At 48.3% G+C, this 109,570-nt stretch overlaps 2 protein-coding genes across 2 annotated transcripts in view; both read left to right on the top strand.

Moving 5' to 3' along the window:
* Nucleotides 1–12,038: 12,038 nt before the first annotated feature.
* LOC145337103 (uncharacterized) lies at nucleotides 12,039–82,357 on the top strand. Its single transcript, XM_080181858.1, has 31 exons — nucleotides 12,039–12,091; nucleotides 14,903–15,004; nucleotides 18,361–18,423; nucleotides 19,200–19,268; nucleotides 20,454–20,513; nucleotides 22,728–22,818; nucleotides 24,038–24,117; nucleotides 26,134–26,239; nucleotides 31,851–31,990; nucleotides 36,449–36,557; nucleotides 38,327–38,430; nucleotides 40,640–40,760; nucleotides 43,703–43,842; nucleotides 44,573–44,684; nucleotides 44,856–44,998; nucleotides 46,362–46,464; nucleotides 52,639–52,730; nucleotides 53,751–53,892; nucleotides 56,188–56,311; nucleotides 57,435–57,544; nucleotides 59,835–59,909; nucleotides 61,888–61,980; nucleotides 64,194–64,247; nucleotides 65,046–65,120; nucleotides 69,618–69,689; nucleotides 69,888–69,962; nucleotides 71,369–71,486; nucleotides 73,796–73,941; nucleotides 77,188–77,302; nucleotides 79,099–79,261; nucleotides 79,896–82,357. The coding sequence occupies exons 1-30, from the start codon at nucleotides 12,089–12,091 to the stop codon at nucleotides 79,250–79,252; spliced, it is 2,991 nt and encodes a 996-aa protein (XP_080037984.1). The 5' UTR covers nucleotides 12,039–12,088; the 3' UTR covers nucleotides 79,253–79,261; nucleotides 79,896–82,357.
* Nucleotides 82,358–94,262: 11,905 nt separating this feature from the next.
* The window catches only part of LOC145337072 (solute carrier family 12 member 9-like), a 36,321-nt gene continuing 21,013 nt past the window's right edge, over nucleotides 94,263–109,570 (top strand). Inside the window, exon 1 of the mRNA XM_080181819.1 lies at nucleotides 94,263–94,482. Within this exon, the coding sequence (XP_080037945.1) occupies nucleotides 94,269–94,482 (214 nt within the window). The 5' untranslated portion in view covers nucleotides 94,263–94,268. The remainder of the gene's footprint in view (nucleotides 94,483–109,570) is intronic.

Here is a 109,570-nt window from a genome sequence, read left to right as displayed (position 1 = left end):
CGAGCATGGCCAATGGACAACTTTGAACTGTGGGAGGAAACCGGAGCACCCAGTGGAAACCCACAGAGACACGGAGGGGAGAATGGGCAGACTCTGCACAATCACCCAAGGCTGGAATTGAACCTGGGTCCCTGGAACAGTGAGGCAGCAGCGCTAAACACCATGCCACTTTGTCGCCCTGAAGTTATTTATGTGGCACTTTCATTAAGTGTGTTTGGGGTATTCAAATTATGAGTTGGCCTAGAACTTGCATGGTGGCACAGTGGTTAGCACTGCTGCCTCACAGCGCCAGGGACCCGGGTTCAATTCCTGGCTTGGTCTGTGTGAAGTTTGCAAGTTCTCTACCCACCACCACCACCACCACCAATCCCTGCCTCTCCCACCCCCGCCGCCCCGCGGTGTCTGTGTGAGTTTCTTCCGGGTGCTCCGGTTTCCTCCCACAGCCTGAAAGAAGTCTGGTTAGGGTGCATTGACCCGAACAGGTGCTGGAGTGTGGCGACTAGGGGAATTTCACAGGAACTTCATTGCAGTGTTAATGTAAGCCTTACCTGTGACTAATAAATGAACTTAAAATTAATTGCGATGAAACTAAATTAAAGACACAATGGCCCACACAGCGCGCTTACTTTTATCCTTAACCCTTTCACCTCTGCTTATCAGGAGAAAAGTGCCAGTGTTAAGGTAACTGGTGTTGGGCCAGAATGTCTGAATGGATGAGTGGGGCAGTGCCCCACGTTGCTGGGAAAAGTCCCATTTCTATGCGTGCTGACTATTTGCTAAGTTTTGGAATACGGTGGCAGCTGCTGCAGGAGGGTGAATCCAAAAGAAAACAGTGTATTTCACGACCAATGAATGTTTCAATGACCTTTGTGGCTAAAGAAGTACTTTTTGGAATGTCGCTGCTGTTGTAATGTCAGAAACACAGCAGCCAATTTCGTGGACACCAAATTGCCATTGTGATAATGACCAAATAGTGTGTTTTGGTGATGTTTGATTCAAGGATAAACATTAGGGATCACTCTTTTGCACTTCTTCCCAATAGTCCCATGGGTTGTTTTACGTTGTAAGAAGTCCCACAACACCAGGTTAAAGTCCAACAGGTTTATTTGGTAGAAAAAGCCACTAGCTCTCCGAGAGCTCTCTGCTCCTTCGTCAGTTGAATGGGAGTTCAGTTCACAAACAGGGCATATAAAGACACAGACTCAATTTACAAAATAATGGATGGAATGTGAGTCTTTACAGGTAATGTGGGCAGAGAGAGGGTTAAGCACAGGTTAAAGAGATACGTATTGTCTCCAGCCAGGACAGTTAGTGAGACTTTGCAAGCCCAAGCAAGTCGAACGCAGGTCCTTGGAGCTATGAAGCAGCAGTGCGAACTGTGCCACCGCACCGCCCACAGATGGTTGTTCTGTAACAAGCCACGAGACTTAAAAGTAGAACAAATAGTACTGGACAAGCTCAGCAGGTTAGACAGCCTTTGAGGAGAGAGAAACAGAGTTCGTGATTCGAGTCTACATGAGTCTTTGACAGTATGTAGGTATGCTGTTGGAGAGGGAGATCCAGGGTTTAGATGCAGCAACAGTGAAAGAATGACAAAATAGTCTGGCTTTAAAGCAACAACATAAACACCTTACCAGCCAGACATTTAGGATCTGAGAGTGTGGTGGAAGCAGGTTCAATCATGGTATTCCAAGATGGAATTGGATCAGTGACTGTAAAGTTAACAGTTTCAGAGCTATGATGGAAAGGTGGCAACAGGTGAATTGCTCTTCTAGAGAGCCAGCACGCACAACAGGCTGGATGCCCTCCTGCTGTGCTGAAACCATTCTCAGAATAATTCCATCATAGAATCCAACAGTGCAGAAAGAGGCCATTCGTCCCATCAAATCTGCAACAACCATAATCCCATCCAGGTCCTATCCCCATAAACCCATGAATTTACCCTAGCTTGTCCCCTTGACACTAAGGGGCAATTTAGCACAGCCAATCCACCTAACCTGCACATCTTTGGACACTAAGGGGCAATTTAACATGGCCAATCCACCTAACCTGCATGTCTTTGGAGACGAAGGGAGAATTCAGCATATCCAATCCAACAAACCCTCACATCTTTGGACACTAAGCGGCGATTTACCATGGCCAATCCACCTAATCTACGCATCTTTGGACATGAAGGAGCAAGTTAGCATGACCAATCCACCTAACCTGCACATCTTAGGACTGTGGGAAGAAACTGGAGCATCCCCACGCAGACAGGGCGAATGTGCAAATTCCTCACGGAGAGTGACCCAAGCCGGGAATCGAACCCGGGTCCCTGGCGCTGCGAGGCAGCAGTGCTACCTACTGTATCACATGCCACCCATAGTAATCAGTTGCCATGTTCTGCTTGTTCACCTTTACTCACTTCTTGGCAAATGGCGCAGCAAGTTTGAGATGCCGAGATGCCAAAATGCTTACTCCTGCTCTTAGTACCTATGTCTTTCCCCTTCAGTCTCACAAGGCGGCAAGGCTCCAGGTTCAACAGAGTCAACCGATTGTTACTTGGGTCGTACAGACAGCATTACAAGAGAAATCTTCTGGTTCCAATTGGCATACAGTAATGGGCTACGTGTACAAGTGTAGATTCTGGACAGGACCGGGTTAGACCTTTAGCTACAGTTGATATACTGCTGCCCCTGTTCAGAGAATAATGTCCCCTTGGGAATGCTATCACAGAGCACTCATTGTCCACGGAACGGTGCCAAGTGAGAGATGTGGATCTGCCAACGTCGCTTATTTTACACTCCTCAGATGTCAAAATTACCCCAATCAGCTTTATGCCTCATCCCGTGGCCTCACACTCCTCATTATTCTTTGATCTCAGGCCTTTTGCCTTTCCTTCAGGACTTGGAGCCGCTGGTAAGGATACGTAGCTCGGCAAACTGGCACCAGAGCACCAACCCAACACCATCTCAAAATACCTTCAAACACAAATAAATAAACACTAAACCCAACTGTCGGAATAGTTTTGACCCTGTGTATTTTTATACGATGGTGAGCCAACTGTGACATTTGCACTTTGGTCTTTGTAGAAATGCCAATATTTGCTCAGCATGACAGCTTCATTCCAACTTCAATTCAAATGTGATCTGCAGCCTTGGGAAGGCAAGGGATTGCTACAAAACACAGGCAAAAATATCCTTGGTTTGCTGCCTCCCCCAAGAGTGAATTGCTCTTGCAGAGAGCTGGCATGCACAACAGGCCAAATGGCCTCCTGCTATGCTGTAACCATTCTCAGAATAATTCCATCACAGAATCCCTGCAGTGCAGAAGGAGGCCATTCGGCCCATTGGATCTGCACAGACAACAATCTCATCCCAGGCCCTAACCCCATAACCCCACATATTTACCCTAGCTAGTCCCCCTGACAACAAGAGGCAATTTAGCAGAGCCAGCCCACCTAACCTACACATCTTTGGACACTAAGGGGCAACTCAGCATGGCCAATCCACCTAACCTGTACATCTTTTGGACACTAAAGGGCAATTTAGCATAGCCAATCCACCTAACGTGCACATCTTTGGACACTAAGGGGCAATTTAGCACGGCCAATCCCCCTAACCCCATTTGCCATGGCCAGTCCAATGAACCTGTGGATCTTTGGCGTGTGGAAGAAACCCATGCAGACACGGGAGAAGATGCAAACTCCAAATAGTTACCCCCAGCTTGGAATCGAACCCAGGTCCCTGCTGCTGTGAGGCAACAATTCTAACTGCTGTGCCACTGTGCCAACCTGTTATTATCGCAATTGCTTCTTTTATTTTGAAGGACATGGCCATGTGGTGATCTCAGAGACACCATCCAACACCTGAAGGAGGCACGCTGATAGCATCCATTCATTTGGTGGGCTCTATGACCTGCCTTCAGGGCTAGCGCACAATGAATACCACTATTCATTTGGTCCTGAACAATTGCAGTGGGTTAGACACCCAGTGGAGCTCAGGGAAAAAGGATCAGGAAAAGGGGCAAGACAGCAACTGGATAACGATGGGTAGTTCAGCTGTGGGTAAGTTGCAGATTTAGAAGAGGAATGACCACTCATGCACACTCTTCCTGGAGGCCAGTGACAATTAGAGAGTTGGGAATTGATTCGGAGCACAGTAGTACAATGGCAATATCACTAGCTGGGTCATCCAGAGGGTCAGACCAATGTTTCAGAGACTTGAGTAATTAAAATTCAATGAATAAATATGCAATAAAATGGTGGTCTTGTTATCACAGAACTACTGGATTGTTGTTAAAACGCATCTGCTTTACTGAGGTCCTTTAGGAAAGGAAATCTGCTGACCATACCCAGTCTAGCCTACATGTGCCTCTGTACCCAGAACAGTGACTCTTAACTGCCCTTTGAACTGGCCATGCAATTAATCCCTGCCAGTGACACTCTCCACGAACACTGATGACACCACTGTAGTGGGTCAGATCTCAAACAGAGTACAGGAATGAGATGAAGAATCTGGTGAACTGGTGCGATGACAATAATCTTTCCCTCAATGTCAACAAAATGAATGAAGCATAGTGGAGAATATGCCCCTGTCTACATCAACAGGGATGAAGTGGAAAGGGACAAAGTAGAAAAGGTCAAGAGCTTTAGGTTTTTAGGTGTCCAGATCACCAACAACCTGTCCTGGTCCCCCCAATGCCAACACTAAAGAAAGCCCACCAATGCCTCTACTTTCTCAGAAGACTAAGGAAATTTGGCATGTCTGCTACGACTCTCATCAACTTCCACAGGTGAAGATTGGAGGGAGGGAAATGATGTGCCTTTGTTTAAAAGGGCTGCAGGGAAAAGCCTTGGGAACGACAGGCGAGAGAGCCTCACATCTGTGATGGGTAAGTTGTTGGAAGGTATTTTGAGAGATGGGATCTCCAGGCATTTAGAGATGCAAAGACTGATTGAGGACAGTCAGCATGGCTTTGTGAGTGGAAAATCATGTCTCACAAATTTGTTTGAGTTTTTTGAAGGGGTAACTAAGAAAGTAGATGAGGGCAGTGCAGTTGATGTTGTCAACTGCACTGCCCTCAAAGGCAAGGCCTTTGACAAGGTACCTCATGATGGGTTGTTGCACCTGAGGTTAAATCTCATGGGATCCAGGGTGAGGTAGCTCACTGGATACAAAATTGGCTTCTTGACAGAAGCCAGAGGGTTGTTTAGAGGGTAGTTTTTCAAACTGGGGGCCTGTGACCAGTGGTGTGCCTCAGGGATCAGTGCTGGGTCCACTGTTATTTGTCATTTATATTAATGATTTGGATGAGAATTTAGGAGGCATGGTTAGTAAGTTTGTAGATGACAGCAAGATTGGTGGCATAGTGGACAGTGAAGAAAGTTATCTAGGATTGCAACAGGATCTTGCTCAATTGGGCCAGTGGACTGACGAATGGTAGATGGAGTTTAAACAAGTGCGAGGTGATGCATTTTGGTAGATTGAACCAGGGCAGGACTTATTCAGTTAATGGTGGGGCATTGGGGAGAGTTATAGAACAAAGAGATCTAGGGGTACAGGTTCATAGTTCCTTGAAAGTCGAGTCATGGGTGGACAGAGTAGTGAAGAAGGCATTCGGCATTGGATTCATTGGTCAGAACATTGAATACAAGAGTTGGGATGTCTTGTTGAAGTTGTGCAAGACATTAGTTAGGAAGCATTTGGAATACTGTGTACTGTTCTGGTCACCCTACTATAGAAAGGATATTACTAAACTAGAAAGAGTGCAGAAAAGATTTATGGGATGCTACCGAGGCTTGATGGATTGAGTTATAAGGAGAGGCTGGATAGACTGGGACGTTTTTCTCCGGAGAGTAGGAGGCTTAGGGGGTGATCTTATAGAGGTCTATAACATAATGAGAGACATAGATAAGTTAGATAGTCAATATCTTTTCCCAAAGGTAAGGGAGTATAAAACTAGAGGACATAGATTTAAGGTGAGAGGGGAGAGATACAGAAGGGCCCAGAGGGGCAATTCTTTTCACATAGAGGGTGGTGAGTGTCTGGAATGAGCTGCCAGAGGCAGTAGTAGAGACAAGTACAATTTTGTCTTTTAAGAAGCATTTAAATAGTTACATGGGTAAGATGGGTGTAGAGGGATATGGACCATATCCTCTCCTTGTGGGCAATTGGGACTAGATTAAAGAAAGGGGTGGCACGGACAAATTGGGCCGAAGGGCCTGTTTCCATGCTGTAAACCTCTATGACTCTCTGACTCTAAGTGCAGGAATATGGGATAAGAATAGATAGGTGTATGATGGCTGGCGCAGGCACAATGGGCGAGATTTGAGAGTCTTGTTCATCCTGAAACCATAAAATCCTGCCCAAAGTCAATGGATTTTTCAGTGACCCGTCCCTCACCTGTTCTGTTTCTGGTGGTGGGCGAGATGGGAAAATTCCGATCGATGGGTCTTTTGCTGTGCTGTAAAACTATAGGGGTGGAATTTTCTCATCCCGCCCGCCACGGGAATTGCAGTGGGTGGGGACGGAATGAACCATGCAAAGTTGCATTGACCTCAGGCAGGATTTTACGGTTTTGGGGCAAAAAGAAAACTTTGCCTTGGGATGAGTGCAGCCAGAAAATCCTGTCCTGTGATTGTATAACCTCTCCTTGTGGGGAAACCTAGACATTCCCCACTGCTGATCTCTGATTTGATTTGTTATTGTCACATGTATCGGAATACAGTGAAAAGTATTGTTTCTTGTGTGCTATACAGACAAAGCATACCATTCATAGAGTACATAGGGGAGAAGGATTTGAGTTATTATTGTCACATGTATTGGGATACATTGAAAAGTATTATTTCTTGTGCACTATACAAAGCATACCATTCATAGAGAAGGAAAGGAGAGAGTGCAGAATGTAGTGTTCCAGTCATAGCTAGGGTGCAGAGAAAGATCAACTTAATGTGAGGTAGGTCCATTCAAAAGTCTGTCAGCGGCAGGGAAGAAGCTGTTCTTGGTTGGTACGTGACCTCAGACTTTTGTATCATTGGACCTTTAATTTCAGATTTTTGTTGGATTCAAATTTCTCCACCTGCTGTGGAGGTCCTCAGAGCGTTATCCCGGGTGGATTACCAGTCCAGTGGCAATGCCGCTCTGCCAAAGTGTTGTAATACTTTGTTCCTTCAGTGTCACTGACTGCAGTCACATTAATCAGCAAGCAAGCCACCACTTATGGATGTCACTGCAAAGGTCCTGTAGATATTGTTGGGCGCTTTCTGGGAAAATATGAAAGCGTTTAGCCCCTGAGTGTAAATGAAAGATTAGCTGTTTTACCAGAAATTAAATCCTTGGTTAGTGTTTGTCGCGTCAGATCATTCGACGCCGAGAACAAAGCTGTCCAAGCTGTGACCTGCAGAGCACATGTTCCACAAACTCTGACAGTCTGATGGAGATTTTAGGCAATTTAGCTCTGTTTACACTACTGCAGGAGCAAAGTACTGCAGTTGTGGGAAACCTGAAATAAAATTTGGAAATACTGAAGTCTACGTAGGGGAGAAAGATTTGATTTGATTTATTACTGTCACATGTATTGGGATACAGTGAACAGCATTGTTTCTTGCGCACAATACAGACAAATCATACCATTCATAGAGTACATAAGGAAGAAGGATTCGATTTATTATTGTCACATGTATTGGGTTACAGAGAAAGGTATTGTTTCTTGTGCCCAATACATGTGACAATAATAAATCACATCAAATCCTCTCCCGTGTACTCTATGAACGATATGCTTTGTCTTATAGCGCGCAAGAAACGATTTTTTTCACTGCATCCTAATATGTGTGACAATAATAAATCAAATCAAATCCTTCTCCCCTAGTGTCCAAAGATGTGCAGGTTAGGTGGATTGGCCATGCTAAATTACCCGTTAGTGTCCAAAGATGTGCAGGTTAGGTGGATTGGCCGTGCTAATTTGTCCCTTCAGTCAGGCAGTTAGCAGGGTAAATATGTGGGGTTACAGGAATAGGGCCTGGATGGGATTGTGATTGGTGCAGACTCGATGGGCTGAATGGCCTCCTTCTGTACAAGGGATTCTATGAAAAGGTGAACCAGTCACTGAAGCTTACCAGAAATGAAACCCCTGTTAATGGTTTGTTGTGGGCGTCGGAAAATTATGAAGGGAAATACAAGCGGGGGCTGGAATGGATCAAAGAGATAAGGATAGTCAACAAATATTTCCAGGACTAAATGTTAAACACTTTGATGGAAGCTGTCCAAACTATGACCCAATGATTACAGTAAGAAGTCTCACAACGCCAGGTTAAAGTCCAACAGGTTTATTTGGTAGCAAAATCCACGAGCTTTCAGAGTGCTGCTCCTTCGTCAGGTAAGTGGGAGTTCTATTCACAAACAGGGCATATAAAGATACACACTCAATTTACAAAATAATGGTTGGAATGCGAGTCTTTACAGGTAATCAAATCAGACAATGTGAGTGGAGGATTAAGCACAGGTTAAAGAGATATGTATTGTCTCCAGACAGGACAGTTAGTGAGATTTTACAAGTCCTGATATGCTGCAGGAAAGGATGTCCCGAGGTATGGTACATTGGGGAGGCTGTGCAGGCACTACAACAATGGATGAATGAACACCGCTCGACAATTGCCAGACAGGAGTGTTCCCTTCCTGTCAGGGAACATTGCAGGAGCACGGGCATTCAGCCTCTGATCGTTCTCCAAGGCGGCCTTCCCGACACAAGACAGTGCAGAGTCGCTGAGGAGAGACTGATAGCCAAGTTCCGCGCACATGGGGATGGCCTCAACCAGGATCTTGGGTTCATGTCACACTATTTGTAACCCCCACGTCTTGCCTGGGCTTGCAAAATCCAGGAAAGCAGAGAGTGCAGAATGTAGTGTTACAGTCACAGCTAGGGTGTAGAGGAAGATCAACTTAATGCGAGGTAGGTCCATTCAAAACTCTGATGGCAGCAGGTCTTTCTCTCAATGGAAGAAGATGGAAGAGAGAATGTCCGAGGTGTGTGGGGTCCTGAATTATGTTGGCTGTTCTTCCCAAGGCGTGCTTTTCCAAAGATGTGTGGGTTAGGTGGATTGGCCATGCTAAATTGCCCCTTAGTGTCCAAAGATGTGCAGGTTAGGTGGATTGGCCATGCTAAATTCACCCTCGGTGTTACTTAACACTGTGGCGACTCGGGGATTTTCACAGTAACTTCATTGCAGTGTTCATGTAAGCTGACTTGTGACACTAATAAATAAAACTTAAACCTAAGCTCAATATATGTGCCCATTGAAAAAAATCCAGAATTGGAAAATATCCTGAATTCTGGCAAAGAAGCGGTGCAGCAGTGTAAACCGTCACGGCCTGTTGTAAAATATTTGGCATTGCATTTCAATGAAATCAGTTTTAACAGAGACTGAAAGCACTGGACCCTGCGGCAGTGCTGCCAAAATGCTGATAACAGCTCCCCCTACTGAATGAACCATCAGACTGTGAAATCACCAACAGCTCAACCCAAAGGCATATTCTTTGGTCCCGGTTAGATCTTCCAGTCCCACTGAGGTCAAGGTCCTTTGCTGCCGCCAGGGAAGTTGCCACGGGAGCATCGGAAAGTCCCGCGATGGAAAGTGTCCTTTTTTTTATTGCTGCGCTCGTTGGAAGTGCATGGCATTTTTCACATCTGCCAAGCATTTTGGAAATGTCACGGTGGTGCAGTGCTGGAAATATGCACATACCAGCATCTACAGATGCACCACCAAATAAAACCATCCTTTCACGCGATAGCTAAGAAAGTCCCACTAACGCTTCTACTTTTCTCAGAAGACTAAGGACATTCGGCATGTCTGCTACGACTCTCACCAACTTTTATATATGTACCACAGAAAGCATCCTTCCTGCTTGTATCACAGCTTGGTATGGCTCCTACTCTACCCAAGACCGCAATGAACTACAAAAGATTGTGAATGTAACCCAGCTGGCGCATTCCCAGAAGGAAAAGACAGTAAAGCGATGAAATAAGAATTCTTGTCTGAACTGTTTCTCTCCTTCTGGATTTGGGGCGTTCGGACAAGGCAAAGGAATACATACTAATTTGAAGGATGTTGAGAGGTGGAGAGGATATGGAGGACCTTGGCATACTTTGGGACAGGATGGTGGCACAGTGGTTAACACTGCTGCCTTACAGCGCCAGGGACCCGGGTTCGATTCCCTGGCTTGGGTCACTGTCTGTGCGGAGCCTGCACCTTCTCCCCGTGTCTGCGTGGGTTTCCTCCGAGTGCTCTGGTTTCCTCCCACTGACTCGAAGACGTGCTGGTTAGGGTGCATTAGCCGTGCTGAATTCTCCCTCAGTGTTACCTGAACAGGTGCTGGAGTGTGGCGACTGGGGGATTTTCACACTAACTTCATTGCAGTGTTAATGTAAGCTCACTTGTGACACTGATGAATAAACTTAGACAAAGACATGCTGGTTACAGTACAGTGCCCAGGGTCAGGGGCTGACCTGTTGGACAGGCACCGGAGTGTGTGGAATTTCACACAACTTCATTGCAGCATTAATGTAAGCCTATCTGTGACACTGATGAATAAACTTCGACAAAGACGTGCTGGTTAGGTGGATTGGCCGTGCTAAATTCTCCCTCAGTGTTACCCAAACAGGTGCCGGAGTGTGGCGACAAGGCGATTCTCACAGTAACTCCATTGCAGCATTAATTTAAGCCTATCTGTGATGCTGATGAATAAACTTAGACAAAGACGTGCTGGTTAGGGTGCATTAGCCGTGCTAAATTCTCCCTCAGTGTTACCCGAACAGCCGCTGGAATGTAGGGATTTTCACAGTAACTTCTTTGCAGTGTTAATGTAAGCCTGCTTCTGACACTAATAAACTTAAACTTTAGTCGATTGCCTGGGGCGAGCTCCAGGAATCCATCGAGCCAAGTCAAGTTGGCAAGTGCCTGCAAGGTGCCCATTAGCACCTCTCCAACCCAGTGAATGGTGGTAAGCACAGCGGGCACAACGGTGACCATTTAACCATTGAAAGTGCACAACCATCACTTTGGTCTTCCAACTTGGGTTGACATTGAGTTTGGCGGCCCCTTTAAAATTTTTTTTTGGTTAAAAAGACGTGGGGGAGAAGGGGCATTTTCAGCCTCCCAACACAGAGGGCGCTAGCTGACCTTCTGGGAGAAGGGGAGAACGTGTGTCTTTAAGGACCTGTGCGTGTCAGAGCAATCTTCAGCAGCAACAATCTCGCACAAACAGAGGCAAAGAAAAGGAGACCTTACCCTCCCCATCTTTGCCGCCGAGCGCCACTGCACAGAGCAGGATGAGATTTGCCCTCAACAAAAATGGCGTTCCCCTCCTCCCCCTCAACACTCTTCAATGGGCAGAGGGTAAAAGGAAATGGCGGCTCCAGCTCGCCTGCCCCTAACAAAGATGGCTTACGCCCTACCACTGGAACGAGCAGAGGGGAAGCGGCAGATACTGATTTGCCCCTAACAAAGATGGCGTCCCGCGCCTTCCTCCCCGCCCCCCCCTCCCCGGAGGAAGAGAGCTAAGGAAAATGGCGGCTCCACAGGGCCTGCCCCTAACAAAGATGGCGTACCTCTCCCTGCTCCACTCTTGAATAGGCAGAGTTGGAAACACAGCAGAGGCTGATTTGCCCCCGAGAAAGATGTCATCCCCAATACTCTTGAATGGGCAGGGTAAGGGAAAAGGAAAATGGCGCCTCCAGCTCGCCTACCCCGAACAAAGATGGCGTCCACCTCCCCGCCTCCACTTTTGAATGGGCAGAGAGGGAGAGCACGCAGAGGCTGACTTGCCCCTAAAAAAGATGGCGTCCCTCCATTCGCTTGAACGGGCAGAGGAGGGTAAAAGAAAATGGCGGCCCCTAACAAAGATGGCGCCTGGGGGAAAGTGGCTCAGCGCTCGCGCGACTGACGGTTGGGCGGGACAACGGTCTGAAAGTAAAATGGCGCCGGTGGCGTGGCCGCCGTGACCCTCCCCCTCCCGCCTTTCATTGGCTAACCTCTGACCCGGGATCGCACGGAGTCGGCGCAGTAGAAGAGGAGGAGGGGGATTTGTTCAGAGCCGTGGCGGAGAAGACGAAGATGGTGAGCGGAGTGAGAGAGGGGATGGCGGGGTTAGAGCGGGGGGAATTGCGGGGCGGTCAGCACCGACTGGGACCCTCTACTGCCTATGTAATTGGGTTTTTTTTCAAAATAGAGAAAATCATTCGGGTTTTGCTGAAGCATTGGGGAGCCGCTGGCTGGGTGCACACGTGCGCCTCATGGCAAGTTGCGTCTGCGTTCGCATAGCTCCTGGCACGTCCCTCAACTCTTTCAGCAGACTGGACATGTGCTGGACGTGTTTAACCTCCACCCAAACCAGAAAAAAATTATCTTTTTGAAATTGGAATACTTTTAAAAGGGAAGATTTATTTTTGAAATTTGTTTTTTTCTAAAAAATGTATTTTTGAAATTTGATTTGATCTCACTTGATTCAGATTTTCCAAAGAGATGCATTTTTGAAATGTGGCCACCTTTGATTTATTATTGTCACATGTATTGGGATGCAGTGAAAAGTATTGTTTGTGTACTGTACAGACAAACCATACTGTTCATAGAGTACAAAGGGGAGAGAGAAAGGAGAGGGTGCAGAATGTAGCGTTACAGTCCTATGACGTCGGGCGCAGACAAAAATCAACTTAATGCAAGGCAGGCCAATTCAAAAATCTGATGGCAGCAGGGAAGAAGCTGTTCTTGAGTCGGTCGGTGTGCGCCCTCAGACTTTTTCCAGATGGAAGATTTGATTTGATTTATTGTCACATGTGTTGGGATACAGTGAAAAGTATTGTTTCTTGTGCGCTATACAGACAAAGCATACTGTTCATAGAGTACATAGGGGAGAAGGATTTGATTTGATTTTTTTTATTGTCACATGTATTGGGATACAGTGAAAAGTGACAATAAAAAAAAATCAAATCCTTCTTGCCTATGTACTCTATGAACAGTGTGCTTTGTCTGTATAGCACACAAGAAACAATACTTTTCACTGTATCCCAATACATGTGACAATAAATCAAATCTTCCGTCGGGAAAAAGTCTGAGGGCATGCACCGACCGACTCAAGAACGGCTTCTTCCCTGCTGCCGTCAGATTTTTGAATTGACCTATTTTATGTTAAGCTGAACTTTCTTTATGCTCTAGGTATGCCTGTATAGCGCACAAAAAACAATACTTTTCACTGCATCCCAATACATGTATTGTTTTTTGTGCACTATGCAGGCATACCTAGAGTTAAAGGAAGTTCAGCTTAATACAAAATAGGTCAATTCAAAAGTCTGATGGCAGCAGGGAAGAAGCTGTTCTTGAGTTGGTTGGTACGTGATCTCAGACTTTTGTATCTTTTTCCCAGCAGAAGAAGGTGCAAGAAAGAATGTCCCAGGGTGCGTGGGGTCTTCGATTATGCTGGCTGCTTTTCCCGAGGCAACAGGAAATGTAGACGAAGGATGGGAAGCTGGTTTGTGAGACGGACTGGGCTACGTTTGCACCACTTTGTAGTTTCTTGTGACCTTGATCAAAGCAGGAGCCATACCGAGCTGTGGTACAACCAGAAAGGATGCTTTCTGTGCTGCATCTGTAAAAGATATCCTCCAAATTTAGTTTATACATGCCCTGTCATGTCCCAGAACTCGTTTGCCAGAGGACAAGTCGTGACTCACAGTGGTTAGCACTGCTGCTTCACAATAATTTAGCACGGCCAATCCACCTAAGCTGCACATTTTTAGACACTTAAGGGGCAATTTTGGATACTAAGGGGTAGATAAGGAGAACATGCCCCTGTCTACATCAGGGACGAAGTAGAAAGGGTCGAGAGCTTCGTGTTTTCAGGTGTTCAGATCACCAGTGACCTGTCCGGGTTCCCCCTTGCCATCACTATAGTTAAGAAAGCCCACCAGTGCCACCATAGAAAACATTCTTTCTGGTTGTATCACAGCTTGGTATGGGCTCCTGCTCTGCCCAAGACCACAAGAAACTATAAAAGGTCCTGAATGTAGCCCAATCCATCACACAAACCAGCCTCCCATCCATTGACTCTGTCTACACCTCCTGCTGCCTCGGGAAAAGCAGCCAGCATAATCAAGGACCCCACGCACCCCGGGCATTCTCTCTTCCACCTTCTTCCGTTGGGAGAAAGATACAAAAGTCTGAGGTCACAGACCAGCCGACTCAAGAACAGCTTCTTCCCTGCAGCCATCAGACTTTTGAATGGGCATACCTTATGTACCTTGCATTAAGTTGATCTTTCTCTACACCCTATCTATGAATGTAACACTACATTCTGCACTCTCTCCTTTCCTTCTCTATGAATGGTATGCCTTGTCTGTATAGCGCACAAGAAACAATACTTTTCACTGTATGTTAATATATGTAACTAAAATCAATCAATTTAGCATGGCCAATCAACCTAACCTGCACACTTTTGGACAGTAAGGGGCAATTTGGCATGGCCATTGCACCTAATCCACACATCTTTGGGCACTAAGAGATAACTTAGCTTGGTCAATCTCCCCTAACCTGCACACCTTTGGACACTAAGGGCAATTTAGCATGGCCAATCCATCTAACCCGCACCTCTTTCAGACTCTGGGAGGAAACTGGAGCGCGCAGACGTGGGGGAGGGGGGATGCGCAGGCAGTGACCCAAGCCAGGAATCGAACTTGGCTTCTTGGAGCTGTGAGGCAGCAGTGCCGACCACTGTGCTGCCCATGTTTAACGGTGCCGCGTAAATATATATTTTTTTTAAGTGTGTCGTTTCCTTTCTGCGGAAGAGGGATTGAATTCTTGTGGCCGATTTGCGTCTTAACTTCTCCAGATACGCTTTGCAGCATTGGAAAGTAAATCCTGTCAATTTCTTCACAGAGCAAGAAGAGGCAGAGTCTACGCAGCAGGGTTTCTTCAAGCCTGCTGAACGATGATGCGCAGCTTTCCGATGAGCCCAAATCACCGGTAAAGGCAGTACAGGTAACCCAGCTTCAACTTCTCCCTGTTTCTGATTCTCAATGTCCTTGTTACCGCACCATGTCCTGTTCCTCCATTTTACTGCGTTCCCTCTAATGTACCAAAACTGGGTACGATCAGTTTTTAGTGATTGTTTTGATGTTCTCCACAAACTGCACCCTGTCGTCGCAACATGTTCTGATCTTATGGGTGGCACGGTGGTTAGCGCTGCTGCCTCATAGCGCCAGAGAGCCGGGTTCGATTCTTGGCTTGGGTTCAGTGTCTGTATGGAGTCAGAGAACAGTACAGCACAGGAAACAGGCCCTTCGGCCCTCCAAGCCTGCGCCACTCATTGGCCCAACTAGACCATTCGTTTGTATCCCTCCATTCCCAGTCTGTTCATGTGGCTATCCAGATAAGTCTTAAACGATCCCAGCGTGTCCGCCTCCACCACCCTGCTTGGCAGTGCATTCCAGGCCCCCACCACCCTCTAAAATACGTCCCTCTGATATCTGAGTTAAACCTCGCCTCCTTCACCTTGAAACTGTAACCCCTCATGTTTATCACCTGGGACCTGGGAAAAAGCTTCCCATGTTCACCCTATCTACACTCCTTCATAATTTTATACACCTCTATTAGGTCTCCCCTCATTCTCTGTCTTTCCAGGGAGAAAAACCCGAGTTTACCCAATCTCTCCTCATAGCTAAGACCCTCCATACCAGGCAACATCCTGGTAAACCTTTTCTGCACTCTCTCCAAAGCCTCCATGTCCTTCTGGTAGTGCGACAACCAGAACTGGACGCAGTACTCAATGTGGCCGAACCGATATTCTATACAGCTGTAACATCAGACACCAATTTTTATACTCTATACCCCGTCCTATAAAGGCAAGCATGCCATATGCCTTCTTCACCACCTTCTCCACCTGTGATGCCACCTTTATGGATCTGTGGACTTGCACACTCAGGTCCCTCTTTGTGCCTGTACTCTTGATGGTTCTTCCATTTATTGTACAGCTGCCCGCCAAATTAGTTGTACCAAAATGCATCACTTCACATTTGTCTGGATTAAATTCCATCTGCCATTTCTCCGCCCAATTTTCCAGCCTCTCTATATCCTGCACGCTCTCCGCCATGTCTGCCTGGGTTTTTTCTGGGTGCTCAGTTTCCTCTCACACTCCAAGGATGTGCAGATTAGGTGGATTGGCCATGCTAAATTGCCCCTGAGCATCAGAGGGACTAGGAGGGTAAGTGTATGGCATGGCAGGGATAGGGCCTGGGTGTGAGTGTTGTCTGTGCAAACTCCATGGGCCAAGTGAATGTTGGCACAGTGATTAGCACTGCTGCCTCACAGAGCCAGGGACCCAGGTTCGATTCTCGGCTTGGGTCAGTGTGTGTATGGAGTTTGCGCATTCTCCCCGTGTCTGCCTGGGTTTCCCCCGGGTGCTCCGGTTTCCTCCCATGCTTCTAAGATGTGCAGGTTAGGTGGATTGGCCATGCTAAATTGCCCCTTAGTGTCCTGGGATGCATAGGTTAGAGGGATTAGCGGGGTAAATGTGCGGGGTGACGGGTGGGATTGTTGTCAGCGCTGTCGGGATTTCAGGATCTTCCTCCCTCTCTCGTGTTTATCCGGCTTTCCCTTAAATGTTTTCAAGTTTATTTATTAGTGTCACAAGTAGGCCTATATTAACACATAGAAACTGGAAGCAGGAGGAGGCCATTCGACCCTTCGAGCCTGCTCCTTCATTCATTATGATCATGGCTGATCATCAAATTCAATATCCTGATCCCCCCAACCCCCAAAATATCCTTTGATCCCTTCAGCCCCAAGAGCAAAATTTTGAAATCTCATGTTTTGGCCTCAACCCCTTTCTGTGGGAGTGAATTCCAGCCACCCTCTGGGTGAAGAAATTTCTCCTCACCTCAGTCCTAAAAGGTTTACCCCTTATCCTCAAACTGTGACCCTCTAGTTCTGGACTTCCCCCACCATGGGGAACATTCTTTCTGAATCTACCCTCTCTAACTCTGCCAGAATTTGGTAAGTTTTTATGAGATCCCTTCTCACTCTTCTATATTCCAGTGAATACAGTCCTAATAGATTTAGTGTCTTCATAAAACAGACCTGCTATCCCAGGGATCAGCCTGGTAAACCTTCGCTGCGCTCCCTCTATAGCAAGGACATCCTTCCTCAGATAAGGAGACCAAAACTGCACACAATACTCCAGGTGTGGCCTCATCAACACCGGATACAATTGCAGCAAAACATCCTTAACGTTATACTCATCTCTCGTGATGAAGGCCACCATGCCAATTGCCTTCTTTATTGCTTGCTGTATCTTTTGTGCTGAAATTCAGTGACTGACGCACAAGGACTCCAGGGTCTCACTGCAATGGAGTTACTGTGAAAATCCCCTAGTCATCACACCCTAGTGCCTGTTTGGGTAACACTGAGGGGCAATTTAGCATGGCCAATGCACCCTAACCAGCACATCTTTCAGAGTGTGGGAGGAAACCAGAGTACCGGGGGGAAACCCACACAGACACGGTGGGGGAGAACATGCAGACTCCGCACAGACAGTGACCCAAGCCGGGAATTGAACCCAGGTCCCTGGCGCTGTGAGGCAGCAGTGTCACCGAGTATCGATATGTTTACCCCAGCCACTCCCCATGCAAGCGATCTGCATATTCTCGTTACTGTCTGGGTAAAGACATTTCTCCTGAATTCCCCAGTTGGATCTATTAGTGTCTCTCTTGCATTCATGAGCGGACATCTTTGGACACTAAGGGGCAATTTATCATGGCCAATCCACCTAACCTGCACATCTTCAGACACTAACGGGAAATATAGCATGGTCATTTAACCTAATCACATCTTTGGACACTGGGTGGATTGGCCATGCTAAATTTCCCCCTAATGTGCAAGAACATCCTTTCTTAGATAAGGAGGCCAAAACTGCACATGCTACTCCAGGTGCAGCCTCACCAAGGCCCTGTCTAATTGTAGAACAAGGAGACAAAGACAGAGAAAGGAAGACGCGGGCCATTTAAGACGGTGATAGTTTGAATATCAGTTCTGTGACTCAGAGGACGAGGAATTTCTTCGCTTAGAGGGTGGTGAACCTTCTGAATTGTGTACCCCAGAGGCCTGTGGAAAGCTCAATCATTGAATGGGTTCAAGACAGAAAAGATAGATTTCAGGGTACAGATGATATGGAGGAAAGTGACACAGAGGTGGATGGTAAGCCATGATCTGTTTAATGGTGGATTGGCCCTGATGGGCCGAATGGGCTACTGCTCCTATGTTTGTAAATTGCTGGAGAGAATAATGGGAGGAAAATAGGTTGTGTACTTGTAGTAACCCAAGTTCTGATTTATTTCTAGAGTCCTGCTGCTACCTCCAGATCTACCCGATTGACAAGAAGTACACTCAAGAAAGTGGAAGGCGTAAGTTGATTTGATTTATTATCCCCACTGCTGATATTTGATTTGATTTATTATTGTCACATGTATTGGGGTACAGTGAAAAGTATTGTTTCTTGTGTGCTATACAGGCAAAGCATACTGTTCATAGAGTACATGGGGGGAAAGGCTTTGATATTGTCACATTAATGTACAGTGAAAAGTAATGTTTCTTGTATGCTACACAGACAAAACATACCGTTCATAGAGTACATAGGGGAGAAGGATTTGATTTATTACTGTCACATGTATTGGGATACAGTGAAAAGTATTGTTTCTTGCACGCTATACAGACAAAGCATACCGTTCATAGAGTACATAGGGGAGAAGGATTTGATTTATTATTGTCACATGTATTGGGATACAGTGAAAAGTATTTCTTGCATGCTACACAGACAAAGCATACCATTCATAGAGTACACGGGAGAAGGAAAGGGGAGGGTGCAGAAGATAGAGGCGGGGTGGTGGGCGAGTCTCCCATCCAGCTGGGTTGATTATGGTTCCGAGTCAGGGTGGTGCTTGAGACTTGGGAGGGAAACTTGCAGTCTTGTCGGCGTATGCAATCTTCCGCTGCCCTTGTCCTCCTCAATATTAGAGGTTTGGGCGGGGCTGTTGAAGGAACCTTGGAGTATCTTGTATAGGGTAGACACTGCATCCATTGCGCTCCAGTGGTGGAGAGAGTGAATATTATGCAGCAAAGCTTCCCACTCTGTCGTTGACAGATGATTAATATCAATGAACAGTTTCTTCTCTGCTTTCAGACCCCCAGCCGGTCAAGCAGATTTACTAATGGGGCTCCAGCGGCGTCACCAGACACGGAAATTCAAAAGGTATGGATGAGTTAATTAAACCTATTGCATTTCTCGAATAATCGTTTGATTTATTATTGTCGCATGTGTTGGGATACAGTGAGAAGTATTGTTTCTTGCGCACTATACAGACAAAGCATACCGTTCACAGAAAAGGAAAGGAGAGAGTGCGGAATGTAGTGTTACAGTCATAGCTAGGGTGTAGAGAAAGATCAACTTAATGCGAGGTCGGTCCATTCAAAAGTCTGACAGCAGCAGGGAAGAAGCTGTTCTTGAGTCGGTTGGTACGTGACCTCAGACTTTTGTATCTTTTTCCTGACGGAAGAAGGTGGAAGAGAGAATGTCTGGGGTGTGTGGAATCCTTAATTGTACTGGCTGCTTTTCCCAAGGCAGCGGGAAGTGTAGACAGAGTCAATGGATGGGAGGCTGGTTTGTGTGATTTGACTGGGCTACGTTTATGTTCCTTTGCAATTTCTTTTTGGGCAGAGCAGGAGCCCATACCAAGCTGTGATACAACCAGAAAGGATGCTTTCTGTGGTGCATCTGTAAAAACTGGTGAGAGTCGTAGTGGACATGCCAAATGCCTCCTGAGGAAGTAGAGGCATTGGGGCTTTCTTAATAGAATTATAGAATCCCTATAGTGCAGAAGAGACCATTCTGTCTGTCAAGTTTGTACTGACCCTTTGATGGATATCTTACCCCAGCCCTTTTCCCTGTCGTTCTCCCCGTAACCTCGCACATTTCTCATGGATAAACTACACATCTTTGGACACTAAGGCACAATTTAGCATGGCCAATCCACCTAACCTGCACATCTTTGGAGTATGGGAAGAAATCAGAGCACCAGTAGGAAACCCACGCAGACATGGGGAGAACATGTAAACTCCATACAGACAGTGACCCAGCTGTACTGACCACTGTGCCAGTGTGCCACTCTTAACTATAGCGTCAGCACGGGGGGACCAGGGCAAGTTGTTCATGACCTGAACATCCTAGGAACTTGAAGCTCTTGACCCCATTTCCACTTCACCCCCGTTGATGTAGATGGGAGGGCGTGTCCTCCATTACGCTTCCCAAAGTTGGAGACCATCTCCTTAGTTTCACTGACATTGAGGAAGAGATTATTGTCATATGCCGGGGACAGCTCACAAGCCGTTGCCAAGCTCCGGCTTTTTGGAATGTTATCTTGTCTTTGTTATCTTCCAGACGCCCAGAAGACAGCTACATCAGACCCTCACTGACGTTTCACTCTCCGAAGATAGCCAGGTAATATTGGTGGGGAAGCTACATAGAGAGTTACAGAGTTAACCTTAATCTAGCAAGCCAGGATACATTTTCCCTGTGTATGTGTGTGCACTCCATTCTCTTAGTCATATCGGTGCTTGCCCTCCAAGTGTTGCTGATGGTAAGACAGAAATAACTTGGATCTTGCTTAGCACTGCTGCCTCACAGCGCCAGGGAGCTCACGTTCAATTACGGCTGTGTGGAGTTTGCACGTTCTCCCCATGTCTCTATAGGTTTCCTCCGGGTACTCTGGTTTCCTTCTGCAGTCCAGAGATGTGCAGGTTAGGTGGATTGGCCATGCTAAATTGCCCCTTAGTGTCAGGGAGATTAGTGGGGTAAATGCATGGAGTTACAGGGATAGGACCTGGGTAGGATTGTTGTTGATGCAGGCTTGATGGGCTGAATGACCTTCTTCTGCGCTGTAGGGAATCTCTGAGAATATAGTCTAAAGTTCAGGTGGCACAATGGTTAGCACTGCTGCCTCGCAGCACCGGGGACCCGGGTTCGATTCCCGGCCTCGGGTCACTGCTTGTGTGGAGTCTGCATGTTCTCCCCATGTCTGCGTGGATTTCCTGTGCCTCAGTGTCCTCCCACAGTCCGAAAGAAGTGCTGGTTAAGTAGATTGGCTGTGCTAAATTGCCCCTTCGCGTCAGGGGACCTGGCTAGGGTAAATGCATGGTGTTAGGGGAATCGGGCCTGGGTGGGATTGTTGTTGGTGCAGATGCGATGGCCCTAATGGGCTCCTTCTATGAGAATATATTCTCAAGCTCGTGGTTTGGTGAGTAGCAATCTCCTCGTAGCCCGAAAGCTGTGGGCTCAAGACACATTTAAACTTCAGCAAAAACTCAAGCCTAGTGCTGAGGGGAGTCTGAGAGATGCCATCTTCTCAGGTGAGCTTGGCAGAAGCAGCTCAGTGGTGTTCTCCCCAGTGTCCAATTATTCCTCAATCAACAGCACAAAAAAACAGATGAATTTCTCTCGGGAAGATGGTGGTGTTTTGCCGTTTGGAACACCACAGTGCTTGTGGTACACGTACACCCATAGTTGAGGGCGTTCCAGGATTTTGACCCAGTGACAGTGAATGAATAGCCAATATAGTCAGTTCCACGTCGAGGTAGCGTGCGACTGGAGGGGAACCTCCAGGTCACGGAGTCCCCGCATGTCTCCTTTTATTGTCCTTCTTGGTGGTAGCAATTGCGGGTTTGGAAGGCTGTCTAAGCAGACTTGGTGAGTGCAATATAGATGGTACGCACCGCTGCCACTGTGCGTCAGTTGTGGAGGGACTGACATCCTTGCTCCTGTACTCAATTTTTCATTTTTATGGGACATGGGCCTCGCTGGCTGGACCAGCATTTATTGCCCACCCCTCGTTGCCCCTTGAGAAGGTGGTGGTGAGCTGCCTCCTTGAATCGTTGCAGTCCACGTGCTGTGGGTTCAACCACAATGTCATCAAGGAAATCTGTGATTTTGACCAGGGGAGGTGATGGCCTGGTGGTATTATCGCTAGACTGTTAATCCAGAAACTCAGCTAATGTCCTGGGGACCTGGGTTCAAATTCCACCACGGCAGATGGTGCATTTCAAATTCAATTTTAAAAAAAGTCTGGAATTAGGAATCTACCGATGACCCACTGTCGGAAAAACCCACCTGGTTCCTTTAGGGAAGGAAATCTGCCTACAGGTCTGGCCTACATGTGACTCCAGAGTCACAGCAATGTGGTTGACATTCAACTGCCCTCCAAGGGGCAATAATTGCTGGCCCAGCCAGCGACGCCCATGTATTTTTAAAAAAAAACCAGCGACAATGAAGGAACACCGATTATATTTCCAAATCAGGATGGCGAGTGGTTCAGAGGGGAACTTGCAGGTGGTGGTGTCCCCAGCTATCTGCTGCCCCTTGTCCTTCTCGATGGTAGCGGTCGTGGGTTTGGAAGGATCGAGTTGGACAATCAGCCCCGATCATAATGAATGGCGGAACTGACTCAAAAGGGCCGAATGGCCTCCTCCTGCTCCTATCTTCTCTGTTTCGATTCGGCACCACACACCAGGATGAATAGCAGCCTTGATTTGGAGTGTACAGCTTGGAGAATAAGTTTGTGGTTAGCCTGTTAAAGTGGAAGCAATACAGACGTGTTTTTCTCTCCTCCTCCTCCTCCTCCTCCCCCCCCCCCCCCCCCCCCCTCCTCCCCTCCCTTAGGAGGCAGGGAAGATATCTTGGAGAGGGTCACAGTCTGTCACTGCAATGCAAAGAGACCACACAGGTCGCTGGTTGCCGAAGAGTCATCCTGGTGAGAGTCTCTGGGAAGATTTTGTGGTGGGGTGGTGGTGGTGGCGGCGGCAGGTTGCGGAGTGGTGCGGGTTCTCTGTTGGAGTTATGATGGAGCAACTTACGGCTCACAGTTTTGCAAGTCCGGCCAATGGAAATTGACGGGTGGTGGCAAGCTTCGTATTTTTTGTTTGTCTGCAGGCAATAAAGGCCTTGCCCGATTTCCAAGGTGTGGAATTGACTTCCCACAGAAAGTAACTGAGGCCAAAACGTTGTGCGATTTCAAGAAGAAATTGATATTGAATTCGATGCTCTGCCATTCATGCTGATCAGGCTCGAAGGGCTGAATGGCCTACTCCAGCTTCTGGTTTCAATTTGGGGTAGTCACAGTCCAGTTCCTCTCGCGTCTTTGCACGCAGAACAAAGAGTGTTGAAATTCGGCACTAAATCTCGCTCAGAGAGGCTACGGGAGGGCTGACGTAGTCATAGAAGAATTCAGTGCGGGCAGGAGTGACTGGGCTGACTCTGAAACGTCTGTCCGGTTAGTACATTCCTCCCTCCGTCAACGTTTCTCCCCGCCCCCCTTCCATTATTTGTCCAGTTCCCTTTTGCAAATGGGAAAATGGAACAGAAGTTGTTGAGATGTAATCGTGCAGTGCTGCATCGTGGACCCACTCGCGTGGATTGCACAGTGGGTTAGCACTGCTGCCTCACAGCGCCAGGGATCTGCATTCGATTCCCAGCTCGGGTCACTGTCTGTGCGGAGTCTGCACGTTCTCTCCGCATCTTCCTCCTGGGTGCTCCGGTTTCCTCCCACGCTCCAAAAGATGTGCTGGTTAGTGTGCTTTGGCCGTGCTAAATTCTCCCTCAGTGTTACCCGAACAGACACCGGAGCGTGGCGGCTAGGGGATTTTCACAGTAACTTCATTTCAGTGTTAATGTAAGCCTACTTGTGACATTAAGAAATTAACTTAAAAAAAGCTTCATTTAAGGGCAATTAGGAATGGACAACAAATGCTGTCTTGCCAATGACCTAGCATGAAACATTAAAAGAATACTGTTCTTTGATAAATCGTGTGCAAATTCAATGGGCCGAATAGCCTCCTTGTTTTGTGATTCTCTGGTCCTCCCCACCCTGGGTTACTTGAGGTACTGTGTTTGTTACAGCCAAGCTATTAATATTTCAATGTACTTGATTGGCTGAATTTTTGCTTACCCTATTTCTGTTTAATATCGTGAAGGGAAGCTGAAAGTCAGCAATGCAGACAGCACACAAGGAGAAAACTCAGCAGTGCAGCAGACTAAATCAGAAAAGACAAAGGTAATTCTTCCAAAGGAGCTTTTGTCCTGGTGTTGGCTGATGCTGCAGTGTTTAATTGTGTGTGTGTGTGTGTGCTGTGTGCGTGCAAGCAAGCAACGGGGCCAGACACAGTCTCTTGTCCTCAGAAGCACGTGTGCAGTGATAACCGATGGTGCAGAAAACTACAGCTCAGGAACAAGCCCTTCGGCCCTCCAAGCCTGCACCGACCCGCGCCGCAATTGAGTCTGGGTCCCTGGCACTGTGAGGCAGCGGGGCTAACCACTGTGCTGCCCGTCGAAAGGTTAGATAGATTAGCCAGGCTAAATTGCCCCTTAATGTTCTAAGATGTGCAGGTGAGGTGGATTGGCCATGCTAAATTGCCCCTTAGTGTCCAAAGTTGTGCAGGTGAGGTGGATTGGCCATACTAAATTGTCCCTTAGTGTCCAAAGATGTGCAGGTGAGGTGGATTGGCCATGCTAAATTGCCCCTTAGCGTCCAAAGTTGTGTAGGTTAGGTGGATTGGCCATGCTAAATTGCCTCTTAGCGTCCAAAGATGTGCAGGTGAGGTGGATTGGCCATGCTAAATTGCCCCATAGTGTCCAAAGATGTGTTGGTTAAGGGGATCAGCTACGGTAAATGAGTGGGGTTATAGGAATAGGTTAGCTGAGTGGGCTTGTAAGATACTCTGTCAGAAAATGGGTGTAGACTCGATGGGTAGAATGGTCTGTTCTGGGCTGTAGGGATTTTTTGATTCCACAATGGTTTGATTTTTGCAAGCATGGGCTTATTGGGTGCGGTCAGTATTCAGCCGGTTGTAGACACGGTGTGCTGTTTGATACGAATTGCCATCCATCAGGACACACAGCCTACATACCTGACACTGAAATTCATAGACCACACTACTCATTTGTGTGGTAGACAGGGCATCTTTTCAGCTGACGGCAGCATCCTGTTAGGGTGGAACACCAATGTTGCTCGCCCATAGCAACGTGAAATGGCTGGCGACACCACTGGCCCAAATTTCGAGGCCTTCCAGCTTAATCTGAGAGATTCTGGGACACATTTCAGGCCTAAAAGTGATGGTCTTAGGCCCGTTCATGTGTGATGTGCAGTGAGCGCTGGTCTGATCAGCCATTATCCCGCAGGATAACTTGTTAACCTATTTCTGCATCAAGCTTGCACGATGTTCAAATGGCTCAGGTCCTCTTTACGAGATAAGAGAAACTTTACGTCACATGGAACTGTAGGAATCCCATCACCTGTATTGACCAATGAGGGTGGGTCTGCAGTAGACGATATTAGAGGGACCATTGGCAGATTTCTCTCTTCGCACGCAGTATAAATTGTTGTTCCCTTTATGATTGGTATTCGTGTGAATCTATCCTGATGAATACAAGATGAGAAGTTTCGACTGTCAGTGTCTTTTTCCAGCAATATTAATTTAGTATTTCTTCATTGGCTCATTGTCACCATAGCCTTCGGGGCTGTTGGTATCATCTTGCTTCTCGGCTTTCTTCAAGCCCCTCTTTCCACTCATCTGATTTTCGTTTATCTTCTTCTGTTTTTACTCATAATTTCTCTTCCATTGTTGCCAGGAAAGGCTGTCGGCTAGGTGAATTGGTCATGCTAAATTGCCCCTTCGTGCCCAAAGATGTATATGTTAGAGGGATTGGCCATGCTAAATTGCCTCTTAGTGTCCAAAGATGTGCAGGTTAGGTGGATTGATTAAGCTAAATGAGTGGAGTTATAGGGATAGATTAGGCGAGGGGCCTGGTAAGATCCTCAGCCAAGAGTTGGTGCAGACTTGATGGATCGAATGGCCTCCTTTGCACTGCAGGGATTCTATGATTCTACAGTGGTTTGCGTTTCTGGTGTCTTTACTTGACGATCTTTCTCTCTCTCTAACAGTACTTAGCAAAAAGCACCGCCCCCCCCCCCCCCCCCCCCCCACACACACACACACACACACACACACACACACACACACAACTTGATTCCTGACTTTCTTGCTTGAATCCACTTGTTTGTCTTCCTCAGGGACTCCTGAAGCCTACTCTGAGGAAATCGATGCGTATTGCCAAGCAATTGAATCTAGATTCTCCACGGTCACCAATCGACATGGAATGCGACGCCAGTCAACCAGGTAAAAGAATCTGAAATGAACGGTTTATGGCTCTGACCCACGGGATTCAGGAGATGTGTCAGTATCAGGAACATGTGCACACATCTCGGTAACATCCCTCGTCTGCACACCAGTGTCTCCTGAAACTTCATATCTCCAGGCTCAGTTACTCCATTGTTGATCTTTGGGGGGAAATTAGTGAACAAAGAGATCTAGTGGTGTGTGTTCATAGCTCCTTGAAAGTGGAGTCACAGGTGGATACAGTTGTGGAGAAGGTATTCGGCATGCTTGGTTTCATTGGTCAGAACAGGAGTTTGGGACGTCTTGTTGAAGTTGTTCAAGACATTGGTAATGCCACACTTGGAACACTGTGTATAGTTCTGGTCACCCTATTGTAGAAAGGATATTATTAAACTAGAAAGAGTGCAGAAAAGATTTACCAGGATGCTATCGTGACTTGATGGATTGAGTTATAAGGAGAGGCTGGATAGACTGGGACTTTTTTTCCCTGGAGAGTAGAAGGCTGAGGGCTGATGTTATAGAGGTCTATAAAATAATGAGGGGCACAGATCAGCTAGATAGTCAATATCTTTTCCCAAAGGTAGGGGAGTCTAAAACTAGAGGGCATAGGTGAGAGGGGAGAGAGAAAAATGATCCTCACTGAGGGTGGTAAGTGTCTGGAACAAGATGATAATAGATGCAGGTACAATTTTGTCTTTTAAAAAGCGTTTAGACAGTTCCACGAATGTAGAAGAATTATGGGCCACACATGGGCAATTGGGACTAGCTTAGGTGCTAAAACAAAGGGTGGCTTGGACAAGTTGGGCCGAAGGGCCTGTTTCCATGCCTTGATCCCCTATAACTCTATGTTGTCATGGCAAGCCTCACACCTTGCATCCTCTTAACTTTGAACTTAGCCAAAGCACTGCTGCCTCTATCTTAATCACTACCTGCATGTTCCCCTCTAAGTGACATACTTTCCTTGCTTGGTATTATACCGTTCTGCCTTCACTGTTGTTGGGTCAAAATTCCAAAACTCTGTCCCCTCACGGTATTTGCAGTGTTAGCCAAGAGTAAGTGGGTTAGCACCAATGCTTCAAGGCACCCGGGACCTGGGTTCGATTCTCAGCTTGGCACTTGTCTGTGCGGAGTCTGCACACTCTCTCTGTGGTTCTCCTCTGGGTGCTCCGGTTTCCTTCCATAGTCCAAAAGACATGCTGGTTAGGGTGTGTTGGCTGTGATAAATTCTCCCTCATTGTTGCCTGAACGGGTGCCAGATTATGGCGACTGGAGGATTTTCACAGTAACTTCATTGCCGTGTTAACATAAGCCTACTTGTGACACTAATAAATAAATAAATAACATAAATAAATAGTTTTTAATCTAATTTTCATTCATGCTGTATAAAGCCTTATTTATACCGAATAAACTTTTTAAAAAGTTTAATGACCAGGTGTATTGCAGGAACTCCAAATTCTTAGGATAGCACCTTCCAAAATCTTACATCCAGAAGGACAAGGGTAACAGACATCCTGGGGTGGAAGTTCCCCTTCAAGTTTCTCCTTGGACAACAAAGAAAATTACAGCACAGGAGCAGGCCCTCCGGCCCCTCCAAGCCTGCACTGACCATGCTGCCTGACTGAACTAAAATCCCCTACCCTTCCAGAAACCATATCTCTCCATTCCCATCATATTCGTGTATTTGTCAAGATGCCCCTTAAAAGTCACTATCGTATCTGCTGCCACTACCTCCCCTGGCAGCGAGTTCCAGGCACCCACCACCCTCTGTGTTTAAAAAAAAAACCCTCGTACAACCTGTGCCCCCTCTATTGACTCTTCCAACCTGGGGATAAAGCTTCTGACTGTCCATAATCGTGTAGACTTCTATCAGGTCGCTCTCTCAACCTCCGTCATTCCAGTGAGATCAAACCAAGTTTCTCCAACCTCTCCTCGTAGCTAATGCCCTCCAGACCAGGCAACACCCTGGTAAATCTTTTCTGTACCCCCTCCAAAGCCTCCACATCCTTCTGGTAGTGTGGCAGCCAGAATTGAACAAGTGCAAAACAGTAAAGAGGTTTTGCTACAGTTGTTACAGGGTTTTGGTGAGACCACATAGGAAATACTGTGCTGTCCCCACTTTTAAGAAAGGATATACTTGTATTGGAGGGGGTACGGCAAAGGTTGACTAGATTGGTTCCTGGGATATGGGGGATGTCTTGTGATGGGGGGCTGAGTAAATTGGGCCTGTAGTGTCTGGAGTTTAGAAGAATGAGAAGCGATCTCATTGAAGGGTACAGGATTCAAAAAAAATCATAGAATCCCCACTGTGCAGAAGGAGGCTATTTGGCCCATCAAACCTGCACTGACCACGATCCCACTCAGGCCCTATTCCCATAACTCCACGTATTTACCCTGCTAATCCCCCTGACACTAAAGGGCAACTTAGTGTGGCCAATCCACCCAACCTACACATCTCTGGGCTGTGGGAGGAAACCCACGCAGACATGGAGAGAACGTATCAACTCCACACAGACAGTGACCAGAGGCCGGAATTGAACCCCGGTCCTTGGCGCTGTCACAGAATCATAGAATCTGCAATGCAGGAGGCCATTCGGCCCACCGAGTTTTTTGTGCAGACAATCCCACCCAGACCCTAACCTGTAGTAACTCCCACTTATTGACCTTGTTAATCCCCCTAACCTCCAGATCTTTGGACACTAATGGGCAATTTAGCATGGTTCATCTCCCTAACCCGCACATCTTTGGGCACTCAGTGGCAATTTGGTTTTGTCAGTCAACCTAACCCGCACATCTTTGGCGTGTGGGTGGAAACTGGAACACCCGGAGGAAACCCATCCGGTCACAGGAGAATGTGCAGACTCCATACAGACAGTGACCTGAGACCGGAATCGAACCCGGGTCCCTGGTGCTGTGAGGCAGCAGTGTGAACCACTGTGCCAGCTGCGACTATGCTCATTGGAATTCCAGAAGAATAAGGAGAGATCTTATGGAAACATAAAAGATCAAAGCCAATGACAGCACAGGAACAGGCCTTCCAAGTCTGCACCTGCCACACTGCCCGACTAAAATAAGATTATGAAGGCAATGGAGAGGATAAAAGCAGTGAGGTTGTTTATGGTTGTTTGCAAATGATAATGAATGCTTAAAAATAATGAATCTTATTAAAAGATCTTAAATTTTAGCAAAATAAACTACCTGAATTTTGTGGTTACAAGCAAACAAGTTTTAATGTAAGCGTACAAATTGCTGCTGGTATCAGGCAGGAGTAATAACTGCAATTACAAGTTGGCATAAAATTGGCAAAAGTGATTTAAGTGGGTGTATAATGAAGCTCGGCTAAGTGGCACTGAGCCAGAGAGTATGGCTTAAATATGGTCAACGTTCAATTTAAAAAATGAATATGCGCAACATGAAGCCTGGTGATGTTATCGGGTAAAGGAAATGCATACAAAACTGTAAGATCATAGGAGCAGAATTAGGCCACTCGGCCCATCGAGGCTGCTCTGCTGTTCAATCGTGGCTGATATTTTTCTCATTCCCCCATTCTCCTGCCTTTTCCCCATAACCCCTGATCCCCTTATTAATCAAGAACCTATCTATCTCTGTCTTAATGTCCCGGCCTCCGCAGCCTTCTGCGGCAAAGAGTTCCACAGACTCTGGCTGAAGAAGTTCCTCATCTCTGTTTTAAAGGACCTTCCCTTTAGCCTGAGGTTGTGCCCTCTGGTTCTAGTTTTTCCTACTAGTGAAAACACCCTCTCCACGTCCACTCTATCTGGGTCTTGCAGTATCCTGTAAGCTTCAATAAGATTCCCCCCCATCCTAAATCCCAACGAGTACAGAACAGTCCCAGTTGCTCCAACCTCTCCTCGTAGCTAATACCCTCCAAAACCAACCAACATCCTGGTAAACCTTTTCTGTACTCTCTCCAAAACCTCTGTGTCCTTCTGGTGGTGTGGTGACCAGAATTGGATGCAGTATTCCAAATGTGGCCGAACCAATGTTTTATACAGCTGTAATGTAATTTGCCAGCGTTTTATACTCGATGCCCCGTCCGATGAAGGCAAGCATGCCACATGCTTTCTTCACCACCTTTTCCACCTGTGCTGCCACTTTTAAGGATATGTGGACCTGTACTCCCAGAACTGTGTGTGTCAAAGATGTGTTTACAATCCATGTTAATGATTTGGAGACTGCATTGCTGCTGATTTGAGTATTGGTAAGAAAACAAGCTCTTTGGTAGAGTACAGAGAGTCTACAAGGGGATATGTAGTTTAAATTTATTTATTGTCACAAGTAGACTTGCATTAACACTGCAATGAAGTTACTGTAAAAATTCCCTAGTCGGGTAACACAGAGAGAATTTAGCACAGCCAATCCACCTAACCAGCACGTTTTTCGGACTGTGGGAGGAAACCGGAGGAAAACCACACGGACATGGGGAGAATGTGCAAACTCTGCACATGCAGTGACCTGAGAGCGGGAATCGAAGCCAGGCCTCGGTGCTGTGAGGCAGCAGTACCACCCCCTGTATTTTAAAATTATGGGTTTGCAAGTGGCCAGGATTATATGTTGCTGCGATCTCCGAGGGTTGTGGAGGAGGTTACAGCGATGGGGAGATGTCTGAGGAGCGAAAAGGGATGAGATTGTTATACAGGAGGTGTTGCTTGACTGTGATTCACTGCAGGGCAGTAAGCACAGTTTGTGGTGAATGAGTTGGGCTTTGTGCGAGGTAGGAAACAACAGGAGTTAGAATATTCCAGTGGTTGAAGCAGTGTTTGGATATGATAGGTTATTAAGCTAACTACAGCACAACAGTTTGATTTGATTTATTATTGTCACATGTATTGGGATACAGTGAAAAGTATTATTTCTTGTGTGCTATACAGACAAAGCATACCGTTCATAGAGTACATAGGAGAGAAGGATTTGATTTATTGTCATGTATTAGGATACAGTGAAAAGTATTGTTTCTTGCTAGTCAGAGCATACCTTTCATAGAGAAGGGAAGGAGAGAGCGCAGAATGTGGTATTATAGTCATAGGTAGAGTATAGAAAAAGATCAATTTAATGCGAAGTAGGACCATTCAAAAAAGTGTGATGGCAGCAGGGAAGAAGCTGTTGTTGAGTCAGTTGGTGCGTGACCTCAGATTTTTGCATCTTTTTCCCGCTGGGAGAAGGTGAAAGAGAGAGTGTCCGGGTTCCATGGGGTCCTTGATTATGATGGCTGCTTTGGCAATGCAGCAGGAAGTGTATGGGGGGAGGCTGGTTTGTGTGATGGATTGGGCTATGTTCATGACCTTTTGTAGTTTCTTGTGGTCTTGGGCAGAGCGGGAGCCCATACCAAGCTGTGATACAACCAGAAAGAATGCTTTCTGTGGTGCATCTGCAAAAGTTGGTGAAAGTCACAGCCAAATTTCCTTGGTCCTCTGAGAAAGTGGAGGCGTTGGTTGGCTTTCTTAACTATAGTGTCGGCATAGGGGGAGACCTGGACAGGTTGTTGGCAATCTGCACACTTGAAGTTCTGGAATGTGCTTTCCAAGTCAGTTCAAATGCATCTTTTTGTCCTGATATAGTTTTATTTTTGTGACGGAGACCTTGTGTTATGTTTTAGAGGAGACTGTGGATACAAATGGCGGGCCGCATGTAACAGAGCAGAGTGAAACGCAGACACCAAAGCTTGACACAAGAGATGGAGAGGAGTTTGCAGTCGGGAAGCTTGATCAAGATGATGTGGAAATGGAAAAGGAAGAGGTAATTGTCTCTGGCTATTTGCTCTGAAGATTGGTAACCCATCATCCTTAAGTGTTTTTAAATTTATTGTGCTGTGTCTCACCTGAGAAGCAGGTGACAGCACAACTGCTCTGCATTTCTTGACACTGCACTGCACACTGGCACAATTTAGTGGACATAGAAGGGGAGGCGATGGCCTAGTGGTATTATTGCTGATTATTAATCCAGAAACTCAGCTCATGTTCTGGGCAACCCAGGTTTGAATCCCACCACGGCAGATGGTGGAATTATGGTTAAGTAAAAAACATCTAGGATTAAGAATCTACTGATTGTCGGAAAAACCCATCTGGCTCCTTTAGGGAAGGAAATTTGCTGTCCTTACCTGGTCTGGCCTACACGCCACTCCTGAGCCACAGCCAATGTGGCTAAGTGTCCTCGGGCAACTCGGGATGGGTAATAAATGCTGGCCAGCCTATGAATGAATAATAAGATAGAATGGAGGTAGAAACTTGCTCTCCTTCCATTTAACTTCCTTGTTCCCTAAAATTCCCAACGCACTCTACTATCCTGCCAGATTTGACAGTGATCTTAACATGGGGAGATGGTGGCACAGTGGTGATTGCTGGATTAGTAATCCAGAGGTCCCAGCTAATGGCCTGGGTGGCACTGCTGAGTCACAGCACCAGATTCCCACGTTTGAATCCTGCCTTGGGTGGCTGCCCCTTAGTGTCTAAAGATGTGCAGGTTAGGTGGATTGGGCACGCTAAATTGCCCCTTAGTGTCGCGGGGATTAGCAGGGTAAATACAAGGGGTTCCGGGGATAGGGCCTGGGTGGGATTGTTTGTCGGTGCAGACTCGTTGGGCTGAATGGCTGCCTTCTGCACTATAGGGATTCGGTGATTGTTGGAAAAACCCATCTGGGTCACCAGTTGAGGGAAGGAAAGAGAAGGACTCCAAAGAGAAGGACTTGGTGAATGATGAATCTGGGGGAATGGTGTGTAGATAGTTTGGGTCATGTTGAGATCAAAAAGGATGAGGTATTGGAGTCCTTGAGAAACATTAAGGTTGACTAGTCCCCAAGGCCTGATGGGATATACACCAGAATACTGAGAGAGGCAAGGGAGGAGGTTGCTGGGGTCTTGAGAGAAATCTTTGTATCCTCACTGGCTGCAGGGAAAGTCCCAGAGGATTGGACAATAGTCAGTGTTGTTCCTTTTGTTTAAAAGGGGTAGCAAGAATAATCCAGGTAGTTATAGGCCGGTTAGCCTTCTATCAGCGGTAGGGAAATTATTGGACAGAATTCTTCGAGACAGGATTTACTCCCACTTGGAAATAAGTGGACGTCTTAGCAAGAGGCAACATGGTTTTGTGAAGGGGAGGTTGCGTCTCATTCATCTGATCGAGTTTTTTGAGGAAATGTTGAAGGCAATTGATGAGGGTAGGGTAGTGAATGTTGTCTTCATGGACTTCAGTAAGGCCTTTGACAAGGTCCCCCATGGCAGACTGGTACAAAAGGTGAAGTCACACGGGATCAGAGGTGAGCTGGCAAGATGGATACAAAACAGGCTTGGTCGTAGAAAATAGAGTGTAGCAGTGGAAGGGTGCATTTCTGAATGGAGGGCTGTGACAAATGGCATTCCTCATGGATCAGTGGGACTTTTTGCTGCTGTATTATATACAAATGATTTGGAGAAAAATGTAACTGGTTTGATTAGTAAGTTTGCAGATGACAAAGGTTAGTGTAATTGCAAATAGCGATGAGGACCATCAGAGGATACAGCAGGATATTAGATCGTTTGGAGACTTGGGCAGAGAGATGGCAGATGGAGTTTAATCCAGAAAAATGTGAGTTAGTGCAATGTGGAAGGTCTAATAAAAAAAAGGAAATATACAGTAAGTGGCAGAATCCTGAAGAGTATTGGTAGGCAGAAGGATCTGGGTGTACAGGTACACAGGTCACTGAAAGTAGCAACGCAGGTGGAGAAGATAGTCAAGAAGGCATACGGCATGCTTGCCTTCATCAGTTCGGGCACTGAGTTCAAAACTTGGCAAGTCATGTTGCAGCATTACAGAACCTGAGTGAGGCTGCACTTGGAATATAGTGTTCAATTCTGGTCCCAACACCACCAGAAGGATGTGGAGGCTTTGGAGAGAGTACAGAAAAGATTTATCTGGTTGTTGCCTGGTATGGAGGACATTAGCTATGAGGAGAGGTTGGAAAAACTTAATTTGTTCTCACTGGAACAATGGGGGTTGAGGGGAGACCTGATAGAAGTCTACAAGATTGAGTGGCATGGACAGAGTGGATAGTCAGAAGCTTTTCCCCAGGGTGGAAGAGTCAATTACTAGGGGGCATAGGTTTAAGGTGTGAGGGGCAAGGTTTAAAGGAGATGTACGAGGCAAGTGTTTACATAGAGAGTGGTGGGGGTGCCTGGAACTCGCTGCTGGGGGAGGTAGTGGAAGCGGATATGATCATGACTTTTAAGGGGTGCCTTGACAAATACATGGATAGGATGGGATGGAGGGATATGATCCCTAGAAGAGTAGGGGGTTTTAGTTAGGATTGGAGGATTGAAGGGCCTTTGGCTGTAATTTTCTTTTTTTTTGTAAACTGCCATCCTTACCTGGTCTGGCCTACATGTGACTCCAGAGCCACAGCAATGTGATTGACTCAAGTATCCTCGGGCAACGAGGGATGGGCAATGAATGTTGGCCCAGCCAGCGATATCCATGTCCCATGGATGAATAAAAATAAAATGTTTTAACAAAAACTTAAATGTGACAAGATACAATTCTTAACTGCTCACCTATCCTTTTGAGTTCTGATTCAAACAATATTTCTCTTACAGACTTAAAACCCCTCTTCAAAATCAGCTTTCACAGGTTTACGAGCTTGTTATTAGATTGCCTGTTCTGGAATTGTCAGGGCACTTCTGGAGAGAGAGAGAGAAGTCTTGCTTCATTCAGAACTAAGCAGAAACTGACTTATTTAAAACATTGCCTCTTCTGCAGGCTTAGCTCTACCCATTAACACATGACTTTGTCAATCAACTGAATCAAAGCTGTATTCTAAAACCCCAGGGAAACCCAAGTAACACAAATGCATTAACTGTTTACACAAACACACCATTTGCGAAAATCAGTCTTTATCCTGCCTTTTCAAAAATGAAGTTGTGTTTTAACATAAGAACTCAACCATCTGGCCGCTCGTGCCTGCTCCACCATTCACTAAGATCATGGCTGATCTCTTCGTGGACTCAGCTCCCCTTACCCACCTGCTCACCGTAACCTTTAATTCCTTTACTGTTCAAACATCTATCTATCCTTGCCTGAAAAACATTCAATGAGGTAGCCTCAACTGGGCAGGGAATTCCACAGATTCACAACCCTTTGTGTGAAGAAGTTCCTCCTCAGCTCAGTCCTAAATCTGCTCCCCTTTATCTTGAGGCCATGCCCCCTAGTTCTAGTTTCACCCGCCAGTGGAAACAACTTCCCTGCTTCTATCTTATCTATTCCCTTCATAATCTTATATGTTTCTATGAGATCTCCACTCATTCTTCTGAATTCCAATGAGTATAGCCCCAATCTACTCAGTTTCTCCTCATAAGCCAACCCTCTCAACTCTGGAATCAACCTAGTGAATCTCCTCTGCACCCCCTCCAGTGCCAGTATATCCTTTCTCAAGTCAGGAGACCAAAACTGTACACAGTTCTCCAGGTGTGGCCTCACCAGCACCTTATACAGTTGCAACATAACCTTGTTGTGTTTAAACTCCATCCCTCTAGCAATGAAGGACAAAATTGCATTTGTACCAATGAAGGGCAAAATTCCTAGACATATTGGCACCGTGTGCAATGAAGCTGACTTTTAAACATACTTTTTGGATGAAACGTGCTAAAAATATTGTGTCTAAAGGCACAGTATCATCACACTGGTTTCGCAGTCATCAGTAAATTCTTAATTCCAGATTTTTTTAAAATTCAAATTCCACCATCTGCTGTGGCGGGATTCGAACCCGGGTCCCCAGAACATTAGCTGGGTTTCTAGATTAATTGTCCAGTGATAGTATCACTGGGCCATCGCCTGCCCATGTTAAATGTTAGGCTAATTCATTTGTTATAGCTAAACCGAGTTGTTAAATAAAGTTTGCTTTGAAAGAAGCTTCCCAGTTACCTGCTGGGGGGAGGTGGAACTCCACACAGACAGTGACCCAAGCTGGGAATTGAACCCGGGACCCTAGCGCTGTGAGGCAGCGGTGCTAACCACCCTGCCACCCCTTTAGGGAAGGAAATCTGCCATCCTTCCCTGGTCTAGCCCACATATTGACTATTAACTGCCTTGTGAATTGGCTCACTAAGCCTCTACGTCCAAGGGCGATTGGCAACGGGCAACAAACTTAAACCTTGTCAGTGGCACCCACGTCACATAAGAGGATAAATAATTTAGTTTATTCATGTTAAAACATTATTTTTCTTTCAGGATAAAGAAGGGCAATCGATTTGTGACATTTCCGCCAGCTTTGTGTTGGAACCGGAGTCTCTGTCGGTCAAAATCAGCCGAATGTCACCAGGAAGTGGCAGAAACTCGAGTAAGAATTATCCCTCGAGCTCGTGTAAACTACAATGGCAGATGTGTGAAACTTTCTCTGTCTTCTTGAGTTTCACTGATTATCACTCCCAAGTATCTCCATTCAGGCACCATGACCAAAACCGACCCAAACAGTTCATACTTCCAACATCAACCCTAACAGCATGACGTGTATTGCAAGAGGATTTGATGGAATACTCCCCACTTGCCGGGATAGGTGCAGCTCCCAACAACACTCAAGCTTGACACCATCCAGGACAAAGCAGCCCTGCTTCATTGGCACCCCATCCACAAACATCCAGTCCCTCCACCACCCACGCAGCCGTGTGTACTATCTAGACAATGCGCCGCAGCAACTCATCCTTTGACAGCATCTTCCGAACCCACTACCGCTGCCATCTAGAAGGACAAGGGCAGCTAAATTGCCTCTTAGTGTCCAAAGGTGTGCAGATTAGAGTGACTAGCCATGCTAAATTGTCCCGGAGTGTCCGGAGATGTGTAGGTTAGGGGGACTGGTCATGCTTGATAACCCATTAGTATCCAAAGACATGCGAGTTAGGTGGATTGGCCATGCTAAATGGGTTACAGGGATAGGGAGAGGGTCTGGGTTGTCGGAGATCTGCTGCAGACACAATGAGCCAATTGGCCTATTCAGCATTGTAGGGATGTTATGATTCTATCTAGAAGGACAAGGGCAGCAGACAGATGGGGAACACCACCACCTGAAAGCTCCCTCTGAGCCACTCACCATCCTGACTTGGCCTCTTTAAGGTCCATCCTGACTTGGAACTATGTCGGCTGTTCCTTCGCAGTCGCTGGGTCAAAATCCTGGAATTCCGTCCGTAATGGCATTGTGGATCAGCCCACACCCTCTCCCTATCACTGTAACCCATTTAGCATGGCCAATCCACCTAACCCCGCACACCCTTGGACACTAAGGGGCAAGTTAGCATGGCTAATCAGGCAACTCAGGTGATGAGCTGCCTGATTCAAGAAGACAGCTCATCACCACCTTCTCAAGGGTGACTACGCATGGGCAGTAAATGCCAGCCAGCCAGCGACGCCCATGTCCCGTGAATGGATTTTTAAAAAAATTGATTACAGGAGCAAGGCTGTCTTAACTGCCACTGCGCTGATCATTGGTGAGACCACAACTGAAGAGTGTTATGCAGTTTTGCACTGAGAAAGGATATACTTTCCATTGAGGGGGTGCAGCGAATGTTCACCGGGCTGATTCCTGAGATGGTGGAATTGTTGTACAAGTAGCGATTGGGTCATCTAAGAAGAAATCTCATTTAAGTGTGTAAAATTCTGGGTGCAGACCGTGTGATCCCCTTATTATAACCCGATGGTACATTACAGTCCCAGCTTTCTTGAAGTTATCTGTGCTGTTCCAACACAGTTATTAGAATGGTAACTGGTGATAACGTTGGATCTGTTGTAATGTGACCAGTGGTTAAAAAGAACTGTAAGAGTCAGCTGGCCCAATGAACCACAACCAACCAGCTGACTCAGTGTAAATAAGAACCTGTTGAAAATTATGGGGAACTTGGAATGGCCCAAGGCGAGGCCTCAAGTTTGGAGTAATGAGGATTTTTTTTTATTAAACGTTTTCCTTGATTTATAAGTTGGAATAAGTTTTGCTACATTTTTACTGTCTCCACTGGAAGTGTTCCTTCTGGATCAACAGTTATTGATACTTCGATATGCTTGAGTGGCGATTGCTTAACTGGTGTGTTGCTTTGCTCACCTTATTTCTGTTTCTTGAAGGGAAGCTGAGGAGAAAGTCTGTCCACAATGCAGAAAGCGCAAGTGTAGAAAACTCACCAGAGCAGCAAACTAAAACACCAAATACAGAATTGGAAAGCACAGAGGTAAATTTTCCGAAGTCACTTTTGTCCTTATGTTGGCTGATATTTTGATATTTAAGGTGTGCGTGCGTCCGTGTGTGTACGCTTGCGTACACGTGCATCAGGGCCAGACAGTCTCTTGACCTCAAAGGCGTGCATGCAGTGAGAACTGTTGGTATACAGAAAGAATTTGCTGTGGATGCAGCAGATAACAAATGGCTGTGAGAAGCGCCACACAGCACCAGGGACGCAGGTTCAATTCCAGTCCTGGGCCACTGTCTGTGTGGAGTCTGCACGTTCTCCCCCGGTGTCTGCATAAGTTTCCTCCAGGTGCTCCGGTTTCCTCCCACACTCCGAAGACGTGCTGTTAGGGTGCGTTGGCCGTGCTAAATTCTCTGTGTTACCCAGACAGGCGCCAGAGTGTAGCAACTAGTGGAATTTTCACAGTGACTTCATTGCCATGTTAATGTAAGCTGACTTGTGACATTAATAAATGAATAAATAAATTTAAATATGATGCAACCATTATTGGTGGAGGATGGTTTGATAAGCAGAGAACACAGATTTGATGGAACAATATATACAAGCAGGGTGTTACAATCTGGAATGCCCTGTCTGAAAGGGCAGTGGAAGCCACAGTGACTGGAGTGGGAGAATAAGGATGGATGCGATGGGCCTGAACTCCCTCTGAGTGGAAACTTGAGTTGAATTCATAGAATCCTGCAGTGCAGAAGGAGGCCGTTCGGCCCATCGAGTTTGCACTGACTACAATCCCACCTAGGCCCTATCCCCATAATCTTATGCATTTACCCGAGCTAGCATCCCTGACACTAAGAGGCAAATTAGCATGGCCAATCCACCTAACACATCTTTACATTGCTTCTCCACTCATAGGGGCGGCACAGTGGTTAGCACCGCAGCTGCACGGCACGAGGGACCCCGGTTCGATTCCCGACTTGGGAATGTCTGTCTGTGTGGAGTCTGCATGTTCCCCCTCCCCTGTGTCTATGTGGGTTTCCTTTGGGTGCTCCGGTTTCCCCTCAGTCCGAAAGACGTGCTGGTTAGGGAGCATTGGGCTGTGCTAAATTCTCCCTCAGTGTTATCCAAACAGACAACTGGGGGGATTTTCACTGTAACTTCATTGTAGTGTTAATGTAAGCCTACTTATGACACTAATAAATGAAAAAATAGATAGCATAAATAGAAGTTTTTTTAACCCTATTTTCATTCATACCTCGAAAGCCTTTGGATTCAGGCTGGGCGAGAACTGGGCCTACTGTCAAGTGCAGCTCTGTAGAATGCAAAGAGGCTACGCTCCCTTTCACACAACGTTAGTTCCTGTAAACCTGTTTAGGTAAAGGGCCAGCCAGGTTTAAAGGTCCTTAACAAGGTGAGGGAGCAGTGAAGTAACTGGGTAAGATTCCCAGTGCACCTTTTGGCCTCCACCACTGGCCTGCTGGTAGATTAATTCCATTCCCTGCCCGCTCTTTCTCCCTAGCTCTGTACAATATTCCCCCTCGTGTATTCATCCAATTCTTTTGCAGGAGTTGGCTCCCAATCCTCTATTGATTCGTGTGATGTAGTGGTAGGACTGAAAGTGACAGTGTCAGGCTCGTTCGTGTGTGGTTTACAGTGAGCAGTGATCTCTCTGATCAGGGTGGCCACTGTCCCGCAGGGTAACTCTGATATGCGCTATTTTTAGCATCAAGCTTGCACTGTGATCAAATGGCTGAGGTTCTATTTACCAGCTTGCTGATGAGAGTAACCTTCTAGCCCATGGAACTGTTGGAATCCCAACACATATTGACTAATACCGTAGACAGTATTGGGGGGACCATTGGCAAATTGCTCACTCCTCATGCAGTAGAAATTGATATTCTTGTGAATCTATCTTGATGAGTACAAGGTGAGAAGCTTCAGTGTCTTTTTTCAGCAATATTAATTTAATGTTTCTTTCGCTCATTGTCACCATAGCCTTGGGGCTGTTGGCATCATCTTGCTTCTTGGCTTTCTTCAAGCCCCTCTTCCCACCCATCTGATCTTCTTCCTCCTTCTGTTTTCACTCTCAGTTTCTCATTCTGTCATTGCCAGGCGGGAAGCTGTCGGGTCTTCATTTCCAATGTCCATACTTGACTATCTTCCCATCTCTCTAACGACCCTTAGCAAACCCCCTCCCCCTTTTTGATTCCTAAATTTCTGCTCTTGATTGAACCCACTCATTTGTCTTCCTCAGGAACTCCTGAAGTCTGCATCAAGGGAATCGATGTGTGTTGTCAAGCAATTGAAGCTAGATTCTCCACGGTCACCAATCAGCAATAAGGATGTTTGCCCTGAACACAACGCCAGTCAACCAGGTAAAAACCCCTCTCAGCACCGGGGGCCCAGGTTTGATACCGGTCTCGGGTCACTGTCTGTGCAGAGTCTGCATGTTCTCCTTGTGTCTGCATGGGTTTCGTCCTAGGTGCTCCGGTTTCCTCCCACATGCCAAAGATGTGCAGGTTAGGTGGATTGGCCGTTGCAAATTTCCACTGGTGTCCAAAGATGTGTAGGTTAGGTGTTTTGGCCATCCTAAATTGTCCCTTAGTGTCCCAAGATGTGTAGGTTAGGTGGATTGGCCATTCTAAATTGTCTCTTAGTATTCAAAGATATGGAGGTTAGATGGATTGGCCATGCTAAATTGTCCCTTAGTGTCCAAAGATGTGTGGGTTAGGTGGATTGACCATGGTAAATTGCCCCTTAGTGTTCAAACATATGTAGTGTAGGGGAAATAGTGGAGTAAATGCGTGGCATTACTGGGATACGGCCTGGCTAAGATGCTCTGTCGGAGAGTTGGTGCATACTGGATGGGCTGAATGGCCTCCGGCTGGGCTGTAGGAATTCTGTGATTCTATTTGTCTTCACTATATTCTTTTTCACATACCCAAAGAAACTTTCACAATCCTCCTGAGTTGGCATTCATTTTCTCGCTTCTCTTTCTTCGTCAGTCTCTTGGTCCTCCTTTGCTGGATTGCCCCTAATCGCCTGGGCTCACCAGTCTTGGTGGCGTCCAGATCAACCACTTTCTCTTTCGCGTAACATAGCCTTTAATTGACTTCTTCCTCCTTTTAACCATGGTTGATTTCCCTGTTTGTTTGTCTTGTGTCTGAGAAGATTGAGGTAGCTTTTAAAAAAGCTTCTTAAGAGAGTGAGTGAGAGCAGGAGGTTGAGGTTATATTTGTTATATAGCTTTAATTTAAACATCTCCCAAGCATTCCGATCTAATGTGACAAACAAGGACAATAATTCACCAATTCCTTCATTTAACACTGCTACAACCAACTCAAACTTAAAACAGTTGCAACTCATTAACTCTTTACTGAATTTCAACACTGACTGAACACCAACCTCCGACTGAACTTTAACTCTTCAACCGCACTTTAAAACTAATTGAACATCAACTTTAACTACTTAACTGAAAATAAATTCTACCAAGTTCGGAACATCTTGGCCAAGAAATATCCTCGATGTAGAATCTTACCACCTTCTCTCTGAAATCTCCTTCAGGGTTCAAGGTCCTGTTGCGATGGTTGTTCTCTTGGGAGTTACCGCTGCCAAACAGTGAACCTTGCATGTCATTTATCCGCAGTTCTCCACTTGCTTCCGGAAGGTTCTCTGTCATCCAGCCAATTGTGTAGCCAGAAATCGATCGCACGGGCTCGAACACCCAGTGAAGCTACTTTTGAACCAAGCCATGATGCTTAGTGCTTTTTACGTGTCCCAAACACAGCAGCCATAAAATCGAAGCCACAATGTCTCAGTTATTGTAAATCACTTCCCTGATCCAACCAACACAGGAAGCTTCAGATCACAGCTCCCAGACCAGGCCCTCTTTATGCATCTGGTTTTAGTCCATAAGTTGACCAAAATTCCCGGCATGCTTAGCTGTTAGTCAGAACAGCCATTTTAAAGCCACTTTTTGTCATTATTAACTGTTGTAATCGTTCTTTCTCAGTCTGTACATTTAAGGTGTGTGTTAAAGGGAGGTTTAGCCAGCAAATTCCATGCCTTAAGGCATGCCATCATAGATGTGCCAGAGTTATAGGCTGCTGAGATCCCTGAGGGTTGTGAAGGTGGTTATAGCAGCGGCCAGGCATTTGGGGGAAGCAAAGGGATGAGTTTTTTCTTATGGGAGGTGTTGCTTGACTGCGACTCACTGCAGTAAGCACACTGCATGGTGAATGAACGGGACATCGTGCGAGATGGGGAAACTACAGCAGGAGTCAGAATATCCAGTGGTTGAAGCAGTGTTTGGACATGACAGGTTACTAAGCTAATTACAGCCCAACAGTTTCTGGGATGTTTTATAAATGCTCACCACGTAAGGATCTGCACGGTAGCACAGTGGTTAGCTCTGTTGCCTCACTGGCCAAGGACCCGGGTTCAGTTCAGTCTGTGTGGGTTTCCTCTGGGCGCTTCTGCTTCCCTCACACTCCAGAGTTGCTAAATTACCGCTTAGTGTCCAAAGATGTGTAGGTTAGGGTGGATTGGCCATGCTAAATTGCCCCTTAGTGTCCAAGGATGTGCAGGTTAGGGGGATTGGCCAGGATAAATATGCAGGCTAAAAGGATTAAGACATAGCTCTGTCAGAGAGTCAGTGCAGACTTGACGCCTTCCTTCTGTGGTGGCACAGTGGTCAGCACTGCTGCCTCACAGCGCCAGGGACCCAGGTTCGATTCCTGGACTCGGGTCACTATCTGTGTGGCGTCTGCACGTTCTCCCTGTGTCTGCGTGGGTTCCCTGCCACACTCCAAGATCAAGTTTTTAAAGTTTATTTATTAGTCACGAGCAAGGCTTGCGTTAACATTACAATGAAATTCCCCGAGCCCCCACACTCAGGCGCCTGTTCAGGTCAATGCACCGTAACTGGCACATCTTTTAGATTGTGGGAGGAAACTGGAGCACCAGGAGAAATCCATGCAGACAAGGCATGGAGAACATGCAAACTGCACACAGACAGTGACGCACACTGGGAGCTGAACCCAAGTCCCTGGCACTGTGAGGCAACAGTGCTACCTACTCTGCTGCCGTGCAGGTTAGATGGATTGGCTGTGCTAAATTGTCCCTTTAACCCCTGGCATTAGTAGGGTTAATGTGTGGGTGTATCGGGAGAGGGCTGGGTGGGATTGTTGTCAGTACAAGCTCAATGGGTCAAATGGCCTTTATTCTGCACTGTAGGGATTCCATGATGAGTTCAAATGCACCCTTTGGTTCTGATATAATTTTATTTTTGTGACGGAGACCTCGTGTTATGTTTTAGAGGAGAGCGTGGATACAAATGGTGGGCCGCATGTAACGGAGCAGAGTGAAACGCAGACGCCAGACCTCGACACGACAGTTGGAGAGGAGCTTGAAGTCGGAAAGTTGGATCAAGATGATGTGGAAATGGAAAAGGAAGAGGTAATTGTCTGCGGCTATTTGCTCTGAAGATGAGTAACCCCTCATCTTTTTTTTTGTTTAAATTTATCACTTGTGTGCCTTCATCTAGGGACAACAGAGTGGGTGACTGCTCCGGACTTCTTGGATGCAAACCAGCCATCCTTGCCCTGTCTGTCCCATGTCTGTAATGGCTCAGTAAGCCCCTTGGTTCAGGGCCAATTGGGGACATGCAACCACTTTTGACCTTGCTGGCGACCCCCACATAACGCAAACAATTTTTTTTTTTAAGAAGTGATTTATTTCGAGGTAAGTACTGGGCATTTTAGAATCCCCACAGTGCAGAAGGAGGCCATTCGGTCCATCGAGTTTGCACTGATTCACCAACAGAGCATCTTCCCTCGGGCACACCCCCTATCCTATCCCCATAACTCCATGCATTTATCCCGCTAATTCCCCTGATCTGCACATCTTTGGGGCATCTAAGAGGCAATTTAACATGGCCAATCCACCTAACCTGCACATCTTTGGACTCTAAGGGGCAATTTAATATGGCCAGTCTTCTTAACCTGTGCACCTTCAGACTTTGGGAGGAAACCAGAGCACCCGGAGGAAACCCGCAGACGGGGGAGAACGTGCAGACTCCACACGTCAGTGACCCGAGGCTGAAATGGAACCCAGGTCCCTGGCACTGTCAGGCAGCATTGCTAATTGCTGTGGATTTATCTGAGTTGGTACTTTATTTATCCTTCAGGATAAAGAGGAGCAGTCGCTTTGCGACATTTCCGCCAGCAGTAAGCTCGAGCGCAAGTCTTTGTCAGGAGAGGATGCGGATCAAAATTCGACACACAGCGGCAGTGACTCGGGTAAGAATTCTCTGGGCCCAGAAGGAGAGACGCCTTCCTTACGTCCACCATATCTGATCCCTTCCTGGTGTTAGAAAGATCAGTACGACAATTTGTCTGTGGGTACAACCGGGGCAGCGTTCCTGCCTAGAGGAAGGGTTCTTACGTAGATATTTCCCTCCCTTTCTGTAGCACAAACAGAGGATGCTTTGGACACAGAGGTCAGCCCTCAAGCCAACGTTGCGGATAAGCAAGAGCAGAAGGCGGTTTGCACAATCGTGGCATCGGATGCAGAAGATTCAAAGAGTGAAGAGCCAGAAGGGGAAGACCAATTGGTAATGTTAACCTTGATGGAAGAAGATCATTACCTGATCTCTACAGCAAAGGGCAGTGAGTGGGGACCAAGCAAAATGCTACATTGCAGTCCGGGGGGTGATCAAGACTGGTGCTGTGGCAGGCACTGCTGCCTCGCAGCACCACGGATCTGGGTTCGATTCCAGCCTCGGGTCACTGCCTGTGTAGAATTTGCACTTTCCCTCCATGTCCACTTGGGTTTCCTCTGGGTGCCCCGGTTTCCTCAAAGATGTGCAAGTTAGGTGGATTGGCCGTGCTAAATTGCCCCTTCGTGTACAAAGATGTACGGGTTAGCTGGATTGGCCATGCTAAATTCATAGGATCAGAACCTTACAGTGCAGAACGAGGCCCATCGAGTCTGTACCGATCACAATCCCACCCAGGCCCTACCCCCATATCCTGACATATTTTACCCGCTAATCCCTCTAACCTAAGCATCTTACGACACAAAGGGGCAATTTTATCACGGTCAATAAACCTAACCCTTAGTGCTCAAAGGTGTGTGCATTAGGTGGATTAGCCATGCTAAGTTGACTCCTAGTGTCCCAAGATGTGTAGGTTAAGAAGATTAGCCGGGCAATTACATGGGTTTATGGGGGTAGGGCCTGGGCAAGATGCTCGGTTGAAAAGTCGGTACAGACCCGATTGGCTGCCTTCTGTGCTGTGGGGATTCACAAGATCGGGGGCAATCCATTGGCTCCCTTCGCCATCATTAAGATCAGTCACCTGGGGATCGCACCTGGGCCAGTGCTGCAGTTCAAAATAGTTTCTGAATGAAGTTGTGGTGTTAGTGTTGTGGGAAATTCACCGCTTCGGAGTCAGACTTGGATGTTCAACAGGCGGTTTTATTCGGACAAAGCTTTGGGAGAAGTGCTGGCACTCTGCAGTCCAGGCAGCCACCTTCTCGACTACCACAATGGTAGTTGAGCATCTTTCATAATTTTTAGATAATGGGCAGTGTGGACATTAGCACATCGTTACAAGTTGAGTAGACAAGTACTGTCATCGACAGTTAATAAACACATCTTTGTACACAGACAAGTTCCGACATTGACAGCTCATTGCTGTACGTAGAGTAGATACATTTATGCAGTTATGTCCCCCATCAGTGGCTGATCTCGTTATCGAACTCATTGTTCTCTGTCTGCTTTTATCTCAAGTTTAAGGTACCTGACCTGTTTCCTGCAGTAATTCAAACACTACAGGTTTTAACTCTTTGTGTGATGTCTGTGCCCAAAGTCAGTGCCTTTCAATGTTCCTTCCCAGAGTCCATTTTGTGTGCCAGGTAACCATTTTGTGACCTTTTAACTTTGATTTCACTCCAACAACTGTGTTCCTCTTCAGGTTGTGGAAGACCTCTCCCCAAAGAAATCTCAGGAAAGTGCTTTTGGAGGAAGCCCTCCGTACAAACAAGCCAATGGATCTCTCGGAGACAGAACAGAATTGGGTAAAGGAAGCTGTGATGTTTCACGTCAGAACTTTGCAAACAGGACCAAAGTTACCTCCTGTTATAGAAACTTATACAACTGGTACTTGTTCCCAAAGCGAGTGAATAATTTACACTATGCTGCATTTCCTCCACCTCCAGTCATATTTCAACATCGTGGCCCCTCCTGCTATTTCTCGTCCCCTGTTCCCGCTTTCCCTTCAATGCTATTTATCTCGACCGCTCCTTATGTTCTCTCTGGGTAAAGAAGTCACTTCAGAAATCATTTTGGGCTCATGATGTGGGGGAGACGGGATCAGGATTTTGAAAATCGACAGCCGAATGGCCTTTTCCTGTTTCTATTTTCTCCATTAATTGTAGTCCAGTATTCGTGACCCCCGTGGTTTCGAATGTCCCCATTGGTGGAAAGGTTTTCTCGACCTTTTTTTAAAATGGCTGCCATTTGAGCCAGCCGGCAGCCAGTGCTAACGTACTCGTTTCTGAATCTAAAGAGCTCGGGCTACACAGACCTGAGTGCAAAGTATATCCTAGCGCAGGCCCCCCCCCCCCCCCCCCCCCCCCCCTTCCAGAATCCATTCAGCCCATCGAGTTTTCACTGACCACAATACCAGCCCTATCCCTGTAACCCCACGTATTAACCCGCTAATCTCCCTGAAACAAGGGGGCAACTTAGCATGGTTTCTTCGCACAGTCCAAAGATGCCCCCTTAGTGTCTAACGATGTGCAGGTTAGGTGGATTGGCCATGCTAAATTGCCCCTTAGTGTCCAAAGATGTGCAGGTTGTGTTGATTGGTCATGCTGTGTTGCCCCCTTGGTGTCCAAAGATGTGCAGGTTAGGTGTGTTGACCGTGATCAATGTGCTGCTGTGGGAATTGGGCAAGGATGTGGGCCGAGGCCAACTTGATGGGCCAAATGGCTACCTTCTGCACTGTAGGGAATCCTGTGGATTTGAGTGAGGCTGTGAGGAGATTGAAATACTTCTCGATGCCCTGGCAGGGAGGGTGTGACCCTCTGCCGGTCTGCACCTTCTAATGGAGGGAAATCAGGGAGCAAAGCGGAGAAAATAACATCTGTCGTCAAATTTTTAGACGGGGGGGCGGTGGGGAAAATCATCGGAGTGCTGATTGCCGTACGCTGGGCCTAGAGAAATTGGAAGCAAAAAGTTTGTCTGTAACAAGCGAGCTTGAACTTGTGCTTATTTTTTTTTAAAAGTTCTCTTTGTTTGGGTAAATTGTTAGTCTCAGAGGCTTGATGAGAAGTGACAGGCGTCGGTGTTGCGTGTAACGTGGGATCAACTGAGCCTTAGTGTGGCCAGGTTTTCTGCGTCGCCGATTGGCTCAGGAACTGGGCGCGGCTGGGTCGTTGGGGCGTGTAATCGGCCGCTGAGCCCCGAGGGGCAGTGCGACCGCATTTCAGATCCGATGGAATGTGATGAGAACGCGTGCTGGTCGGGCAAGGCACTTTTCTCCGTGGAGGATCGAGCTTCCAGTGTCAAACCTGTTGTGAAATCAGGTTTCTCTGAGTGAAGGCTGAAGAGGGATGCTGACTGTTGGAAACCACTCCTCTTCCTGCTGTTTGCTGTGAGTGGAATGAGAATCGGGATTCCGTACGCTGACAGGAGGCTGTTCTTTTGATGATTGCAGTGAGTGAGATACCAGTTGGGATTGCGTGCGGCGAGCGCAGCCTCGCCTGCGAAGCGATGTCAGCGAGGCAGGAGGCGGAGGGGCTGGACGCTGCTCGACGCCCCCAGGAGGAAGCACCTCGTGGGGTTGGCAGCCACGAGGGCGCCTCGTGTCCCGGGAGCCCGCCCTCGGGATCTGAACGTGGCGGGGCCCACCGCGGCCTGGCAAAGAAGCTGGCGAACGGAGAGGGGCGGCCGGCTCTGCGTGCCGGTGATGCTGCCGGCCGAGGGGAAATCTCCAGCTCGCTCGGTGAAGCAGGAGGAAATGGAGAGTGCCTGGTGGAATGCGTGCAGTGCCCTGGGGGAACTGGAACAGCCCTGACTGACGTGGCGACTGGAGCCAGCCCAGACAATGCCAGACCCACGGCAGACAGGAGGCAGCATGAAAATGCCTGGCCCACTAAACGGGTAAATGAAAACGGGCTGACTGGGCAGGCGTCGCCAGCCTCCGAGATCCAAGCTGGGAAGACAGACCTTCCTGGACCGCCCGCCTGGGAGGTAGAAGCCGTGGCGACCAACCCTCCCGCCTGGCCCATTCCTGACCCCGATTCTGGAGCAACCGGCCCACCCACATCACCCACCTCGGAGCTTGAACCCGATCTTCCTGAGTCGGACGTCTTGGAGACGGGAGCTACTGGGACAGATCTTCCCCAGTCAGCCGTGCCGGAACCTGGAGGGACGGGCTTTCCTGGATCCTTCATCTCGGAGGCCGTCAGCAAAGGGGCAGACCTTCCGGGGTTGACCGCCTCCGAGACTGGCGGAAGGGCGACCCGTCTCGTTTCCAAGCCAGAATCCGGAGAGGCAAATGGTCTGAAGCCGGCCGTCTTGGAAAGTGAGTGCCCTCCATCTTTGAACTTAAAACAAGGCCGGAAAGTGGCAAATTCGGAAGATCCGTGCACATCCCTGCAAGAATCTGAGCCTGGGAATGTAGCAACATCAGTCTCTCACGGTTTAGAAAATGGGGGGGCTTCGCTGTCTCTAACTCCAGTCGAGTGCGCTGTTCACAAATTGGAGGTGGTAGGAACTGATCGGATCTCTCCAGGGATTCCCATCGGTACGGGAGCGACGGAAGGTTTAAATACCCAGGCGGACTCTGTGTCCCTTCCACCAGCAGAACACGCGGAAGAGCAGACAGGCACCCCGGCCAGTGAGCTCTGGGATGCCAGTCTCGAAGCAGAGGGAGACTCCGGCTTGACGATCGGAGATCCTGCCTCGCCGCCCGGTGGCAAGCCGGACATCTCTGCGGGGGATCCTCCTCAAGCAGGGAAGCGGGACGGGAATGCCGCGTCGGAGTCGGAGGGTGCCCTGACGGGAGAGCGGGCAACCCCAGCCGGGATGGGCGACGGGTCTGTCACTCCCTCGGTAGGCCAAGAGGGGCCCAGGAACTCGGAAACCCACAGGCGATCGAGGCGGAGGAAGAGGAAAGGGAGGAAATCCTCCTCCAGTGTTGAGGCAGACTATGAATCGAGGAGCGCTGATGTTCTGTTGTCCGATCAGGGCCTCCAGGCCACGGAGATGATGATTCCAGCGTCCCCTGTTGGTGTGGTACAGACCTCTCATAATGAAGTGAAGGAACTGTGGAGTGATGTTAAAACAGATGACAGCTACCCGGAGAGTGAGAAGATGATAGTGGACTGTAATCACACTGAAAGTAAGGATATTTTAACACACCCAGTCACCCAGAAATGTTTATTCAACTTTGAAAATTTAGATTTTAACACACACACCAATAGAAGAGGAAGTCAGCCATTCAGCCCCTCAAGCTTGCCCCACCGTTCAGTCAGACCATAGCTGATCCTTCACCTCAACTGTCCTTTCCTATCTGATCACTGTATCCCTTGTTAATCTAAATATCTCCCAAGCATTCCAGTTTAAAGTTTATTTATTAATTAGTTACAAGTAAGGCTTGTGAAAATCCTCTGTTGTCACTCCGGCGCCTGTTTGGGTAACACCGAGGGAGAATTTAGCACGGGCAATTCACCCTAACCAGCACGTCTTTCAGACTGTGGGAGGAATCTGGAGGGAACCCGTGCAGACTCCACACAGACTGTGACCCGAGCCAGGAATTGGACCTGGGTCTCTGGTGCTGTGAGGCAGCAGTGCTAACCCACTGTGCTACCGTTTTGTCCCTCCTATATCCCTTATTGTTCCGCTATTAATCTAAACACTTTTCAAGCTTCCAGTTTAAAGTTTATTCATTTATTAGTGTCGCAAGTTGGCGTTTATTCACACTGTAATGCAATTATTGTGAAAATCCCCTGGTCACCACACTCTGGTACCTGTTTGGGTCAATGCACCCTAATCAGCACACTTTTGGATTGTGGGAAGAAACCGGAACACCCGGAGGAAGCCCACACAGACATGGGAAGAACGTGCAGACTCCACACAGATAGTGACCCAAGCCAGGAATCGAACCCAGATCCTAGGACTGTGAGGCAGCGTTGCTAACCACTGTGCTACCAAACTGCCTACAACAACTTTACTGAACTTAAACTCTTTACTAAGCTTCAACTTTACTGAACATCATTTACTGAACTTTAACTCTCAACTCAACATTGACTTTAATTATCTAACTGAAAATAGATATCACCAGGTTTAAGAAAACCTTGACCAAGAAATATTCCAGATCTATCTTCTCTCTCTCTGAAGATTTCTTCAGGGCACACACCTGACAATGGTTAATCGCTGTAGCGTTGTCGTTGGCAAACAAAGGACTGCACGTGTCTTTTAGATGCTTCCAGAAGATTCTCTGCCATCCGGCCAATCGTGCAGCCAGAAACTGATCACATGGCTCAGAAACCCAAATGAAATTACTCGTGCGCGGCGCCATTGTGCTTAACTTTGATTGCATGTCCGTCACATAACGGGAATAAAATTGGATGCCATCCTGTCTGCTCGAAAGTAAACAGCTTCCCTTATTTGGTCAACACAGGAAACTTCAGGCCGTGGTTTGCAGGCCAGGTCCCTGACTCGGAGTAACTTTGCCTACATCTGGTTGTAACTATGAGTAGACCAAAAATCCCAGCATGCTTAACTCTCAGCCAGAATAGCCCTTTGAAAGCTGCCGTTATTGTTAAGCCATTGTTGTAATCATTCTTGCTTTATTTCCTTAGCATCCAAAAATCTAATTGACCCTTTGTCTTGTGCGTATACAATGACTGATCGTGTACAACTTGTTGGGATAGCGGATGCCAAAGCTTCACAATCCTTTGAGTGGAGGGGAGGTGGGGGGAGGAGGAATCTCCTTATCTCAGGCCTAAATGACCAACCTTTTTTAAACCTGCGGCCTGTTTCTAGGCTCTCCAGCTGCGGGGAGTGCGTCTTCCCCGCATCTCCTCAGCCAAGCCTCCTCAGGTTTTTTTTCTTGATTGGAGTTTCAATGAGATTGCATCTCTTCTGAACTCCAGAGACTTCAAACTTGATCTCTCCTCATAGGACGGTCCTGTCATCCCAGAAACTAATCCAATCAGCCCAGATCATGCTCCCTCTAAAATCAAGTATATCCCACTTGAAGCTGACCAGAGCTGCACACGCCACTCGAGTCGTGGCCTCGCCATACCCGGTCTAAGACTTGCTTCTGATTCTTGTCCAACCCACCCCACGCAACTGAGGTTTACAAACTATTTTCCTTCCTACTCAGAATCAAAGAATCCCTACTTTGCAGATGGAGACCATTCGGCCTGTAACACCTAGAACGTAACACCTAGAGCGCAATACAGGTCCTTCGGCCCTCGATGTTGTGCTGACCTGTGAAATCAATCTAAAGCCCATCTAACCTGCACTATTCCAATATCATCCATATGTTTATCCAATGACCATTTAAATGCCCTTCATGTTGGTGAGTCCACTACTGTAGCAGACAGGGTATTCCACACCCTTACTACTCTGAGTAAAGAACCTATCTCTGACATCTGTCCTATATCTATCACCCTTCTTGTGCTAGCCATCTCCGTCCAAGGAAAAAAGGTTCACACTGTCCATCCTGTCTAATCCTCTGATCATCTTGTATGCCTCTACTAAGTCACCTTCTCTCGAATGAAAACAGCCTCAAGTCTCTCAACCTTTCCAAACAACAACCCCACCCAAGCCCTGTCCCTGTGTATTTGTCCTCTAATCCCCTGATTTAACAGGGGCAATTTAACATGGCCAATCCACCCAACCTGCAGACCTTTGGGCACTAAACATCAAGTTAGCATGGCCAATCCACCTAACCTGCACATCTTTAGACACTAAGGGGCAATTTAGCATGGCCAATCCTGATCTCTGATGGCCCTTCCATATAATGCAATCCAGTGGGTGAAAACGCTGCCATTAAAATCTTCAGCGAGCGTAGAATATTTCCAGGTTAACATCTGCATACAATCAAATCCCCGCCGTTTATTGTCAGTGTGCTGTGTAGTGGGGGTCCCGTGGTGGTCAGGACAGTGCGCTGCTCAAGCGTTGCAATTAGAATTACTTCAGTGAATTACTTTCATTTTTCTATCTGTGTCTAGAAGCTGTGCAGTCAGAGGAGGACGTGGAAGAAAACATGGATGCAGTGGACGAGGAGACCTGTGAAGTGATGGGAAAGCAGGAAATGGACAAGGTAAAGGGCCTAAAGCGTGTTTTGGTTCGCGACTGTATTTTCACTGATAATAGAATCATAGAAGCCCTACAGTGCAGACGGGGGCCACTTGGTCCATTGAGCTTACACTGACAACAATCCCACCCAGGCCCTATCACTGTATCCCCGTACATTTACCCTAACTAGTCCCCCCAACATTAAGTGCCTATTTAGCATGGCCAATCCACCTAACCTGCACATCTTTGGACACGAAGGTGCAATTTAGTATGGCCAATCCATCTAACCTACAGAGTGTAGTATGGGTAGGAAGATACCATAGAGTGTTCTCCATGAGGAGAACACACAGACTCTACATGGACGGTGACCCAAGCTGGGAATTGAACCTGGGTTCCTGGCGCTATGAGGCAGCAGTGCTAACCACTGTGCCACCCTTCTGTTCTGATGTGAAACGTTCATTCCTTGGTATTGGTAACCAAAATCCTTTCTTGCTCTTTTTTTTTAATTCCTTCCTTCTCCCTTCTGTCTCTGCCTCCCAGTCCCCTCCCCTCCCAATGGCCTTGCCCCATCTCTCAAATCCACTCTGCCCCTCCTTGGGGCAACACAGTGGTTAGCAGTGCTGCTTTACAGCACCAGCGTTGTGAGTTCAATTCCTGGCTTGGGTCACTGTATGTGCCCCCCTCACCCCCATATTTGCATGGGTTTCCTTTGGGTGCTCCCACAGTCCACATGTGCGCACATTAGGGGGGATTGGCCATGTTAAATTGCCCCTTTAGTGTCAAGGGTAAACACGTGGGGTTTTAGGGATAGGGCCTGGGTGGGATTGTGGTCGGTGCATGGGCCGAATGGCCTCCTGCACTGCAGGGATTCTTCACCTACTCCCTCTTCCACACGGCTAATCTTTGCCCTTTGTCCCCATCACACTCTGTGGACAACCTTGCACGCCAATAACATTTATCAAACCTTTCCTTATTTTTTTTGGTGGATTGATGAATTCTCAAAATGACTTTTTCTTTTCCCCACTCTGCCTGCCTCGGTTTCAAGACCGCGACGCATGAAGCTGATGAGGAAGTTGGAGGGGGCGATGACCAGGCTGAAGAGAGTGCGATGAAACCGAAGCTGAAAGTGGGGAAGCAGAAAGTGGGGAAACAGAATATGAAGGAACGCGAGAAAACATCCAAGCCAGGTAATCAAGCAGCTGTTGGGGTCTTTGAGAAGCTACTCCGAAGTAGGTCCACGTGTGGGGTGGGTGGCTGATTTTCCATTTGTGTGTTTCCATTTTCTTCAGCTGTTTTTTTTTTGTTACTTGTTCGTGGAACCCCTTTAGTGTGGAAGGAGGCCATTCAGCCCATCAAGTCTGCAGTGACCACAATCCCACCCAGGCCCTATTCCCTCCCGAAACCTACCTGCCTTAATTTCCTTTAAAAAGCTCATACAAAAAAAAACTCGCATCATCTGATCGTTGGTCCTGACATCTCATCAAGACTGAAGTGTCAGATTTTGAAGTGCAGGGGAAGAGATTTAAGTTGTATGTATTGGGGGAGTGCGAGGGAAATTAGGAGCAATTAGCCAGTCTCCCTAGGAATTCCGTTCCTCTGAAAGCCCTAGCCCCACGTATATACCCTGCTAACCCTCCTGACGCTAAGGATCAACTTAGCACAGCTAATCCACCTAACCCGCACACCTTTCGGACTGTGGGAGGAAACCAGAGCACCTGGAGGAAACCCACGCAGACGCGGGGAGAATGTGCAAGCCCCACACAGACAGTCACCCAAGCCGGGAATCGAACCCAGGTCCCTGGCGTTGAGAGGCAGCCGTGCTGACCACTGTGCCACCGTGCCGCATTCGTGGGACATGGCCGTCATCGGCAACCATCCCTGGTTGCCCCTTGAGAAGGTGGTGGTGGGCTGCCTCCTTGAATCGCTGCAGTCCACACGCTGTGGGTTGACCCACAATACCCTCAGGGAGGGAATTCCAGGATGTTGATCCAGCGACTGCGAAGAAACGGCCGAAATGTTTCCAAGTTGAGGACAGTGAGTGGTAACTTGCAGGTAGTGGTGCTTCCGGATATCTGCTGCTCCTTGTCTTTTTCAACGGAAGTGGTCGTTGGTTTGGAAGACATTGCCTAAGGATCTTTGGTGAATTGCTGCAGTGCATCTTTGTCCTGGATGGTGTCGAGCTTCTTGTGTTGTTGGAGCTGCACCCATCCAGGCAAATGGAGAGTATATTCCATCACACTCCTGACTTGTGCCTTGTATGTAAATGGTAATGCCACTAGGTGAAGGCTAGAATATTAATCCGCAAACTCAACCAATACCCTGGGATCTGGGTTCGAATCCTGCCATGGCAGATGGTGGAATTTGAACTCAACTTTTTTAAATCTGGAATTAAGTCCATAAAACCATTGTCGATTGTTGGAAAAACCCATCTGGTTCACTAATATCTTTTTAGGGAAGGAAATCTGCCATCCTGACCTAGTCTGGCCTCCATATAGATTCAACCCCGCAGTAATGCAGTTGACTCTCGACTGTCCTCTAGCAACGATGCCCATGTCCCACGAATAAATAATAAAACTCCTGGCCCTGTGTGTTGGATTATTTAGTTTCCTAAAGATAGCATTGGCGTTCAGTGGAAGGGGACTCCAAGGAAGAGTCAGTCTGCTCTCAATTTCCCTCGCGCTCCCCCAACACTTGGAACTCGAACCTGTTTCGCCGCATTTCACACGATGGAACAAAATGTGGCGCTTCAGCCTGAGGAAACATTGGGTCCAGTGGTCAGACCCTGAGCCAAAGAAGTGCATTTTTAGGAGCTTTATAAAAGGAGGGTAGTGTGGCAGAAAGGTTTCCAGGGGAATTCCAGAGAGTAGAACCCAAGTAACTGATAGCAGGAGGGTGGCACGGTGGGTGGGTTAGCACTGCTGCCGCACAGCGCCAGACACCCAGGTTCAATTCCCATCTCAGCGCTATGTTTGTGTGGAGTCTGCACGTTCTCCCTGTGTCTGTGTGGGTTTCGTCCAGGAGCTCTGGCTTCCTCCCCCACTGCAAAAATGTGCAGGTTAGGCAGATTGGCCATGCTAATTTGCCCCTTAGTGTCCAAAGGTGTGCAGGTTAGGTGGATTGGCCGTGCTAAATTATCCCTTAGTGTCCAAAATTGTGCAGGTTATGTGGATTGGCCATGCAAAATTGCCAGTGTCTAAAAATATGTAAATTAGGGAGATTAGCAGAGTAAATGCATGGAGTACGGGGATAGGGCAGGGGAGGGTCTGGGTAAGATGCTCAGTCGGAGAGTCGGTGCAGACCTGATGGGCTGAACGGCCTTGTGCACTGTAGGGATTCTGTGACCTACAGTGAGGGAGCGGTTAGGATCGGGGATGCGGTAGCAACCGGTACAAGTTGCGGTGTGAGCAGAAAAGGGTCTCCTCGGGCTTGTGCCAATGTGTCAACTGACGTTCTTCTCTTTAACCTGTTACCTCCCCAAACAGCGTATCACCTGGTTGTGAGTAACCTGGATACTGAGAGGGATTTTGCAGAGCTGCAAATTGCTATCATCAGCTTCTTTATGGTGAGAAGGCTGTTGGTCACTTCCATCAGGATGAAGAAATCCAGGTACGACCACGTCCGTGACTGTCATTCAGATAATGTCTACTCCCTCGTGTGTCTGCTTCCGCTTGCATATGTTTCTTTATTCCCTGTACTTATTAGTACCCCGAGTGTCGCAGCTTTCTCGTTGGTTATTTGACTTTTAATGACAATCCAACAGTGTTTTAGAATTATAGAATCCCTGCGGTGCGGAAAGAGGCCATTGAGCCCATCAAACCTGCACCCACCACAATTCCACCCAGACCCATTTACCCTAGCTAGTCCCCCTGACACTAAGGGGCAATTTAGCATGGCCAATCCCCATCACCTGCACATAGAAATCATAGAAACCCTACAATGCAGAAACAGGCCATTCGGCCCAACGAGTCTGCACCGGCCACAATTCCACCCAGGCCCTACCCCCATATATTACCAACTAATCCCTTTAACCTACACAACCCAGGACACTAAGGGGTAATTTAGCATGGCCAATTAACCTAACCTACACATCTTTGGACTGTGGGAGGAAACCGGAGCACCCGGAGGAAACCCACGCAGACACGGGGAGAATGTGCAAACTTCACACAGACAGTGACCCAAGCAGGGAATCGAACCCGGGTTCCTGGAGCTGTGAAGCAGCAGTGCTAACCACTGTGCTGCCAGTTTAGACTTTGTTTATTTGTCCCAAGTAGTCGTCACACTCCAGCGCCTGTTTGGGTAACGCTGAGGGAGCATTTAGCACGGCCAATGCGCCTTAACCAGCACGTTTTGGACTGTGGGAGGAAACAGGAGCACCCGGAGGAAACTCACCCAGACACTGCGGGGAGAACATGCAGACTCTGCACAGACAGTGACCCAAGCTGGGAATTGAACCCAGGTCCCTGGAAGTGTGAGGTAGCAGTGCTAACCACTGTGTCACCACTAGGGGGCAATTTAGCATGGCCAATACACCTAACCTGCACATTTTTAGACACTAAGGGACAATTTACCATGTCTAGTGCACCCTAACCAGCACGTCTTTCAGACAGTGGGAGGAAACTGGAGCCCCCAGAGGAAACCCACGCAGACATGGTGAGGTGGGGGGGGGGGGTGTGCACACTCCACATGTACTACCTTAAATTCTGTTTCTTTTCGCTCTTCTCCACACCAGAAAGCGTGGCTACGTAACCTTCCTCTCCCGGAAGGATGTCAACAAAGCGCTGAAGTACAACGGGCAGCAGTTACTGGGTCGTGCCCTGCGCTTACGCAGACCACTGGCAGGTAAGTTGAGAGCCTCCCTGGTGCCTGAATTCTGTACATTCTGGTCCGGGGGAGTGGGCGGGGAGGGGGGGAGGGTGGGCGGCAGCGAGGAGAAGAGGGAGAGAGATAGCTGCGTTAGGAATCTGTCAGGACAGTGTGTGAGAGGTTCACAGTGCGATGCTGGAGTTGACAGGCGCGTGTCGGAATTTGGTGGGCAGAGTTATGTGAGCCGCTGCTCCTGTTGTTCTGGGCCCCCTGTAGACGGGGGCTCAATGGCTAACTTCCCTGTCTCTGATTCACGAGGCTCTTTTTACCACGGAAAGCATCCTCTCCAGGTGTATCACAGCTTGGTATGGCTCCTCCTCTGACCAAGCCCGCAAGACACTACTAAGGGTCGTGAACGTAGCCCAGTCCCATCACGCAAAGGGGAAGCCCGGCGAGTCCATTCAGCCCACAAACCTGGCCTGCTGTCCAGCCCCATCGCTACCATTTGATTTGATTTATTATTGTCACATGTATTGGGATACAGTGAAAAGTATTGTTTCTTGTGCGCTATACAGACAAATTCCATTAATTCCCACGATTAATTCCATTAATTCCCACCAGCAAAACAAAAATTCTACCACCCCAAGGCACTTTGGACATTTTGAATTGCTGCCTCTCCCCAGATTTCAAACCCTTGATGTCTAGCCTTCCTTGATGTATCACAATTGATATGACACCTGCTCTGACCAAGGCTGCAAGATACTGCAAAGGGTTGTGAATGTAGCCCAAACCATCACGCAAACCAGCCTCCCATCCATTGACTCTGTCTACACTTCCCGCTGCCTTGGGAAAAACAGCCGGCATAATCAAGGATCCCCACGCACCCCGGACGTACTAGCCTGAATCCTACCAGCACAATCTATGTTCGCTAGATTGTTTCCAGAGATGAGGCGTTTGTCATATGAAGAGAGATTGAACAGTTTAGGGCCTATACTCTGGAAGGGCGGTGGCACAGCGGTTAGCACTGCTGCCTCACAGCGCCAAGGACCTGAGTTCAATTCCCAGCTTGGGTCACTGTCTCTGTGGAGTTTGCATGTTCTCCCCATGTCTGCGTGGATTTCCTCCAGGTGCTCTGGTTTCCTCCCACAGCCTGAAAATGAACAGGTTAGGTGGATTGGCCGTGATAAGTTGCTCCTTAGTGTCAGAGGGACTAGATAGGGTAAATGCATGGGGTTATTGGGATAGAGTCTGGGTGGGTTTGTGGTTGGTGCAGATTTGGTGGGCCGAGTGGTCCTTCTGCACTGTAGGGATTCTATGAATTTGAAGAACGAGGGGATATCAAGATGCTAAAAGGTGTGGATAGAGTAGACGGGAGCGGATGATTCTGCTGGTGGAACATTGTAGAATAAGAGGTCATAGTCTTAGGATAAAATTGTACCTGCTCCTACTACTGCCTCTGGCAGCTCATTGCAGACATTCGCCACCCTCTGTGGAAAAAAAAAATTGCCCCTCTGGACACTCTTCTGTATCTCCCCTTTCACCTTAAACCTATGCCTTTTAAACTCCAATACCTTTGGGAAAAGATGTTGACAATCTAGCTGATCTATTTTAGATCGCTATTTTATAGAACTCTATAAGGTCACCCCTCAGCCTTCTGCGTTCGGGGGGAAAGAAGTCCCGGTCTATCCAGCCTCTTCTTATAACTCAAACCATTAAGTCTCGGTAGCATCCTAGTAAATCTTGTGTGCACTCTTTGTAGTTTAATAATATACTTTCTATAATAGGGTGACCAGAACTATATAACCTGCGGGGCAACTGGAGAAAGGCAGGGGGAACAGGGCCAGCTGAATCACCGCTGCAGAGACCAAGCACAGGTCCGATGGGCAGAAAAGCCTACTCCCGTCCTGTAACCATGCTATCAATCTGTAGGGTGCAGCTGGAGTACGGTGTGCAGTTCTGATCGCCGCATTATAGGAAGGGTTTGAACGCGCTGTGTGGGGTGCTGAGGCGATTCACCAGGATGCTGCCTGGGATGGGACATGTAAGTTATGGAGAGAGGTTGGGTAGGCTTGGGTTGTTTTCTCTGGAGCAGAGAAGGGGCGACCTGATCGAGGTGTTCAAGATTATACTGGGCAAGGACAGAGTGGACAGGCAGCAACTGTTGCACGTCACAACATTCAGGGCTGTAGGCCAAGTGATGAATGTGCCATGCGTCGGTGCGGGCTCGATGGGCTGAAGGGCCTCTTCTGCAGTGTGGGATTCCGTGAAGTCTTTTCCTGACTCTGTTCTCGATGTTTCTCAGCTCTATGTTCTTCTTTCCCGCCAGCCCTTTCAACTAAGAAAAACAAAAAGGAGCCCATGTCGTTACTGAGAAAGAAAAAGAAGAAACAGCAGGCACAAGGTGTGTACCTATCATTTTAAAGTTTATTTATTAGGGTCACAAGCCGGCTTATATCAACACTGCCATGAAGTTACTATGAAAATCCCCTTGTCATCACACTATGGCGCCTGTTCGGGTAACACTGAGGGAGGGCTTTAGTTTAAAGTTTATTTATTAGTGTTACAAGTCGGTTTATATTAACACTGCAATGAGGTTACTGTGAAAACCCCCGAGTTGCCACACTCTAGCGCCTGTTCAGGTAACACTGAGGGAGAATTTAGCACAGCCAATGCACCCTAACCAGCACGTCTTTTGGACTGTGGGAGGAACCAATAAGGGAATTAAGGGTTATGGGGAGCCGGCAGCTAAGTGGAACTGAACCACTACAAGATCAGCCATGATCTTACTGAATGGCGGGGCAGGCTCGAGGGGCTAGATGGCCTACTCCTGCTCCTATTTCTTATGTTCTTATGTAAACTGGAGCACCCGGGGGAAACCACAATGTCTGAGTTAGTATGCAAACCAGTTGGCAGTAATTACATTTTAATTATCTAGCTCTTGTTAGTATGCAGTCAGATTATACTGATTTTCAATTATTTTTCTGGTAGCCGGCCAAGCTTTAACCCATCACTAATCCTCTGTCCATGTTACTGCTATATTACCTGCATTGTATCCATAAAATGCAGTTCCTGTTTCAGTTTGTATGAAATCATAGAAACCCTGCAGTACAGAAGGAGGCCATTCGGCCCATCGAGTCTGCACCCACCCAGGCCCTACCCCCATATCCCTACGTACCTTTACCCAATAATCCCTCGAACCTATGCATCTCAGGACACTAAGGGGCAATTTTAGCACGGCCAATCAACCTAACCCGCACATCTTTGGACTGTGGGAGGAAACCCACGCAGACATGGTGGGAGAACGTGCAAACTCCACGTAGACAGTGACCCAATTCGAGCCTGGGTCCCTGGCGCTGAGAGGCAGCAGTGCTAACCACTGTGTAACCCATTTTAGTTACTTAACTAACCAGCACGACAGTTGTGGCCTCACCAGTGCCCTATACAACTGTAGTAAAATATCCCAATTCCTCTACTCAAATCCCCTCACTACAAAGGCCAATAAACCATTTGCTTTTTTTTTTACTGCCTGCTGCATGCTTACTGTCAGCGACAGAATGAACGGTTCTGATGTAATGGTTCCTGCAATAAATAGTGCCCTCAGGACATCCCTGATCCTTTCCTTAAGTAGCACCATGTGCGTCCCATACATCCACCCGAGGGGGCAAGCAAGACTTTGGTTTCAGACATCAATGGAAAAACAGTATCTTCAACAGTACCATGTGGAGTTTCGGCTTAGACTTATTCCTGAAATACACAAGTGCTTTTCTTGCCCTCTTCTGTCTGACCTATTGCATGCTGGGAAGCAAGGAGGCCATATTGCAGTCTGGTTCCAGCTCTCTGAGGATCGGTTGTAAGCGGGACTGAGCCGTACAGATCAGGACAGTAGCCCAACTCGGATTGAACCATGGAAATGTACAGCACAGCAAGGGAGGAGGGGAGATGACAATTAGCTCCCACCTCTGATCACAATGCAAGTGAGTCACCCGCTGGGAAGAATCATACAATCGCTCCAGTGCAGAAGGAGGCCAAATGGCCATCGAGTCTGCGTCGACCGCAGTCCCACCCAGGCCATATCCCTGTAACCCAACTGGTTTATCCTAGATGGTGCCTCTGACACTATGGAGCAATTTATCATGGCCAATCCACCTAACCTGCACAACATACAACTCAACAAAGTGAATTTGATCATTCTGTCTCCTTAGCCCAGCCCAGCCCAGCCCAGGGAGGAGTTTTTCTATCGGTGACAGACGTAATGTTTTAAACTCCTTTTTCCTTTTTAACAAACAAAATGAAGATTTGGATAGATTGAAAGGGGGGGGGGTGAATGGGGGGTTAGCTGGATCCCACTGATAACGCAGTTCTTTTTGTTTCTTCCACAGAAGCTGCTTTGAGTGAGAAAGTGGAGAAGGGAGAGAAGAAGGAATTTGCTAAACCCTCGCTTCAGCAGCCCAAGAAACGGAAGTGGGAAGAACGTACGTGAATAAAAAATTTTCACCGAGTGGAGGTGCCGGCATTGGACTGGGGTGGGCACAATAAGAAGTCTCACAACACCAGGTTAAAGTCCAACAGGTCTATTTGGAATCGTGAGCTTTCGGAGTGCTGCCCCTTCAATAGGTGAATGATGAACCCACTGCCCCACTTGCTCACCTGATGAAGGAGCAACGCTCCAAAAGCTTGTGCTTCCAAATAGACCTGTTGGACTTGAACCTGGTGTTGTGAGACTTCTTAGTAAAAATTCTTACAACTCGGGGTTGCCTCTTCATTTTCAGGAGAGGCTGGATAGATGGGACTTTTTTCTCTGGAGCGTAGAAGGCTGAGGGGTGATCTTGTCAGAGGTGTATAAAATAATGAGGGGCACAGATCAGCTAGATAGTCAATATCTTTTCCCAAAGGTAGGGGAGTTTAAAACTAGAGGGCAGAGGTTTAAGGGAAGAGATACTGAAGTGTCCAGTGGGGCAATTTTTTTTCACACAGGGTGGTGAGTGTCTGGAATGAGCTGCCAGAGGCAGTAGTAGAGATGGGTACAATTTTGTGTTTTTAAAAAGCATTTAGATAGTTACGTGGGTAAGATGGATATAGAGGGATATGGGCCACCAAATGCGGGCAATTGGGATTAGCTTAGCGGTTTAAAGAAAGGTAGTATGGACAAATTGCGCCCAAGGGCCTGTTTCCATGCTGTAAGTTTCTATGACTCTGACTTTGAGCAGTGTGCTGCGTTCCCTAGCCGAGAAAAGCCCCGAGGCTCTGTCAGTGCCACTGAGGACATCTCCTGTGAGAGGAATTGGAATCATAGACTGTGCTCGGGTTTCCTCCCACAGTCCAAAAGACGTTAGGTTGCATTGGCCGTGCTAAATTCTCCCTCAGTGTAACCTGAACAGGCGCCGGAGTGTGGCAACTAGGGGATTTTCACAGTAACTTCATTGCGTAGTTAATGTAAGCCAACTTGTGACACTGTTAAATAAACTTTTAGCAGAAAGTGCACCATTCAGCCCATTGGGTCTGCTTGGAGCTTTGTTTTGCATCATTGGGTTAATAGACCCAAAGGAAACAGGATGAACTCTTGATGGATGTAGAGAAGTGGGCAGCAATGAGAAAGAGGCTGCTGGTGGGTGGGGGGGAGTTTGTGGGCAGCCTGGTGGCACAGTGATTAGCACCTTGCTTCACAGGGACCCGGGTTCAATTCCTGACTCGGGTCGCTGTCTGTGCAGAGTCTGCACGTTCTTCTCCCGTGTCTGCATGGCTTTCCTCCGGGTGCTCCAGTTTCCTCCCACAGTCTAAAGAAGCGCAGGTTACGTGGATTGACCGTGCTAAATTGACCCTTAGTTTTTTCATATTTATTCGCGGGGCATGGACATCGCTGGTTGGCCAGTATTTATTGCCCATCCCTAGTTGCCTGAGGGCCGTTCAGTGTCAGCCACAATGCTGTGGCTCTGGAGTCGCATGTAGACAAGACTTTAAGGACGGCAGATTTCCTTCCCAAAAGGGCATGGGTTTTCCCAGCAATCGCGAATGATTTCATGGTCATCAGTGGATTCTTAATTTTCAATATTTCTTATTGAATTCAAATTTCCCCCATCTGGCATGGCAGGATTCGAACCTGGGTCCCCCAGAATGTTAGCTGAGTTTCTGGATGAATAGTCTTGCTATAATACCACGAGGTCATCACCTCCCCTGAGTGCCCAAAGATGTGCAGGTTAGGTAGATTGGCCATGCTAAATTGCCCCTTAGTGTTGTGTGTAGGTTAGAATTGTAGAATCCCTCCAGTGCAGAAGGAGGCTATTTGGCCCATCGAGTCTGCACCAACCACTATCCCATCCAGGCCATACCCCATAACCCCACATACTTACCTTGCTAATCCCTTGACACTAAGGGGCAATTTAGCATGGCCAATCCACTAACCCACACATCTTTGGATACTAAGGGGCAATTTAGCATGGCCAATCCGCCTAACCCGCACATTTTTCGGACTGTGGGAGAAAACTGGAGCACCCGGAGACACTGGGAGAATGTGCAGACTCCACACTGACAGTAATCCAAGCCAGGCATCTAACCCACGTCCATGGCAATGTGAGGCAGCAGTGCTGACACCTTGTTGCCACTGTGCCACCAAGGTGCAATGGGAAAATGGACCCGGAATACTCCTTACCCTGCAGAATTGTCACAAAACTCATTCTTTCTTCCTCAGTGGCCAGTGAGAAAAATGAAGAGGGTGAGCAGAAGGAGAAAACTGCAGAGACACGTAAGTAAACAAAATAAAACTTTCCTTCGTCCTTCACCCATATCTGATCAGTGGACAAAGAGGTTGGCAGCCAGTGGGGGGAGGGGTCCCAGACTCCTCTTGTACAGCTCTGTTCACGTTAATCAGACTCACCCAGTGACGGTCAGCTGTGTGTGCGGAGACTGCCCAGTTACACCACTCTGAGTGAACCCTGAAGTCAAAGCAACAAACCTGCAGGGGCTGGAAATCTGTAGTGAAGACCCACGGCGCTGGAAAAACTCAGCAGGTCTGGCAACATGGGGTGGCACAGTGGTTAGCACTGTTCCCTCACAGTGCCAGCGACCCATGCACAATTCCCAGCTTGGGTCACTGTCTGTGTGGAGTTTGCACATTCTCCCTGTGTCTGCATGGGTTTCCTTTAGCTGCTCCAGTTTCCTCCCACAGTTCAAAGATATGCTGGTTAGGTGGATTGGCCATGCTAAATTGCCCCTTCGTGTCAGGGGGACTAGCTTGGATAAACGCATGTGGTTATGGGGATAGAGAGTAGGTGAGATTGTGGTCGGTGCAGACCCGATGGGCCAAATGGCCGCCTTCTGCACTGTAGAGATTTCTGATTTGTCTGAGCATCTGTGGAGGGAGAAACAGAGTTAACATTTCAGTATCGCCTGAGTCGTCTTCAGAGTGGAAGGGGGGCCAGAAACGCGATGAGCTTTAAAGAAACATGGTGCTGGGCAGTTGCAGTGAAATAGGTCAGGAATAGGTAATGCTTGTTGGGAGGGCAGATCTGACAACCTTTACACTCTTTCTCTTCCTGATTAGTCACTTCCGGCATGTCTCCATCCCAGAAGAAGAGGAGGAGAAGGAAGAAGAAGAAACAACAGCAGTGGAAGATGGGTAAGAAACTTGTATTTAAGGCTTGGATTTTGTTTGGGGCCTGGGTCCTGTCACTAAGGTCCATTACTCCTTTGAAAAGGGAGTCTGAGAGCCACTGAGATTCCAGTCGAGCACTGTGCCTGGCCCGAAGGGACACAGAGTGACTCAACGGCAAAACGTTATTAAGACTTGTGAATAATCTGCATATTATTGGACATATTAGAGTGGCACAGTGATTAGCACGCTGCCTTACAGCGCTAGAGACCGAGGTTCGATTCCAGCCTTGGTTAACTGTTTACACGTTCTCCCTGTGTCTGTGTGGGTTTCCTCTGGGTGCTTACCACGTTCCAAAGATGTGCAGGTTAGGTGGATTGGCCGTGCTGAATTGCCCCATAGTGTCAGGGGGATTAGCAGAGTAAATCCAGTTAGGGGAATAGGGCCTTGGTTGGATTGTTATCGGTGCAGTTATGATGGGCCGAATGGCCTCCTTCGGTACTGTAGGAATTCTATTTTATGGCCAGTCCACCTAACCTGCACATCTTTGGAGTGTGGGAGGAAACCCACTCAGACATGGGGAGAATGTGCAAACTCCACACAGACAGTGACCCAAGCCGGGTCCCTGGCACTGTGAGGCAGTGTGCTACCAGTGCCACCCCAGGTCGATTGGCTGTGCTAAATTGATCTTAGTGTCAGCGGATTAGCAGGGTTACAAGAATGGGGCCTGGGTGGGATTATGGTCAGTGCAGACTCAATGGTCCGAATGAGGAACTTCTGCACTATAAAGATTCTATGATACTTGGTTAAACTTGTGATTTTACGGGCGATATCTTTGCAATATAGCGTTAGGCACATGGTGAATCCTTGTTTTATATATAAAGCCTGGTATATGCACCGACCACAATCCCACCCAGGCCCTATTTCTGTAACCGTACATATTTACCCCGCCAATCCCCCGACACTAGGTGCAACTTAAGAACAAAGAAAATTACAGCACTCAAACAGGCCCTTTGGCCTTCTAAGCCTGCACTGACCGAACTGCCCGACTGAACGAAAACCCCCCTACCCTTCGGGAGAACGTGTCCCTCTATTCCCATCCTATTCATGTATTTGTCAAGATACCCCTTAAAAGTCACTACTGTATCTGCTTCCGCTACTTCCCCCAGTAGCAAGTTCCAGGCACCCACTACTGTGTTTAACCTGTGCCCCCTGGTAATCGCCTCTTGCACCTGGGAAAAAGCTTTTAACTATTCATTCTGTCCATGCCCCTCATAATCTTGTAGACTTCTATCAGGTCTCCCCTCAACCTCTGTCGCTCCAGTGAGAACAAACCAAGTTTTTCCAACCTCTCCTCCATAGCTAATGCCCTCCATACCAGGCAACACCCTGGTAAATCTTTTTTTGGTACCCTTTCCAAAGCCTCCACGTCCTTCTGGTAGTGTGGCATGTTCAATTTAGCACGGCCAGTACACCCTAACCAGCATGCGTTCGGACTTTGGGAGGAAACCAGAGCATCCGGAGGAAACCCACACAAACGCGGGGAGAAAAAGTGCGAACCCCACACAGAAAGTGACCCGAGACGCCGTGAGTCAGCAGTGCTAACCACTGTTGTAGTATGAAATTAAACTGTATTCTTCTCGTCAACCATGGCCAACGGGCGATTTAACTGCTCAGCATGATGGGAATCGGACAGTAATAGACCAAATTCTTTTGAGATAAAGAAGGATAGGGAGAGTAGTTCTCCTTATCAGCTTGAGTCAGGCAGCTGCAAGTGAATCAGGGCTTCGCTCATGGTTAACAGTTTCCCATGCTGATAATGGGACTGGATATAAATAAGGGAGTCGACTCCCCATACCAATTAAAATTTGCAGGTGATGATAACTGTCCTTGAATCTACTGGATTTGCACAGCTAGGCTTAGGTGGATCCAGAACTGGCTTGCCTGCAGAAGGCAGGGTGGATGGGTCTTTTTCTGCATGGAGGTCAGTCACCAGTGGAGTGCCCCAGGGATCTGTTCTAGGACCCTTGCTGTTTGTCATTTTCATAAATGACCTGGATGAGGAAGTGGGGGGATGGGTTAGTAAGTTTGCTGACGACACAAAGGTTGGTGGTGTTGTGGATAGTCTGGGGGGATGTCAGAAGTTGAGGGAGACATAGATAGGATGCAAGACTGGGTGGGGAAGTGGCAGATGGACTTCAACACAGATAAATGTGTAGTGGTCCATTTTGGCAAGTCCAGTGGGATGAAGGAGTATAATATCAAGGGTAAGACTCTTAGCTGTGTAGAGGATCAGAAGGACCTTGGGGTACTGGTCCATAGGACTCTTAAATCGGCCTCACAGGTGGAGAATGTGGTCAAGAAGGCATATGGTGTACTAGCCTTCGTTAATCGAGGGATTGAGTTTAGGAGTCGGGAGATAATGCTGCAACTTTATAAAACCCTTGTCAGATCCCACTTGGAGTACTGTGCGCAGTTCTGGTCGCCTCATTACAGGAAGGATGTGGAATCTATTGAAAGGGTGCAGAGGAGATCTACAAGGATGTTGCCTGGTTTGGGTGGCATGCCTTATGAGGATAGGTTGAGGGAGCTAGGTCTTTTCCCCCTGAAGAGACCAAGGATGAGAGATGACCTGAGTGAGGTTTATAAGATGTCGAGAGGTATAGATAGGGTTGATTCTCAGGGGCTCTTTCCCAGGGCTGAAATGGTCGCTACGAGAGGACACAGGTTTAGGGTGCTGGGAGTAGGTACAGAGGAGATGTCAGGGGTAAGTTTTTCACTCAGGGTGGTGGGTGTGTGGAATCAGCTGCCGTCGATGGTGGTAGAGGCGAACTCGTTGGAGTCTTTGAAGAGACTTCTGGATGAGTACGTGGGATTTAATGGGATTGAGAATTATAGATAGGCCTGGTAGGTATGGATATGATCGGTGCAACAGTGGGCTGAAGGGCCTGTTTGTGCTGTAGTGTTCTATGATCCCGGTTGAGACCTGTGTGGACCTCGGCTGTCAGTCTCTGCTCAGCAGCTCTGAGTTGTCGTGTGTCATGAAGGCCGCCTTGGAGAACACTTACCCGGAGATCAGAGGCCGAATGCCCATGACCGCTGAAGTGTTCCCCGACAGGAAGGGAACACTGCTGCCTGGTGATTGTTGAGTGGTGTTCATTCACCCATTGTCGTAGTGTCCGCATGGTCTCCCCAGTGTACCGTGCCTCAGGACATCCTTTCCTGCAGTGTATCAAGTGAAACCAAAACCAGGGAGCATGACCTCAAAACAAGGGGGAGCAGATTTAGGACTGAGTTGTTTGATGTGGGGACAGTGTAGAAGGAGCTTTACTCTGTATCTAACCCCGTGCTGTACCTGTCCTGGGAGTGTTTGATGGGGACAGTGTAGGGGGAGCTTTACTCTGTATCTAACCCCGTGCTGTACCTGTCCTGGGAGTGTTTGATGGGGACAGTGTAGGGGGAGCTTTACTCTGTATCTAACCCCGTGCTGAACCTGTCCTGGGAGTGTTTGATGGGGGACAGTGTAGAGGGAGCTTTACTCTGTATCTAACCCCGTGCTGTATCTTTCCTGGGAGTGTTTGATGGGGACAGTGTAGAGGGAGCTTTACTCTGTATCTAACCCCGTGCTGTATCTTTCCTGGGAGTGTTTGATGGGGACAGTGTAGAGGGAGCTTTACTCTGTATCTAACCCCGTGCTGTACATGTCCTGGGAGTGTTTGATGGGGACACTGTGTAGAGGGAGCTTTACTCTGTATCTAACCCCGTGCTGTACCTGTCCTGGGAGTGTTTGATGGGGACAGTGTAGGGGGAGCTTTACTCTGTATCTAACCCCGTGCTGTACCTGTCCTGGGAGTGTTTGATGGGGGGACAGTGTAGAGGGAGCTTTACTCTGTATCTAACCCCGTGCTGTACCTGTCCTGGGAGTGTTTGACACCGAGTTGTGAATCTGTGGAATTTCCTGCCCAGTGAACAGTTGAGGCTACCTCATTGAATATTTTTAAGGCAAGGATAGATAGATAGATTTTTGAACAGTAAAGAAATTAAGGGTTATGGTGAGCAGGAGGGTAAGTGGAGCTGAGTCCACGAAAAGATCAGCCACGATCTTAAGATCTGGCTCGAGGGGCCAGATGGTTGTCTAATGCTCCTATTTCTTGTGTTCTTATGTCTTTCGTGGTCTCTGTATTGGCTGAGTTCAGCTGATGGATACACTGGAAAATTTAGTCACTGGGGTGGCACAGTGGTTAGCACTGCTGCCTCACAGCACCACCAGGGACCCGTGTTCGATTCCCGGGTGTGGGATCACCGTCTGTGTGAAGTTTGCACGTTGTCCCACCTGTCTGGATGGGTTTCCTGTGGGTGCTCCGGTTTTCTGTGTGTTAAAGATGTGCTGGTTAGGGTGCATTGACCCGAACAGGCACTGGAGTGTGGCGACCAGGGGAATTCCATAGTGACTTAAGTGCAGCGTTAATGTAAGCCTTACTTGTGACACCAATAAATTAACTTTAAACGTTGTTTCTATTTCAGAAGGTGGCTTGACCGAGCAGATGGTCAAGGAGTGGTCACAAGTTGACCCCGCTGTCGTTGAGAAGAAAGAACGTAAGTAGATTGAACCTTTTCCTTTGGGAAACACATTGTCTTTCTACTTGGCCTCTTCCTCCCTATGCTGTGGTGGCCCATTAGCAAGAAGGCTAAGGTCCAAGGCTGTGCCAGTGCACCTCTATACCAGGTCACTGTACCCTCTGTGGGTATTATTAACGCCAGTCGTCACTAAACTCTTTGTTGTCTTTCCCATAGCTGTTTTAAGTCAGCAAGGAGCAGAGGAGGGGCAGCAAGCTGCCGGTCCAAGGAAGAGAAAGAAGCAAGTGTCAGGTATGTCAAAGAGCAGAAAAATTATTTCCGCCGACTCCTGCCAGCCGCACAGAGAAAGGCGATATCATGCCGCACTGAAGGGTGCCATTTGGCCCCTCTTGACTGGTATCATCTTTGAAAGGGTCCACCTGGTTCGAATCATAGAATCTCTCCAGGGCAGAAAGAGGCCATTCGGCCCATCAATCCTGCACCAACAGTTATCCCAGCCAGGCCTTATCCCATGTTATTTATCCTGCTAGTCTCCCTGACATTAAGGGGCAATTTATCACGGCCAATCCACCTAACCTACGCATCTTTGGACACTAAGGGGCAATTTATCACGGCCAATCCACCTAACCTACACATCTTTGGACACTAAGGGGCAATATAAAACTTGGCCAGATTTCACCCAGATGTCTTTGCTCAACTATGCTTGGCAGAACAAACCAGCGGTGACATTTTGTACCCGGCGAGTTGGCATGGTCTGGTTCTGAGCACCAGTGTTAGTCCCTGGGGTGCAGGGATTGTCCAAGGAGCCAAGGTTAAATGGACTGGGCCCCTCATTCTTGGGAAATGAGAGGTGACCTCAGGCAGTCGAGCAAACTTCTCACAGGATTCATCAGAGTAGATGTTTTGAAGCCTGCACTCGGTGCCCGTCATCACGCGCTCTCGTCCCAGGTGAGGCAAGCTGGCCAGTGTGCGCTGCTTCGGGTATGTCTGTGGACACAAGTGTAGTCCGCAACAGCAGGCCCATTCCTGACTCGTCCAGAACGCTTCCCTCACCGCTGCAGCTGTTAATTGTAGCCTCCGTCAACTGGGAGTCGTTGGCATGTGTTCATCACTGCATGTGAGGAACTTCCGGACATCTCCCAGACCTGGAGAGAGTGCGCAGTGTTGGTAGAATTGTTGGTGGCTGCTTAGGCTTGTGGGACAGCTGTCCCTGTCCTGGGACTGTTTGATGGGGGGACAGTGTAGAGGGAGCTTTACTCTGTATCTAACCCCATGCTGTACCTGTCCTGGGACTGTTTGATGGGGGGGGACAGTGTAGAGGGAGCTTTACTCTGTATCTAACCCCGTGCTGTACCTGTCCTGGGAGTGTTTGATGGGGGGGACAGTGTAGAGGGAGCTTTACTCTGTATCTAACCCCATGCTGTACCTGTCCTGGGACTGTTTGATGGGGGGGGACAGTGTAGAGGGAGCTTTACTCTGTATCTAACCCCGTGCTGTACCTGTCCTGGGAGTGTTTGATGGGGGGACAGTGTAGAGGGAGCTTTACTCTGTATCTAACCCCGTGCTGTACCTGAGTTGAGAATCATTGTTACAGACTCTGGGTACTAATATCTCACGAATACTCCATTTTGTGTGTCTCGTCTGAAGAACAAAATGTACTCACAAAAGACTGAACGTATAAAATATTGTTTCTCCAGAGGAAAAGAGAATCCTTTTGATGGAAAACCTTCCTTACCTGCTGAGCAAGAAATATCTGAGATCTGTGTTCAATAATGCTGAAGGTATCCGCGTGTGTCAGGATAGCCAGCCCGAACGGTGAGTGAAATAGTCCACTTGTCAACAACAACGTGCATTAATAGACCAGCTTGCGTGTGGTGTATTTTTGACAGCATTATTTTCATAGAATCCCATCAAAGTAAAGTAAAAGTGAAGTTTATTTATTAGTGTCACAAGCAGGCTTGCGTTAACACTGCAATGAAGTTACTGTGAAATTCCCCTTGTCGCCCACACTCTGGGGCCTGTTCGGGTAACACCGAGGGAGAATTTAACCCTATGCACCCTAACCAGCACGTCTATGGGAGGAAACCGGAGCACCCGGAGGAAACCCACTCAGACACGGGGAGAACGTGCAGTCTCCCACATAGACAGTGACCCAAGGCCAGGAATCGAGCCCAAGTCCTTGTGAAGACGCTGAGGGACAGTGTGGCCACCGGGCTGCACCAGTACAGAAGCAGGCCATTCGGCCTCTCGAGCTGTATAAGCATGGGGCGAGGATATCTGTCCCCGGATCTGCAGGCGGGGTGGGGGGGGGAGGTGCAGTGAGGGTATCCATCCCGGGTCTGGAGGGGAGGGGGCGGCGAGGGTATCCGTCGCGGATCTGGAGGGGAGGGGGCGGCGAGGGTATCTGTCCCCGGATCGGGGCCTGGGTCTCCATCCCTGGATCGAGGGTGTGGGTATCCCAGGATTGGGATTGGGAGCAGCAGAGTTTGCTCTGACCCCTACAAGTGACGTGAGGGAACTTATTTTGCACTCGGGGCGAGTTGATATCTGGAACGCGCTACCTGTCTGGGCAAGGGAAGCAAATCTTCAGCCAATTGGGTGTATGAGGGGGGAAGGTGGTACCATCATTGGACTGGTAATCCAGAGGCCCAAGACCTGGGAACATGGGTTTGAATCCCACCATGGCAGAATTTAAATTTGATTAAAAAAAATAAAATCTGGAATACAAAGTTAGTCTCAGTAAAGGTGACCATTGACTGGTCACAGAGGTTTACAGCTTGGAAACAGGCCCTTCGGCCCAACTTGTCCATGCCACCCCCTTTTTTAACCTCTAAGCTAGTCCCAATTGCCTGCTTTTGGCCCAATTTACCTGTGTAATGCTTTTTAAAAGACAAAATTGTACGTGCCTCTTCTACTATCTCTGGCAGCTTGTTCCAGACACCTCTCTCACCTATCACCTATGCCCTCTAGTTTTAGACTCCCTGACCTTTGGGAAAAGATATTGACTACCTAGCTGATCCGTGCCCTCATTATTTTATAGACCTCTATAAGATCACCCCTCAGCGTCCCACACTCCAGAGGAAAAAGTGCCAGTCTATCCAGCCTCTCCTTAGAACTCAATCCATCAAGTCCCAGTAGCATCCTAGTAAATCTTTTCTGCACTCTTTCTAGTTTATTAATATCCTTTCTATAATAGGGTGGCCAGAACTGTGCACTGTATTCCAAGTGTGGCCTTAGGATGTCTTGTACAACTTCAACAAGACATCCCAACTCCTGTATTCAATGTTCTGATCAAGCATGCCGAATGCCACCTCTGTCCATCTGTGACTCCACTTTCAAGGAGATAAGAACCTTTACCCCTAGATCTCTTTTGTTCTACAATTTGCCCCAACTTGAGTAAGTAAAAGCAGGTTGACTAATGTCCTTTTTAGGGAAGGAAATCTGCCATCCTTACCCGGCCTGGCCTACATGTGACTTCAAAGCCACGGCCAATGTGGCTAGCGCAGAAAGAGACCCTTCGGGCCATCGAGTCTGCACCAAACACAATCCTACCCTCGCCCTACCCTACATAGTATACCCACTAATCCCTCTAACCTACGCATCCCTGGACACTCAAGGGCAATTTCTTAGCATAGCCAATCCACCTAACCCGTACATCTTTGGACTGTGGGAGGAAACCGGAGCATCTGGAGGAAACCCACGCAGACACGAGGAGAATGTGCAAACTCCACACAGACAGTGGCCCGAGCCAGGAATCGAACCCAGGACCCTGGAGCTGTGAAGCAGCGGTGCTAACCCACTGTGCTACCGTGCCGTCCTGGTTGACTCTTAGCTGCCTGTCTGGAATGGCACGAGTGACCTAGCCACTAAGGGCATTGGGAGATGGGCAACAAAGGCTCTTCTGATAACAACGTCCCATGAAAGAATTAAAAGCAAAGGTGGCAGGGGATTGGGGCAAAAGGAGATCGATTAAACTCAGAGGCAGTTTGACTGACTGGCCCTCAGTTGTTTTGTGGTGTACGCCAACTCGCGCTGCAGGAGACTCGAAGGGAAAGAGAGTAGATTTCTCGATGGCAAACTCCCTTGCTGCGTCTCATGACTTTAATTTCTCATTTTTCCCCCAGGGTTGCTTACGTGCGATACAGGACGGCCATCGAAGCCAGGGAAGCGCTGAAGGAATTCCAGGAGAAGGGTTTCCCAGGGCAGGTCTCTCCAGTGACTTCGATGGTGGAGAAGAACGTGAAGCCAGAATCCAAATCGGGCGAACCTGGTACGTACTGGTGGCTGGGGCCCATCAATGCGGACTTGGGTACAATGGAAACTCGGCTCTGAGAGTACTCAAAACTTCCGAGCTTTATTACTTGCTGGCAAGGAGAGCATACGTTCAGCACGATGCGCAGCTTGGTGTTCTGTTGATTCGTACAGACAATTAACAGTTATCGTTAAATATAGCTAGCGAGAAATGAGCAACTTTCTAATCCTTCATTTGCCTACACAGTCCACCAATCGTAGCATAGCTTTTTTTTGCCCTTTTTTATCCAATAGAAAACCATCTCCTTCATTAAGCAAGATTTACTCGGATGCTACCGGGACTTGATGGTTTGAGTTATAAGGAGAGGCTGGATAGACTGGGAACTTTTTTCCCTTGGAGCGAGAAGGCTGACGGGTGATCTTATAGAGGTCTATAAAATAATGAGGGGCATAGATCAGTTAGATAGCTTCTCCCAAAGGTTAGGGAGCCTAAAACAAGAGGGCATAGGTTTCGGGCGAGAGGGGAGAGATACAAAAGGGTCCAGAGGGACAGTTTTCTCACACCTGAGGGTGGTATCTGGAATGAACTGCCAAAGTAGCAGAGTGGGTACAATTTTGTCTTTTAAGATAGTTACATGGGTAAGATGGGTACAGAGGGATATGGGCCAAATGCGGGCAATTGGAACTCGCTTTGTGGCTTCAGAAAACATAAGAACATAAGAAATACGAGCAGGAGTAGGCCACCTAGCCCTTCGAGCCTGCCCTGCCATTCAGTAAGATCATGGCTGATCTGTCGTGGCTCAGTTCCATATTCCTGCCCTCTCCCCATAACCCTTAATCCCCTCGCTTTTCAAAAACCCATCAACCCGCGTCTTAAAAATATTTAGCAAGGCAGCCTCCACCACCTCAACGGGCAGAGAATTCCAGAGATTCACCACCCTTTGAGTGAAGAAGTTCCTCCTCAACTCCGTTCTAAACCGCCCCCCCTTTATCTTGAGGCTGTGCCCCCTAGGCCTGCTGTCCTTCCTGAGCGGGAAGAGTCTCTCCACCTCTATCCTATCCATCCCATTCATCATCTTGTATGTCTCAATGAGATCTCCCCTCATTCTTCTAAACTCTAACAAGTACAAGCCTAGTTTATTCAGCCTCTCCTCGTAGCTCAACCCCCTCAACTCCGGTATCAGCCTAGTGAACCTCCTCTGCACTCCCCCCAAGGCCAAAATATCCTTGCATAAGTGCGGCGACCAAAACTGCACACAGTACTCCAGCTGCGGCCTCACCAATGCCCTATACAGCTGCAGCAAGACCTCCCTACTTTTATATTCAATCCCCCTCGCTATGAAGGGGGAGGGCCTGTTTCCAAACTGTAAACCTCTGACTCTATTCGCATAATATGTCACCATATCTTGTTTTTTTTTGTTTGTCATGGTAACTTCTCTTTCTTTCGTCCTGAGGCCAAGGCTGGGAATCTAGTGTTTATGAAACTGACACAAGGTTAAGATTAGTCTCTCCCCTGAACATGCAACCAGTGACCTCAACGAGGCCTTGTCTTGGTGCAAAGTTTTTTTTCCATTCTTGCTAACAGAGTTGCCTGTCCTAGTTGCTATAATTTGATTTCCACTGTGATGGTGTGCGCCTGCAGTTTGAATCAGCCTGGGTAACGCAGCACTGTGGTGTGGTACCGAGGGTAGGAAACCACCAGTGAGGAATCTCAAACAATAACGTAATATGCTGGGAAAATCTCCCACAGTCCCACCGGTGCTAGAATCTGGCCAGTCATTCAATTACATGGAACAGTACAGGCCCTTCAGCCCTAAATGTTGTGCCGAGCTATGTCCAGTCCCAAGATCAAGCTATCCCATTCCCTATCATTGTGGTGTTCTCCATGTGCCGATCCAGTAACTGCTTGAAAGTTCCTAAAGTGTCCGACTCCACTATCACAGCAGGCAGTCGATTCCATATCCCAACCACTCGTGAGTGAGGAATCTACCTCAGACATCCCTCCTATATCTCCCACCATGAACCTTAGAGTTATGCCCCCTAGTAACAGCTACATCCACCTGAGGAAATAGTCTCCGAGTGGACACTCGATCTATCCTCCTCCATCATCTTTTTAAACCTCTATTAAGTCGTCTCTCATCCTCCTCTGCTCCAAAGAGAAAAGCCCCAGCTCCCTCAACCTGTCCTCATAAGACCTACCCTCCAAACCAGGCAGCATCCTGGTAAATCTCCTCTGCACTCTTCCACATTCTCCTTTATAGTGAGGTGAACAGAACTGAACACGATATTCCAAATGTAGTCTCACCAACGTCAGGTACAGGTGCAAAACCCAGAGCTTTACACCATGGAAACAGGCCCTTCGGCCCAACTTGTCTATGCCGACCCCTCTTATAGCCACGAAGCTAGTTCCGATTGCTCGCGTTTTGGCCCATGCCTATTGGACCTATTTCAAGCAGGGTGTCCACAGTGGGTTAGCACTGCTGCCTCACAGAGACGAGGGTTCAATTCCTGGCTTGGGTCACTGTCTGTGCGGAGTCTGCACGTTCTCCACCCGTAAGTGCGTGGGTTTCCTCCGGGTGCTCCGATTTCCTCCCACACTCCAAAAGGTGTGCTGGTCAGGGTTGCTGAGTTCTCCCTCCGTGTACCCAAACTGGCACCGGAGTGTGGCAGCTTAGGGGGATTTTCACAGCAACTGCGTTGCAGTGTTAATGTCAGCCGACTTGTGACACTGATAAATAAATAGACTTTTAAAAACATTTTTGTTTAATGTTTTAATCTCTAGCCTGTTTTTTCCCCCCGACTTCTCCAGCCCCTGTTTAGATTCAGCACAGTCCCAAATTAAGAGGAGGCCTCCCCTCTGTGGGGACTCGACATAAGGTGGTTGGTGCATGGCAAGAGTGCCAGCTGGGCCCACAGGCTAGGGTGGGCGAGCCAGGCCGGGCACTCTGGGGCCCAATGGTGATGGCCTTTCCTGTAGAAATTTCCACCCCTCCTAGCCCTGCCCTCTCTAACCACACCCAGTGCTATCCCCAGTTCCCTGGCTTACGGCAGCGGTCTGTGCTGACCGTCTGGTTGGATGCAGTCCCGGCTAGTGGCCGTATACTCCCAGTTCAACGCCCACTGGCACTCCAGTCGCCAAGACCCTCCCCTCCGGCACTCATCACCGCCCCGCCTTCCCCGGCCCTTCGGCTGAGGTCTTGGCCGAAACACAGCAGGCAAAGAAAATAATGGGAAGTTCTGACTGGCTTAAATTCTCTGGTTTCAGGTGCCGCCCGCTCCTTGTTTCTGTGGGGCATGTCAAGCAACACAACAGTCGACACATTGAAATCCTCCTTTAAGGAGGCTGTGGATGCCAGAATATCAGAGATCGCCTCCAAAAGGTAAGTACTCCTGCCCTGTCATCAGCTGTCCCTATTGAATTGGTTTATTAGTCTCACGTGTGTTGGTATACAGTGAAAAGTATTGTTTCTTGTGCACGATGCAGACAAAGCATACCGTTCATAGAGTACATAGGGGAGAAGGATTTGATTTATTATTGTCACATGTATTGGGATACAGTGAAAAGCATTGTTTCTTGCGTGCTATACAGATGCATACATATATAGAGAAGGAAAGGAGAGAGTGCAGAATGTAGTGTTACAGTCATAGCTAAGGTGTAGAGAAAGATCAACTAATGTGTTTCTTGCGGTCTTGGGCAGAGCAGGAGCTGTGATGTTACCAGAAAGGATGTACATCTGTAAAAGTTAGTGAGAGTTACTGACATGCCAAATTTCCTTGGTCTTCTGAGCAAGTAGTGTTATGAGAAATCACCACTCGGAGTCAGATTTAAAGATTCAAAATGCAGTTTATTGTACAAAGCTTTGGGAGAAGCGCTTGGCATTCCGCATTGCTCACAGTCACCTTCTCGATTTTAAAAATGGCAGCTGAGCTTTTATACATTTCAAAGAGTCGGCAAGTAAAGACATTAGTCGTTATTACATCATTTAGCCAATGATGTCCCCCTAGCAGCGATTGACCTCGTTAACCAAACTTATTGTTTCGGTTCCGCTTTATCTTAAGTTGATCATCTGGACCTCAAGGTCTGGTTTTTTGTCTGTTCTGAAGTAATTAGACAATAACAGGATGTAGCTCAAAGCTTAGTTCATTGTGCAATCTCTATGCCTAAGTCAGCACGTTTTAATGTCTTTCCACAGAGTCTCTTTTGTACCAGGTAACCATCTTGTACTGCCCAGGCCTCAGAGTTTGGACATGAGTTTCCTGGGAAGAATAGTATTGAAAGCTGAGCTGCAGTCAGTACAGCGGAGTCTTGTTATCTAGGGTTGAGTGTCTGATGTGGAGAGCGGGGGGGTTTGAGGATGGCACAGTGGTTAGCACGGCTGCCTCAGCGCCAGGGACATGGGTTCAGTAACAGCCTTTGTTACTGTCTTTGGTCATTATCTTTGTGGACTCGACACATTCTCCCCCATGTCTGCGTAGGTTTCCTCCGGGTGCTCTGGTTTCCTCCCATGTGCAGGTTAGGTGGATTGGCCATGCTAAATTACCCCTTGGGGTCCAAAGATGTGTCTGTGTGGGTTTCCTCCCACAGTCTAAAAGATGTGCTGGTTAGGTGCATGGACCCAGACAAGCATCAGAGTGTGATGGCTATGAGATTTTTCACAGTAACTTCATTGCAGTGTTAATGTAAGTCTGCTCATGACACTAATAAATAAATATTGTGAGGTTCTGCAGAGGAGATTCTGCTGCGTTCCCCCACCCACCTTGATGACACCTGGAGAATCATAGAATTTCGACAGTGCAGAAGGACGCCATTCAGCCCATCAAGCCTGCACAATCCCAAACAGGCCCTATCCTCATGTTTTAACTCTGCTAGTCCCCTGACACTAAGGGTCAGTTTAGCACGGCCAATCCACCTAACCTTTCGGACTGTGGGAAGGAACTGGAGCACCCGGTGAAAACCCACGCAGACACGGGGAGAAGGTGCAGACTCCACACAGACAGTGACCCCAAGCCAGGAATCGAACCCGGGTCCCTGGTGCTGAGAGGCAGCAGCGCTAACCCACCACACCGTCTTAAAATTAAACCTGGGCAAATACGGCAGGCAGTATCCTCGTAGAATGAGTAGAAACACTGGTGCCTAATGTCAGGTATTGACAGAGTTGGCCTGTTTGCTTTGTAGATTTGCAGTTGTTAACTTCAGGACGGCTGAGGAGGCTGCGAGAGCAAAGGACGCGATACAGCACCAGAAAGTAGATGGGCAGAAATTGAACGTCCACTTTACCAACAGCACACAGGGAGAGCAAGGAAGCGTGAGAAGCACCCACGACACTTAATCGCAGAAGGTAGGCACCGGTGCAGAGAGAGAGACAAGTGATACACCTAAACAGCAGAGATGGTGATGGTGGATGGGGAGACTGATGGGGAGGCCCTTTCCCACCTCCTGCGCAACCCCCTCCCACCCAGTGAGCGTTCCGCCGCCTCCCTCCCTCGCGCGTGCCCCTTCCCCCACCTTCCTCCCTTCCCCTCCTCCTCCCTCCCTCGTGCGCGTGCACCCCTCCTCCTTCCCTCGCGCGCACCCCCTTCCCCCTCTTCCCTCCCTCCCTCGCGTGCGTGCGCCTTCCCCCTCCCACCCCCACCCTCGTGCCCCCAGCCAGGTGTTGCCTGTTTGAACAAGCGTCCCGCCCTTTGCGAAGAGTCTATTTGAAGGTAATCTGAATGCTGTGTGGATTGTGGGTGTCTTGTTGCTCAGTCCTTGCCCCTTACCCCCCCTTGCGTGCCCCCCCGCCCCCACTGACCCCCCCCCTTGCCCGCTTTGTGTGCCCGTCCCAGCCTGGTGCCCACGCGCACCCCCCTCCCTCGCACCAGGTGTTGCCTGTCTGAACACATATCCCACCCTTTGCGAAGAGCCTGTCTGAAAGTAATTTGAACTGTCTGTGGATGTGGGTGTTCTGTTGCTCAGTCCTTGTTCTGTGTCAGACAGACCTGAATCGAGGAGCTCCAGGACCCACGAGTGAAGGAGGAGAGCGAAGGGCGAATGAACATGCGTTGGGTTTCAAATACCCAACCCTCCAGATACCCTGCATTGTCTATCACTGCGTTGGCAGCCGGAATCCCCCAGTTTGTTTCATTCCAAGTTCAGGCCCGGATAATTAAGTTTTTTTTTAAATTTGTATTTCTTTCTCTTTCATGTTTGTGTGAAGTCCAAATTTGCGTTTTTCTGTTGAGCTCTCCACTCTTGCCCTTTTTAACGAGTGCTGTTTGCCAAACTGACCAGCAGGGAGTAGCGCCCGGGGTGGGGGCAGCTTGTAGTTTACTCGGACATCGGGGACGGATGGGAAGACAGTGTTGCAAAAAACCATTGGGTTTCCAGCCTGGTCTTTGGAGTGCCAGCCTGCACCGATCTGTGGGATGATCTGCCTCGCATTCTACCTGTGACTGATGGCAGCACAGTGGGTTAGCACTGCTGCCCCACAGAGCCAGGGACCCGGTTTCGATTCCAGCCTCGAGTCACTGTCTGCACATTCTCTCCCCATCTCCGTGTCTGCCTGAGTTTCCTCTGAGTGCTCCTGTTTCCTCCCACAGTTTGAAAGATGTGCACTCTGAGTGGATGGTCCATGCTAAGTTGTCCCTTAGTGTCCAAAGATGTGCAGGTTAGGTGGATTGGCCATGCTAAATTGTCCCTTAGTGTCCAAAGATGTGCAGGTTAGATGGATTGGCCATGCTAAATTGTCCCTTAGTGTCCAAAGATGTGTAGGTTAGGAAGGGCTTAGTGGGGTAAATGCACGGGGTTATGAAGATAGGGCCTAAGTGGGATTTAGCCAGTGCAGGCTCGATGGCCTGAATGGCCACCTCCTGCACCTTGGGGATTCTGTAACAAAATGTTTTAATGGAATCTAGCTTTCGGGTGTGGGCTGTACTGCAGTTTTTAATTTCTACTGGGTACTGGGTGTCACTGAACAGAACTCTATGAAGGAATAGCGTGAAGTTGGCATTCCCAGAGCTGGAAGGGATGTTCGTGCAAAGTCCTGCTCAGAAAATGAAATTCAGCGCATCAGGTCCCTCTGCCAAGGATGTGAGCGCGCAGTCACCACAACTCGATCTGTCCGGATAAATCTTCAACTAAAAACATGAGAAAGACAGACAGCCTCTGTGTCTGCCTGGGTTTCCTCCCACAGTCTGAAAGACGTGCTGGTTAGGGTGCATCGGCCATGCTAAATTCTCCCTCAGTGTTACCCCAAACAGGCGCCGGAATGTGGCAACTAGGGGATTTTCACAGTAACTTCATTGCAGTGTTAATGTAAGCCAATTTATGCCTCTAATAAAGTAAAAAAGATATGCAGGTTATGTGGATTGGCCATGCTAAATTACCCCTTCGTGTCCAAACATGTGTAATGTTGAGGGGGGTGGGGGGGAGTTGTTAGTGGAGTAAATACATGGTATCGGGATAGGGCCCGGGTGGGATTGTTGTCGGTGCAGAGTCGAAGGGCTGAATGGTCTCTTTCTGCACCGTAGGGTTTCTTTGACAAAATTTAGTTACGAATCTGCTTCCTTCAGGTATGGGCAGTGCTGCTGTTTTTTTAATTTCTATAGATCCCCACCCTGCTGTGTTTGCATGGGTTTCCTCTGGGTGCTCCGGTTTCCTCCCGCAGTCTGGAAGACACGCTGCTTAGGGTGCATTGGCCGTGCAAAATCCTCCCTCAGTGTTACCCGAACAGACGCTGGGGTGTGGCGACTAGGGGGGGGTGGATTTTCACAGTGACTTCGTTACTGCGTTGATGTCAGCTGACTCACAACACGGATAAAATAAACTCGAACCTCGTCAGGTGCCCTGTGCGAGAAAGGCAATGCAGTTGACGACGCAGCACTCGGATAAAATCGCAGAGAGTTTGACAAATACTGAGCAGGTCTGGAGGTGTGAGCGAGAGGGGTGGCAGCCGGAAACGTTCAGTGTTTATCTCTCTCTCTCTCTGACTCCCCCTGCCACATACATTGCCTGACGCACTGAGCATTTGCACCCTCCTACATTTTTTATTTCGAATTTCACTTTTAGATTTCACAGCCAAAGCTTGCAGCCCGAAACACAAGCTGAGGCCAATCATTCAAGAGTTTATTGCTTTGACTGCATGCCTTGGGTTAAATTAGTCAGAAGCCACTGCAGCATTGGTAGCCTGTCGTGAATCCATGTCAATTCAGTAGATGGCGATTTTAAACCTTTATAAGGCAGTGGTCTCCAGGCTGATGGAAACGCATTTTAACATTTGTTACGTCCCCATGTTGAACATGGGGAAGGCTTGGGATTAAGTGTCATTGAGAGCTAGCACCAAAAGCTTTATAATTGGAAATGTATTTTTGTGTGTCTATTCTGAAAATTGTGCAATCTGGATTAGAAATGCCTTTTTCGACCTGTTCATGGAGGTTTGATTAAAAAGTTGATAACGCATCTGTCTTTATTCTCTTCCTTTCCAACAAGCGGTTGTGGGGCGAAATGGGTGGGCACAGTGGGTTAGCACTGCTGTCTCACAGAGCCAGGGACCCAGGTTCGATTCCCGGCTTGGGGTCACTCTGTGCGGAATCTGCACGTTCTCCCCGTGTCTGTGTGGGTTTCCTCCGGGTGCTCCGGTTTCCTCCCACAGTCCGAAAGACGTGCTGGTTAAGGTGTATTGGCCGTGCTAAATTCTCCATCAGTGTTACCCAAATAGGCGACAGAGTGTGGCAGTTAAGAGATTTTCACAGTAACTTAACTGCCGTGTTAATGTAATCATTACATGTGACTAATAAATAAACTTTATTCCCCACGTCTGCGTGAATTTCCTCTGGGTGCTCCGGTTTCCTCCCACACTCCAAACTGTGCAGGTTAGGGGGATTGGCCATGCTAAATTGCCCCTCAGTGTCCAAAGATGTGTGGGTTAGATGGATTGGCCATGCTAAATTGCTGCTCAGTGTCCAAAGATATTGCAGGTGAGGTGGATCGGCCATGCCAATTTGCCTCTTAGGGTCCGATTTTACCAGTTTCATTCTCGGTGCTGAATCTGGGTGTAATACACATGGGAATTGGGAATCTGCTTTCAGGTGCCCCCATGCACACTCAGTCTAAAAAAAAAATCACAAGTCTGAATCGCGCTGCAGTTCGCGCTGCAATCGGGCCGCAGAGAGCACATCCAGGAACAGAAAGTGCAAGCGATAGCACCACCACCACCCCCCCCCCCCCCACACACACACACACACACACACACACACACACACACACCACTGTCCCTCTTATCCACCCATCCCGCTACACAGACCGATCGCAACCCCCCACCCCAACAACTGATCACCCGCAGAGTGGCAGCAGACCTTCCCCGGAGCGGAGAAGCTATGACATCTCCAGAGTCTTCAACATGTCATTGATGTAGACAAACATCTCGTCAAGGCCATCCCCACTTCTTGCCTTCAAACAACTGCACAACCTCAAACAGACCATTGTCCGCAGCAAACTCCCCAGCCTTCAGGAGAACGGTGACCACAACCCTGCCACAGCAACCTCTGCAAGACATGCCGGATCATCGACATGGATACCATCATCACACGTGATAACACCATCCAGCAGGTACACGGTACATACCCTTGCAACTCAGCCAACGTTGTCTGCCTGATAATGCCGCAGGAAAGTATGTCCTGAAACATGGTACATTGGGGAGATCGTGCAGACGCTATATGACAACGGATGAATGAACACCGCTCGACAATCACCAGGCAAGACTGTCGGGGAACACATCAGCAGTCACGGGCATTCGGCCTCTGATCATTGGGTAGGCGTTCTCCAAGGCGGCCTTCACGACAGCGCAGAGTCGCTGAGCAGAGACTGATAGCCAAGAGCCGCACGCGTGAGGACAGCCTCAACCAGGGTCTTGGGTTCCTGTCACACTATCTGTAACCCCCAATGACTTGCCTGGGCTTGCGACATCTTAGTTGGTGTCCTGTCTGGAGACATCTCTTTAACCTGTGCTTAACGCTATCTCCATTCACACTGTCTGTACCTCGATCAGCTGTAAAATCTTGCATTCTAATCAGTATTCTGCCTTTATATTCCCTCTGATCGGAACTTCCCACTCATCTGACGAAGGAACAGCGTTCCGAAAGCTCGTGGGTTTTAACCGTCAAATAAACCTGCTGGAGTTTAACCTGGTGTTGTGTTCCTCCTTAGCCTGTCTCCCCCACCAGAGAGCCATCTGCCCCCACCGCACCGCCCCCCCCCCCCCAAACCAGAGATACATCTTACCTGCCTCCCATCTCCCCAGCGAACAATCTGGCCTCCCTCCCCCGCGAGCCCCCCAGAAAATGATATGCCTCACTCCTATGCCTGCCCCACAATGCCCCCCCCCTCGAGAATGTTCTGGCCTCACTCGCATCCCCTGCCCCCCTTCCCCACCCAGAGGAACATCTGACGCTTCCCCCCCACTCCACCCCAGAATGATGTGACCCCCCCACCCCCACTGTCGATCTGAGTCAGGGAGCTGTTGGAAGCTCGGAACTCACCTTCAGCAGCTGGAGCGCCCGATTCAGACTTTTATTCAGCAGGTTCGTTTCGGCACGATTCTGGATCGGAAATGCTGATGAAGGTGGGCGGGCAGTTCATTAATTCAATTCAAAGGCATGCAAATACATTTAAATCGCCGTTGCGCCCGTTTCCGGTGTGAATCAGATCGCAGCCATTCCCGGGATTCAGTAAAGTGGCCGTCTGTGGGGATGGGGATGCGGATCGCGTTAATGGCCTCACACCCGACTTTATCATGTTTTTGGGCGTAATGCAATGGTAAAATAGAGCACTTAGTGTCCAAAGATGTGCAGGTTAGGTGGATTGGCCATGCTAAATTGCCCCTTAGTGTCCAAAGATGTGCAGGTTAGGTGGATTGGCCATGCTAAATTGCCCCTTAGTGTCCAAAGATGTGCAGGTTAGGTGGATTGGCCATGCTAAATTGCTCCTTACTGTCCAAAGATGTGTGGGTTAGGTGGATTGCCCATGCTAAATTGCCCCTTAGTGTCCAAAGATGTGCAGGTTAGGTGGATTGGCCATGCTAAATTGCCCCTTAGTGTCCAAAGATGTGCAGGTCAGGTGGATTGGCCATGTTAAATTGCCCCTTAGTGTCCAAAGATGTATAGGTTAGGTGGATTGGCCATGCTAAATTGTCCCTTAGTGTCCAAAGATGTATAGGTTAGGTGGATTGGTCATGCTAAATTGTCCCTTAGTGTCCAAAGATGTGCGGGTTAGGTGAATTGGCCATGCTAAATTGTCCCTTAGTGTCTGGAGATCAACAGGGTAAATGGATGGGAATGGGGCCTGGGTGGAATTGTGGTCAGTGCAGACTCAATGGGCCGAATGGCCGCCTCCTGCACTGTGTGGATTCTGTGATTAGTGAACCAAATGGGTTTTTACGACAACAGATGTTGGTTTCATGGTCACTGTTACTGGGGCGAGTTTTCCAATTCCAGATTTTAACTAATTAAGTGGCAGCCGTGGTGAGATTTGAATCCGTGTCTCCCAGAGCATTACCCTGGGCCCTCTGGATTACTAGCCCGGTGACACGACCTCTTCACCACAGTCCCCTCACGAGGTGAGACAGAGGATCAGTCTTGTTGAATGAGGGGAGGTTTGAGTGTCTCCCTTGTCCTTTGACGGGGTACGTTCTTCATGGTTCCCATGGTATAAAGAGTGGGGAGTAATTGAGAATACATCTCCGTGGAACGTTCACTGGAGCACTCGGATATCACCCGACTTCCCACCTGCTCCATTCCCACCTCAGTTGGGGAGCTCGAGATTAGTAAATAACACAAAAGCACTGGTTGGACCTTGGATTTAACAAATTTACAACAGAATACAATCCCGACAGGTGCAGGAGGGGGCCATTGGGCCCACAGCTTGCACTGACAACAATCCCATCCAGGCCCTATCCCCACAAACCCCATGTATTTACACTGCTCATCCCCCTGAGACTAAGGGGCAATTTAGCATGGCCAATCCACCTAACCTGCACATCTTTGGCGATGTTAAATTGTCCTTTTAATGTTCAAAGATGTGCAGGTCAGGTGGTTGGTCATGCAAAATTGCCCCTTAGTGTCCAAAGATGTGCGGTTAGGTAGATTGGCCATGCTAAGTTGCCCCTTAAGTGTCCAATCTACCTAACCTGCACATCTTTGGACACTAAGGGACAATTTAGCATGGCCAATCCACCTAACCTACACATCTTTGGACATTAAGGGGCAATTTAGCATGGCCAATCCACCTAACCTACACATCTTTGGACATTAAGGGACAATTTAGCATAGCCAATCCACCCTAACCTACACACCTTTGGACACTAAGGGGCAATTTAGCATGGCCAATCCACCCTAACCTGCATATCTTTGGATATTAAGGGGCAATTTAGCATGGCCAATCCACCTAACCTACACATCTTTGGACATTAAGGGACAATTTAGCATAGCCAATCCACCCTAACCTACACACCTTTGGATATTAAGGGGCAATTTAGCATGGCCAATCCACCTAACCTACACATCTTTGGATATTAAGGGGCAATTTAGCATGGCCAATCCACCTAACCTACACATCTTTGGATATTAAGGGGCAATTTAGCATAGCCAATCCACCCTAACCTACACACCTTTAAACACTGAGGGACAATTTATCATGGCCAATCCACCTAACCTACACACCTTTGGACACTAAGAGGCAATTTAGCATGGCCAATTCACCTAACCTGCATATCTTTGAACACTAAGAGGCGCTGGTGCCTCACACTGCCACAGACCCATGTTCGATTCCGGCCTTGGATAACTGTGGAGTTTCGTCATGCTAAATTGCCCCATAATGGTAGGGAGATTAGCAAGGTAAATGTGTGGGGGAGGGTTACAAAGGTGGGGCCTGGGTGGGATTGTTATCAGTGCAGACGCGATGGGCCAAATGGACTTTCTGTACTGTAGACATTCTGATTCTGAATAAACAGCACCAGAAATTCTTCAGTCCCTTGACCCACCTCCACCGTCCACACTCTTCCCCTCACCTCCCCTCACTCACTCAAATGGCATTAACAACTAAGGTGAAAGGATCATAAAGGCTACTGGAATACTGGTCTTGAATTCCAGCACAGTGTTTCCCAAACCTTTCCCCACCCACGCCCCATTGGCGTGATCTCGGAGCAGCGGGAAGGGAGAAGAGTTGGTGAGTGAGAGAGAGGGGGAAGGGTTCGAACATAGAAAAACTACAGCACAAACAGGCCCTTTGGCCCACAAGTGGTGCTGAACATATCTCTACCTACTAGTCTTACTTATAACCCTCTATCTTACTAAGTCCCATGTACTCATCCAGAAGTCTCTTAAAAGACCCTATCGAATTTGCCTCCACCGCCACCGATGGCAGCCGATTCCACTCACTCACCACCCTGAGTGAAAAACTTACCCCTGACATCTCCTCTGTACCTGCTCCCCAGCACCTTAAACCTGTGTCCTCTCGTAGCGACCATTTCAGCCCTGGGAAAAAGCCTCTGAGAATCCACTCGATCAATATCTCTCAACATCTTATACACCTCTATCAGGTAACCCCCTCATCCTCCATCTCTCTCTAAGAAGAAAAGACCCAGCTCCCTCAACCTATCCTCATGAGGCATGCCACCCAATCCAGGCAACATCCTTGTAAATCTCCTCTGCACCCTTTCTATTTGAGTTGAGTGTGGTCCAATGGTTTTGCCTGCTGAAGTAGTCCATGTTCAAATGCAACAAGACCTGGACAATATCCAGGCTTGGGGTTGACAAGTGGGAAATGAAATTGGTGCCACACAAATGCCAGGCAATGACCAACACCAATAAGAGACACTCTACCCACCACCCCTTGACATTCAATGATGTAACCATCACTGAATCCCCCACTGTCAACATCCTTGGGGTTACCATTGCCCAGAAACTCAACTGGACTCACCACCCAAACACAGTAGGTACAAGAGCAGGCCAGAGGCGAGGAATAGTGCGGTGAGTAACTCACCCAAAGCCTGTCCACCATCTACAAGGACACAATTCAGGAGTGTGATGGAAGACTCCCCACTTGCCGGGATGGGTGCGGCTCCCAAACAACAGCTCAAGAAGCTCAACACCATCCAGGACAAAGCAGCCCTGCTTGACTGGCACCTCATCCACAAACACTCACTCCCTCCACCCCCCCACACTCAGTAGCAGCCGTCTGTACAAGATGCACTGCAGCAACTCACCAAAGATCCTTAGACAGCACCTTCCAAACCCACCACCTCTACCACCTGGAAGGAGAAGGGACAGCAGATACCTGGGGAACACCACCACCTGCAAATCCCCCCCTCCCCAACCAAGCCACTCACCATCCTGACTTGGAAATATATTGGCTGGTCCTTCGCAGTCACTGACAATAATAAATCAAATCCTTCTCCCCTATGTGCTCTATGAACAGTATGCTTTGTCTGTATAGTGCACAAGAAACAATACTTTTCACTGTATCCCAATACAGGTGACAATAATAAATCAAACAGGCTTGAGGGCCTGAATGGCCTCTTGTTTCTATTTGGTCAAAGTCATCGTATAAACCTCCTGCTCCTCCAACCTTAAACGAACCAACTTGTCCCCGATTTAAGTTTGTACATGATGCGACCTGTACTCCCGAACAGGAGCCGGATTGTGGCGACTGGGGCAATTTCACAGTAACTTCACTGCGGTGTTAATGTAAGCCTTACTTGTGACTAATAAATAAACTTTTAAGACTTTTAAAAGTATCCGTCCGGCTCCCTCTTTTAAGAAAGGCTCAGGACAGTCGACAAGCTATTCCAAAAGTTCGGAACTCTCTGAGAAAAGGTGAACTGCTGTAGCAGCCTGTGACAGCTCGAGTAAACTAGAATCATCGAAAGGAAACCAGCAGCAGACAAACGTCAGGCCAGAAACACAAGTGCAGCAAGGTGACACAAAAACTGACAGAGACATTGGCCTAAAAAGCAAGGCATGCTGGGATTACCTCAATCCGAAACGGTCAGCCTGGAGACAAACCCTCTTGTCCTTTCTGGTCACCCAATCGAACCTGGGCAGGACTTACTCAGTTAGTGGTAGGACGTTGGGGGGAGTTACAGAACAAAGTGATCGAGGGGTACAGGTTCCTCGCTCCTTGAAAGTGGAGTCACAGGTGGACAGAGCGGTGAAGAAGGTATTCGGCATGCTTGGTTTCATTGGTCAGAACATTGAATACAGGAGTTGGGACGTCTTGTTGAAGTTGTACAAGACATTGGTAAGGCCACACTTGGAATCCTGTCTACAGTTCTGGTCACCCTGTTATAGAAAAGATATTACTAAACTAGAAAGAGTGCAGAAAAGATTTACTAGGATGCTACCAGGACTTGATGGATTGAGTTATAAGGAGAGGCTGGATAGACTGGGACTTCTTTCTCTGGAGCGTAGGATGCTGAGGGATGATCTTATAGAGGTCTATAAAATAATGAGGGGCACAGATCAGCTAGATAGTCAATATCTTTTCCCAAAGGTAGGGGAGCCTAAAACTAGAGGGCATAGGTTTAAGGGGAGAGGGGGGGAGATACAAAAGTGTCCAGAGGGGCAATTTTTTCACACACAGAGGGTGGTGAGTGTCTGGAACGAGCTGCCAGAGGCAGTAGTAGAGGCGGGTACAATTTTGTCTTTTAAAAAGCATTTAGACAGTTACATGGGTAAGATGGGTATAGAGGGATAGGGGCGAAACACGGGCAATTGGGATTAGCTTAGGGGTTTAAAATAAATGGCAGCATGGATAAGTTGGGCCAAGGGGCCTGTTTCCATGTTGGAAACCTCTATGATTGTAAGATTTGACCTTAAACAATTGAAACACAAAGATGCCCCAGGACATGTGAGCATGTGTAAAAGGACAGTTCTACATTTCCTGAGGAACAGATGACCACCATATACACGGCACAGTCACAGTGAAACAGAAGATTCCGTGCACATAAGACACGGAAACTAGACATCTAGCACCACAAATGCAATGGGTCCACCATCGAAACTCATTCACACCAATCAAAACCCTTCAGCAATGATGTGAGACTGATCAGACCCAAGCACTGAGGGGCCAGATCCTCAGAGAATTCTGGAAGGTAGACAGACAGGTATAAGAAACCTCAGCGTTCAAGAGGAAACCACCTCTCCAGTTCCCCTAGAAGCGCATCAGGACACGCCAGCGACAAGAGCAGCTTGCCTCCAGACGAGAGACAGAGCGAGAGAGACGGACTTATGGGTGCAACGTACAGATGGGATCATGGGGATTGGGGGTAGTTTATGAACGACTAATTAGCAGTAGGAGAGAACAAGATAGAGAGAGAAAGCAAGAGAGAGAGAGAACAGTTAAAGCTGTAAAACTCAAGTCTTTTACTGTTTGGAATAAAGTTGCCTCCTGGCTATTCACTATTGGTTTGTGCGCATAGTCCTTTTGTTTGATAAGGGCCGAGGTGTTTGAGTTCAAATCCATTTTTTACACAGTGCTGATTGAGTGAGTCCCCGAACAACACCACAGAACGTCAAGACAGTTAAAGGCAGTCAGTTGGTTCAACCAAACCTTTGGAAACGTGTACACAGGTACCGGATGTACACTTTTAACGTATCAAAGTTCTCCCATGCTGCTTTGCAAATCGCCCTCAACATACAGCAATTAAACTCTGAGTGACCCCGGGGCTAAGTATTTACAGTTTTATGACATTACGCAGGGTTGTTTAAAAATTAGCAAATCTTTTCTTTATTCATTTGTGGGAGATGGGTGTCGCTGGCGGGCCAGCATTTATTTCCCATCCCTCGTTGCTCTGGAGTCACACGTACCTTAAATTTTATTTATTAGTGTCACAAGCAGGCTTACATTAACACTGCAATGAAGCTACTGTGAAAATCCCCGAGTCGCCCACACCCCGGCACCTGTTCGGCTGAGGGAGAATTTAGCCAATGCGCCCTCACCAGCACGTCTTTCGGACTGTGGGAGGAAACCGGAGCACCCGGAGGAAGCCCATGCAGACATGGGGAGAACATGCAGACTCCAGACAAACAGTGACCCGAGCCGGGAATCGAACCCGGGTTCCTGTCACTTGCCACCGTTCCAACCACAGAAAGTAGTTGAGGCCAAAACATTGTACGATTTCAAGAAGAAATTAGATATCGCTCTTGGGGTAAAAGAGGTGGCATGGTGGTTCGCACTGCTGCCTCCCCGAGTGCCAGGGCCCCAAGTTCGATTCCCGGCTTGGGTCACTGTCTGTGCGGACTCTGCACATTCTCCCCGTGTCTGCGTGGGTTTCCCTCCGGGTGCTCCGGTTTCCTCCCACAGTCCGAAAGACGTGCTGGTTAGGGTGCACTGGGCCGTGCTAAATTCTCCCTCAGTGTTACCCAAACAGGCGCCAGAGTGTGACAACTGGGGGATTCTCATAGTAACTTCATTGCAGTGTTAATGTAAGCCTTACTTGTGATGCTGATAAATCAACTTTAAGCTGTTGGGGCTAAAGGGATCAAGCGATGTGGGGGTGGAGGGGGAAAATCAGGATATGGAATTCGATAGTCAGCTATGATCAAAATGAACGGTGGACCAGACTCGAAGGGATTCTATAGGGTGGGGGGAGGGGGGATCAGGATATTGAACTTGACGATCAGCCAGGAGTGGCTGGGTGTTAGCACTGCTGCCTCACAGCACGGGACACGCTGGACAGAGTACCCTTCATCGTCCAGTACTTCCCCGGAGCGGAGAAGCTACGACATCTTCTCCGGAGTCTTCAACATGTCATTGATGTAGACGAACATCTCACCAAGGCCATCCCCACTTCTTGCCTTCAAACAACTGCACAACCTCAAACAGACCATTGTCCGCAGCAAACTACCCAGCCTTCAGGAGAACGGTGACCACAACCCTGCCACAGCAACCTCTGCAAGACATGCCGGATCATCGACACGGATAACATCATCTCTCATGTGAACATCATCCAGCAGGTACACGGTACATACTCTTGCAACTCGGCCAATGTTGTCTACCTGATATGCTGCAGGAAAGGATGTCCCGAAGCATGGTACATTGGGGAGACCATGCAGACGCTACAACAACGGATGAATGAACATCGCTCGACAGTCACCAGGCAAGACTGTTCCCTTCCTGTTGGCGAACACTTCAGTGGTCACGGGCATTCAGCCTCTGACCTTCAGATAAACGTTCTCCAAGGCAGCCTACACAACGCAGAGTCGCTGAGCAGAGACTGATAGGCAAGTTCCACACACACGAGGACGGCCTCAACTGCAATCTTGGGTTCAAGTCACACTATCTGTAACCCCCATGACTTGCCTGGGCTTGCAACATCTCACTAACTGTCCTGTCTGGAGACAATACGCATCTCTGTAAACCGTGCTTAACCCTCTCTCCACTCACATTGTCTGAACATTTAAGACTTGATTACCTGTAAAGACTCACATTCCAACCGTTATTCTGTAAATTGAGTTTGTGTCTTTATGTGCCCTGTTTGTGAATAGAACTCCCACTCACCTGATGAAGGAGCAGCGCTCCGAAAGCTCGTAGCTTGTGCTACCAAATAAGCCTGTTGGCCTTCACCTGGTGTTGTGAGACTTCTTACTGTGTCTCACAGCGCCAGAGACCTGGGTTCGATTCCCGGCTCGGGTCACTGTCTTTGTGGAGTTTGCATGTTCCCCCCATGTCTGCGTGGGTTTCCTCCAAGTGCTACAGTTTCCTCCCACAGTCCAAAGGTGTGTGGGTTGGAGGGATTGGCGCCATGCTAAATTAACCCTCAGTATCAGGGAGATTAGGAGGGTAAATTTGTGGGGTTATGGGTATAGGGCCTGGGTGGGATTGTGGTGGGTGCAGACTCAATGGGCCGAATAGCCTCCTTCTGCTCTGCAGGGATTCTTTGACAAAATGAATCAGGGGGAGATACAAACATCTGAGGTCCCGTACCGACCGACTCAAGAACAGCTTCTTCCCCGCTGCTGTCAGACTTTTGAATGGACCTACCTCGCATTAAGTTGATCTTTCTCTACCCCCTAGCTATGACTGTAACACTACATTCTGCACTCTCTCCTTTCCTTCTCTATGAAGGGTATGCTTTGTCTGTATAGCGTGCAAGAAACAATACTTTTCACTGTATCCCAGTACATGTGACAATAATGAATCAAATCAAATCCTTCTCCCTTATGTACTCTATGAACGGTATGCTTTGTCTGTATAGCGCGCAAGAAACAATACTTTTCACTGTATCCCGATACATGTGACAATAATAAATCAAATCCTTCTCCCCTGTGTACTCTATGAACGGTATGCTTTGTCTGTATAGCGCGCAAGAAACAATACTTTTCACTGTATCCCAATACATGTGACAATAATAAATCAAATCCTTCTCCCCTATGTACTCTATGAACGGTATGCTTTGTCTGTATAGCGCGCAAGAAACAATACTTTTCACTGTATCCCAATACATGTGACAATAATAAATCAAATCCTTCTCCCCTGTGTACTCTATGAATGGTATGCTTTGTCTGTATAGCGCGCAAGAAACAATACTTTTCACTGTATCCCAATACATGTGACAATAATAAATCAAATCCTTCTCCCCTATGTACTCTATGAACGGTATGCTTTGTCTGCATAGCGCGCAAGAAACAATACTTTTCACTGTATCCTGTGACAATAATATATTGTACTATGTACTATAATTATGTATTATAATTATGTACTATAATACTATAGTGTAAAGGTGACAATAATATATTATACTATAATAATACTATAATATGTACTATAATAATACAGTATAAAGGTGACAATAGTATATCAGGGCTGAATGGCCTATTCCTGCTGTGTGAAATTGCCCTGTGCAGAGCTGTGGAGAAGGACAGTCCTGCCTTTTGTCAGGAGAGGGGAGAGAGAGTCTGTGCATGAAGGCAGCAGGCTTTGCAGATGAGATCTTGAGGATAGAATATCCCTTGGGGTGTTTTGGATGAAGGTAACACTCCTTCCCTCCCCTTTTTTCCTTCTGGTCGGATCAGGAGTCGGTAACAAGATTCCCGGGACTGGGAGGGGTTAGAGAGGGGGATGTAGACCAACCACAGCGAGTGAAAAATCACATGGGGTTGAGGGGTTGGTGGTTTATTATCTGATGATGTTAGATTGCGGGGAGAGGAAGGTTGCACTGTGGATGGAGCTGTAGCAATATTGTATCCCCTGAGCTGCTGGTATCGGTGAAATTGACACACTGTGACGCTCCTGTGTCAGTTTCAGCCACCAGGGAATCCCCTTCGCCTCTGGCCTTTCGGGAAGAGGGGTTTCCCCCTCTCTCTGTCCCCACCATGTCCAGTGAGACCTCTCCCCTCCTCAATTACCGCCTGTACAATGTGGCCGGGGGTTTTGCTGAGCCCTGCGCCGCCCCGCAGGACGAGGAGTTACTGGCCGCCTCCAGCACCGGCTCCCAGCCCGACGACAGCAGGAAGCTCTGCACCTTCTTCGGGGTGGTGGTCCCCACCGTGCTCTCCATGTTCAGCATCGTGATCTTCATGAGAGTGGGTAAGTGGCCAGGTCATTCTCTTGTATTTTAATACCCGCCTCTTTTCCCCCTACCCCCCCCCCCCCCCCGACACCCCCACACAGCAGCCAGCAAATTTAATCTTACTCTATTCTAATCCTTAACCCCTCCTCTTTGGCCAGTCGGAAATGTGTTTCACTTCGCTGCAGGGGTTAACTGTCTGAAGTTTGCCCTGATAGTCTTGTTCTTTGCTCTGTGTGTGTGAGAGAGAGAGAGACTGGGTCTTACATTTTACCCCATGCTCTGTGTGTGAGGGTCTCTGGTATTTACCCCCTGAGAGAGAGACTGGGTCTGTCATTTGCCCCCATGCTGTGTGTGTGGGAGATACTGGGGTATGACAGTGACATTTGCCCCCATGCTGTGTGTGTGTGAGACACTGGGGTATAACAGTGACATTTGCCCCCATGCTGTGTGTGTGTGAGACACTGGGGTATAACAGTGACATTTGCCCCCATGCTGTGTGTGTGTGAGACACTGGGGTATAACAGTGACATTTGCCCCCATGCTGTGTGTGTGGGAGACACTGGGGTATAACAGTGACATTTGCCCCCATGCTGTGTGTGTGGGAGACACTGGGGTATAACAGTGACATTTGCCCCCATGCTGTGTGTGTGGGAGACACTGGGGTACAACAGTGACATTTGCCCCCATGCTGTGTGTGTGTGAGACACTGGGGTATAACAGTGACATTTGCCCCATGTGGGGGGTGTGTATGTGTGTGTGAGACACTGGGGTATAACAGTGACATTTGCCCCCATGCTGTGTGTGTGTGAGACACTGGGGTATAACAGTGACATTTGCCCCCATGCTGTGTGTGTGGGAGACACTGGGGTATAACAGTGACATTTGCCCCCATGCTGTGTGTGTGGGAGACACTGGGGTATAACAGTGACATTTGCCCCCATGCTGTGTGTGTGTGAGACACTGGGGTATAACAGTGACATTTGCCCCCATGCTGTGTGTGTGTGAGACACTGGGGTACAACAGTGACATTTGCCCCCATGCTGTGTGTGTGTGAGACACTGGGGTACAACAGTGACATTTGCCCCCATGCTGTGTGTGTGGGAGACACTGGGGTACAACAGTGACGTTTGCCCCCATGCTGTGTGTGTGGGAGACACTGGGGTATAACAGTGACATTTGCCCCCATGCTGTGTGTGTGTGGGAGACACTGGGGTATAACAGTGACGTTTGCCCCCATGCTGTGTGTGTGGGAGACACTGGGGTATAACAGTGACGTTTGCCCCCATGCTGTGTGTGTGGGAGACACTGGGGTACAACAGTGACATTTGCCCCATGTGGGGTGTGTGTGTGTGAGACACTGGGGTATAACAGTGACATTTGCCCCCATGCTGTGTGTGTTGGAGACACTGGGGTATAACAGTGACATTTGCCCCATGTGGGGGGGGGGTGGTGTGTGAGACACTGGGGTATAACAGTGTCATTTGCCCTATGCTGTGTGTGAGGGTCTTGTTCTAATATTTTTACCCTGTGTGAGACTGGTTCTGATGTTTGCCCCTCAGAGAGAGAGACTGGGGTATAAGCCTGAATTTGCTCCAGTGTGTGTGTGACATTTGCCCCAAGCTGTGAGAGAGAAGATTCCAGTCTGATATTTATCCCTCGGACTGGGTCTAACGCTTTCCTGGTGTGTGAGACACGGGTCTCACAGTCTGGCAATTGCCCCATGCTGTATATGAGAGACTGGGGTCTCGGGATGATATTTGCCCTCAGAGAGACTGGGTCTAACATCTGCCGTGTGTTGTGTATGTGTGACTGGGGTCTCTATCTGATTTGTCCCATGTAGTGTGTGAGGGAGAGACTGGGGTCTTGCAGACTGATATTTGCCCCCTGTTGTGTGAAAACATGGGGGTCTTAGTCTGATATTTGCCCCAAGCTGTGTTTGGGACTGGGGTATAACTGCCTGACAATTGCCCCATACTGTGTTTGTGTGTGAGAGAGACTGGGGTCTGAGTCCGAAATAAGAATCTCAGCAGGTCTGTCAGCATCTGTAGGGGGAGAGAAACACACGTTCAGGTTTGAGTTCTATCAGAACTAGAGAGAGAGAGTGGGGAAAATGTGGATATTAAACTGTGAGCAGTCACAGCAACCCCTTAATGGGCAGCAGACGTTTGGAGGGTGGGCGTTGTATTAATGTGTGGGATTTTTTTAAAAGGGTTTAGCATGGAGGGGAAGGGTCACTGTCTAAAGTTGGTTTGAATGTTGTGTTTCGCTGGGACACTGCAGCAAGTCAAGGACGTTGCCTTGCTGTTTATTGCAAGGTTACATTTCTTATTTTTACCTGAGGTTCCCTTTCAAATACTGGCAATTAAATTACTGCATTGAAATGCAGCAGTTTAACATTGCCTTTTTTTTTGGATACCCGATGCTTACTTGCAACGGAAGCTATAATGTTGACTCAGGTGATTTCTTCCTGCTCTTATCCTTTCCCTGTGGGATGTGAGTGTCGCTGGGCTGGTTCCAGCACTTATTGCCCATCCCTAATTGCCCTTGGAGGGGCAGTTGAGAGTCAACCACATAAGAACATAAGAACATAAGAAATAGGAGCAGGAGTAGGCCATCTGGCCCTTCGAGCCTGCCCCGCCATTCAATAAGATCATGGCTGATCTGTCGTGGCTCAGTTCCACTTTCCCGCCCTCTCCCCATAACCCTTAATCCCCTCTCTTATCAAAAACCCATCAACCCACGTCTTAAAAATATTTAGCGAGGCAGCCTCCACCACTTCAACGGGCAGAGAATTCCAGAGATTCACCACCCTTTGAGTGAAGAAGTTCCTCCTCAACTCCGTTCTGAACTGCCCCCCCTTTATCTTGAGGCTGTGCCCCCTAGTCCTACTGCCTTTTTTGAGCGGGAAGAGTCTTTCCACCTCTATCCTATCCATCCCATTCATCATCTTATACGTCTCAATGAGATCTCCCCTCATTCTTCTAAACTCTAACGAGTACAAGCCTAGTTTATTCAGCCTCTCCTCATAGCTCAACCCCCTCAACTCCGGTATCAGCCTAGTAAACCTCCTCTGCACTCCCTCCAAGGCCAAAATATCCTTGCGCAGGTGCGGCGATGGGCTGTGGAGTCACGTGTAGGCCAGACTGGGGTAAGGACGGCAGATTTCCTTCCTTTATAAAGGAAGCCAGAGATGGGTTTTTCTGATAATGGGTCATCAGTAGATTCTTAATCCCACATTTTCTTTTAAATATTGAATTCAAATTCTACCATCTGTCGTGGCGGGATTCGAACCCGGGTCTCCCAGAATGTTAGCCGAGGATTAATAGTCTAGTGATAATACGACTAGGCCGCTGTCTGCCTGATGGCTGTGTCTGTGTTACTTGTATACCCCCTGTCCTGTCAGGAAGGCAGTGGGTAGGGCTGTGGGCAGTTTGATCATTGTTGTTGCTTTGGAGCTGAGATAAAGATTGAGAATGTTAGCCTTCAGCTGTTTGGCGTCTTCTCTCTGGAACGTGACACTTAACACCATGACACCGTTGAGTTTATTTGTTAATGTTGCAAGTAGCACCGCAATGAAGTTACTGTGAAAATTCCCCCCCTAGTCGCCACACTCCAGCGCCTGTTTGGGTAACGCTGAGGGAGAATTTAGCCAATGGATGGCATGGTGGCATTGCTGCCTCTCAGTGCCAGGGACCCGCTCAGGTCACTGGAGTGGGATTTGAACCCACAATTTTCATCTGCTTTCTGTCGCAGTGAGTTAGCACTGCTGCTTCTCAGAGCCAGGGACCTGGCTTTAGATTTCTGGCTTGGGTCATTGTGGCGTCTGCACGTTCTCCCCATGTCTGCGTGGGTTTCCTCCGGGTGCTCAGGTTTCTTCCCACAGTCCGAAAGATGTGCTGGTTAGGGTGCATTGGCCGTGCTAAATTCTCCCTGTTACCCGAACAGGCACTGGATTGTGGTGACTAGGCGATTTTTCACAGTAACTTCATTGCGGTGTTAATGTCAGCTGACTTGTGACACTAACAATAAACTTTAACCAGCACGTGTTTTTTTTTGACTGTGGGAGGAAACCCACGCAGACACGGTGAGAACATGCAGACTCCACACACAGTGACCCAAGCTGGGAATCGAACCTGGGTCCCTGAGGCAGACGTGTTAACCCACTGGGCCACTCCTTTTTGATTTTTGTGCTCTTTGTAAGTCAGAGATAGTGGGTTCAAGTCCCACTCCAGTGACCTGAAGACTGGAGGGAGTAAAATTTATTTTAGTGTCACAAGTTGGCCCATACTAACACTGCAATGAAGTTAGTGTGAAAATCCCTCAGTCGCCACACACTGGTGCCTGTTCGGGTTTGATTAGATTTATTGTCACATGGATTGGGGTACAGTAAAAAGTATTGTTTCTTGCATGCTATACAGACAAAGCATACCATTCATAGAGAAGGAAAGGAGAGAGTGCAGAATGTAGTGTTACAGTCATAGCCAGGGTGTAGAGAAAGATCAACTTAATGCGAGGTAGGTCCATTCTACCTCCTAATGAAGGGGATGGATAGGGTAGAGGTGGAGAGATTCTTCCCGCTCAGAAAGGACAGCAGGACTAGGGGGCACAGCCTCAAGATAAGGGGGGGACGGTTTAGAACGGAGTTGAGGAGGAACTTCTTCACTCAAAGGGTGGTGAATCTCTAGAATTCTCTGCCTGTTGAAGTGGTGGAGGCTGCCTCGCTAAATATATTTAAGTCACGGGTAGATAGGTTTCTGACAGACAGGGGAATTAAGGGGAGAAAGTGGGAAAGTGGAACTGATCCACTCTCAGATCAGCCACGATCTTATTGAATGGCGGGGCAGGCTCGAAGGGCTGGATGGCCGACTCCTGCTCCTATTTCTTATGTTCTTAGTCAAAAGTCTGACAGCAGCAGGGAAGAAGCTGTGCGGCCGAACCAAATGTTTTATGTGTTTGCCAACTTGGTGCCCTAGCCAATGAAGGCAACCTTGCCACGTGCTTCCTTGCCCACCTATGCTGCCAGTTTGAAGGATCTGTGGGTCTGTACTCCCAGGTGTGTCTCGGCTCCTGATGGTTCTGCCGTTTATTTTATAGCTCCCATCTGAATTAAATCTACCAAAATGTATCGCCTCGCGTTTGTCCAGATTAAGTTCCATCTGCCATTTCTCCGCCCAGTTTTCCAGCCTATCTGCATCCCCTGACAATCTATATCACTATCCACAACCGAGTTTTCTCCCTTTCCCTTCACAATCCCCAAACTCTGCCGGCCAGGAATGTTTCTGGATGCAATAATGCACAAACGAAGTTTTTGTTGTGGTAGCAATGCTCGCCACACAGCACAAGGCTTCCTTGTGTGTGGTTTTTTTTTTCCCCTCCGTTGCTCTCTTAATGCAGAGCACGAGGATGGTACTAAGAGCTTCAGTTGTGTGGGGAGCCTCCGAAGACAGGGGTTAGCACTGCTGCCTCTCAGCACCAGGGACTCGGGTTCAATTCCAGCCTCGGTGACTCTGTCTGTGTAGGTTTGCTCTGGTTTCCCCCCCACAGTGCAAAAGACGTGCTGGTTAGGGTGCGTTGGCCGTGCTAAATTGCCCCTTAGTGTCCAAAGATGTGTAGGTTAGGTGGATTGGCCATGCTGAATTGCCCTTTAATGTCAGGGGGGATTGGAAGGGTAGATACAGGGATAGGGCCTGATAGGGATTGTTGTTGATGTAGATGAGATGGGCCAAATGGCCTCCTTCTGCACTGTAGGAATTCCTCAGTGAGTTGTCTCAAGGCCAGGTTTATTTGGTAGCACAAGCTTTTGGAATGCTGGTCCTTCATCAGGGGGGTTCCTATGATTCTAGTGTCACGTCTAGGCTTGCATTAACACTGCAATGAAGTTACTGTGATGGATTGGCCAAGCTGAATTGCCCCGACAATGTGCAGGTTGGATGGATTGGTCATGTTAAATGGGTCTTGTGGGGTTAGTGAGCTCAGTATGTGGGGTTATGGGAATAGGTCCATGGTGGGATGCTCTCTGCATCTATGCAGACTCGATGGGCTGAATGGCCTCCTGCACTGTGGGGTTCCTATGAAAAGGAATTACCAGTCTGGCTCCAGTTCCAGGACTGCAATCAAGGATTGCTAATGATTGCATAGCAAGCTCCAACAGACTATGTAGTAATGGGTGGTGCTTTGGATATTGTAGGAAGGGTCTATGTGGGCATGGGGTGGGCCCTGTTCAGAGTAGGGCAGAAGGCCCTTATTGCATTAGGCTGCAGTGCCCTCTGGGGTACTGGCAGAGACTGATAGCCAAGTTCCGCGCACATGAGGATGACCTCAACTGGAATCTTGGGTTCATGTCACACTATCCCCATGACTTGCCTGAACTTGCAACATCTCACTGTCCTGTCTGGAGACAATATACATCTCTTCAATCGATACTTAATGCTATCTCCACTCACATTGTCTGCACCTTTTAAGACTTGAATAGCAGATTAATTGTCAAGACTCACATTCTAATCAGTATTCTGTAAATCGTGTGTCTTTATGTGCCATCCTCTGATCTCAACTCTCCTCTCACCTGACAAAGGGGCAGTGTTTCTGAAAGCTTGTGGGTTCATTATCAAATAAACTTGTCAGACCTTAACCTGGTGTTGTAAAGACTAGTTAACGTACCAGCATGTCTGACAGTGCAGCACTCCCTCGGTGCGACACTGGGAGTGGTGGCCTGGGCCCTGTGCTCACCTCTTCGGAGGAAGGCTTTTGAGATTCTCTGACCAACCAGAAAGAATGCTTTCTGTGGGGCATCTGTAAAAGTTGGTGAGAGTCGTAGCTGACATGCCAAATTTCCTTCGTCTTCTGAGAAAGTAGAGGTGTTGGTGGGGCTTTCTTAAGTATATCGGCACTGGGGGAGGAACCAGGATAGATTGGTGATCTGGACACCTAAAAACCTGAAGCTCTCGACCCTTTTGTCCCCGTTGATGTAGACAGGGACATGTTCTCCTTTCGACTTGCTGAAGTCGGTAACAATCTCCTTTGATTTGTTAATGTTGAGGGAGAGATTATTGTTGCCGCACCAGGTTCTCTCTCTCATTCCTGTTCTGTCTCGTTGTTGTTTGAGATCCAACCCACTACGGTGGTGTCATCAGCAAACTTCCAAATGGAGTTGGAGGGGAATTTGGCCGCACGGTTGTAGGTGTATAAGGAGTATAGTACGGGGGCTGAGAACACAGCCTTGTGGGGGGCACTGGTGTTGAGGGTGAGCGTGGCGGTGGTGGTGTTGCCGATCCTGACTGATTGTGGTCTCCAAGTCAGAGGTTTACAGCACGGAAACAGGCCCTTCAGCCCAACTTGTCCTTGCTGTCTCTTGTTTAACCCCTAAGCTACGGCCAGTGGTTAGGAAGTCTGGGAGCCCATTGCAGAGGGAGGAGCTGAGGCCCAGGCCACAGTTTGGGGATGAATCTCTTAGGAATAATGGACGGTAGCAAAATCAAACTTTTGGTCACTAAATTCCACATTGGGCTTTGGGACTAATTAGTGTTGGTAATTCCAGCAACGCTGTCCGAATTCTGCCTTGTATAGTGCCAGCAATGGGTCCTTTTGTTCCTATTTTTAAATTTCCTCTGGACATGTGATAACCATGTTATGTCTGACTTGTCAGAGCTATTATCGGAGGGGCAGTCACTTAGAGTTCTGATAATCAAATCTGGGCTTTCCCATTATGGGAAGCGACTGGATCTCCAAAGTACCATATCCTGCTCTCCTCCTCCGCATCTGGGGTGGTACAGTGGTTAGCGGTGCTCCTCTCAGTGCCAGGGATCCCAAGTTCGATTCCTGGCTTGGGGTCACTGTGGAGTTTGCACATTCTCCCCGTGTCTGCGTGGGTTTACTCCGGACGCTCAGATTTCCTCCCACAGTCCGAAAGATGTGCAAGTTAGGTGGATTGGCCGTGCTAAATTGTCCCTTAGTGTCAAAATGTGTAGGTTAGGTGGATTGGCCATGCTAAATTGTCCCTTAGTGTCCAAAGATGTGCAGGTTAGGTGGATTGGCCATGCTAAATTGTCCCTTAGTGTCCAAAGATGTGCAGGTTAGGTGGATTGGCCATGCTAAATTGCCCCTCTGCTGTCAGGGGGGCTAGCTAGGGTAAATGCATGGGGTTAGGGGGATAGGACCTGGGTGGGTTGTAGTCAGTGCAGACTCGATGGGCTGAATGGCCTCCTTCTGTGCTGTAAGCATTCTATTCTGTCACAATTTCTAGCAACAACTAGGTGGCACTGAAATTTTATAACCGGCTTTGGACTTTGATTTATTACTGGGATAGAGTGACAAGTATTGTTTCTCGTTGGACAAAACCTCCCGTTTGTCTCGTGGCCAAGGGAAGAGTGCGGAACGTTGTGTTACAGTCATAGGGTGGAGGGAAAGAGCAACTTAATATAGAAAAGGATGCTGGAGTCTGAAATTAAATTGGAAAATGCTGGGAAACCTGCAGGCCTGGCAACCTCTGTCAGGGGAGAATCAACTCTACAGTACCAAGGCCATTTGGCCCATCGAGTCTGCACTAACCACAATCCCACCCAGGCCATATCCCTACATATTTAGCCACTAATCCCTCTAACCTACACATCTCGGTACGCTAAGGGCAACTTTAGCATGGCCAATCAACCTAACCTGCACATCTTTAGACGGGGAGGAAACCCACAGAGACACGAGGAGAATGTGCAAACTCTACACAGAGATTCGAGCCATCTTTCTGGTTGACGTGACCCCTTTAGCTCTGGGTCATCTGGAAGCAATGTTGGCTCTATTCTCTCTCCCCCCACAGACCTGCTGAGATTTTCCAACACTTTCTGTTTCAACTTAATGCGAGGTAGGTCCATTCAAAAGTCTGACAGCAGCAGGGAAGAAGCTGTTCTTGAGTCGGTCGGTACGTGACCTCAGACTTTTGTATCTTTTTCCCGATGGAAGAAGGTGGAAGAGAGAATGTCCGGGGTGTGTGGGGTCCTTAATTATGCTGGCTGCTTTTCCCCGAGGCAGCGGGAAGTGTAGACAGAGTCAATGGATGGGAGGCTGGTTTGAGTGATGGATTGGGCTACATTCACGACACTTTGTAATTCCTTGTGGTCTTGGGCACAGCAGGAGCCCATACCAAGCTGTGATTCCTTGAGGAAGGCGGTTTGAAATCTGGGCAGCAATGCAAAATGTCCAAAGTGCCTCAGCGGTAGAATTTATTTTAATTGGGCGTTCATTGAATTCGATTAGTGATGGGACTGGATAGCAGGCCAGGTTTGTGGGCTGAATGGACTCCCGAGGAAGACTTGGCATTCGACTGCTGGATGTTTCCCGGGGCTTGGTGGCCCGATGACCATGCTCCCAAAGTAGCATTTCACTAATGCGTGAAAGCCAGCAGCCAGTTTGGGCACAGCAAGATCCCACGGGCAGCGTTTTGCTTTGAGTGAAGCGAGCTTTGGCACGCGGCTGGCGGCGACTGGACCCAACAGCAAGGTCCCAATCGTTGCGTCGAGCCGCAGCAGGAGGCTATTTGGCCTGTTGAGTCTACGCTGACCGCAACTGATGTTGAATTTTTGACGAGGGACAAATACTGGTCCCTGGACACCCTGGGGCTGTGGCGAGGGGAACTTCCCGCTGCCTTCTCGGTTTAAATATTGGGCAGCACAGCGGTGAGCACTGCTGCCTCTCTGCGCCAAGGACCCAGGTTCGATTCCGGTCATGGGCGCCTGTGTGGGGTTGGCACGTTCTCCCTGTGTCTGCGTGGGTTTCCTCCCACACTCCACAGAGATGTGCGTGTTAGGTGGATTGGCCACACTAAATTACTTTAGTGGCCAAAAGTGGACAAGGTAAGTTATTTAGAAGGTGGTGGGTGCCTAGGACTCGCTGTCCGGGGGGGGGGAGATAGTGGAAGGAGATACAATAGTGACTTTTAAGGAGTGTCTTGACGAATACATGAATTGGATGGGGGAAATAGAGGGATACGGTCCCCGGAAGGGTACGGGGTTTTAATTCGAGTGGAGAGCATAGCCGGTGCAGGCTCGGAGGGCCGAAGGGCCTGTTCCCGTGCTGTAATTTTCTGTGTGGATGTGAGGTGGATTGGCCATGCTAAATTGGCCCTTGACGTCAGGAAGGGTTAGCAGGGTAATACAGAGTTACAGGGAGAGCCTGGTTGGGATTGTGGTTGGCGCAGACTCAATGGGCCAAAGGGAGGGATTCTTGGTGACGTCCACCCACGTGCAAGCTGTGACGGTCACAGCTCAATGTATCGCCTGAGGGGATGGCAGTGTGGGGGCTCCCTCAGTACTGCATTGGCCAGTGTTGGCTTTTGAGGTTTTGTATATATTTTAGTTGGGCTAGTGAGACGTGAACCTTGTGACTTCAAGCCCCCTTCACACCCAAGTCATGAGACCCCAACTGAAGGGAAGTATTTGTCAAATTAACTTGAGTTCTTATCGATTGGAACATGGACGTGACTTAAGTTGGGGGTTTTTTTGTTTTCTCTTGAGGGGGGAGGAAGAAAGTTGATGTGTTGTGTCACTTGGTTAACCACTCTCTCCTTCCGCAGGGCACTGGGTCAAAGGTTTAACTTTGATTATTTTTTTGTGCGGAGATGTCAAATTCTCCTGTCTGTGTCACGTCACAGCGAACGAACGCATGGGAGAGAGTGTAGAGGAGATTCATTAAGATGTTGCCTGGGGTGGAACATGTTAGGAAGAGAGATTAGGTAGGCTTGGGATGTTTTCTCTGGGGCAGAGAAGACGGGAGGGGGGAGGGGGGAGGGCCTGATTGAGATGCTCAAGATTGAGGGGTACAGAGAGGGTGGATCAAGTGTTTCCCCTTGGTTGGAGGGTCAGTCACGAAGGGTTCACTTTGCTTTTTGTAAAGGTCCTATCCCTTGCCGTGAACCAAAGCAAATTACAGCACAGGAACAGGCCATTCAGCCCTCCTGCACTGAGCGTGCTGCCCCACTGAACTAACCCCCCCCCCCCCCCCCCCACCCCACCCTTCCGGGGACCGTATCCCTCTATTCCCCATCCTATTTATCAAGACGCCCCTCTAAAACTCACTATCGTATCCGCTTCCACTACCCCCTCCCTGCAGCGAGTCTCAGGCACCCACCCCACCACTCTCTGGTTTTAAAAAAACCCTTGCCTCGTACATCTCCTATAGACCCTGCACAGTGGGTTAGCACGGCTGTCTCTCAGCGCCAGGGACCCAGATTCGACTCCCGGTTTGGGTCACTGTCTGTGCGGAGTCTGCACATTCTCCCCGTGTCTGTGTGGGTTTTCTCCGGGTGCTCCGGTTTCCCCCCTCAGTCTGAAAGATTTGCGGGTTAGGGTGCATCGACCCGAACGGGCACTGGAGTGTAGCAACTGGAATTTCACAATAACTTCATTGTGCTGTTAATGTAAGCCTTACTTGTAACAAATAAACCTTAAACCTATGTCATAGTAATTGACTCTTTCCACCCTGGGGGGAAAAAGCTTCTGACTATCCACTCTGTCCATGCCTCTCGGTCTTGTAGACTTCTATCAGGTCTCCCCCTCAACCTCCGTCGCTCCAGTGAGAACAAACCCAGTTTCTCCAACCTCTCCCCATAGCTAATGCCCTCCAGACCAGGGCAACATCCTGGTGACTCTTTTCTGTACCCTCTCCAAAGCCTCTATCTTTTTCAGGGGATGTGAGGGATAACCTTTTCTTAACCCAGAGGAGGGTGGTGAGGGTCTGGAATGCGCTGTCTGGGAGGGTGGTGGAGGCAGGAGGCCTCACAACCTTTAAAAAGTACCCAATAAGTCCTTGGCCCACCGTAACATTCCGGGCTATGGGCCAAGTGCTGGCATGTGGGATGAGGTGGGCAGGACATGTGTTTCTTGTGTGCTAGTGTGGATTTGATGGGCCGAAGGGTCTTCTGTAATTTGGGCCAGCCTTCTGCTTTGACCAGTCGATCGGTTCGATACATGCAGCTCATGAGAGAAAGGGGGAAGATGTTTCCCGTTTGGGTGTTATCTCTTGCTACACATTGGCATTGACTCTCTCCAGTCCCTTGCCCCCTCGCTGGCATCTCCCAACCCAAGCAGGGCGTGGCGTTTACAGCTCAACAAATTATACATTTTAATGAAGAATGTATCTGTCTCGCCAATCGGTGGTTAGCACTGCTGCCTCACAGCACCGGGGACCCGGCCTTGGGGTCGCTGCCTGTGTGGAGTCTGCACATTCTCCCCATGTCTGCATGGGTTTCCTCCCAGAGTCTGAGACACGGGCTGGTTAGGGTGCGTTGGCCGTGCTAAATTCTCCCTCGGTGTTACCCAAACAGTGTGGCGACTAGGGGATTTTCAGTAACTTCGTTGCAGTGTTAATGTGAGCCAACTTGTGCCACTAATAATAAGCTTCAAACAATGATTTTAGAAGCTGTTTAGTTATCCCACTGTCAACAGATGGTTAATGCCCTTTAGGGAGGGTAATCTGCCATCCTTGGCCAGTCTGGCTTGCACGTGACTCCAGGCTTGTGTGGTTGACTCTCAACTGCCCCCTCTGAGTGCGGGGGTAATTAGGGATGGTGGGCAAAATTTGCCCCCCCAACAACCGATAAAGGGGGGGAAATAATCTTTGATATTGACCTGAGGAACAAGTTTTCAGGCTTAGATTAACACCGCAATGAAGTGACTGTGAAAATCCCCTAGTTGCCACACTCTGGCGCCTGTTTGGGTAACAATGAGGGAGAATTTAGCACGGCCGATGCACCCTAACCAGACAGTGGGAGGAAACCCTTGCAGACATGGGGAGAATGTGCAGACTCCACCAAGCATCGAACCCAGATCCCCCTGGTGCTGTGAGGCAGCAGTGCTAACCCACTGTGCCATCCTGACGGGCTGCCCTGATTTGTGGGGTTCAACATCGCACGCAGCCCCGCTCGATAGGCACCCCATCCACCAACACTCGCTCCCTCCACCCGCCCCCCCCCCAAGGCAGCCATGTGCACCATCTCTACAAGACACACTGCAGCGACTCGCCAAGACTCCTTCCACAGCACCCCCCCCCCCCACTGTCTGGAAGGACAAGATAACTGGGCCACGCCACCACTCAGAAGTTCCCCTCCCAGCCACTCGCCATCCTGACTTGGAAATGTATCGGCCATCTGTCCAGCTCCCCCCCCCCTCCAGTGTGTCAAAAATCCTGGAATGGCCTCCCCAAACGGCACTGTGGGCGTACCTACACCTCCGGGACGGCACGAAGGGAGCCCCCACCCCCCCCACCACCAAGGAGCAGTTGGGGATGGGCAATAAATGGTGGCCTGGGCAGCGAGGCCTACGTTGCTGAGATGAGCCTACATTCTCCTGCACCATGTATCATAGCAACCAGCATCATTAGCGGGGGGCCCTGGTGTGAAACCACAGCGAACTGTAATGGCTGTTACCATGGCAAACATGGACGGCATTCTGTCAATGCCCTAATTACAGGAACTAAGCAGAAGATTGAGTTATTTTGGGTGAGGTTTTCTCTCTCACAGGTAGAAGCTGTCAATCCAACTAAATTCCCCTGCCACGTCGCTGCTTTTACTCCTGTGGCTCGCAGAATTTGGTTGTGCCGAAAACACATTTCCTGTTAAGTTCAGAACCACGGCTAGTTGGCCATTTTTTTTTTTGTGACGAGTGTTTTAAAAAATTTAATTGGTGATTAGGGATTTTTGGAGTAACTTCATTGCAGTGTTAATGTAAGCCTGAAAACTTGTCCCTCAAATCAATATCAAAGATTATTTTTCCCCCCTTTAAGGGTTGTGGGAGGGGCCAAATTTTGCCCACCATCCGTAATTACCCCCTCACTCAGAAGGGGCAGTTGTTGGGGTGGGATTTAAACTAGTGTTGGTGGTTAGATTTGATTTGACTTATTATTGTCACACGTATTAGTGAAAAGTATTGTTTCTCGGGCGCTATACAGACAAAGCATACTGTTCATAGAGTACACAGGGGAGAATTTATTATTGCCACATGTATTGGGGTACAAAGTGGTGTTTCTTGCTATACAGACAAAGCATACCATTCGTAGAGAAGGAGAGAGTGCAGAATGTAGTGTTATAGTCATAGCTAGAGTCCAGAGAAAGATCAACTTAATGTGAGGGAGGTCCATTCAAAAGTCTGACGGCAGCAGGGAAGAAGCTGTTCTTGAGTCGGTTGGTACGTGACCTCAGACTTTTGTATCTTTTTCCCGACAGAAGAAGGTGGAAGAGAGAATGTCCGGGGTGTGTGGGGTCCTTGATTATGCCGGCTGCTTTTCCCGAGGCAGCGGGAAGTGTAGACAGAGTCAGTGGATGGGAGGCTGGTTTGTGTGATGGATTGGGCTACATTCACGACCTTTTGTAGTTCCTTGCAGTCTTGGGCAGAGCAGGAGCCCAGACCGAGCTGTGATACAATCAGAAAGAATGCTTTCTATGGAGCATCTGTAAAAGTTGGTGAGAGTCGTAGCGGACATGCCAAATTTCCTTAGTCTTCTGAGAAAGTAGAGGTGTTGGGGGGCTTTCTTAACTATAGTGTCGGTGTGGGGAGAACCAAGACAGATTTGTTAATCTGGACACCTAAAAACTTGAAGCTCCCAAACCCTTCCTACTTCATCCCTGGTGATGTAGACAGGGGCATGTTCTCTTCTTGCACTTCCTGAAGCTGTTGACGATCTCCTGTGAGGTAGCACTGCTGCCTCTCAGCGCCAGGGACCCAGATTCGAATCCTGGCTTGGGTCACTGTGTGTGGAGTTTGCACATTGTCCCTGTGTCTGCGTGGGTTTCCTCCAGGTGCTCCGGTTTCCTCCCACAGTCTGAAAGACATGCTGGTTAGGGTGCATTGGCTGTGCTAAATTCTCCCTCAGTGTTACCCGAACAGCAGTGTGGCAACTAGGGGAATTTCACAGTAACTTCATTGCAGTGTTAATGTAAGCCTTACTTGTGACTAATAAACAGACTTCGGACAGCTAATCCAGAGGCCAGTGACACCAGCATCCACTGTTTTGAGGCCTCTTAGCTGGCAACCCTATGATTTTATCATCTCTTGGATATACTAAGTGTTAAATCAATGCAAGATACTTCCCTTTCTCAGTCTTGTAACTGCGTACACTGAGAAATATCTA

This window comes from Carcharhinus amblyrhynchos, unplaced genomic scaffold (assembly GCF_965287045.1).
Source record: "Carcharhinus amblyrhynchos unplaced genomic scaffold, sCarAmb.v2.hapA scaffold_43, whole genome shotgun sequence".
NCBI classification, from domain to species: Eukaryota; Metazoa; Chordata; class Chondrichthyes; order Carcharhiniformes; family Carcharhinidae; genus Carcharhinus; species Carcharhinus amblyrhynchos.
This window is presented reverse-complemented; position numbering and strand designations above follow the sequence as displayed.

Bases quoted from the DNA above. Each gene is read 5' to 3' on its own strand.
- LOC145337103 (XM_080181858.1), top strand. The intron at 19,269-20,453 runs GTATGGATGAGT...GTTATCTTCCAG, and splicing joins CAGACACGGAAATTCAAAAG to ACGCCCAGAAGACAGCTACA. The intron at 53,893-56,187 runs GTAATCAAGCAG...CTCCCCAAACAG, and splicing joins CGAGAAAACATCCAAGCCAG to CGTATCACCTGGTTGTGAGT.